Below are 144179 nucleotides of genomic sequence, written 5' to 3'. Positions count from 1 at the left end.
ACAAAAACCACCAGCATCTATGTTTTAATCCCAAAGTCCTAATTTATCCATCCCTCACCCTTTCCCTTTGGTAATCATAAGCTTGTTTTCTATGTCTGTGAGTCTCTTTCTGTTTTGTAAATAAGATAATTTGCATAATTTTTTTAGATTCTACATATAAGCAATAGCATAGGATTATTGCCTTTTCCTGTCTGACTTCCCTTAGTATGATAATCTCAAGATCCACCTATGTTGCTGGCAAATGGCATATTTCATTCTTTTTAGTGGTTGAGTAATATTCCATTATATATATATATATATATATAATCCACTTTATTATCCATATCTGTCAATGAGTACTTAGGTTGCTTCCATGTTTTGGCTATTGAAAACAGTGCTGCTATGAACATTGGGGTCTAATCTGTTTCTTGTCCACAGTCTACTCCCATTTCCCTGAATATATTTTCAAACCTTAAACACCATCCTCTCTCTTTTCAGCTCCTGCCTCCTTCCAGTCTTCAAAAGATAATTACCTTTTATACATAAAATTAAGGCATTCTCTCTCAATTGCTATTCTCTGTTTACTAGTTTCTTCCTATTCATGCTCATTGCTAACTTCCCTTCTTCCAGTGTTAGAGAAAAGTTGACCTCCCCTCCCCTATTTAAGCCCAATGTGTCCTTAATTCCTCCTTCTACCAAAACCGTGACTCTACTCCCTCACTTCCCTTCTTGCATCTTTCTTTCCTCTTCCCTCTCTTTTCTAGCTCATTGACCTCGACACCTATGTGTAGAAAAGCCTCTTCCAGACAAGAAAGAACTGACCTTCCCCTCATAGTTCTCTATCTTCTGTCCAACCCTCCTTTCACATAAAAATTTCTCTAAAGTGTAGCTTTAATTTCATATTTTCAGTACCTATCAACCCACTGAGTACATGACTTCTATCCCTAGATTGCTAAAATGTCAATCATCTTATTCTCAAATCCAAGAAAGCACCTTACTATATTTCTCTATGGCACTTGATACCTACTTCCATCTTCTCACCATCCAAACTCTCCATTTTCCTGACTATCCTCCCATCTCTGGTCATTTCGTCCCTCTTACTCATGATAGCCTAGTCTTTATCCTACATTTAAATGTTTGTGTTTCTACATTTATACCAAGGCTTAACTGATTTGTTATATTTTATCCTGAGCAGTCAGATTTTTACTTACTTCTAATGGTTTCGGCAATTATTGTATGTAAATGACTAACAAATTCATGCTTTTAGAGGTAGTTCTCTTCAGTGTCTGGATCATTTATTCAAATCCCCCTCTAGGATATTTCATCTAGATATCACTCGAGCACCTAAAATTCTGTGTGCCCCATTTGCTTCCAATTCTTCCCCAAAACTCCTCCTTTTCCTGGGTTCCTAATCTTCATGGTGTGTGAATGCTCACTTAGTCGTGTCTGACTCTTTGTGGCCCCATGGACTGCAAGCCCGCCAGGCTCCTCTGTCCATGGGATTCTCCAGGCAAGAATACTGGAGTGGGTTGCCATTCCTCCTCCAGGGGATCTTCCTGACCCAGGGATCGAACCCACACCTCCTTAGTTTCCTGCATTGCAGCTGGATTCTTTACCACTGAGCCACCGGTGAAGCTCCTAAAAGACACCAAAGTTAGAACTTATCTTTGATGTCTTTCCAAACAACTGATTATAAAGGACCAGTGATATAAACTTCCTAAATATTTTTGGGCTCTAATCATTATTTGTTCCTTCTACTAGTTCAGGTCATTATTGTGTCTGATGAGGATTACTACAAAAACCTCCTATTTTTAGTATTAACCTTTCAAATTCAATTTCCACACAGATTGCAGAGTGCAAATACTCATTAATTAATTTCACAATTTTTTTTTTTACAGTTAAGAAGAAAAGACTATTATCTGAGTGACTAGGTGAAGATGACAGCAATGTAGAATTCCACACGATGTGGCAGGAATTAACTACTTGTTTTTATACAGTCCATGACCTAGGAATGAATACTATACTTTCATGTGGTTAAAAATGAAGAAAGATATTTCATGATACATGAATACTACATGAAGCTCAAATTCAGTATGCCAAAATTTTGTTGGGACACAGCCATGCTCATTCATTTAAGTGTTTTCTGTGACTGCTTTTGAGCTGCAAAAGAAGAGTTGATTAGTTGTGATAAGGACTAACTGGCCACATCATCTGAAAATTCAGACATCTGAAAATATTGACTATCTGACTCTTTACAGAAAATGTTTATTGACATCTGCAATATAGGATATATAGTAGTAGTTTCTCAGTCATGTCTGACTCCTTGTGACCCCATGGATTGTAGCCCACCAGGCTCCTCTGTCCATGGAATTCTCCAGGCAAGAATACTGGAGTGGGAAGTCATTCCTTTCTCCAGGGAATTGTCTCGACCCAGAGATCGAACCAGGGTCTCCTTCACTGCAGGCAAATTCTTATACCATCTGAGCCGCCGGAGAAGCCGTATTTTATATGAATTCATATATAACACAGTCATATTTTGTAGACTCCAAAAAGCTTATTTATATTCATATATCTTCAAGTAATACTTAGTTTAATAGATATTATATATAAAAATTACCCCTCTGGATAATTTATTTTGTTTAATAAATATTTGTTGAGTACCTATGTATCAAGTATTTTTTCAGGCACTGGACAAAGATAGTAAATATAGGCCAGTGGGTTAGAAAAACAGATAATTTTCATGAAATTAATCAGAGCTATGAAAAGGTTTACAAAGGGTAATAGGTTATGAAAGACATGAGAGGGACCATCAGCCAAGCAAGGATATTCAGGAAGGTCTTCCTTCCTAGTAGAAAGGACCACTCAGCTAGAACTGAAAGCAGCCTGTTTTTACTCAACCCTCTTCCACTGATAAAAGTAATTCATCTGTTGTGTTAATTTGTCCTTATATTCTAAATAATGAGTTGTTCATGTGTTTTTTTAAAGTGACAAATAATATTTTTAATTCTTTGTTAATACTATATTGCAACCAGATGAATGTAAAAGCTTTCATTCCCACACAACTGCTTGCATGCTAGTATCTTCACCAGTTTAATGACCATTGCTATTTGAGCCTACAATCATAATGAACATGGAAAATAACATAAAGTTGATGGATGGTGCCTAATGCAAATATTTTATACTTGTTAGTTAGGTATGTATGTCAGATAATTGTACATTTACCACTCTTGAATCTCAATTAATTCATTCAAGATGATTGGATATTCATGAAAATAAAAAAAATGCAAACATCATAACATTACCTGATAGGATATTTCATTACCTGTAGAATGTACGAGACATTTCTCTCATTAGCAGGGTCTACTAAATTAGGCTTTTATGTTGTTAGAGTGTTTGTGGCGTAGTCAAAGCTCATAAAATAGATAGTAGCCAGAAATGGAGAGGAATGATTTACTGGCAAAGAGTCAAGTCTCTAAATCCTTCTGTTTTCTTATAGTCATGTAAACTGAAATTACTTAGACACATCTTTTCAAATTTCTTTCAGGAAAGAAAGAGAGAATAGATTTTTTTTTTTTAAGTCAGAGACTGTTTTTAAAAGAATAGATGAAAATTTAAAGAACTTCAACCTTTTATATTGGCCACTAAAGCTTCATTTCTATTGATCCAAGTATCAGCTGGAAATACAGATGTAACATGACTTTTTAAAGTCATTTTCCATGTGTTCCTTCTGTTATATTTCCCAGCTCTACCATCTAGATAAGGACAAAATTTAAGATGGGCTGAGTTATTGACTTGAGTGCATAATAGCAAACAAGACTGGGAGTTAGTGTTCATAGCTCAACCGAGATACTGTGCTGTCATCCCCCTGTATCCCTAGTGGACAATAGCTGCATGTGTATCTGAGCATATGAGTATTTCTTCGGCAGCCTCAAACACTGGAGCACTGCCTTTGCTATACAGACGTGCAGTACAAATGGACAGATGTGCAGTACAACTGAAATGATATAGTTTCCATTTGTAGTAGATAAAAAGATTGATGAGGAGTGAGTGACCGAGCATGAGGTGTGAAAGATGTAGAGAACAAACTAGCAGTTATCAGTGGGGGAAAGATTGGGGGGGCATATAGGGGCAGAGGAGGAAAAAGTGGGATACTATGGGATTATATGAAATCATACCTGTGGAACTTTTGGAAATTGTAAAGCACTATAGAATTTAAGGAACCGTTAATTTTATATGAAAAAGAATGACTGAAAGTCTGAGATCATTTAAACGCAGTAAACATACGTTTTATGACTTCTATAGTTTGGGAGGATTTGTCTAAAGCCAGAATATTCCAGAATATTTAATGGCTCTTAGGGCTGAAGAGCCCTTTTCTTAGGGCTTTCTTTATTTTTACAGACTGGTTCATTTAAATTTTATTATAAAAAGATACTTTTATTTGAAATATAATGTAGAATATAATGAGGTACAAAAGTATTATATTCTTATTCAAAAACACATTGTTAAAACACTTCATGACTTAGAAATAATATTAAATACTATATGCCTTTGAAATAATAGTAGCCAGCATATGTATCATTTAGTAAAGAATTTCACAGAATGAGATAACATCTGTAACAATGTGTTTTTGATGAAAGTACATGGATAATATTGCTCTCAATTCATGTGACTTAAGCTGCAGACTAGATTTTTAGTTTAATTGTATTTTTTTCCCCCAGCATGTGGGATCCCACTTCCCCGACCAGGGATCAAACCTGTGCCCCCTGCATTGACAGCACAGTCTTAACCACTGGACCACCAGAGAAGTCCCCTAGATTTTAATTTCGAAATGTCTAAGCTCTTGGAATTATCCAGTGGAAGTTTCATTCTTTGAACCAAAAAATATTTATTCAATGCCTATTATACATAAAATGCTATGAGTCAGTTCTTCACGCCAGGTGGCCAAAGTATTAGAGTTTCAGCTTTAGCTTCAGTCCCTCCAATGAATATTCAGGGTTGATTTCGTTTAGGGTGGACTAATTTGATCTCCTTGAAGTCCAAGAGACTCTGAAGAGTCTTCTTCAGCATCACAATTAAAATGTATCAATTCTTCGGCTCTCCGCCTTCTTTATAGTCCGACTCTCACATCCATATATGACTACTGGAAAAACCACAGCTTTGACTAGACGGACCTTTGTTGGCAAAGTAATGTCTCTGCTTTTTAATATGCTGTCTAGGTTTGTCATAGCTTTTCTTCCAAGGAGCAAGTGTCTTTTAATTTCATGGCTGCAGTCACCATACACAATGATTTTGGAGCCCAAGAAAATAAAATCTCACTGCTTCTACTTTTTCCTCTTCTATTTGCCATGAAGTGATGGCACTGGATGCCATGATCTTAGTTTTTTGAATGTGGAGTTTTAAGCCAACCTAAGCTTTTTCAAGCTCCACTTTCACTTTCACCAGATATCCTTTCCAATAATTCCTATGACTTTATCCATCTATTCTTTTAGTAAGATTTTCTTTGCTCCATAAAGGGTTTGGCATTCAAATTCTTTCCTGCTTTCCTCCTTTTTCACTTAATGAAAGTTTACTCAGTTCTTTGGAAATTGCCAGCAGAAATACAATAATTCTTCTCTTTCTATGTGTAAATAAAATGTTGCCTGACTCCACCACCTGTGTACACAATCCCAAATCTTAAAATTTTAGGACTTAGATATCCACTGGATGCTTCATTGATAATTTATAGACAAAGCTTATAAGAATAAACATTATTTGTATTGTTTGTTAATGTTCAGTCATAATTAGGCTTAATAAGTTCCCTAAATAATGAAGTTTTCTGAAGAGAGCTACATCGGAAATTCCAACTTAATTTGTTGGCAAAGTAATGTTTAGAATGACTGTATCAATGATACAGAAAAATGAGGATCAGTTTTTTCTCAGCTAATAAAAACGTTATATTTTCAGTTTAAATGAATTTTCCTTTCTACTTATAGATTTTTTTTCAACACTTAGGTAACAAGTTTAACATTCCTGCCATTAACCTGTTTCAAACCAGATTGTTTCATAGATCAGCCTTATTTCTTGGTACAAATAAGTGAGTGCCATTAAATGAATCCTGTGTTCAGACTTCAAAGCACTCAAACTTGACAAGAATTGCAGCTGCTCACTGTCCATAGCTGACCTTACAGTAGTAGGTAATAAAAAGGATACCGTTTAATGGACTTTTAATTTTCCTTTATTTTAAGGAATTATAAGGACTAAAATAAGGTAAAGAATTATAGTATTCCAGAATTTAGTAAAATGCATAATTAAGTGTGAAATATGCAATTATAAGTAGAATTAAATTTTTTGCAGAATATATTAACAATAAATTTTTCATTCAGTAATTTAATATAAATTCCTGAATCTTTTTAGAGTAGGATGAATCTTTGCCTTTATTTTTTAAAACTATATACATTGGAGAAATTCAACAACACTTGAGGCAACAATCCATGATCATTATAAACATAAGTTCAGATCTTTCTTGGAAAACTGTTCAAAATCCAGATGATCATCATAAAAGATCCACAAAGATCCACAAGATCTAAAGATCTTGTTAGACGTAACAAGATAATTTAGAAAGGAGACTTGTTGCAAAATAAATATCAAAATCAGTAGGAGTCAGAAATGAATACAACAAGCAACATACAGTCATTTATGAAGAAAAGCAGAAAATTTCCCCAAGGGATATGAAAGAAGACTAGAAAATAATTGACTTATTTCTGGCTGGTGATAGCTAATAGTATTTCCTGATTTAATTTGTGAATCGATATAATTTTTATCACACTTAAATGGAATTTTATTTGTGTCTTTACAAAGTGATTCTAAGTTCACCACAAAGAACGATGAGTTTGCAAAAGCTCTGTATGTGTATGCTCATGAGTGCACGTGTGTGTATAGAGACAGAGAATTGAATTTTTATATTTAAAGTATGTCTTATAAAGCTAAAGCAATTAACAAAGTATACTGTGCTAAGCCAATTCTGTTGCCTCTGACTCTTTGCGACCCTATGGACTGTAGCTCACCAGTCTCCTGGGTCCGTGGGATTTTCCAAGCAAGAATAATAGAGTGAGTTGCCATTTCCTTCTCCAGGAGCAAATATTCTAGTTTAGTGTTACAGAGACTGAACAATGAATACAATAGAAAGTCACCAATCTATATACTTTATGTAAGAATTTAATATATGGTAAAGGTAGTATTTTGAATCAGGAGATAGCAAACTACTTGCTAAATTGTACTGGCACAATTCAAGAAGGTTACCATTCTCCTCATTTTCAAATGAGGAAACTGAAACACAGAGAAGTTAGGTAACCTGCTTAAAGTCACATAGCTAGCATACAGTAGATTTAGGACTCAAACTCAAACTCAAACTCAAACTCAAGCAGATGACTCCAGAGCCCAAGGTTTTACTATTACACTGTCACTTCCTAATACTTGACTTTTCCAACAACCTTATTTTAGAAATAAGAAAACTGAAGAACAGAAAAATAAAGGAACCTCCTAAAATCATGTATCTGAAGTATTCCAGAAATAGTTCTGGAGTTTGAATTCAGGCCACCAGGATAGTTATATAATTTTACAGAATATTTAGTACTCATTAAATCTGAGTTTTTAAAAAGTCTAGGTGTTTTAAAGTGGTCATATCATTTTTCTAAAAGAGTTTCATCAGTTATCATAAGCTATCAAACGTAGTGCTATTTCTAGTGTTTGGATGAGAAACCATGAGAAAGAAGAGGTGTCTCTCATCAAATATTACCTTCCAAAAATAATTCTATTTGCCTGTGCATCTGTGTAGGCGTCTGTCTATATATATCTATATGCCTACTTACCTATCTGGGGCTTCCCTGGTGGCTCAATGGTAAAGCATCCTTTAGCCAATCTAGAAACACTGGTCCAATTCGGAAGATGCCCTGGAGAAGGAAACGGCTACCCACTCCAGTTTTCTTGCCTGGGAAATACCATAGATAGAGGAGCCTGGCAGGCTATAGTTCACGGGGTCACGAAGAGTCAGACACAACTCAGCAACTAAACAGCAACAACAACTTACCTACCTACCCACCTACCCATCTTTATCTACCCACTTTACCCATCTTTATGGTAAATTGTGCACGAAACTATCATCTAATCAATTTAAAGAGAATTAATTCTTTGATTATGGGTTAAATGTTCTGTTTTTCATTATCTAGTTTTAGTTAATACATGGTAAGCCGCTTCAGTCATTCAAACAAATATCCCAAACGTCTACCCAAAGCCTGGTTAATTTTTACTACTGAATAACTTTTTAAGTACAAATGAAATATTTTGGCAAAATATGTTTCTCTCGTTGGGTCCTTTCTCAATTTAAACAGCATTTCCTTCTAAATTACGACAGAATTTTGGTGTGACAACATGAAAAAAATATTGTGTAGTGCAACCATTTGTTTAGCCTTCTCCAAAGGGTTAAACATCTTGAATTCAAATTCTTGGCTAGAAGTTAATTTTTTAAGAAAATAAGTACATATATTTATGTCTATCTAACAGAAAGATTTTGAGGAAATATTATGCACCAGGCATGTTGCTGGATCCTAAGGATAAGAAAAGACATATAATGAGATCTGATCGTTAGAAGCTCACAGAGCACAAAGGCTGATGATACTCACATTCAATGAGGGAGCACATGAGAATATTTAGTTCAGTGTTTGCTGAGTACAAGGCACTCTGTGTTATAGGAAATAATCAGAGTATAATACAGTAATGATTACCTTCTGGACTTATACAGAAATTACATGCAGCCATCCTCTTGGTAGCTGAAATTATTTTCCAGAACACAAAATTCCAAGAGATTAACTAAAGATGTTTTGATTTCAAGAAATAATATCTCTTATATCTACATGCATCTGACATGTCAATTTTAACACACTGTAACACATTTAGGGGAGAAAAACAATTAATAACCATATTCAGTGAAAAAACAGCTGACTGTTAGAAGCAAACTCACAACCAGAGTAACCTCAATTATTTTAGCTATTTCGTTTTTATCCTAATGCTAATATGTGAACTGAATTGTTTTAAATGGTTTGAAAGCATAGAGGTGATTGTTTTGCCACGGATTCAGGGAATCACGGTTTATTGGCCAAGTCACTGACCTTCCAAGATCCTGAGCTAAAATCCCATTAGCACAAGTTGTTTTAATGTGAACTTGATACAGCAACTCCAAGCCTGAGAGAGGAGATGTGAAAGGCACCTTTCTAAAAAACAATTGATTTGCTTCATTTCATTGAAATGGCTAATGCTTTGATGGTTCATATTTACAATGGCTTGTCCTGCTCTTCAAAGGAGTTGATATGTTGGAGTCTTTAACACCATAAACTTGATCAGAACTTCCTCAGTAATAAACAGACTGAATGGAAGGGGAGTGCCCCTCCCCGCCCAGCCTCTGGAGCCCATTTGCTTACCAATTTGTAGCTAAAGACATTGAGAATGGTGTTCTTCATGCTCAACTGCTCCAGGTAGTTGAAAAGAGTTCTGGGAAACTCAATAAGCAAACTGGTTTGGAAGCCTGAAAGATTTCAAAGAGAAGAACATTTGACCTTCCTTAGTAAAAGGCTGTTGCTCAGTTATAGTCACTCTTAAAACCCACAAAGAAAGTCTATTTCCCTGTAAGTTGCTTCCTAAACAACTCAGAACACCAACAAGCTGGGATGCTAGTTTGTTCATTTTTTCTTTAAAGGCCAGAGATATGACAAACTTCACAGTGACTTGTGTTGAATCCCACAGTTGTTAAAGACAAAAGACAGAGAATGCTGAGGCTGAAACTTGTGCGTGTGTGTGCGCATGTGTGTGCGTGCATGTGTGTGCATGCGTGTGTGTGCATGTGTGTGTGCATGCACTCAGGCGTGGCTTACTATAGCCAGCAGTTTCCTCTGTCCTTGGGTTTTCTCAGGCATACTGGAATGGGTTGCAGTTTCTTACTCCAGGGTATCTTCCTGACCCAGGCATCGAACCCATGTTTCTTTCGTCTCCTGCATTGACAGGCAGAGTCTTTACCATTGCACTGCCTGGGAAACACAAACTTAGCAAACGGGCCTAACTGGGTTGTTTTGTTTATTCTTTACAATTCTTTTGGAGGTGCCAGGGTCAGTGCAATTTTTTCTTTTTTTTTACTTTTGAACAGCAAATCCCATTTTTAGTGTATTTCTTTGGCATTTACCTATTTCTGTTCATAAGGAAAAATAACTTGACTCATAAGTTCATCATAAAAATGATAGTGAGGGACTTTGCTGGCAGTCCAGTGGTTAAGACTCAGTGCTTCCATCGTAAAGAGCACGAGTTCAATCCGTGGTCAGGGAACTAAGATCCAGCATGCCGCTTGGTCAAAAAAAAAAAGAGGAAAAATTGATGGCAGTCATAGAAATACCATGACTAAAGGTAACAGTCATTTGTGCAGGAGATAAAAGATGAAATAAAATGATTTTATTTAAGGATTTCTTTAATTTTAATTTCAATAAAAAGAAGCAGCTAGAGATTGTTTAAATCATTTGGAAAACAAATCTAGTCTTGTAAGATGGATCAAAAAGCTATGGTATGAAGTCATTCATTACCAAGGAAACATTACCAAAGAGGAGTTATATCTACTAAAAAGCAAAATCACAGTTTAAATAAAATTAAGCCATAAAGTTGTTATGTACATGCATGTATGTATGTATATATTTGAGAATAACATGTGTTGCTTTCCTATGTATCCAACATCCCAACTGTGTATCCTATATATCCAATATAAATTGTCCAGCAATTTATAAAATCAAAAAATTAAAAATCTTACTTTCAAATGCTTTAATGTGCACTGTTATATGTATTGATCAAAATGTGCAAATAATTTCTCCCTCAATTTTCTTATTTGGGAGCTTAACTGCCAATTAAATGAGCAAATATGTAAATAAATAAAAAGTTAAAAGGATAATTAATTAAAACTAAAGTATCTATAGTGACTTAGTAATCCAAGTACTTCAGAATATATAGACACAGACAAATAATATTAATATAATGAAAAATTAAGCTTAGGTCTCCAACTACTTATCTATTTTATGTATATGTGTATTTATCTACTTTGTATCTCTCAACTTAATAAGTAATAATTTGACAGAAAAATCATGGAAATCCTCTTTCATTTCAACAATGGTTCCTACTCTCAGCAAAAATGCTCAAGAAAATTCTAAATACACTTCTGAGTGTCTTCCAGGCTTACTAGTCCACACTTCAGAAGTTAGTTATTTCCCCTGTGTCTGTCTCAACTAGAAAATTAGGCCAAAATCCCTCCTTCTCCAGCAATAACTTGTATAAAATGCTCAAATTAAAAATTACACATCAGCACAAGATAATGCCAGTTCTCTTCTTTCTTTGAAGAAGAGTTCATATGAAACTCAATCTGCACAGTTACAAATATAAGATGGAAATTTAAAGAAAGTAGTAGCCTATAGCTGTGAAATCCCAGAGGCAATGAAATCCAATCAGACAAGGGAAGAGTTAAAATATGAGAACTCTCCAAAGCTTAGATGACTTTGGAAACACAGATCAAAAACAAAGAGACGGAAAGTATAATTAACTCCATTACTGCTCAGTCAAATGAAAACAGCCATGACATTCTTTCTTATTTATGACACCAGCAAATAGCTCAATTCCACCCTGGATATTGCTGTAGGACAGCACTGGTTCCACAGCAGGTGAAACAGAAACAAGCTGCTAAAATTTATGTCACTAGATCATCTTATAGATAGAAGATTTATGCAGAAGTCCCATAAAAAAATAAGTAGCTTTTATATCTTCTTATAAAAATTCTTGTTCTCGAGCAAACCAAAGTCTATACACGGAAAGCTGTAATTTTCTCAAGTGCACTTCGAATCATGAAAAGCCTATTTACTTAAATATATATTTTGTCTCAGATCTGGAATTTACCAACAATGATAATAAAATTTTTGCATCATCAAGCCATCTGCTAACATTTATGAAATGTTTTCATTTCTGAGTTGTGCTCCTTAGCAAACTGGAAAATTCTTCAATGTGGTATATAATCACCACTGAACGGAAGGTCTAACAGGAGTAAGGACAAAGGGACTATTCGGGTCACTCACAGTAATTCTTCCTGGGATGTTTGCTATACCTCTGTTATTAAGTTCTGACCAGATCTTACCTTCTTGATCACTTTGGTATTTCCACTGCTTGTGCAAATGCTCATTTGTGTCCAACTCTTTGCAATGGACTGTAGCCCACCAGTCTCCTGGGTCCGTGGGATTTTCCAGGCAAGAATACTGGAGTGGGTTGCCATTTCCTTCTCCAGGGGATCTTCTCAACCCAAGGAGCAAATCTGTGTCTCCTGCATTGGCAGGCGGATTCTTTACCACTGTACCACTTGGGAAGTTAGGACAGTATATATTAATAGCATGTAGGAGGTATTTGTCTACAAAGAATTTCACTGTGCATATATATTCTACTCAGATTCTCTTATATTTTTTTGTATCTACCTTAAGTGCTTAGGACAGTTAACCTTATTTAAAATAGATGTAAGATGTTTAGGTGATTGCCTGATTTCCTGAGTTAAATAGTTTTACAGTGATCTTAAATCTTTTCCTCACTGCTGTGGGAATAGGAATGGTTACAATCCATTTGGATAGCAATCTGTTTTTTTACACTTATGATCAAGAATATTCAATGACAGAACATTGTTAAAACAAAAAAGATTAGAATGGATACATAGTGGTATATTCATGGAAGGCAATGTTATAGACCAGTGAAAAAGTATCAACTGGCCCTCTACAAGTTACCAATGAGACTCTCTCAAATAGGATATTGGGCGTTAAAAAAAAAATCTAAGTTGCACATCATTTATTTAAAAGTTTTAAAGCATGAAAGCAATGCTATCTATTTTATTATACACCACACATTGCAATTGTTTTTTAAATGCATGGAAATGAGAAGAGTTACATTCAGTAGAGTAGTTGCCTTGGGGTAAGAAAAAGGTATTACAGTCAAGAAGAGTATACAGGAATGCAGAACACTGGGGAATCCAAATGTATAGGTAGTGTTTTACTTTTTAAACTCAATGTTGGTAGCATGAAATTTTTAATTATTATCATTCTCTTCACCTTTCCGTAAATCTGAAATAGTTTTTAAAGGAATAAGGAAATAACATTATAGGACAATAATCTACCATGGGACAAATATCCTAATTAAATTCTTTTTCTTTTTGCCATGTCAAAATTTTTAAGGAAAATACTGCTCTGAGTAGAAATGATAGGTTGACATGAGGCACCATTTAAATCAAGCATGACAAAGGGACATAAACCCCAGAGCCCACAAGAAAACACTTTCTTTGCCCTTAAGAAGCAAAGAAAACACTCTCTTCAACCACTCACTGGGCTTCCCCAGTCACTCGTCAGTAAAGAATCCACCTGCCAATGTAGGAGACAGGGGTTGGATACCTTGGTTGGGAAGATTCCCTGGAGAAGGGAATGGCAACCCACTCCAGGATTCTTGCCTGGAGAATTCCATGCACAGAAGAGCCATGTGCTTGCAAGAGTTGGACATGACTTAGCAACTAAACAACAACAAAATATATAGACATAATGGCCAGGGAGCCATCAAACACTTCCTGTCAGCTATCTCAAAAAGTTAATTCTTTCTATAAAGTGGGTGAACACCTAAGTTATTATCCAAGTAATATAGTATCAAAACTTTAATGTATATACTCTTAATCTCAGAAATTCTATTCCTATATATATATTTGTGCTAAGAAATAATGGTAAATACACTCTCAAGGGATATTTCAAAGGAAGTTCATTCTTGCAATGCATATGAAAGCAAAAAAAAAAAAGAAATCAATATTCATCAATAAAGGATTGATTTTCTTAAATTATGATATATTCTTGCAATATAATACACTCAATCTATACTTATTTACATAGAAGATTAACACAGTTACATTGAAAAGGCAAGCTGCAAAACAATATGCACATATGATCTTGTTTTTGTAAAAAGTAAAAATGTATAAACAGGCCCATAGAATACAGTTTGGGAGGCTCTCCCCTACAATGTTATTTCCCAGAAGAGATTATTTCTAATAGCTTGATGCAAGGAGTACCTCTTCTGTTGACTTGCCATCGTGATTCTCTGTTCTCAGCTTTCATAAAAATATAATATATATTCATTTATTTTCTTGCTTAGCTTTTTGTGCCTTTCTCCAATTTTACACTAAGGGCAGGAACCACATTTGTATTAGTTACTCAGGACCAAATGGCACAGAATATGTGCTTCAGAAATGCTTGTCGAGCTAGAGCCACACAAATTTGTTTCCAGATGAATTTTCACTTTCTGCTTTCTACTTTCATCCACTGTTTCAGCTTTCACAAGGAGAAGGGTGGGTATTGCTGGTATAATTATAGAAAAAAAATTAAAGCTATTTTTATTATGATAAGGCCAATCAATCAATTGACCAGTCTAGCAATGCAGAGGCAGTGAGGATGAAATTTAAAACCCTGCTGATCTTGCATTCAGAAGACTTGAGTCTGCAGCCTGTCTTCTAGCTCAGGCACTTACTGACTAGGGCATCAGTCTCTTAAGCCTTACCCAAGCTCTTTCATTCTTACTCTCATTGGGAAGAATAATTGTTTCCATATTTATTTGCAGAGCAAAGAACTAAGCTACCTGTCTCCGGGAAGCGGCAGGGTCTTTCAGTGCTCAGGGCTCCAGGTGGACCAGAAAGGACTAAAGAACAGAGACGACAGAGGCAGGACTGCTGAGGATTTGGTTTGTGGGTGTTTTTGTTCCTTTTGGTTTTAGAATGTCAGAGGGATGTGGAGGCCATAACTTAAAGATTTGCAAAGCCTCTCAGCCTTCTCAAACAGAACAGATTGACCTACCCCATCCTTCCACTGTCAAAGGAATAGTCAGTCCGTAAATATCTGTTGCAAAAAGAATGAATAAGTGAACATGTAAAACATTCTTTTTCATTGGTCTTTCTGCAACAGCAAAAGTCCTAAAAATCACAACTAGAAAAAAAATGTAAGATTTGATAAATATTGAGTTTAGGGAAGGAAAAAATATATTTATAAATTAATTTGCTTTCAATATAAGACCTTGTATGTAAGGTTCCAACACAGTGAATTTTTACAGTGAAGCTATAAACTCTAAAATGGGAATTATGAACGTGGACACTATAATTTATAATACTTGCATAGCTTTCAATTATTCAGGTGCTCAAAGCCCAACAAATTGAATAATGAACAGGGGTAATGAATTGAACACTGAGAAGACGATAACAGAAAACACTGGGAAGTCACCACAGAGAAATTCACATACAGAAGTAGCCCTGAAAGAAACCCACTTGTTTGAAGGACACATTTTTTTTTCCTTTCAAGCCGAAACATTTACAGAACAGCAATGCAAGTAGGAACTGTTTTCAAGAAATACCTGTTAAAGGTAAAAATCTGCTAAAATCATATATTTCAGATGACCAAACTGAGAATTAGAATCATAAATGGGCCTGTAACATTCTCAGAGAGCATGGTTCTCTGTTTCATTATTTTTAACCACGTGCAGAAGGGGGAAATGCAGTCATATAAATTATTAAGCACCATTGCTTTAGATTTAGGCTGCAAAATATGTTGATATTCCACAGATCCTAAAGCATGGGGCTCTTAACAGTATTTTATATAACACTGCAGATAAGAAATTTAAGTAATGAAACGGCTTCTGAACCCGCTGTTCTGACCCAGGCTGGATGATGCATGCTCATGTCTACAGGTGAAGGGTCTTCGTAGGAAGGAAGTCTGCCAAGCCAGGTACCCAATGACACTGCAGATCCATGTGGGCACAAGGTGTGGCTAGCCAAAATCATGGAAAGCTCAGAATTTAATACAACTAACTAAAATCAATAAAAATGAATGATCCCCCGTACCCTCAACCCCCACCACCGTCACACAGACTACGCAGTCTTCATGGTCATCATCTTCCTGGATAAAGGATATTTATCAAAGCAACTTGGAAGTCATCTGTCTTCTAGAATATTGCAAGCCAGGAGCTAGTACTGTATAGTGATTAGCCTATGGCCAGTGAGGTCAACATAATTGGTTTCAAGCCTCAGCTTTGTTGTTTTTTATATGCGTCTTAGGCAAGCTTTTTAACCTTCTAATATTCAGTGGGTTTATAATGGAGATAATAACAGTACCTGCTTCTTCAGATTATTGGGAATACTAAATAAGATAATACATGCAAAACATTTAGTATAGTTCCTGGTCATAGTGGCCTTCCCAGATGGCACTAGAGGTAAAGAACCCGCCTTCCAATGCAGGAGATGTAAGAGATGTGGGTTTGACCACTGGATTGGGAAGATCCCCTGGAGAAGGGCTTGACAACCCACTCCAGTATTCTTGCTTGGAAAATCCGTGGACAGAGGAGCCTGGTGGGCGACAGTCCATTGGGGTCGCAAAGAATCAGACAGTACTCAGCAAATATTGACTATTCTTACTGGCTAACGCTGCACTGGCAAAGTTGTTTCAATGTATCTGAGACAGTGGTACCTGGAACCCATAAATGTGAGTTGTGCCATTCACAAGAACTACTCAAATGATCATTCTGGGCTTGAGACTTTCAGTGGCATCTATTGCTACTGCACCCTTAGAAACAGTTTTCCAACAGCAACACAGAAATGTTCACACGGAAATGAATGCTTATCTACCTCTCACAATTATTTTGATGGATAGACAAAAGGGACTCATCAATTCAGTAAGAACTGTCCAGTACATGTTACATTGGTTAAACTGTCATGCCTGTACAATTTGAGTTTCATTGTTATGATCCTAAAATATTGTTCTACCCCATGGAAGTCATGATAATTATCCCAAATCTGTCTAGGAACTACAAAATCAACACTGTACAGCGCTAAAATTAGCTCTGCTACTTAGAGAACGTCACAAAAGATCCTCAGGAGTATTCCACCACTCAAAATATAATTTAAAACTACTGAGGTGCTTTAGGACTTTTCTCAGATCCAAATGTAAACCTAATAGAAGGTCTGGAGGAATTTGCTTTTTGTTTTTGGCCACTCACTAATCAAGGAAAAGTGGAAATTTGCAGGAACCTTGAGGATCATCTAATCCGACCACCTTGTGTTAAAAATCAGGAAATAAGAATCAAGAGAGGAAGCTATGGGGAATTCCTTGGTGGTCCACTGGGTAGGGCTCCATGAGCCACTACGGGGAGCATTGGTTCGATCACTGGTCAGGGAAGTAAGTTCCCATTAGCCGTGTGGCAGGCCAAATAAATAAATAAATAAAAATGACCTAGCACTTAGCATTCACTACACTTAGTTGGTCCGCTTCCATGTTTGTGAAATGGGAATAATAAAAATAATATTTTTTAAAAAGAGGAAGCTGTGTTTCAAGGAGCCAAGATTTAGATGGAATTTTTTTGTGGGCTGAAGGCATAGTTTCAGTGATGTGGGAGACTGCTGAAATATCCAGGAAACTCCACACATGGAGAGTTCATACTATAGAACACAAGGTATAAATTTTTATTCATCGCTTTTGTTTGATAGTCCAAAGAATAACTTAATTGCCCTTTATATGTTAACACAAGTACATGTTCTTCAGTTTCTTTAAGATAAAGCATGACACCTGATCCATAGAACTCTCTTTATATACAGCATTTATGTGCATACATACATCAAGCATTCCCTTTTTCCTCTTACTATTTCTATTTCTGAAGTCTCCAATTAACCTGTGAGATATTAGGTTCAGAAACATCTTTCCCTATTTTTAATCACCTACAACATATGGGGCATGCTTGTGATAGGTTCCCGTGATACACCACCAATGAATGAGCTCTAAAGGGAAGCATTTAAACTACTAAAGCCAATGGACTATGAACTCAGAATTCTTAGAGGTCTTGGGAAAAAAAATTTTTTTTTTTTTTTTTGTTTAAGGGAGACCCGAACAACCAAAGGGCAACAATTTACAATATGACCTTGGATAAGTCAATTAACCTCTTTGGACCTGGGTTTCTTCACCTGTAAAGGGTAGAAGCTGGCCAGTGAGATGTCTAAAGAGTCCTCCAGGCCTCGCCATTCCACAATGCTGTGTCACTTCATTACCGCAGTCTCTCTGTACAGTATTAGGTTATAGCCTTCACCCCTGCTAATAGCCGTTCAATCTTACTTCTAAAAGCCAGATCCCGCTGGTGTCAGAGGTTGCACTGCTTGTTTCTAAAGCGCAGTGGAGGATTCAGCGATGGGGAACAGATGAGGACAGATGCCCCTGTTACAGCTGCAGCTGGGAAGCAATCTCCACCCTTGCACAGAGGGGCCCTTTGCTTCAGGGCTGGGGGTACTGGAGATGGCAGGAAGGAAAACAACCACTGGCAGGATGATGCCAGCACGACAGCTTCGTGTTTTTGGGATGTCTTTTGCTAGCAGAACACTCCTCTCTAGTGAGTATTTTGGTCTGGAGAAAAAAAAGAATATGTATCCGTCCAATCTGATAGAGGCTTCCTTCCCATTTGGCAAAGCACAGAAATGGGTCCTGTGAAATCAGACAAGTAGAAAATCTCCCCTCTGCCCCCATCCCTGGCTCCTCGCTCCAACTGAGATAAACAGCCAGCATCACGAGTTTTTTGCTCTTCCCTCCAGAGACTCTCAGAGTGTACAGAGTAAAAAGAAGTAAAACTTCTCTCCCAAGTCATAAAACTGGCGTGAATTGAATGCCTCCAGAGCAGAGAAGCAAAAACGAGGGAAGAAATTTGGTTTAGGCAAGAGTAGTGTGAATATTCAACCCAAATAAATCTTATTAGATGAGGAGATAGTAAATGAAACAGCCAGAGGCAAGCAGAACAGGAAGACGCTAGAGTTGAATTCAAGAAGTTGAGGATGAAGTTCACCGGCAAAGCAGGGTTACAAATAGCAGTTGCCTCCTCAGACAAATCTAATGACCCACCCAAAAGCCTAGAGAAAAAGAATCCAAGTAGAAAATAATCGGAAGTGACAATCTCCTCACCACCATGTCCTTCCTAAACACCCAAAGCTTCCCCACTAAGACATTAATGATATGATTGGATATTGGTTGCTTAGTCATTAATAATGCTGACTGTTTAGCTGCAAGAATAAGTGAGGCATGAGAAAAGCATGCCTATTTGAGAGAAAAGGATAAAAGAAAATCTCTTAGTGATGTCAATTTCAAAATTGAACAATTCCAATGATCCCTCCTGTTCCTTTTGAAGATCACCAATTTGCTCAGAAAAGTTTTTGTGTGTGTTTTTGTTTTTAATTTAATAACAGGTTGGAAATCTCCTTGCTCATGTCCTGAACAGTTTTTTATCCCATTATCTTTGATATTATTCATTCATTCATTCTCTTATTCTCATAATGAAACTTGAAGAGACAAGAATGATAATTAACGTAGGGTTCCTATCCCTTACTAGGTTTATCAAGCCTATATCTCACTCAGACAGCAGAAGGTTAGAATACTTGCTCTTTTTATAAGCCAACTGTGGGCAAGAAAACTCTTCAAGCTTCACTGTCTTCAAAAATAAAAGCTTCAAGCTTCAGCTTCTTTAAAATAAAAATAAAAAATTTCTAATAGAGTGTTTTTAATTAGATTTTATTGGAGTATGTAGTTGCTTTGCAATGGGGTATTAGTTTCTGCTATACAGCCAAGTCAATCATATATCCCCTCTTTCTTGGATTTCCTCCCCATAGGTCATCATAGAGCACTAAGTAGAATTCCAGTTGAGCTATTTCAAATCCTAAAAGACGATTCTGTTAAAGTGCTGCACTTAATATGCCAGCAAATTTGGAAAACTCAGCAGTGGCCACAGAACTGGAAAAGACCAGTTTTCATTCCAAAGAAATCAGTTTTCACTCCAAAAGAAAGGCAATGCCAAAGAATGTTCAAAGTGAAAGTGAAAGTCGCTCACTCATGTTCGACTCTTTGCGAGCCCATGGACTATACAGTCCATGGAATTCTCCAGGCCAGCATGCTGGAGTGGGTAGCCTTTTCCTTCTCCAGAGGACCTTCCCAACCCAGGGATTGAACCAGGTCTCAGAATGTTCAAACTGCTGCACAATTGCACTCACCTCACATGCTAGCAAAGTAATACTCAAAATTCTCCAAGCCAGGCTTCATCAGTACATGAACTGTGACATTCCAGATGTTCAAGCTGAATTTAGGAAAGGCAGAGGAACCAGAGACCAAATTGTCAACATCCGTTGGATCATAGAAAAAGCAAGAGAGCTCCAGAAAAACATCTACTTCTGCTTTATTGACTATGCCAAAGCCTTTGACTGTGTGGATCACAATAAACTATGGAAAAGTCTTAAAGTGGGAATACCAGAACACCTTACCTGCCTCCTGAGAAATTTGTATGCAGGTCAGGAAGCAACAATTAGAACCAGACATGAAACAACAGACTGGTTCCAGATTGGGAAAGAAGTATGTTACAGCGTATATTGTCACCCTGCTTATTTAACTTCTGTGCAGAGTACGTCATGAGAAATGCTGGGCTGGATGAATCACAAGCTGGAATCAAGATTGCCAGGAGAAATATCAATAACCTCAAATATGCAGATGACACCACCTTTATGGCAGAAAGCTAAGAACTAAAAAGCCTCTCGGGAGTTTGAAAAGGCTGGCTTAATATTCAACATTCAAAAAACGAAGATCATGGTATCTGGTCCCATCACCTCATGGCAAATAGATGGGGAAACAATGGAAACAGTGACTGACTGTATTTTCTTGGGCTCCAAAATAACTGCAGATGGTGACTGCAGCCATGAAGTTAAAAGACACTTGCTCCAAGAAAAGCTATAACCAACCTCGACAGCATATTAAAAAGCAGAGACACTACTTTGCTGATGAAGGTCCATCTAGTCAAAGCTATGGTTTTTCTAGTAGGCATGTATGGATGTGAGAGTTGAACCATAAAGAAAGCTGAGTGCCGAAGAATTGATGCTTTTGAACAGTGGTGTTGGAGAAGACTCTTCAGAGTCCCTTGGACTGCAGGGAGATCAAACCAGTCAATCCTAGAGGAAATCAGTCCTGAGTGTTCATTGAAAGGACTGACGCTGAAGCTGAAACTCCAATACTTTGGCCACCTGATTCGAAGAACTGACCCATTGGAAAAGACCCTGATGCTGGGAAAGATTAAAGGCGGGAGGAGAAGGGGACACCAGAGGATGAGATGGTTTAATGGCATAACCAACTCGATGGACATGAGTCTGAGTAAGCTCTGGGAGTTGGTGATGGACAGGGAGGGCTGGTGTGCTGCAGTCTGTGGGGTGGCAAAGAGGACAGGACTGAGTGACTGAACGGAACTGAATTGGGAGCAGAGAGTAGGGTTCCCTGAGCTACACAGGTTCTCATGCATAGGCTCCGTACGTTATCTGTTTCAAACATAGTGCCAGTAGTGTATTTAAGTCAATCCCAGTCTCCCAATTCATCCCACCCCTCCTCCCCTCCCTCCTTGGTGTCCACATATTTGTTCTCTACATCTGCGTCTCTATTTCTGTTTTGCAAATAAGATCATCCATACCATTTTCAGATTCCACATATGTGTTATTATACAATATTTTTTTTTCTTTCTGAATTTCTTCACTCTGTATGACAGTGTCTAGGTCCACCTGTGTCTCTACAAATGACCCAATTTTGTTTCTTTACATGGCTGAATAATATTCCATTGTACATATATAACACAACTTCTTTATCCATTCACCTGTCAATGGACATCTAGGTTGCTTCCACATCCTGGATATTATAAATAGTGCTGCAATGAACACGGGGGTACATGTGTTTTTTTGAATTATGGTTTTCTCTGGGCCTATGTCCCATAGTGGGATTGCTGGGTCATACGGTAGTTTTATTTCTAAGAGTGTTGTACATAAAATGCCTGGAATAGTCCTTGGTTCACAATGGGAGCTTAATAAATGAAAAATTATTTTTAAAAATTATTTATTTAATTAATAATAAAATTTAATTATTATTAATTTAATTATTATTTTGTAGTGTACTTTTAGCTACCTTACAATTGTGTACAGAGTTCAACTTTAAGTTTTCAAGCACAAGAGAATAGGTTATATTATATCCGTAACAAATCATCACGATTTTCTTATCAGTTTCAAAACTGCAAAATCATTAGAACAGGAAATGTTACATTTCGCTGAAACAATTCAGGTAGTCTGTCACCAACAGGAACATTAAAGACAAATTGTCAGGAACAATAGTACTTGTTACCATTTATTGAGCTCTTACTATATATAAGATCCATGCTAAGGAATTGATATGAATTGTTTCCTTTCATCCTTTACAAAATCCCCTATGAAACTGGTATTTTATCCCCATTTTTCAGATGAAGAACAGGGATGCTATGGGGAGTTGCTTGTAAAAATGCATTATCTTGTCCAAATTTACATAGTTAGTAGGCGAATAAACCAAGACATGAAACTACATCCCTCTGATGACAGTTTTACGTTTGTACACAGTATTGAATGTCTAGTTTTCTTCTGAAGAAATGCAGCATTTTAGGAATTCAGAGGAGAAGGGAATTTGAGTCTTCATCACAAGACCATCTTTTGAGAAAAAAAATTCTCTCAATCTAGTAAAATGCTTATGGAGCCCAAAATACACTGCTTGTATTTTAATACTAGCGTGATCATTGTCTAGGTGGGTGATCGTGGACATATAACTTCTCTGTGCCTTGGTAATCCATCTTCAACATAGGGTAATGAGATAATAGTAATACATATTTCATGAACTTATGAAGATTAAATAATTAATATATGTAGAATGTTAAGAACAGTGTCTTGGCACAGAATAAATGCTCAGCAAATGTTAGCTGTTGTCATAGTCACTTTGGGTTGTTACAACAAAATACAGTGATGTGGTGTGCTCAGTCATGTCCAACTCTTTGCAACCCCATGGACTGTAGCCCACCAGATTCCTCTGTCCTTAGGATTTCCCAGGCAAGGATACTGGAATGGGTGGCCATTTCCTTCTCCAGGGGATCTTCCTGATCCAGGGATGGAACCCATGTCTCTTTTGTCTCCTGCATTGACAGGCAGATTCTTTACCACTAGCGCCACCTACCTTGGATTGCTATAACAAAATACCATAGATGGTGGCTTAAACAACCAACATATATTTCTCACAGTTCTGGAGGCTGGGAAGTCCAAGGTCAGAGCGCAGGCAGATTCAGTGTTTGGTAAGTGTTTTCTTCTTGGCTTGCAGACTCTATCCTTACATGGTAAAGAGAAGGCTCTTTTCTCTTCTTCAGAATGGTGAGTACCTAGGGTCACACAATTTGCAAGGAGCAGAGCCTAGTTTGACTCCAGCATCTTTGCTCTTAAATGCTACACTGCAGCACTCTTTTATAATTAAAGAGACAGCCTAAGTCTCTGACAATTCAATGGCTATTTGTATAAACTATAATTGATGAGGATATTCAATGAGTGCTGGATGGCACCGTTTAGAAATTTGGTTGTCATATTCACGAGCATTTCCTCGGTGAGAAATAACAGTTGCTGAACCTCTGTCTCACCAAGGACTAGAAATTCACAGCACCAAACCGTTGCACTGACCAATCCAATAACTCAAGCACATCAGCTAGCTGGGTTAACACAGAACAAGCAACTTGCTGATTTACTGGTCTTTTCACACATCAGTGAATCGTTTGGAGTATGAAGCCATGACATGATTCAAAGGCATTGATAAAGCTTGTTTGAGGAGGCACAGATAGCTTCTGTTTGGAGGGGGAAATATGTATAGGTAGTCTAAATCTCAATTTGACCTTTTCAGCAAGTATTACATTTCCCAAAGAAAGTCTAAGCAAGCAGAAATCTCTCTAAACCGAGTAACTTAGAGAGGTGGCAGGTAAATTTCCAACTTTTATACAGCATCCTATACACAGGTGAGCAAATTAAGGCTCTAGTCCTTTTGTCAATAATGTGAAAGTATTTTCTTTCCTTTTCGTAACTCTTGCAATTATACCATTTATAGGCTCACTTTTCAGAGAAGGCAATGGCACCCCACTCCAGTACTCTTGCCTGGAAAATCCCATGGATGGAGGAGCCTGGTGGGCTGCAGTCCACGGGGTCGCGAAGAGTCAGACACGACTAAGCGACTTCACTTTCACTTTTCACTTTCAGGCATTGGAGAAGGAAATGGCAACCCACTTCAATGTTCTTGCCTGGAGAATCCCAGGGACGGGGGAGCCTGGTGGGCTGCCGTCTATGGAGTTGAACAGAGTCGGACACAACTGAAGTGACTTAGCAGCAGCAGGCTCACTTTTAGAAGTTATCAAAGAGAGCATGCCCCAAGTACAGTACTCCCAAGGAAGATAAGAAGTTTCCTAGAAGTCAGAGAACCTTCCTTGCTCTTCTCACCAAACACTCATATTTCCATTGTCCCATATAGTCTGGTTTTTTTGGCAGCATCTACACACACAAGAGGAAATTCTATAAATTCCCCAAATCAAATGCCTCGTTTGGATCATTAAATCATTTGTCTCCAATATTTTTTTTTTGTTTATTGTTTATGTGGGAAGGATCTATGCTTCAATTCTCTACTGCATTCTAAATATATGCACAGGACATGAACAAAAATTCACATGGAGTTTTACTTTCAACCTTTAAGTCTCAAGTTGCCCCAGGATAAGTAAGTTCTTCACTTGAGTTCATCCTTTTTGCCTGTGTTGAAACTGCATGAGGATAAATGCAAATAACACATAGGCCGAATGGTGATCAACAAAGTTAGAGGGGCTTCCCTGGTGGCTCAGTAGTAAAGAATCTGCCTGCCAACTCTGGAGACACAGGTTTGATCCCTGATCTGGGAAGATCACACATGCCATGGGCAACTAAGTCCATGTTGCTTAATGTGCCACAACTATTGAGCCTGTGCTCTAGGGCCTAGGAGCCGCAACTGCTGAGGCCACATGCCACAACTCCTGAAGCCTGAACGCCCTGGAGCCTGTGCTCCACGGCAAGAGAAGCCACCGCAAGGAGAAGCCTGCACACTGCAGCTGGGGAGTAGCCCTCACTTGCTGCAACTAGAGAAAGCCCGTGCACAACAATGAAGACCCAACGCAGCCAAAGATAAATAAAATATATATACATATTTTAAAAAAGCTTGAAATGAGAAAAGTGGATCTAGAATAGAATGCCATTCACTTTATCCATTCACCCTTAATTCATCCTCATGAAAACTGGTTTAAATGCTTTTCAACAATTTGGAACTTCAGCAGGGAGAAAGTCTATTAAGCTGCTGGGGAGAACTGGTCTTCTGCCATCTACAGAGCTTAGGTGCTCTGAGCAAACTAAGATTTCTCTTGTCAGTCACTTACTCACTCATCAGAGTCTAATTTAGTGAAATTTTGTGGATCAGTTATTGAAACCACTCTCAGTTCATAAGCATAAAAAATATAGTTAGTATGTACCAATCCTTGTACATATTCTATAGCAGTAGAATATACATCTAGATGAATTCTGTCCCATGGAAATAAAATAGGAGCCACATGTGTAAATTAAAGTTTTCCAATAGCCAAAAGAGTAAAATGAAACAGGTGAAATTCATTTTAATATCATATTTTGTTGAGCCCATATATCCCTAGTATTCTCATTCCAATATGCGATCAATATACAAATCATTAATGAGGTATTTTATATCTTTGGTGCTAGGTCTCAATTCTGACTAGCTGTATTTCAAGTACTCAAGAGCCACATGTGGCCAGTGGCTACCTTACTGGGAATCGAAGCTTTAGATCAGCAGTTCCCAACAATTTTGGCATCAGGACTGGCTATATGGAACACAATTTTTCCATGGACCTGGTGGAGGAGGGATGATTTTGGGATGATTCAAACACATTACACTTATTGTGCAGTTTATTTCTATTATTATCACATCACCTCCACCCCAGATTATCAGGTATTAGATCCCAGAGGTCAAGGACCTCTGCTCTCGACCATCAAAAGGAGGCTAAAAATCATTAAGTAAAGTTAAAATAAAGTACCTCTAGTCCAGTTTTATTTGACTCATTATTGTTTAGTTTCTACCTTAATTGTATATACTATTACCCTAAAAATAAGGTTCTATGTAAACAGGAATCTATTCTCAGCTGATAAAGTCAAACTATAATGAATTTCTTTTCATAAGTTCAAAGTTCAAGGATATTTCTATGGCTCACAAATGTTCTCAAGATTTTGTATCATAGTTAACAAAATGTTCCATAAAAAGTTAAAAGTGAGTAACATGGATTAGTAGTAAAGTAGCTATGTTTGATTGCTCTTCATACAAAAATAATTTGCCAAATAAAAATCTTTATTATGCATATCTAGTAATTGTACAATTCTACTTGTAGAAATTTATCCTAAGGAAAGAAATTCAAATGTATACGTTAAATACTTTGTCTACAAAAATATTTACTTCACCACTGTGTATAAGAAAATAAAATTGTAGACAATATAAATGTCCACCAATATGAGAATGATTATATAAACTGTGATACAATAGACTATGATTCAAATATTCAAAATTATTTTGTAGATAATATGTATTGACAAGGTATTTCTGTACTTTGTTTGATGAATGAAATTGGTTACTGTTTTGTTTTTTTAAGTATACATGTATATACAGTTTATGAGGTTCTCATGGCAAGCATACTGGGTGGTTTGCCCTCCCTCCTCCAGTGGATCACATTTTGTTAGAACTCTCCACTATGACCTGTCCGTCTTGGGTGGCCTTACACAGCATGGCTCATAGCTTCATTGAGTTATGCAAGCCCCTTGGCCACGACAAGGCAGTGATCTGTGAAGCCGATGGCATGCTACAATCCATGGTGTTGCAAAGAGTTGGACACACCTGCGTGACTGAATAACAACAATATATATATAAAAACATTAAAAACTGGCAGAATATTTACTGTGATGTTAGTGACTCTGTGTCATAGAATTACCACTAGTCTTTCCTTTTTGCATATTTGCATTTAAATTTTTTCTCCAATATCTATTCTCTGATAAAACAAAATCAATAATTTTTAAAAAATATTTTTTCTCTATTATATTTTTAGAAAGAGAATTAACAAAGAAATTGTACACTTGAGTTCCTTTTGACCCAAAGAACCCAAATGTACACCTTATCAAGGGGGAACCTAGCACAAAACTTAATTGGAATAACTAAAATACTAATAAGTCAGTTGTTTGGAGAAAAAAATGCCCTCTATAGATTCATGGATGTCAGGAATCCACACCACAAGTAAGACCTGGGGCAGCCAAATAAATAAATAAATTATTTCTTAAAAAAGGAACAAGCTACTGATAGGAGCAAAATCAAATATAGCTCAAAAACAATGTGATGAGCAGAAGTATGCATCCTACATAATGACATCTATGTAATATTCTACAACAAGCATACCAAGTTATAAAGACAGGGTGGATTCAACACAGCTGGATAGCCACGGGCAGCTGTCTAGAAGGAGGCATGAGGAAGGGTGAATTTTTCCATAGATCAGCTGAGGTGGTGGTTATACTGTTGGAGATTTTCATCAAATGTCATTGGACTGAGCACTTAAAACGTGTGCATATATGAATAATAAAATAAGTTTGCAATTAAAATTTTAAGAAAGAGTAAGAGGGCAATGATCACTTTTATTCAGACTGTAGTTACTACATGTGCTTGTGTGATAGCTTCTGGTTTCTTCAACCTAATTTACAGGTACAGGTATTTTAACTCCTTGTTCATGCTCAGGATGAACAATGAAGAGTCTCTGGATGATCGTTTTCACTGAAGAGCTAGTATTAAGTGAAAATATAGATGAGGATTTGCAGTCCACTCACACTTCTCTGTCATTTCTACAATCATTTTATGAATTTTTGGCAGGTATTCAGTAGGGACAAGTGATTTTTCAAAGGGTAAACAATTAGTATATAAGATTCAGCACATTACACACATTTCATGGTCTCTTTACTCATCTTGAACTTGATAATTTCTGGAAATTTTGAATTGAGGGTTTTCTGGTTACTTTCCAATGACATTTAACAGTTAGACTTAAAAATACAGAAGAAAGCATTATAAGTTTTATCCAAAATGATTATGGCCATCATTTGAATAAAATACAGATTTCGCAAGCTGTAAAGCATATCATTACTACATACTGGCCTAAGTAAGGTTTGGTTCACAAACTATAGAGCTCTAACCAAGTCATTAAATCTATCTAAAAGGGCCTCATTTGAGAAGCAATAAAATTTTTAATCATTTTATTATTAAAAGAGTGTTTAATATGTAGCTAATTAAATGCCAAAGGCAGGTTATCTGAGTTTAACCTTCAAAAAGAAAATGATGTATCAAAGTCTGCCTCTGGCATCATGGGATAGAAATGTCATCCTCGTAATCATTGCGTGACAACTAGCTGGTGGCCTTTTCTAGAGCTATAGTTAAATTACCTGATTAAATTAATAGCCATTTAGATGTTTTAGGAACTGCACAGACCTATACTAAATGAAAATTAGGTCCATTACATTTTCTGAGTGGGCTAGATAGACTCTAAAATAAAACACGTATGCCATTGCCCACATTACTTAGATTAAGCAATTAAAAGCTCTTTCTAAAAAGCTACTAATTCCCTATAAAGTACAGGCAACTGGATTTATACTAATGACCAGAGGTAAATTTTTTTTTTCCTGCTTATTTTTCCCTATCCTCAGACAAATTCTGTGTTTATTTTAAAATAAAACATTAAATTTGAACCTATTGCCTAAATATGTAGCTAGATAGCTATTTGTAACTATATTTCTACAAGGCAAGGAATAATAATTTCACATAAGTAAAACAGTAAATTAGAAAATCATCCTAATTGGGAATCCACCAAATCATTATTGAAGCATTCTAAGTAACAGTTTTTAAATAGTCTTTTAAACAGTTTTTAAATAAAATATTTGGAAAGGATACAGAAAGAATTCATGCCTTCTTTCCTTACTATGTTAATTCTTTCATATGAAATCTGAATCATCAAGTAATTAAATATGTCAGAAAATGCAAACAACATATTTATTAACTTACTTAAGAAGTAAGCTACTATCTCCTCTATATGCCTCTAGTTGCAAATGAATACAGACTGTGTGTAAATTTTAAGGACTGAAAGTGTGGTCGCTGCTATGTGCTGAGTACCCAGAAAAGCATCTAACATATAATAGGTATTCTGTAAACATTTGTTGGATTGAAAGCAAGCCTGAAATATTTTCTCAGTTTTAATTAATGACATTTATTTAAAAGTCATATTGACATATCATGATCCCTTGTTTTCACAGAATGCTATAAATTCAATATTTACCAAGGAATTCTTAGTCCAGTGCCATTTGGTAGGCAACTATTTAATAAATGAACTGCATGGAGGTGGGGGCTTCCTTTATTTATAATTAAGATTTTGCTTAACTTCATTTCATTTCATACTTATCAAAGATGCAAGGTTGTATCCTATTCAGCGACTTTAAGGGTTCAAAATAGATACAAACTCAACAATATTTCTTAGAATCCTTCTTGTAGCTATAAAGCTTAGATCTACTACAACATCTGGTAGTATTTACAGATAAATTTCAGCAGTCATATGTTCATTATATTTTAAACATTAAACAGAAAGAACAAAGGCAGCCTTGATATGAATGTGTAAACAAATCACTCTTTGGGAATCAACAGTGCTTATATCATAATTTGGTGGAATGTGAGTCAGTCTTTATTCATTGAATCCTCATTTATTGGGAGGCTTATGGTGTGTTTGCACTGCACTAGACACTTTGTAGAAATGCAAAGAGTAATAAAACAATCAATGTCTTTACTCTTCTGTAAATAAATAATCAACACTGAGTATGAAAAAGTAATCAAAAATGTACATGAGCAAAATGAGAAATGTGGACAAAGTGCAATGACTAGAGGAGACAGAAATGATGAACTGTTCCATGGATGATGGAGGCAAGCTGGGAACTAAGTCAAAAAAGAAGACAATGTCCAGAATTATTACATGACAAAATGAAGATGGAAACTTTTTCATGATTATGTCAAATCCAAAAATATACCCTAATCTATGGTTTTATTTTGTTAAAACCTGCTGATCATTTTTTGGATGGCTAGCCAAGAAATCAAAACCTTTGACTGACTTTGGTTGTTTGTTGACTTTCAGAAGTATTTTGTATGTGTTTTATGGGGAAAAGGGTTTCCCAGGTATCTTAGTGGTAAAGGGTCTGCCTGCCAATGCAGGAAACTAAGGTTTGATTCCTAGGTCAGGAAGATCCCCTGGAATAGGAAATGGCAACCCGCTTCAGTATTCTAGCCTGGAGAATCCCACAGACAGTGGAGTCTGGCGGGCTACAGTCGGTAGGGTCATAAAGAGTCAGACAGGACTGAACCACTGAGCACATAGCCATGGGGGAAAGAGAGAAAACTCTGAAATAAATCTCTGCAATCCATACAACTATTGTTTGATGTTCATGTTGAACAGTAAAACTTTCTTTCATCTTATCATTGTGATTCTGTTTGCCTGTTTGTGAATCTGTCAAAAGATTTAGAGATTCCTAACGATTTTACGAGTTGAGTTGACAAGGGCAATGATGAAGGAGTTGTGTTATTTCTTTTTCTTTTAGTGATCAACCTCCATAATTACTCCATATCATGCTCTAAGTTGTCTTTGAAAAGTTCTGCCTAATAGAAGTTTCCTCCCACAGTTCAGTGAAAACAACTGCTAGGTGTTACATCAGATTTTTTTTTACCTGATTACCTAGCTCACAAGTCAATGCTGAAAAATATCTGTTGAATGAATAATAAATAAAAAATTAACATCAGATGAATAAATAATTGTCATGTTCTTGAATTCTGGCTGCACATAAAAGATGTTTTATAGATATTAGCTATAGTGACTCGTAGAACTGGAAGAGAATATTAGAGACGATCATGTCTTTTATAACTAAAACTCACTCCTCCCATCCCCACACCACTACCAATTTATGTGGTGGGAAGTCAGAGAAAAGGCGGTGTCTGTTCTTTTCAAAGGAAGAGTAAGTACTTTGGAAATTTGGGCTTTCACACCTAAAAAATTCATCAACTTGGAGGAAAAAAGCATAGGGTGTGAAGAAAGAAGAAACTGTTACTTTTTCTTGTTCTAAAATAAAAGTCTGAAGTTTTCCTTTGAATGTTATAGTATGGCTCTATAAACCATAGAAGTCATCCATATCTATGATGATTCAGAAAATGTTTTGAAGAGCTGTAAATACAGGTTGTCAAAACAGAACAAAGCAAGCAAAATCTTCACTTTACAACTGATTGTGTTGGTCAAGAATTTTGAATCTTTTTATAATTATAAAATGTCAGCATGATGTTAGTATTTGATTTACTGGCATTCTCATCCTTCCTCATACAACTATATTGTGATTTTTAAAAATTACAGGATGTCACATTTTTGAAGCTAAAAGTGACCTAATGTTATGTGTTTCAAGCCACATCCCTTTGGATCTAAAAGTTACCCGATACTACCTATTCCAATCCACATTCCCTTCTTTAAAAAAAAGATTGAAGGAAAAAAAAAATGAAATTTAAGTCAAGAAGTCAGCTTAGGGACTTTCCTGGTGGTCCTGTGGTTAAGACTCCACCCTTCCGCTGCAGGCTTCATGAGTTCAATCCCTGGTTGGGGAACTAAGATCCTGCATGCAGCACAGTGCTACCAGGATAATAACAATTATAAAAATTAGTATTAGATTTATTATAATAATTATGTTATGTTTATTATTTATTATAATACTTATTGTTATTGTTGTTATATTTTTTAAAACATTTTTAAGTGCCCTAATAACAGAACTCGCCTTCCTTTTTTTAATTAAGTAAAAATATAATTGAAATTTTAAAGTTTTAATTTGAAATTAGGTAACAGGCCATTATTTTGACCCTTTAAATTCCAGGGAGCACTCTCAGCATTATCAGAACTTATAGTAAATATCCTATCTTTAAATCTGTTATTCAGTTGGCATGGCTTGAGATTTCTGTTAATTTTAAGCAGGAGCCCTTGCTTTAGCTTCTTAACTTTTCTTTGCCTCAGCTCTGTCTCATAGGAAGTAAGTGCTTCAGCTTCAGTCTCCAAGGTCCCTGCCAGTATTTCTTCTCTGATTATAGCTTCTGTTGAATTTTTCTTCTACAAAATACTTCTTTTCTTATCCTCAAAATGGGTGAGGGTTAAAACCTATTTTCAATATTTATCCTGGAAGTGTTTCATCCACTGAGCTGCCATTTGATTATCCAAAACATTCTAGGAATTTCTCTTTAAAGTGACTTTTGAAGTGGAGAGTTAGAATCCATAATGAACATAGGGAAAGAGCAAGTTTAACAACCGAAAAGGCACAGGTCATGACAATGTAAAAGGATTTTGACATACATGTGTGAGTGCTCAGGTGCATCCAATTCTTTGCGACCCTATGGACTGTAACCCGCCAGGTTCTTCTGTCCTTGGGATTTTCCAGGCAAGAATACTTGAATAGGTTGCTATTTCCTCCTCCAGGGGATCTTCTTAACCCAGGGATCAAACTTCTGTTCCTGCGTTGCAAGCAGATTCTCTACTGCTAAGCCGTTGGGGAAGATCCAATGTCACAGATACTAGTAGTAAATATCCAAGTAAAGATGCCACAAACAGCAAGCATTTACTGGGAAGCTACTCTAAGTTCAGACTTTTACTTAATCTTTACTTTAATCCTTTTACTTAATCTCTGCGATGATCTCATCTATATCTGGACTTGAAACTACCACGTATGTCATTAATTCATTGTACATCTTCCCTCTGAGCCCTGGATCTGCACATATTGGGAAGAATGTCCACATGTTTGTTCCACGGGGCACCTCAAATATACCAAGTCCAAACTGTCCTTTCTACTCACCTTCTAATCTCTTCCAACATTTCTCACCCATGTAAATAGGGTTACTACACCCTCCACCTTCTAGTGCAATAAACATGAAGGATCCTGAGGATAAGCAAAATGGAATTAGAAAAGCAGAGATAGAGAGTGGAAGATGGAGAAATGGGTGGGGAGACAGGCAAAAGAGTTTGACCAGGCATGATAGGATAAAAAGGTTTGGAATGGGAAATAGGTATGCCCACTTCATAAATGAATGAATGAATGAAGAGCTGTGTGCATGTAATTTATGCATGTGTAGTTTATTAAGAAAAATAAGACAAAGAAGAAATGGTGAAGGGAAGCATATTGATGCACTAACTCTTAAGTCACCTAAAGACGCATGCTGTTATTAGTTCTTTTTTTAACAAGTTCATAGAAAGGTAGGCTCACTTTTATTAAAAGGGTGAAGAGAAGGTAAAATCTGAAAATTGCTACCATTTTCACACTAATTGTGGCTTGGCTCAATGTGGTTTGAGGCAAGGAGTGACAATGAAACATGCTTTCATTTACTGGGAACTCTTCTCTCATTCTCACTTGTGAAGTTTTGTGGTAAGTTTTTCAAAAGGTTTGGCGTATCATACTCAGTTCTTTTTCCCTGTATCAAAACATTTGCTGACATGTCCAAAAAGGCGATATCGGCAAGCTGATCATTTTGTAGAGAGTCAAACATGTTTCTCTTCCAGTTGATCAGTAGATATGAATTTTAAGTTGCATTTTATACATTGTTATCAAAAATTACCACAAATGATTTCAAATATCACTCCCACACTCGTAATTCTCAGAATGATAAGAGGAGCCTGTCTCTTTCATACATTGAGAGTTGCTAGTTTTATGTTCCTTACTTGATCATAATCTCTGGGAAAGCAAAGGCCATGCCTTACTCATAATCTATGAGCTAAAGTTAGAGCAAAACCAATGCAGTTTCCACTCCAAGAAGTTTTTCATAGAATATGTGGAGAAACATATGTGTAAACAAACCGCCATACAAATGTTAGGTCAGTGGGTCTCAAACTTGGCCATGCATGATGATCACCTGGAAGTTGTGTTAATCCACATATTACTGGGGTCCCACTATCAGAATCACTAATACAGTGGTGTTAGGTTGTAATAGGGGAAAACTTCTATATTCTATTACAAGTTAATCACTTCCTATAAGCTTAAATTCTACATAATGGTCTATCTCCAGAAACCCTGCCTCCCAGGTAATGAGGGTTAAGGAAAAATACCTTGTATCGCTCACAGGAAACATCCTGATCTGTGAATGGCTACAGGAAGAAAGAAATTAACACATCCTCTAAAGAGTGTGGCTGGAACCAGGTCTTCACTCCCCTTCTCTTTTAGTTTAAAAGAAGTCCGAATTCTAACAAGGGGAAGATGATCCTTCAGGACGCTAGTTCCCCACCTTCTCAACCTGCTGCCTTTCCAAATAAAGTCACTATGCATTGCCCCAATAACCCTTCTCTCAATTTACTAACCTGTCATACCATGTTTGGACTTGGTAACAGGGTGATGCTAAGCCTTTGAATTTTTACCGAGTGATGCTGATTCTGCTGGTCTGGGAACCGTACTTTGAGACTAAAATATGGTGTCAGTGGTGGTAGGTGAGCTTATATTCACTCCCAAATAATCATATTCTGGTTCAGCCAGTCAGTTCAGTCGCTCAGTCGTGTCCGACTCTGCGACCCCATGAATCACAGCACGCCAGGCCTCCCTGTCCATTACCAACTCCCGGGGTCCACCCAAACCCATGTCCATTGAGTCAGTGATGCCATCCAACCATCTCATCCTCTGTCGTCCCCTTCTCCTCCTGCCCTCAATCTTTCCCAGCATCAGGGTCTTTTCAAATGAATCGGCTGACTTAAAATTTTAGAATTGAAAGGGAATTCTGAGATCTTATTTAATCTCCCAAACATCATGTAAAACAAGTCAATAGTGGTAGAACTTGAGCTTCATACTCCAGAACCAACTTCTCTCCACCATCTTTTCTGCTTCTTAGATGAGGTTTCCCAGATCTGGTACAATCCCCCACTGGCACCCTGCCTTTGTGTCTCCCATATAAAATAGCTACAGCAGAAATAATTAAGGCATAGTGGAAATCATTAAGTTCTGTGTCTATAGCAATCTCAGAGGGTGCTTATGGATTTTATTCCATCAGTAAAAACAGAAAAAAATGCACATGCATTAGTTTGATTTTGGTCTCTTTGCTCTACTTTTAGAAGAAGAAAAAAATGAGTATGAAAATGTGTTCTTTCTGAGATTTTTCTCCCAGGTGTTTCCCTCTTTATTTCTCAGGTAAAGTGGGCTGCCATCTGAATAGGAATATAAGGCCCCCTGGCCTTTTTCACCCGCCATTATGCAGAGTCCATTCTCCACCCGTTAGGATTTAGTGCATCTTTGGTGAAGCCTGACAGGTACATGGAGGGTCGGCGGAGAGAGGCTGGGGGAAGGCAAGAGGGCTCAGAAAGCAGCCGTCTAATTTACGGTCTTCAGGACCATGAGGGCACAGCAAGCAGGTAAGGTCGAGTGTGCTGTCACGGGGGCTAGCCAGGCCTCCACAAACTACAGGGTTTTATTTCATTATCCTGTGACCTGCACGGCACTGCACAAAAGGCCCACTCGAGGGCCAGGGCTAATCTACTCTGACAGAATAGGATAACCTCTGCAGAACGCTGCCGCTTCCCTGCCCGATAACCAGGAGGCCAAATGCAAGCCACTGCGCTGTAGCGCTTTGGAGAAACTTTGTGACCAGTGAGAGCATTCAGAGCTTACAGCCAGGCTCTGACTCTGACTTCGTAATTGTGACCCTAGTGCTGCCTCGATGCTCGGGGCACGGGTTTGGGGTTCACATGTTGGTTCTCCCATTTGTGAGCTGGATAACTTTGACTTCTGCCAGCAATGCACAAGATCTGGGTTTGATCTCTGGGTCAGAAAGATCCCCTGGAAAAGGGCATGGCCACCTGCTCCAGTATTCTTGCCTAGAGAATTCCATGGATAGAGAAGCCTGGTGGGCTGCAGTCCACGGGGTCACAAAGAGTCCGACAGGACTGAGCAACTAACATACAATAGACTTTACCTATCCTCAATTTCTATAGGTTAGGCTTGATCAACTTGGCAGAGCACAATAATGAAAAAATTCACACCTTGATCTTATCATGACGATTAGTGGAATAACCAAGGAAATAGTTGCAAACGTGTTATGCAAAGGAGAGTTTAACAAAATGTGAAGCATGCATGCTGCTGCTGCTGCTAAGTCACTTCAGTCGTGCCCGACTCTTTGCGACCCCATGGACTGCAGCCTATCAGGCTCCTCCGTCCATGGGATTTTTCAGGCGAGAATACTGCAGTGGGGTGCCATTGCCTTCTCCAGAAGCGTGCATGGTTTCCTTATAATCAGTTCTTATTCTTCTCTTGACACAGCTGACCTCGGAATAATGTAAAAGTCACAATAAAGGTAGAGCTAAAGCAAAATAATTAATTTCATGTGCTGTTTTGCTATTGATGACACATGATATTACTCACAGCAGGTCAGAAATAATATTTTACAATAAAAAATTCCACTAACATTAAAGAAATGCTACCTAGACTCTGCAAACCAACTTCCTCCTTCAGATTGGTCTGTGTATCAATGAGTTCTTCTGTTGGTGGACAAGGAAATAAAGATAGCAGTGCATTCATGCTTTCCTTTGTAGATTTGAAAAGAAAATGATCCATGGGGATGTTTTTGATCTACAGTGAAACATAATATTCCGCTCAGGAGTTGACATTAGCATCATTATATTGGGGAAGGGGGGCAGGTAGGGACAGGGGCCCTGCATATTTTTTCCTTGTTTCCTCTCTCATCAACTGGAAACATGACAATGTTAGCACCTTATGTTCTATCTGGTATATAAAAACCAAGCATCTTGGCATTTTTGAGTGATAATTCAATGGAATTAAATTATACTCATGTGACAGCTCAACTTCACTAATGAGGTAAGTTTCAGTAAACTGTTGACAGAACTGTCTGGAAGGTTTCTTTAATTTACCAACATGTAACAACATGGGAAAAGCATTAGTCAACTAGATGAAGATGAATAAGCAGTGAGGTCTAAGGGTATTTTACATTAATACCTGACAACCTGAAAGGGTTTTTGTCACCTGCTCTATTTAGCCCAAGGCAGGCATAGAATTGCTGGTACCCGTTAGTGTGATTGACTTCCCAAAGCAATGAAAGGAATTATCTTGAAGAGGGCTGAGTGGAAAAAATGTCAGGGAAATTTCTTTTCCTTCCAGTTAACAGGAAGTATGTTCTTTGCAAAGCAGGAGAATGGTTGCACTAAAGTTGAAAGAATGTTTCAAATCTTTTCAGATGGCTTACAAGAACACATTTCATTTTTCAAACGCTTTGAGTTTGTCTTTATAGATGAGAAAAATTTGTATATATTTCTAGCCTAGTGTTGATTGGAAATAATGGAAGATTATCCTTATGCAACTAAGTAATTTATTCCAAGGCGAGAAAAGAAAGGAAACATAGGAAACATGGAATAACAGTAAATAGGAGACAAAAAAATATGCTTACAAGGCATCAAATGCTTATTGAAAGCAATCATTTGCATTCTTTGAAAATTGACCTGAAACTAATCTCTTGTAGTGTCTGGCAAGCAATATGTTTAAAGAGAAAAAATTATCTAAATGGATAAATGTAGCAACCATTAGGGGGCGCTACAGATTCCAAAATAGATATTTACATACCAAAGTCTACCAGTTTCAGTAGCCTCAGAGACAAAGAACACACACTTACCCTTACCTAAAGGGAAAAGTGGGCAGGATAAATTAGGAATTTGGGATTAAAATATACACAGTACTATATATAAAATTGATAATCGGCAAGGACCTACTATCTAGTACAGGGAACCATATTCAGTTCAGTTCAGTTCATTCACTCAATCATGTCCAACTCTTTGCGAGCCCATGGACTATAGCACGCCAGGCCTCCCTGCCCATCACCAACTTCTGGAGTTTACTCAAACTCATGTCCATTGAGTTGGTGATGCCATCCAACCATCTCATTCTCTGTCGTCCCCTTCTCCTCCTGCCATCAATCTTCCCCAGCATCAGGGTCTTTTCAAATGAGTCACCTCTATGCATCAGATGGCCAAACTATTGGAGTTTCAGCTCCAACATCAGTCCTTCTAATGAACATTCAGGACTGATTTCCTTTAGGATGGACTGGTTGGATCTCCTTGCAGTCCAAGGGACTCTCAAGAGTCTTCTCCAACACCACAGTTCAAAAGCATCAATTCTTCTGCACTCAGCTTCCTTTATAGTCCAACTCTTACTTCCATACGTGACTACTGAAAAACCATAGCATTGACTATATGGACCTTTTTGGCAAAGTAATGTCTCTGCTTTTTAATGCACTGTCTAGGTTTGTCATAGTTTTCCTTCCAAGGAGTAAGCATCTTTTTATTTCATGGCTGCAGTCACCACCTGCAGTGATTTTGGAGCCCCCCAAAATAAAGTCAGCCACTCTTTCCACCATTTCTCCATCTATTTGCCATGAAGTGATGGGACCGGATGCCAAGATCTTTGTTTTCTGAATGTTGAACTTTAAGCCAACTTTTTCACTCTCCTCTTTCACTTTCATCAAGAGGCTCTTTAGTTCTTCTTCACTTTCTGCCATAAGGGTGGTATCATCTGCATATCTGACATTATTGATATTTCTCCCAGCAATCTTGATCCAACCTGTGCTTCCTCCAGCCCAGTGTTTCTCATGATGTACTCTGCATAGAAATTAAATAAGCAGGGTGACAATATATAGCCTTGACATACTCCTTTTCCTATTTGGAACCAGTCTGTTGTTTCATGTCCAGTTCTAACTGTTGATTCCTGACCTGCATATTTGTTTCTCAAGAGACAGGTCAGGTGGTCTGGCATGGCCATTTCTTTCAGAATTTTCCACAGTTTATTGTGACCCACACAGTCAAAGGCTTTGGCACAGTCAATAAAGCAGAAGTAGATGTTTTTCTGGAACTCTCTTGCTTTTTTGATGATCCAGTGGATGTTGGCAATTTTATCTCTGGTTCCTCTGCCTTTTCAAAAACCAGCTTGAACATCTGGCAGTTCATGGTTCACATATTGCTGAAGCCTGGCTTGGAGAATTTTGAGCATTATTTTGCTAGCATGTGAGATGAGTGCAATCATGTGGTAGTTTGAACATTCTTTGGCATTGCCTTTCTTAGGGATTGGAATGAAAACTGACATTTTCCAGTCATGTGGCCACTGCTGAGTTTTCCAAATTTGCTGGCATATTGAATGCAGCATTTTCACAGCATCATCTTTTAGGATTTAAAATAGCTCAACTGGAATTCCATCACCTGCACTAGCTTTGTTCATAGTGATGCTTCCTAAGGCCCACTTGACTTCACATTCCAGGATGGCTGGCTCTAGGTGAGTGATCACACCATCATGATTATCTGGATATTGAAGATCTTTTTTGTACAGTTCTTCTGTGTACGCTTGCAACCTCTTCTTAATGTCTTCTGCTTCTGTTAGGTCCATACCATTTCTGTCCTTCATTGAGCCCGTCTTTTCATGAAGTGTTCCCTGGTATCTCTAATTTTCTTGAAGAGAGCTCTAGTCTTTCCCATTCTATTGTTATCTTCTATTTCTTCTATCTAGTATCTCATAGACCTACTATCTAGTACAGGGAACCATATTAGCATCTTATAATAACCTATAATAGAAAAGAATCTAAAAAACAATTAATATGTGGGTGTATGTACAACTCAATCACTTTGCTGTATACCTAAAGTTAACACAACTTATAAATCAGCTATATTTCAATAAAAATTTTAAAAGTAAATAAAATATTATGAAAAATAGTTTTCTCCATACCTAATCATCCTAGTCACGTTAATGTAGTGACATAGTCTCAAGGGAAGCTATGCCACAAAGAAGATGCAAAAGCAAAGACAGAAATAGTTTCTTACTATACCTGCTGGCAGGAAAACTCGAAACCACTGAGTAAATCATAAGAATTAGGAGAAAAAAGAAGGCATGACACCTTTACCTTTTTTTTCCTGGATGTGGACCATTTTTAAAGTCTTTATGAATTTGTTACAACATTGCTTCTATTTTATGTTTTGGTTTTATGACCCCGAGGCATGTGGGATTTTTGGCCCCCCCCACCAGAAACTGACCCTGCACCCCCTGCATTGGAAGGCAAAGTCTTAACCACTGGACCACCAGAGAAGTCTCTAACTCGAGGATCAAACACATTAAAGAGGACTGTCAGTTTAGCTAACCCAAACTATCAGCTAATCCACAAACCACATCTGTTTAGCTTTGAGAGAAGAATGAAGTTTATTGGGATTCTTCACAGCAAGTTACACTTCTCATTTTATCTTGATTTGACAAATATTCTAGTGATTTTGCATTTTCAGAATACACAGTGATTTGTCAGAGGCCCTTGCAAAACAATCCCCAAGAAAAAGAAATGCTAAAAGGCAAAGTGAGAAGGCCTAACAGATAGCTGAGAAAAGAAGAGAAGTGAAAGGCAAAGGAGAAATGGAAAGATATACCCATCTGAATGCAGAGTTCCAAAGAATAGCAAGGAGAGATAAGAAAGACTTCCTTAGTGATCAATGCAAAGAAATAGAAGAAAACAATAGAATGGGAAGGACTAGAGATATCTTCAAGAAAATTAGAGACAGCAAGGGAACATTTCATGAAAAGATGGGCACAGTAAAGGACAGAAATTATATGGACATAACAGAAGTAGAAGATATCAAGAAGAGGAGGCAAGAATACACAGAAGAACTATACAAAAAAGATCTTCATGACCCAGGTAACCATGATGGTGTGATCACTGGACTAGAGCCAGATATTCTGGAATGTGAAGTCTAGTGAGTCTTAGGAAGCATCACAAACAAAGCTAGAGGAGGTGATGGAATTCCAGCCGAGTTATTTCAAATCCTAAAAGATGATGCTGTGAAAGTGCTGCACTCAATATGCCAGTACATTTGGAGAACTCAGCAGTAGTGACAAGACTGGAAAATGTCAGCTTCATTCCACTCCCAAAGAAAGGCAATGCCAAAGAATGTTCAAACTACAACATAATTGCACTCATCTCACACGCTAGTAAAGTAATGCTCAAAATTCTCCAAGCCAGGCTCCAACAGTACATGAACTGAGAACTTCCAGATGTTCAAGCTGGATTTAGAAAGGGCAGAGAAACCAGAGATCAAATAGCCAACATCTGTTGGATCATAGAAAAAACAATAGAATTCCAGAAAAACATCTACTTCTGCTTTATTGACTGTGCCAAAGCCTTTGACTGTGTGGGTCACAACAAACTATGGAAAATTCTGAAAGAAATGGGAATACCAGACTACCTTATCTGCCTCCTGAGAAATCTGTATGCAGCTCAAGAAGCAACAGTTAGAACTGGACATGAAACAACAGACTGGTTCCAAATAGGAAAAGGAGTATGTCAAGGCTATATATTGTCACCCTGCTTATTTAACTTCTATGCAGAGTACGTCATGAGAAACGCTGGGCTGGGTGAAGCACAAACTGGAATTGCCAGGAGAAATGCCAACAACCTCGGATTTACAGATGACACGACTCTTACCATAGAAAGCAAAGAGGAACTGAAGAGCCTCTTGTTGAAAGTGAAAGAGGAGAGTGAAAAAGCTGGCTTAAAACTCAACATTCAAGAAACAAAGATCATGGCATCCAGTCCCATCACTTCATGGCAAATAGATGGGGAAACAATGGAAACAGTGACAGAGTTTATTTTCTTGGACTCCAAAATCACTGCAGATGGTGACTGCAGCCATGAAATTAAAAGACACTCGCTCCAAGAAAAGCTATGACCAACCTCAACAGCATATTAAAAAGCAGGGACATTGCTTTACTGACAAAGGTCCATCTAGTCAAAGCTATGTTTATTCCAGTAGTCATGTATGGATGTGAGAGTTGGACTATAAACAAAGCTGAGTGCCGAAGAATTGATGCTTTTGAACTGTGGTATTGAAGAAGACTCTTGAGAGTCCCTTGGACTGCAGGGAGATCAAACCAGTCCATCCTAAAGAAAATCAACCCTGAATATTCACTAAAGGATTGATGCTGAAGCTGAAGCTCCAATACTTTGGCCACCTGATGCAAAAAGCCAACTCATTGGAAAAGACCCCAATGCTCGGAAAGATTGAAGGTTGGAAGAGAAGGTGACGACAGAGGATGAGATGGTTGGATGGCATCACTGACTCAATGGATACGAGTTTGAGTAAGTTCCTGGGAGGTGGTGATGGACAGGGAAGCCTGGCGCACTGCAGTCACTGGAGTGGCAAAGATTTGGATATGACTGAGTGACTGAACTGACTGACTGATTTGCAAGACAGGCTAGTAGGAAGATGATTGTGCGTGCTTAGTCGCTTCAGTTGTTTCTGACTCTTCGATCTGTTGGGCTATAGCTCGCCAGGCTCCTCTGTCCATGGGAGATTCTCCAGGCAAGAATACTGGAGTGGGCTGTGTACCCTCCTCTAGGGGATCTCCTGACCCAGGGATAGAACCCGCATCTCTTATGTCTCTGGCATTGGCAGGCAGCTTCTTTATCACTAGCACCACCTGGGAAGCCCAGGAGGAAGATCATGGAAAAAGAAAAAGAAAATCACCTGAAAAGAAATTTAAAAAGAAACTGAATTTTCACAGTTTCAGCTTTGTCAGCTCTAAGTATCGACCTGAGTGGTAACAAAGGATGTGAAAACCATTCAGTGGTATTGTCAACACACACATATACATCTATAATTTCAAGCTGAACCGTGGAGTAAGACGTAAATTCTGCCAATGGAAAAGCTCTAGGTTGGTCGGAACATACTGACAAAGGGTCTGCTGGACAGAATGGGAAGTATAACAAAAGGGCCGGTTAATTCCAGAGATTACTTCTTTTGCTGGCCTCAGATACCACCTCCGACTCAACACTGTTTCCAGTCTCTAAGAAAATCCTAATAACAATAATTGCTAAACTCTTTCCCATGTTCTGTTATTTACAAAGACTCCTATCAGTTCATTTGCTTCTGTGAGATAGGTAGGGTCAGTATTTTTATAAAACCTGACAGACAAGACACTGACTTCGGCAACTCCCCAGAGTGCAAAGCAACTGAATAAGTCACAAACTCAAGCCCTGGGACTACAGATCCTAGTACTTTTATTATTTTTTTTTCCACTGAGTTGAAACGTCATGGAACATCTAGGGGCAAAGTTGCAGGTTTTGAGGTGGGCTGGTACATTCCAAGTGGAAACTGAATATCCCAAAGGGCTTTGATCTGAGTGGCCCTCATAGAGAATTCAAGAGAACGGATTCCAGCCTTCCACAGTCAGACTAGGCACAGGGAGACAACTAACTTGATTCTTTCCTTTACTTTTCTCTTAACTATGTAAAAAACATGTGCCTGGAGGGTTCCAAAGTAGTGAAAGCCAAACATTCTTTTTGAGTTCTTTTTTTCCCTCACTCTATTACTTTTTTATTAGTAGAAGCAATATAACAAAAATATGAGTAACAGTATTTGTAGATTTTTCCAAATATCTGTTATATAAATTTCTAAATTAGAACAACTGGGTTCAAAGATATGAACATTTAATGTTTGACATATAGTTAAAATGCTTTCCTTTGAATTTCTTTTATTTTTTGAATTGAAGTATAGTTGATTTATAATACTGTGTCAGTTTCAGGTGTAGAGCAAAGTGATTTGGTTTTATATATATTCTTTTTTTTCTATTCTTTTCCATTACAGTTTATTACAAGATATTGAATATAGTCTCCTGTGCTATACAGTAAAATCCTTGCTGTTAATCTCTTCTATGTGGTAGTATATATTGGTTAATTCCATATGTGAGTCCTTTCACATTATAGAATAATATAAAGTTAACAATAAAAGCAAACGACCAACAGTGAAAGAAAATAGCTTCACACCTACAAAATATTTTACTATAAGATCTCAGTTGAAACTGCTTATCTGAATAGTAATACCTTTCTCACCTAACAAGGTATATATATATATATATATATATATATATATATAGCTGAAACTTGAACCTTAGCTAGTTATAAGACAGTTCTAAACAGTGTTAGGTCAAACGAATTGTCTGGCCATTATTCTGACCAGGTAAAAATAGCCAAGCCATAGATTGATGGAAACGGTTTTAAACTAAAAGTGAACAATCAAATTTTGTCTGGGATTGACTCATCTATCGAGTCATTTTGTAAAATCTAAATAATATTAATAACTAATGATAGTTAAATTTTTTTGACTGCTTAGTGTGAGCCAGAAACTGCATTTACAAATGTTACATAATTTCGTTCCCGTACAGTTACATGAATGCCGATACTGTTACTAGCCACGTAGAAAAGATGTGAAAAACAGACTGAGTGCCTAGGTAACTTGTCCACATTATACAGCTACTAATCAGCTGAGCTATCACTTGAATCCAGGTCTGTAGTGTTCCAGAGTCTAAACCTTTTACTATGTCCATTTGACTCAGACTTAGCCAGATCCTCTGTCTCAGTTAACTTCTGAGTATATATATATACTATGTATATATAGGAATATAGTTCTGCTATATTCCTAATTCTGGTTATCAAACACAAAGACAACTTACTTTGGAAAGATAGAATTAAGTTAAATCAATTGAGAGCAAAATGGAATACATACTAACAGGAAAGCCTGCTTTCTATAATGAGGAAGTTTGGCGCCAAGCTGAGTAACCAATGCATGACCAGGAATTGTATCAGAGTGATTCTTTTCAAATAAGAAATTAATCTTCTGGATATACTTGAATTCAAACATAAAAATGTATTACAAAGAATTTAAAATTGTGTGTAATAGGAAAAGACAAAAAATTTAGATGGAGCCAGAAGAATAAATAAATTATGACAAATACATACAAGAAAGTATTGTGCAACCTTAAAAGAAATTAAACATATTAGTGTATGCTAAGAGATCAGTCACCAAGACATATAGTTATGTGAAAAATCAAAGTTCTGACTAGCATGACCAGTAGGTTACGCCAAGTGGATCTCAAAATATAGACATACAAATTCATACAAAATAGAATATCATTGGGAAGAGCTACAAGATCCTGGTATTGTCTTTGAAGACAGAATACTTCAGGGTAACCTACTATTTCCCCAAATATGTGCTTGGCCATCAACACACCCAAGTGTTGGATTGAGGTTACAGACTGCAACTCCTGGACAGCCCGCCCAGTGGATTGATTGTCCACAATCAGCAGGAACATTTCTAGGTGAAGTGCAAATTGCTTTCTCTCGTGCTTGACCCTTCCAAGCCATAATAATAATTGCTGCTGTGTTGCAAGCGAGGCTTATGAACAAAGCAAGGGTTAGCACCTTCCCCTCAGGAAAGCCACCAAGAAGCAGGGACTGCACACATCTGATTGTGACAAATGCCTATCTTACCTGCTAATCAGTGCCTAGTAGTAGCTGTCTTGTAATCTCACCAAGGCAGAAAACACCACACTGCTCAGCTCAAAAACAAAACAAAAAACACACACATCAAATCTTCTGCTTCTATATATTTCTGTTAACAAATGAAATAGGTTCAATTTTAATCATATGAGCAGTCAATCAAATATCAAATTGAAAACAATGAACTACAAAAAGCCTCCTGGAAGTCACTTAGCATTGATAAATTAGTAATGTATTATTAAATTATTCATATCTTTTTTCTTCAGACTATAATGATATACTGTACACAGCACTGATAATTTACTTAGGCTGAGTCCATTCATTTAATTATGCTGCTAAACTTGGTAGGCCAATTGGTCATCATGAGAGTTTCCAGGCAAGCTAATCACAAATATATAGAACATGTTCCTTATTGTCCCCAGCGGCTAAGTGCTAAAATGCTATTTAGTGCTCAGAAGGTTAATGTCCTGCTTATGTAAATTGTCCAATTTAACATTCAGCAGCAGTATCATAAATTCTGGCTCCAGGATTTCATTAAACGTATGTTCAAACTAGTTGACCTTAAAGGTTAACAAGCACAAGTTAAACAGGACAATTATTTAACTCACTTCTTATCAAGAGACTGAAGTGTACTAGCCATTTAATAGCTCTGCAGACTCACAATTAGAATTCTTCGAAGGTCTCTGATAAAATGGCAGGTCATGAATTTTCATAAGGATGTCAGATAATAACTATTTATAGGCACTTGTTTTTCTTTCTTATAAACTTAAACTTTGATCTTAACATTCAATTAGAAATAAGTCCACAGAGAAGGACTAGGTGACTCAAGTTGCTAGGGTTTGCCTTCATTTGGGTGTGCAGGAGGACTTAAGACCTCATCTCTGCTTTCTCATTCATGGAAATTAACATGAAAGTCAGGGCCTCTCCATTAAGGGTGCAGAGCTCAGATGAAGCACAGAACCCAACACTGAGAAACAACATCACTCACTGGTTTGGGACATTCCACTGAAACGTTTGATTTTTATCTTAGAAGACCCCCAAATGTCTATTAACCTCCTGGGAAAAAAAATGCATTCACTTTTGCATTTATATCATGAGGGGTTTTAATACAGTAGCAAGTTAGATGATTCAAGATATCCTTTTCCTCACCAGTCTGGTTTCTTCTCCTACTCTGCTTGAGCATTATTTTTGTGAAATGGGAGTGAATCACTGGACATACTCAATATGGCTCTGCTCCCTACACTGGGGTGAAGCTTGGAGCAAAGTCCCTGGGCTGGCATTTCCATGTGCTTCTTTCTGCATCAGGATCAGGCAGTCGCTTCGAGGAAGCATTAAATTGGTAACCACACAATCTCAATATTGGACAGCCACTGTCCACCAGGAAAAGGCCCAGAAGTGTTCTCTCTTGCACGTTTAACTGTTCAGACTGCAGGCTCTTTGGAAGATAAAGCAGCAAAGAAGAACAAATGGGACTTTATTAATAAATCATGAGCTGAATTTCTGTTAGGAGCTGAAATGGAGGAAAAAAATGTGTCTGAATTGCCTGTGGCTATGTTTATGAGGGGGTGTGATAAATAATTTTTAAAATTTTGCAATTTACCTTTGGTTAAAGTAATTAGATGCAATGATAGAAAAGGAATAGATAGATAGATAAATGTTAAATAATACCTATGCTTGACCCAGTTCCTCTTTGTGCATTTCTCATTTGCCCAGAGGTTACTTATTTTTAGGAGCTGTTTAAAAAAATGATATAAGGAAGATATATTTTCTAGCATGAAAATATGTGACAGTGTTTTATATCCTCTTGTGTTGCTCTTCATCCAAACTTCATCTTTTGAATATTGGCTTCAAATCCTGCCTGAAAGGGGACATAAATAAAGTGAAATGGCTAATGGACTAAAAACACTTATGATCAGGTTTTCATAACTAACATTATTGATAGCTTCTCCCTCGCAGGCACCCACATTCAGTGCAATATCCATTTCTAAAGTAAGATTTAGAGCTCTATTTGCAATAAAAAAGCTAGCACATGCAAATAAAGAATGCTAGAGTGAGGCCAAGAATGCATTCCCCCCTCCCCTCCCCCGAGAGATGGGGGAAAGACCTCTTTCCAAAGCAGAACTGACCCAGGGGGACACAGAACTCTTTTTCAGATTTCAGACGTGGCTGTGCATTTAATGGTGCTCTGGAAAAGTCTTCAGGGACAGGAAATTGTTAAGTCCTGAATCTGGAAGCAACCATTGCTGTCTTCTCAGTGGTATTAGCATTTGCACTTGGTCAGGTAAATAAATCTGCATGTCTGTACATTGAAACAATAACAAGATTGCCCTGCAGTAAATGTAACATAGTGCAAATAAGGAAGCAGGCAAGATGGGAGTATTTTCAGGGAGTCTGGTGATTTCCGTGTCCATTTTCATGTGACTTTCCTGTTGTCGTTTTTCTTTTTACTCCAAGGATTTCTATTTTAGAAAAGAGAGTGGAAGAAAAGCCTTTCCAATGACTGGAAATTTATTTTGTGTTTAAAAATGTTTTTATCAATAACTCTCTCTTTAAAAATATTCTATCTATAGTAACAATAAGAGGATACTAACAAGCAGAAAGCTTTTTATCTGCTTCTTGCTATTTAGATGTGATTTAGGGAGTCACAATTTTCTTCTCTTTTCGTTCTTACTGTTCCCATCTCAGCAGAAAAGAATTTTTTTCTTCAAACTCTGTACTTTATTATTGTAACTTAAAAAATTAAGTTCAGATTGACCTTGGGTGGCTTTGGCCTGCAGTGACTCAGAGCAGGGCTTGGGCTCCAGGTCAGAGATTGAGGATGGGTCACAGCAGTGAGGGCATCAAATTCCAGCCACTAGACCAAAGGTCAAGGCCTAGGCCCTTCAGCCCGGCAGAAATGAATTCCCTCAAAGATGGAAAGTAGAGAAACAAGTATAGTATGTATTAGGAGGAACAAAAGCACAGGAGATGGGGACAGATTCAGAGAGAGAGAGAGTTGCTGAGTCGTGCTCTCACGACATTTACATGGGGCATTTCTTCTGGGTTTCCTTTGGCCGATCATTTTGATTTGCTCAGTTCTGAGTCCATATTTAGTAAATCTCAGGATCCTCCCATGGGTGCACATGCATCTCTCAGCCAAGATGGGTTCTACAGAAGAAGCATATGGGCAAAGCATCTCTTAACATCACTTCCCTTTTGACCTCCAAAGAGCCTTTCTGCACATGTGTGGGTGGGGAGGTCTCCTGACTTGAAATTGAGAACTATGTGGTCTGAGCAGCGTCCAGCCTCCTCTCTCCACTGTCCTGCTATTCTTGTCTTGGTGTTTCAGTCCACAGGGAATGAAACTCCAATTGCTTTACTCTTGGGGGTTGGTAGGGAGGGGAATATCTACCTCCTGTCTCAAGATTACAAAGAAAACTGTAAATCATGGCTTTATTAAATTAATTCAATAGAGGATTGGATTTGTGGGACTGGTATAGTTACTCAGGTCTACAGCTTCTACTATGGAAGAATCCCCTCCTTCAATTATATTGGAAGTCTGAAAACAGTAGAATCCAGTATATGGTCCCCCTGGATCCCTTCCCCTCTTGGCACTGTCTATTAATACTAGAGATTATCACTTCTGTACTCTAAAGAATAAGGATGGTTTCAAACTATACAGCAATCAACAGCAAAACCTCTCTTCCTCCCTTCAGAATCACATGGTCCTGAAAAGTACTAGTGAGAAAGAAAAATGTTTTATACAGGAAATGGCAAAGATTTCAAGCCCAAGTGCTGGGACGTAGTTGTGAGTCCCTATTATCGTCCTCTCTTTTGTCTGAATTTGAGAATAACAGAGAATGAAGAACGATGTGAAAAGGAGGATGTGCAATCACCGCACACTCTTCATAAATGGCATAGTCGTTGCTCAGAGGCAAGCTGAGGCCTCACTGCTGATGACAGACACCACCCAGATGCCAGATGCAGTTGATGCTACCTGGGAGCAGGGGGGTGTGAGGCTGGGAATGATGAGAGAAGTGTGACCCTATCTCCCCACTCCCTCACATCACCCACTCCCACCTGTTGAGCAAAGAAGGGCCAGCAGTCCACATCGCAAATCCAACCTGCTACAGGCCAGCGCTCATCCAGAGAGTGTCCCTAATGGGAGAGACAAGGGGATACTGAAGTGGATGCTCAGCTCAACGGGATACTCAGGTCATGGGACAGCTAGGGTGGTGAAACATCAGGAATGAGTGGCGGCTAGGTGAAGAACGGCGGAAGGCACGCTAGCCTAAGAGAAGGAAGGAGGTTGTCATGAGTTAAATTGTCTCTCCCTGAAAGATCCGCTCAAGTCCTCATTTTGGCCTCAGTGGCGTGAGCTTATTCAGAGATAGGGTCTAGGCAGATGAAGTCAAGTTCAGATGAAGGATTCAAGAAGGCCCTACAGTGCAGCACGGGGAACTCTGCCCGATGTCCTGCGGCAGCCTGGATGGGAGCAGAGGCCAGGGGGGCATGTGGATACGTGTGTAAGTACGGCTGAGTCACTTTGCCGTGCACCTGGAACTATCACAGCACTGCCAGCTGGTTACACGCCAACACAAAATAAAAGGCTTTGATAAAATAAAAATAAATAAATAAAATGGTGAGGTTGTACGGGATTAGAGGGTGCTCTAAATCCAATAACTGTCGTTCTTATCAAGAGAGAGACAGAGATACAGAGAGACTGTCACATGATGATGGAGGCAGGGAACAGAGTGACATGTGCTCAAGCCAGGGAACTCCAAGGATGACAACCTCCCGCCAGAAATTAGGGGAGGGACATGGAACACCTGTCTCAGAGCGTACAGGAGAAACCAGTCCTGCTGACTCCCTGATTTCAAATGTCTAGGCTCCAGTATGATGCAAGAATACATTTGCGTTATTTTAAGCCATCTAGTATGTGGTACTTGGTGTCAGCCCTAGGAAACTAATTGTTGTTGTTCACTCGCTCAGCCATGTCTGACTCTTTTCAACCCCATGGACTGCAGCACACCAGGCTTCCCTGTCCTTCACTATCTCCCAGAGTTTGCTCAACCTCATGTCCATTGAGTCGGTGATGCCATCCAACCATCTCATCCTCTGTCTCCCCCTTCTCCTCTTGCCCTCAATCTTTCCCAGCATCAGGGTGTTTTCCAGTGAGCTGGCTCTTTGCATCAGGGGGCCAAGTGATTGGAGCTTCAGTTTTAGCATCAGTCCTTCCAATGAATATTCAGGATTGAGTTCCTTTAGGACTGACTGGTTTGACCTCCTTGCAGTCCAAGGGACTCTCCAGTACCACAGTTTGAAAGCATCAAACTAATATAGGTAGGAACTTGACCTCCTTCCTTGCTCCCAGTTCCTCCCAGCAGTCCGCTGGGTCAGAATTTGTGCTGTTATCTTGCATACTCTCCTGAACAGACCTCTCAGACCAACTGGCACTGATTACACTAAACGCAAGGATCACCACTCAGAAGTCTCGAGGTCTTTTCTCAAACTGGACCTGCCTCTCAGTCAGCGAGGCCACTGAGATTTGATTTTGTTCTAGTGTCTGAGAACAGATTTTCAACTTCTATTAATTTCTCTTTCTATCCCCAAGTTTAAAAGAAGTTCTTAGCTTTTCTCCTGCTTCTCCCATATCTTTCTCTAAAAGCAGTCCTTGGCTTGCTTGGGCCCACTTCCCACTCATCTTCTAAAAGTTTACCAAATATCATACTCTTTATGGTTGGCAGGAACAGGCAAATGTAACTGGTTGCATTCAGAGCTTAGGTTTGGAGCTTAGACACTTTTGATGGAGTTTAAGGGAAAATGAATCTGGCAGTTTCGGTTAGCCTATCCCCAGACACTACGTCATTGTCTCCTGCAGGGCTGATGCCTAAGAGCTTTTCAGACAAGAGTCCCTGGCAGTAGTGCTCAGTTTAAGGTTAGATAATCATAACCATGTCAATTTTGGCAACATGTGCAATTGCCACTATCTGTAACATCCACAAATTACAGTTAATAACTCCAAAAGAACAGGGTTTGGAATTATGATTGACAGACCACTTTGTATTAGGTTTCTAATGCTCATGACTAGTCCAGGGCTGGATTGACATGACATGAATACCGGGACTAATTTTTTCCCCCCACAATATAATTATTCAAACTAAGTTACTAATGACATAGCATATATACATGTATATATCTTCTTGACACCACTACAATTACTCATATACTGTATACATAACTCTTATAATATCTGTTCCCCAAAGAATTCTTTAAAAATTTTTTTGCTTTTTACATGATTTTAAAAGTTACTCTCATCTACAGTTACTACAAAATATTGGCTATATCCCCCATGTTGTATAATACATCCTTGATACTATCTTATACCCAATAATTTATACCTTCCCCTCCACCCCCACACTGGTAACCACTAGTTTGATCTCTCTGTCTCTGATTCTGCTTCTTTTTTTTTGTTTTATTCACTAGTTTGTTTTATTTTTAAGGGTTCACACGTAAGTTATATCATACAGTAGTGTCTTTCTCTGTCTGACTTACTTATTTAGTATAATACCTCCAAATCCAACATATTGCTACATTGCAAAATGTCCCTTTTCATGACTGAGCAGTATCCTTATAAGTGTGTGCTTCTACTTTATCATTTATTCATGAGACCTTAGGTTCTCCCATATCTTGGCAGTGTAAATCTTGGCTGCTATGAACACTGGGGTACATGTATCTTTTTGAATTACTGTATTTGTTTCTAAAGAACTCTTTCAACCATTTAGGGGAACAAAATACTTGTGTATAATTTCCACTTGCTAACTTTCACGATCTGTTCCAAAAGTCAACTACAGTTACAGCCAAAGCATTTCATGGGACTTATAAACCATCAAACCTTCACACTAAAAGGGAGGCTCTTCTCAGGTAAAGTTTAAAATGAAACATAGTTTTAAAGGGTCTCCTTCCTGCTAGTAAGTTTGCCTCTGTTTCGGAAACTTCTGCGTTAAACTTAATGACTTTACAGGTTGAAAGGGATCACAGTTGCCTTTTGTCGGGGGAACCTCAGGCAGGCCGTTGAGAAGTGTCAAGTCTTTTTCTCTCCCAAAAAGTGTGGTTTTTGTGTAGGTGTTCACAAATGCGACCCGGGTGGGAGGCAATATAGGTTGCCCTTTGGTCCCTGGTCCCCTCCTTTTCTATCCTTTTGGAGGGGGGTGTCCTTATTGATCCCGTCGAGATAGGGTGGGGGCATTGGGAATTTGGTGGCAAGGCCCCCCTACCGGGAGGGGGGAAATTCCCGGTTTTAAAAGGGGGCGAGTGTCTTTGGGTGGCTGCCCCCGGCGGCCGACAGCCGCCCCCTTACCTCTTTCCTTTGGGTCTTCCCTTTTTTTGGGGCCCGGGGGAAAATGCACTTAGTAATGCTCGGGGCAATTGGGGCTTCTAGGAGCCTGCGAATCTCAGGCAAATTCTTGGACTTCTTTTCCCCCAGTGTCCCAAAAACCCCTTTTTGATTATGGGGCCCTGGATGTGGAAATGCTGAAGGCGTATCGATGTCCGTGAAAAAGGTGACTCTTTTCCCTTTCGCTCGCTCTAGAGCTTTTATTTGGGGAAAACAATTTGGCCCTTTTGTGCAGAGTATTTGGGGGGAGTGTTTTAGCCCAATCGTCTGCCCAGATCATAACTATGGGGCCCCCCATTTTCTTTGCCGTCTTTTACATAAATGCTCCCTCGGGAACCCCTACGCTCATGTTGTTTGTGGCCATCAGTTAAGTTTTTCGTGCGCCCGGGCCTCAGCCGTATCTCAACATATGGAAGGGCGGCCTTTCTCTGGGTTAGGGGGAGCGTGGTGGATTTGGAAGAGGGGGTCTGAAAACGCCCGTGGGGATGAGCAGCAGGGCCCGGTAATGTGTCAAGCGGGCGTTGGCGATCCCTTACCCCGGCGGTGCTTCAAAACCCCTTCGATGGGTGGGGGGTGAAGCCAGAGGTTTTGCCCTACGTAACTTGTCGGCGTCGCGACGAGGAGGGCAGTGGCTGCAATGATGCGAAGGCAACGGGGCCCCCCAGCGGCCACCGGGGGCCAATGCTTTGACGGTAAGCTACTGGCCGTTTCCTGGTCCCATTGTGCGTTAAGACCCCTTTCCAATTCCTTGCTTTCATCTATAAAAAAATTGGAATGGCTTGTTGGGGTTGGAGGCAAGAGTGGGGCTTCTGTAGGGCCCCCTCTGGTTTTGGAAAGCCTGTTTCGGGCTAGTCCAGGTCCCCGTTTGGAGTCTCTTTGTTCCTTTTTAAAAAAGGCCCCAGCCTTCTTGCAAACCCCCGATCCCCAGTCTAAATATCCAACAGTCCCAGAAACTCCCTACCCCGGCGGGGGGTTTGGGGTTGGTATCTGAGTATTGTTCCCCTTTATGGTGGGTTAGCCCCGTTGCCCCTTTCTGATTTATACCCCAAAAAAGGTGACCCCTTTCCGGGTATTTGTGCCCTTTTTTGCGCTAGCGCGTACCCCAAGGTTTCCTAGGGTTTTTTAAGAGGTCCCGGTGGACGGCTGCAGCCTCCTCCGTGGTCCCCCAAAATTTAAGGGCAAAACTACATATTTGCAGAATGACCCTTGGTGGGGAGTCCGATATTCTAGAGGTCCTCACTAGGCCTCATTAAAAAGGTAGGGGGGTTCTTTAAACCCTGTGGGAGGGGGTCCAAATTAAATGCTACCCGGGGGGCCCTCCCCCCCGGTCCACTCAAAGGCAAATATCTCCTGGCTCTGGGCCGCCCGGGGAGGCTGAAAAAGGATCTTTCAAGTCCGCACGTGTACCCAATGTACTCAGGGAGCAGACTGTAGGGGGTTTTAGGGTTAGGGGACTGGGGTGGATGTACTCACCCCCCTTGTTGACTTCTGAGGTTGGACAGGTCTGTAATCTGTCCCCCTGGCTTTTTCCCGGGGTAAGGGGGTTTCCAAGGGGGTTGGCACCCCCCTAGAATTCCGGAACCATGGCCGTGTGTGGGGAGTGATCCCCCCCGACCTCCGGCTCATAGGATATGTTTCACCCCCACAGAATGCCTCGGCCTTTAGCCGATGCGACCCGGATGCCCCTTTTTTGGCCAGTCCCTTCTGCCGTTTTGCCAGGCCAAGGGTATTTATGGACCCGGGTTGTATTTGGTGCTATGACCTCTGAGGGTTAGGCACAAAAAGTCTGTATTATCCTTAAGGCTAGGGTTTTAAGAATGTTCGGCTGTCCAAGTCCATCTGTGTGACATTCCCCCCGGGTCAAAAAAGGATTGGCATTACTTTAGTCAAAAAAGTCTCTTCCAAGTGAGGGGGGTGGGCATTTGGGATCACCAAAAAACGAATGGGACACCGGTGGGTCCCCCGATTTTTCTTTTTTTTCTGTGGGCCAACAAATCTTTTTGTTTCCCCCTGGCTTTGCATTTTGCTGGTTTTCTTGACATTGGTCCCAGCCCCCTTTTTTTTAAAAAAGGAGTGTTGGGCGCTGTTCTCCATGAAGCCCCGGGTTTCCCCCCACATTTTGGTTCCCAGGACTGGGGAGGGGGGCCGCCTTGACTCCCTAGTCACTGTCTTCTCCCAGTATAAGGGCCCCATTTGGGGGGACTTTTTCCTCGGGCCATCCTGTCCTTTAGTCTTTTGAGCATGTTTTTCCAGTGCCCCCCGTTCCTTGCAGTAAGCACATTGATCTTTTTTTAAGGTCTGTCTCTCAGCTTTTTTTCTTTCCGTTGTCGGCCCGAGCTCCCCCTCTCCTGATCCCGGGTTCTCATCCCGCAAAAAGAATCTTGGTGTCCCTTTTGGTTCTTTGGTTCTCCCTGTCCTATACCCCTATTTTTTTTCCCGATCTTTTTGTAGTTCTCTCTCCCCCCGTCTAATCCCTTTTCCTTTCCTTGCAGTCCCCTTGTTATTTAAACTTTTCAGCTGTTTCAATAAATCCTGTTTTGTTGCTCTCCCGCCCCCTATTTTCGCAATTTCTTTTGATGTCTGGAGCTGCCTGGGTTTACAAATGTAGTTCCGGCGGCCAGCGATTCGTAAACCTGGGGGGGTTTTGGGTGTGTATTGTCTAAAAAAATTCCCTTAGCCTCTCTAAGAAGGCTGCGGACTTTTAGTGGGCTCTTGCCTCACCCGATTTACTTTGCCAAATTGGTTTGGGTTCCTTGCTGCAGCCCTAGGCCCGCTCAGAGTCTGGCGGTACACTCGGGCGCTCCCTACCTTCCCACCCCCTCGAAAAACCCAGTTAGGTCGCAGAAGGGAAACCCCCCGTCCACGAGATGAGGTGAGCGTAGGTCCCGTCGACCCGGGGATTTTTCGGCCTTGCCAGGATTCGTCCCCTTCCCCCGTGGTGAAGAGTACCTGTAACAACTGTTGGCAATCACCCAGGTGGGGTTAGAGTAAACAGAAAAGGTCTAAGGGCAATGAGGCCCCGGGGCTTTTCCGAGAAAGGGGGGTTTTTTGGGTTTTTCCCAAATTTTATTGGTCCTCGTGGAGAAGGGGCCCGTACTGATAGGTCCCTTTCTCCGTGGGGCTGGTCCCACCCCGGGCGGGGGTGCCCTGAAAAGTGGATGACGGAACTTGGGTCCCCAGGGTCTTGCATACCCTATTCCCCTAGTCCCTTCCCCCGGGGCCCCGTGCCCCGGTCCTCCCCGTGGGCCCCCTTGGGGCGCCCTTCCGATCCTTCCTACCCGGGGGTTCTAAGGGGGGTAAAAAGGGGGGGGTTTGCTTTGTTTTAAGTTATTAGGTTTGGGCAAGGGAATCCCGAAAGACCCTTTACTCTTTTCTTCTTAGTTTTTCCGAAGTGAGTTCCACACCCGGACCCGGGATTAGAAGTTTGTGGCGAAGGTTTTAACCGTTAGGTGGGTTTTTCTACCCGATCTTGCCAGACCACGATATAAGGACCCGGTTGGATGGCCCCCGGGGGCTGGTGCCATTTTCTTTTTTTTCAATGTGTATTATGGAGGGGGTTTAAACGTACCCTCGGGGTCCCTCCCCTGGAGGGTAGGCCATTCTGCAAACAAAAAATTTTAATTTATTTTCTTGACTGACGAGACAAGTTAGAGCCCTGGCTTCCTCCGGAAAATGTCAGTCATGGGAGGAGTGGAGTAGATTTTCCCCGACCCATGTTAAGGAACAAGTGGTATGGGGAAAAAGGGGGGAGGAAGTCAATGGGGAAAAACCAAACCAAAAAACTTAGGAGTGGTGGCGGGCCAAAAAGGTTGGGTTAAAGGTATGCTTTTGGAATGTTTATGTGCCTGCGTCGTTTTCCGGAAGTTTTCTTTCTGGGGGCGGGACCTGGGGTTTTTTGGCCGTTCCGTGACCCCCCTTTTCCTTTCACGGGAGTTTCAAGTGGGGAGGCGCCCCGCGGCTTTAAATGCCTGACCCGTGCCCCCACCAAAAATTTTTTGGCCCGTTTCGTTTGAGGTATTAAGGGGGAGTTTACCGGTCGGGCTCTATTATTAGGCTCATTTTGGGGCCTTTAGGTCCCCAGAGTGTAGCCCTGGCCAGGACCATAATTGCCCCCCAATCGTTCGCCCCTTACTGAAGCTCCCCAAAAAAAATTTTGGGAAAATTGAGACCCGATCAGACAAAAAGAAATAGCAAATGTACACCAAAAGAAAACAAGAAGTGAGACAATGCCGGGACTACAAAACCGGAGCGGCGTGACAAAACACGGACAGGACCAAATTTTGGCCGCACCCAAATGCTGGTTTTGGGGGGTGCCTCCCCCCTAACGACCAACTTCCAAACAGTGTCCCTGGTAATGCCGCGGGATCAGGGGACGAAAGACCCTTTTCCGCAGAGCGGTCGCCCCCCCCGCGTTTTCGCTGGCCTTTGGGCTCACACCCGGGAGGAACGTTCCCCTTGTCCTGACCAGTTACCTCCCTGCTTCCCAGAGGCCCGGTTTACATGGATTTCCTGTCCCGTTACCCCCTGCTCTCTGCCGGCCCCGGTTTCACTGGATTTCCTGACCTGACGGGTAGGTATCGTTTGGATTCTTTTTTCTGTCTTGGGGGTTTCTTTCCTCGCAAGGGATCCCGGACGAGGGGGGCCCCAAAAGTTTTGCCCGATTCCAATCCCCGAGCGGGAAGAGAGGGAAAACTACCAAGAGACAATGCAAAACGCAAGAAGGGGTTTTTTGCTAGCTCGGCTAGGGCCCCGCTGTGTCAACGCAGTGGGCCCCAAAGGGTGAGAGCCCCGAGCCCAGTTTTCTACCCCATTTATAGAACATCCAATTTCAAAAAATAAGAGGGGTCATTTAGGAAGCGGATTGGTTCATGTTCGCGGGGGGGCCTTTCATTGGTCAGACATTCGCGCGCGCGGGATCTTTCCGTAAACAAGTTCTGATTGGCTGTATCTGGGTGGCCTGATAGTCTCTGACTGGTTGTGTCTTGGTGACCTGATAGTCGCCTTAGTTGCCAGGGTGAGGGCCTGGTCTTCCTGCTTCTGCCTCCTATCATGGCGTTATGTTTGCTCTTCCTACATTCCGTTTGTTCTTCCTACATTATCAATAACTCTCTCTTTAAAAATATTCTATCTATAGTAACAATAAGAGGGTACTAACAAGCAGAAAGCTTTTTATCTGCTTCTTGCTATTTAGATGTGATTTAGGGAGTCACAATTTTCTTCTCTTTTCTTTCTTACTGTTCCCATCTCAGCAGAAAAGAATTTTTTTCTTCAAACTCTGTACTTTATTATTTTAAATTAAAAAATTAAAGTCAGATTGACCTTGGGTGGCTTCGGCCTGCAGTGACTCAGAGCAGGGCTTGGGCTCCAGGTCAGAGATTGAGGATGGGTCACAGCGGTGAGGGCATCAAACTCCAGCCACTAGACCAAAGGTCAAGGCCCAGGCCCTTCAGCTTGGCAGAAATGAATTCCCTCAAAGATGGAAAGTAGAGAAACAAGTATAGTATGTATTAGGAGGAACAAAAGCACAGGAGATGTGGACAGATTCAGAGAGAGAGAGAGTTGCTAAGTCGTGCTCTCACGACATTTACATGGGGCATTTCTTCTGGGTTTCCTTTGGCCGATCATATTGATTTGCTCAGTTCTGAGTCCATATTTAGTAAATCTCAGGATCCTCCCATGGGTGCACATGCATCTCTCAGCCAAGATGGATTCTACAGAAGAAGCATATGGGCAAAGCATCTCTTAACATCACTTCCCTTTTGACCTCCAAAGAGCCTTTCTGCACATGTGTGGGCGGGGAGGTCTCCTGACTTGAGATTGAGAACTATGTGGTCTGAGCAGCGTCCAGCCTCCTCTCTCCACTGTCCTGCTATTCTTGTCTTGGCGTTTCAGTCCACAGGGAATGAAACTCCAATTGCTTTACTCTTGGGGGTTGGTAGGGAGGGGAATATCTACCTCCTGTCTCAAGATTACAAAGAAAACTGTAAATCATGGCTTTATTAAATTAATTCAATAGAGGATTGGATTTGTGGGACTGGTATAGTTACTCAGGTCTACAGCTTCTACTATGGAAGAATCCCCTCCTTCAATTATATTGGAAGTCTGAAAACAGTAGAATCCAGTATATGGTCCCCCTGGATCCCTTCCCTTCTTGGCACTGTCTATTAATACTAGTGATTATCAATTCTGTACTCTAAAGAATAAGGATGGTTTCAAACTATACAGCAATCAATAGCAAAACCTCTCTCCCTCCCTTCAGAATCACATGGTCCTGAAAAGTACTAGTGAGAAAGAAAAATGTTTTATACAGGAAATGGCAAAGATTTCAAGCCCAAGTGCTGGGACGTAGTTGTGAGTCCCTATTATCGTCCTCTCTTTTGTCTGAATTTGAGAATAACAGAGAATGAAGAACGATGTGAAAAGGAGGATGTGCAATCACCGCACACTCTTCATAAATGGCATAGTCGTTGCTCAGAGGCAAGCTGAGGCCTCACTGCTGATGACAGACACCACCCAGATGCCAGATGCAGTTGATGCTACCTGGGAGCAGAGGGGTGTGAGGCTGGGAATGATGAGAGAAGTGTGACCCTATCTCCCCACTCCCTCACATCACCCACTCCCACCTGTTGAGCAAAGAAGGGCCAGCAGTCCACATCGCAAATCCAACCTGCTACAGGCCAGCGCTCATCCAGAGAGTGTCCCTAATGGGAGAGACAAGGGGATACTGAAGTGGATGCTCAGCTCAACGGGATACTCAGGTCATGGGACAGCTAGGGTGGTGAAACATCAGGAATGAGTGGCGGCTAGGTGAAGAACGGTGGAAGGCACGCTAGCCTAAGAGAAGGAAGGAGGTTGTCATGAGTTAAATTGTCTCTCCCTGAAAGATCCGCTCAAGTCCTCATTTTGGCCTCAGTGGCGTGAGCTTATTCAGAGATAGGGTCTAGGCAGATGAAGTCAAGTTCAGATGAAGGATTCAAGAAGGCCCTACAGCGCAGCACGGGGAACTCTGCCCGATGTCCTGCGGCAGCCTGGATGGGAGCAGAGGCCAGGGGAGCATGTGGATACGTGTGTAAGTACGGCTGAGTCACTTTGCCGTGCGCCTGGAACTATAACAGCACTGTCAGCTGGTTACACGCCAACACAAAATAAAAGGCTTTGATAAAATAAAAATAAATAAATAAAATGGTGAGGTTGTACGGGATTAGAGGGTGCTCTAAATCCAATAACTGTCATTCTTATCAAGAGAGAGACAGAGATACAGAGAGACTGTCACATGATGATGGAGGCAGGGAACAGAGTGACATGTGCTCAAGCCAGGGAACTCCAAGGATGACAACCTCCCGCCAGAAATTAGGGGAGGGACATGGAACACCTGTCTCAGAGCATACAGGAGAAACCAGTCCTGCTGACTCCCTGATTTCAAATGTCTAGGCTCCAGTATGATGCAAGAATACATTTGCGTTATTTTAAGCCATCTAGTATGTGGTACTTGGTGTCAGCCCTAGGAAACTAATTGTTGTTGTTCACTCGCTCAGCCATGTCTGACTCTTTTCAACCCCATGGACTGCAGCACACCAGGCTTCCCTGTCCTTCACTATCTCCCAGAGTTTGCTCAACCTCATGTCCATTGAGTCGGTGATGCCATCCAACCATTTCATCCTCTGTCTCCCCCTTCTCCTCTTGCCCTCAATCTTCCCCAGCATCAGGGTGTTTTCCAGTGAGCTGGCTGTTTGCATCAGGGGGCCAAGTGATTGGAGCTTCAGTTTTAGCATCAGTCCTTCCAATGAATATTCAGGATTGAGTTCCTTTAGGACTGACTGGTTTGACCTCCTTGCAGTCCAAGGGATTCTCCAGTACCACAGTTTGAAAGCATCAAACTAATACAGGTAGGAACTTGACCTCCTTCCTTGCTCCCAGTTCCTCCCAGCAGTCCGCTGGGTCAGAATTTGTGCTGTTATCTTGCATACTCTCCTGAACAGACCTCTCAGACCAACTGGCACTGATTACACTAAACGCAAGGATCACCACTCAGAAGTCTTGAGGTCTTTTCTCAAACTGGACCTGCCTCTCAGTCAGCGAGGCCACTGAGATTTGATTTTGTTCTAGTGTCTGAGAACAGATTTTCAACTTCTATTAATTTCTCTTTCTATCCCCAAGTTTCAAAGAAGTTCTTAGCTTTTCTTCTGCTTCTCCCATATCTTTCTCTAAAAGCAGTCCTTGGCTTGCTTGGGCCCACTTCCCACTCATCTTCTAAAAGTTTACCAAATATCATACTCTTTATGGTTGGCAGGAACAGGCAAATGTAACTGTTTGGTTGCATTCAGAGCTTAGGTTTGGAGCTTAGACACTTTTGATGGAGTTTAAGGGAAAATGAATCTGGCAGTTTCGGTTAGCCTATCCCCAAACACTACGTCATTGTCTCCTGCAGGGCTGATGCCTAAGAGCTTTTCAGACAAGATTCCCTGGCAGTAGTGCTCAGTTTAAGGTTAAATAATCATAACCATGTCAATTTTGGCAACATGTGCAATTGCCACTATCTGTAACATCCACAAATTACAGTTAATAACTCCAAAAGAACAGGGTTTGGAATTATGAATGACAGACCACTTTGTATTAGGTTTCTAATGCTCATGACTAGTCCAGGGCTGGATTGACATGACATGAATACCGGGACTAATTTTTTCCCCCACAATATAATTATTCAAACTAAGTTATTAATGACATAGCATATATACGTATATATATCTTCTTGACACCACTACAATTACTCATATACTGTATACATAACTCTTATAATATCTGTTCCCCAAAGAATTCTTTAAAAATTTTTTTGCTTTTTACATGATTTTAAAAGTTACTCTCATCTACAGTTACTACAAAATATTGGCTATATCCCCCATGTTGTATAATACATCCTTGATACTATCTTATACCCAATAATTTATACCTTCCCCTCCACCCCCACACTGGTAACCACTAGTTTGTTCCCTATATCTATGAATCTGCTTCTTTTTTTTTTGTTTTATTCACTAGTTTGTTTTATTTTTAAGGGTTCACACATAAGTTATATCATACAGTAGTTGTCTTTCTCTGTCTGACTTACTTCATTTAGTATAATACCCTCCAAATCCAACCATATTGCTACAAATGGCAAAATGTTCTTTTTCATGACTGAGCAGTATTCCATTATAGATGTGTGTGCTTCTACTTTATCCATTTATCTCATGATGAACACTTAGGTTCTCCCATATCTTGGCAAGTGTAAATCTTGCTGCTATGAACACTGGGGTACATGTATCTTTTTGAATTACTGTTTTTGTTTCTAAAAGAACTCTTTTCAACCATTTAAGGGGAACAAAATACCTTGTTGTATAATTTCCACTTTGCTAACTTTCACGACTCTGCTTCCAAAAGTCAACTACAGTTTACAGCCAAAGCATTTCATGGGACTTATAAAACCATCAAACCCTTCACAACTAACAAGGGAGGTCTCATTTGCTTAAATTTAGGTGTATAGTTGTGAAAATGAAACATAGTTTTACAGGTCTCCTTCTGCTATGTAAGTTTGCCTCTGTTAGGAAACTTCTGCGTAAAACTGAATACTCTTTGCTGTTAACAGGGATGCACAGGGATTCCTTAAAGATCAGCCTGTTATTCCAGGGGCTTCTAAGTAGCTGAAGGGAGAGGGCGAGAAGCAGAACCATGGGCCTTCCTTTTGCTTCGCCTGTGTGGCTCTTTCCTTCTGCTTTTTCTTTGTTGTCTGTGCTGGGTCTTCCGTGTGGCCTTCAGGCTTCTCTAGTTGTGGATCAGGGGTTTAGTTGCTCCAGAGCATGTGGGACCTTAGTTCTCTGACCGGGGATCAAACCTATAACCCCTGCATTGGAGGGCGGATTCTTAAAGGCTGGACCATCAAGGAAGGCCCTCTCCTTTGCTCTTGTAAACCTCCTTCTTATGCCTCATAGATTAGCCACCTCGTAGACAAACAGACATTAAGTGAAGGCAAGCATGAAGCCATTTAAGGCTGTGATATGAAAGAATGAGTGTGAACTTGGAAGGCTGGAAATCCTAGCACATCACTTTGTAAGCTGTGACCTTTGGCAAGGAAGTTTATTCATTCATTCAACAAATATACAATGACCACCCACTCTCAGCTGACCACTGGAGTTATGACAATAAAAAAGTCAGGTATGGGCCCTTCACTCAAAAGATTTCACTCTATTAAACTATCTTCTTTGGAAAAGACCCTGATGCTGGGAAAGATTGAAGGCAGGAGGAGAAGGGGATAACAGAGGATGAGATGGTTGGACGGCATCACTGACTGAATGGACATGAGTTTGAGCAAGCTCCGGGAGCTGGTGATGGACAGGGAAGCCTGGTGTGCTGCAGTCCATGGGGTCACAAAGAGTTGGACACGACTGAGCAACTGAACTGAACTGAACTGAACTACCTGCTCCAAAGCTCAGCTTCCACCTCTGTTAATTCAGTGTAATAATAACACCTAATTCATGGAGAAAGTAGGAGGGAATGGATGAGATACAATAGGTGTAAAGGAATTATGAAGCCCAGTAAAGTTAGCTATTATTTCCACTGAATAGGAAGTTCTTCAAGAGTAAAAAGTATTTGCTATTTACTTTGGTATCCCCTGCATCTTGCACAATGCTTGGCATTTAGTAGATACTTAGTGAAAAATGGTTGCACGACTATGAACACCAATAAAGATCAAATTAGTCACTTTTTCTTCTGCTCTGCACAAATGATCCAGCACTTTGAACGATATACCAGGGGAGAGCGTGATGTGTTCACCTTAGCATTCCCCTCACCCTTCCTTACCTGACACAGTTACTGGAGCATAGAGGGGGCTTGCAATGTGTTTGAGCAAAATGTGTGTCAGTTAATAATCATTTCAAATAGAAAACTTAAGGGGGGGAGGATCAGTACTCAGCCAAGTCTGCATCAAGCTGCTCACAACCTGTGTCCACCACAGCCCTTTCCACCAACCGGCTGCCAATACTGTAGATTTTAGCTTCCACTTTCTTTTTATTTTTTTGGCCGCACCACATAGCATATGGGATCTTAGCTCTGCCATCAGGTAAAGATTTTAGAATCAGCCCTAATTAGATTTGAAAATGACCCTAACCACGCCTGTTCGTATATAAGAGATTGGGTGGACACTGGTTAAGGTTTCCCTGTGAAAGGGACTCCTAGAGAAACATTCGGAGAGAGTAATAGCCTTTGGAGAAAATAACAGACACACAGGACTGAAAACAGGAAAGATGGAAAATTTGTGAAATAAATTGAGCACACCTGAAGAGTGAGTCAGCAAGAGAGTGGTTCAAGATGAGGATGAGGGGTCGGCAGGGGCTAGGGCTGGGTTGGCAACTTCTGTGCTTGACATTTGGGGCCAGAACATTCTCTGATGTGGAGTTCTTTCCTGTGTCTTTGCTTTTTGGTCAGTCACCAAGTCGTGTCTGACTCTTTGCGACCCCAGGGACTGTGGCATACCAGGTTTCTCCCTCCTTCACTGTCTCTCAGAGTTCATTCAAACTCGTGTCCACTGAGTAGATAATGCCACCCAGCCACCTTATCCACTGTTGCCCCCTTCTCCTGCCCTCAGTCTTTGCCGGCATCAGGGTCTTTTCCAAAGGCCTCAGATGGCCAAAATATCGGAGCTTCAGTTTCAGCATCAGTCCTTCTAATGAATATTCAGGGTCCTGTGGCTTGTGGATGTGTAATTGAGCAGGACCCCTCTCCCCTCTTAACCTCTGCCTTTGCTCCTCTCTGTGGTACCTAGATAACAGTGTTTGATACACATTTCCTGAGTTGTTTTGCAAATGTGAAAACCCTGGAACCAAACTGAAGATGTTAACTACTTGTTGACCTGAGCACACAGCCCCAGGCCTTCTGGAGCTTAAGGACTGGTGCCATAAACCCCTGTGACCCCATGCTGTTTTCTCACCATCAGCCAATCAGACAATTGTGCAGGATCTGAGCTCTGACCCGGTGACACTCCTCTCTCATCTGGCTTTTAAAAGTGCTTTGTTGAAACCCTTGTGTGGGGTGGTGGGGGTGGAGTGGAGGTGGAACTCAAGGCTGTTTTTGGCTGGGGAGTAGGAGGAGGCACCCCAGGTGGCACAGTGCTAAAGAATCCACCTGCTAATGCAGGAGATGCAAGAGACGTGGGTTCGATCTCTGGATCAGGACGATCCCACGGAGTTGAAAATGTCAACCCACTCCAGTATTCTTGCCTAGAGAATCCCATGGACAGAGGAGCCTGATACAGTTCATGAGGCTGCAAAGAGTGGGACATGACTGAGCACACACACGTACCCTGACGGCTTTTTAGGGCACGAGCCACCTTATTTCCTTGCAAGGCCCTGCAGTAAACCTTTTTCTGCTCCAAGTTCAGTTCAGTTCAGTCACTCAGTTGTGTCCGACTCTTTGTGACCCCATGAACCGCAGCACTCCAGGCCTCCTTGTCCATCACCGACTCCCAGAGTTTACGCAAACTCATGTCCATTGAATCAGTGATGCCGTCCAGCCATCTCATCTTCTGATGAGATGCTCCAGACTCCGATGCTTCAGTTTGCTTGGCCTCACTGTGTGTTAGGCATACGAATTTGCATTAAGAGATGGTTAGAGCACAAACACTGGATGCCAACAGCCTGTCCCAATGGGATGGCCACAGCCACCTCTAGATACCACCAGAAGTCTCCTTGAGAGACAAGCTTCTGAGAATTAGAACCACTGGGCCCTCGGCCACAGCAGGGCCTTGCAGGTCACAAAGGAAGTGCAGGAGGTCACTATGACCTGACTTGCATTTTGAAGAAATTACTATCTGCTGAATCCATGCAGAGAGACCAACTGGGAGGCCATGGTAAGGAGTCCACTCAAGGGCAGTGGAGGTTTTGACCAAGGTGGTGGCAGTCACATGGACAAAAACTGGTAGAGTCAAGAGATGTTAGGGAGTAGAATCCAAGTTGTATTAATAATCTTTCTCTGCATCTTTTTTTCTTGACCATTTTCACTGTTCTATCGGACTCTACTCAATGCTTGAGGAAGCATCAAAAGAGCAGGTCTTCTTGTTAATACCTGTCTGATTTCAATTGGTTAGATCTTTTTTCTGACTCACGAGCCCTCCTTGCTTACTACTTATTGCTATAATTTCTAACTGTGAAAGACACGGCTTGCATTTTCTTTTGAAGTGAACGCAGGTCATACATGCCCCTTTTGATTATCTTACCTGTCTTTCCTGGGGGCAGGATTATCAGAAGGTTGCCAAAGCAGTTCCCATCCTTCCACTGATCCCCATTTTACAAGGAAATTCAGGGAGAAATCCCAAGTTTAAAGGGGAAAAAAATTACCATTGATGAGTCTACCACAGTCTGAGCACTTGTTGAAGTCAACAGAATTGCCTTCTGGGTATGTCACAGAAAAATCAACAGTCATCAGACTATATTTATTACCCTATTTAGTGGATTTCAGTAACAATCTCATTATGACCCCCCTCACACAGTATAAGGTCTTTTCCATTAGTATAAGGAGGAACAAAAGGTCAGTGCTACCCTGCAACGTCCACGCACTAATTAGAGAGAGAGAGACCCTTTACACTGTGAGGCTGAACATAATTGGGCCATTACCTAATCCCATTATAAAATAAAAAATACACAATTTCATTTTTGTTGGTTTTTCTATCAGTGAGACACAGATCATCAATGGATCTTCAAGGCGCAGCAAGACTATTAATGATGGATTTTCTAAGTGTGAGTTTCCAGCTCCAGGATGCTATTACTATGCCTCACATTAAAGAAACTGAATAGACAAGTCACCATTTTGGACCTACTTCTGATCCAAAGCCATTGTAAATATCTAGTCTTACCACGGTGAACCCTATTCAATGGCAAGTTTAGGAAAAAATACTGACGCTGAGAGGAAAACTCTTCAGTAAAGGCACCAAGATTTCCTTAAAGCCAATCATATTCCAGGAACAATTTAACAGCATTTCTTCCCCAAAACCCATGGGTAAATATGTGCTGTGCTGTGCTTAGTCGCTCAGTTGTGTCCGACTCTTTGCAACCCCATGGACTTTAGCCCGCCAGACTCCACTGTACATGGGATTCTCCAGGCAAGAATACTGGAGTGGGTTGCCATGGCCTCCTCCAGGGGATCTTTCTGATCCAGGGTTCAATCCCTGAGTTGGGAAGATCCATGGGTAAATACACACAGAGACACAGCCATGGTACTTACTTCAACCTAGAGCTTTTATGAACACAACTAGATTAGGACCTGGAAATCTGATCTCAAGTCACTAGAGAACCACTAGCTTCGTGGAGACAACTTCTTTGGAGTTGAAGCTAGCTATGAATTCTGTTGCAAACTCCCACATTCTCCACCCTTTCCTCACCTTCTGTGCAAAATCAAGACCCAAGGGCACTGAGTTCAATACTGTTGTTATTGCCAAATGTTGCCCAGTTTCCATCTTAAAAAACTTAAATTTCATGTTTTCTATTTTCATATGAATGAGTCTATTGGAAATCACAAAATCAACAAGGTTTGGAATAAAATTAGAAAAGCAAGTAGGCAATGTGTTCTATCTTACCTCAAGAAATGTTTGTGATGATAATGGCCATTTTTCATTTGTTTGTGAAAATGACTAAAGTTAGACTTGATCGAAAAAAAGGACTATCCCTATTTTTTTTTAAAGGAAAGTTATATCTATTTAATACCACAACAGCTTCTCAAAGTTGTTGTTCAGTTGCCAAGTCATCTCCAACTCTTTTCAACCCCATGAACTGCAGCACACCAGGCTTCCCTGTCCTTCACTGTTTCCTGGAGTTTACTTAAATCCATGCCACTGAGTCAGCGATGCTATCTAACCATCTCATCCTCTGCCACCCTCTTCTCCTTTGGTCTTCAATCTTTCCTAGCGTCAAGAACTTTTGCAGTGACTCGGCTCTTTCAATCAGTTGGCCAAAGGATTGGAGCTTCAGCTTCAGCATCAGTCCTTCCAATGAATATTCAGGGTTGATTTCCTTTAGGAATGACTGGTTTGATCTCCCTGCAATCCAAGACACTCTCAAGAGTCTTCTCCAGCACCATAGTTTGAAAGCATCAATTCTTTGGTGCTCAGCCTTCTTTATGGTCCAGCTCTCACATCCATACATGACTACTGGAAAATCCATAACTTTGTGACTATATGGACCTTTGTCAGCAAAGTGATGTATTTGCTTTTTAATACACTGTCTAATGTTGCCATAGCTTTCCTTCCAAGGAGCAAATGTCTTTTAATTTCATGGCTGCAGTGATTTTGGAGCTCAAAAAAATAAAATCTGTCACTACTTCTCAAGCTGCGTATGTGCTAAGTTGCTTCAGTCGTGTCCGATTCTTTGCAACCCTATGAACTCTAGTCCGCCAGGCTCTTTGGTCCATGGAATTCTCCAGGCAAAAATACTGGAGTGGGTTGCCACACCCTTCTCTAGGAGAACTTCCTAACCCAGGGACAGAATCCGCATCTCTTGGGCTTCCCTTGGGGCTCAGTTGGTAAAGAATCTGCCTGCAGTGCAGGAGACCTGGGTTCAAGCCCTGGATTGGGAAGATTCCCTGGAGAAGGGAACACCTGCTCCAGTGTTCTGGCCTGGAGAAGTCCACGGACTGTAGAGTCCACAGGGTTGCAAAGAGTCAGACACGACTGACTGACTTTCTCTTTCACTTTCACTTGTGTCTCCTACATTGCAGGAGGTTTTTTTTTTTTTTTTAATCACTAGCACCACCTGGGAAGTCCACTCAAAGTAGTGGAGTCCAAAAAACTGGAAAGGTAATATTTCAGTAGAGCCTGAAGAGGACAACCTTCTTAGCCATGGAGAGGCAACTTGGGGCTGAAGAAAGTATGCAGAGCTGGGAGTCAGACCCATGAGTGCTGGACAGTTCCTCTCCCTTCGTGGTCTTGGTCATAGTCGGTATCAACCCACTCAAGTCTCATACATCTAAGGCTTTGTCAGGCATTAAAATTCTATGACTGGGGACTTCCTTGGTGGTCCAGTGGTTAGGACTCCACGCTCTTACTGTCAGGGGCACAGGATTGATCCCTAGTTGGGGGGCTAAGATCTCACAGAGCCATGTGGCCAGAAAAAAAAAATGATTAACAGAAAAAGAATTCACAAGATTACATGCTTCTTGTAATCCTCCATGGCTTCATATGACCATGAGAGGCAAAGAGGAAACAAATCCACTTGCTGAGAAAGGGGAGGTTGGGTTTGGGTGATTTGTCCCCTAATCTCTCTCTTAACTAGAGAACTCAGTCTCCAGACACTGCATATTGGCGTCCTTTTCTGCACAGGCCTGGGATCATTCTGAAAATAGGCATGTTTTTCTCACACCACCAGGCAGCAAGTCTTCAGAACAAGACTATAAGGCTAGACAAATCTCTCCATTGTCTAAAAGTCAGGATTCTTGTTATGACCCATCTGTGAATCAGAGATTCAGAAAACAGAATCCTTGTTTTCTGTGACAAAGAAGTCTGAGCGCTGAGTGGTGAATTGTGCCACATGCTGAGTCCATATTTTGAACCCAGCAAGTGCTACCAATCCCCATAAATTTAGTAAGAAATAAACACTGAAAAACTCTGTCGGGTAATAGCATCAGTCCTCTGCGCTTAGCATCCCTTCCAGGTACTAAGAGGGAAACACATTCAGTGTTGAAATGATGCAGTGAAACGGCGGAGAATCTGAAGACAAAATCCTTATGATACGACGTTTAGAGCAGAAGTAATAAATACAATTATGCTCCAAATTATATTTAAATATGAACATAATTTTTTCTTTATATGCATCCTCTCCAAAATTATTATAGTGAAATTTTATTTTCTTGTAAAAATACAGCAAATTCCATTTTGACAACATAGAAATAGTAAGCAAATCTGTGCAAGCTGAAAAGTCACTCAGTTTTAATTTGTATCCTTTCAATTTTATGCATAGATTAATGACTTTGACTTGTTGTGCCAAAAATTTACATGTTTTTTGCTAAGCACAGGAGAGGTGGATATTATATTACAGCATTCAAATGCTCTCTTACTCGTGTGTGTGTGTGTGTGTGTGTGTGTGTGTGTGTGTGTGACATCATTGGGCAAATGAGAAGACTAGGAATAAAAACCATAAAATCCCAGCCTTCAGTGTCATAGCACTTGGCATTATATGAATATTTGTCTGCTGCTGCTGCTAAGTCGCTTCAGTCGTGTCTGACTCTGTGCGACCCCATAGATGGCAGCCCACCAGGCTCCTCCATCCCTGGGATTCTCCAGGCAAGAACACTGGAGTTGGTCGCCATTTCCTTCTCCAATGCATGAAAGTGAAAAGTGAAAGTGAAGTCGCTCAGTCTTGTCTGACTCCCAACGACCCCATGGACTGCAGCCTACCAGGCTCCTCCATCCATGGGAGTTTCCAGGCAAGAGTACTGGAGTGGGTTGCCATTGCCTTCTCCGGAATATTTGCCTACAGTACTTAATTGTGCAATTTACAAAAGTGGGGCAGGTGGTTTTAAAATAACTAGTTTAAAAACATTATATCTTTGCAGATAAAGCTGAATGTGGTCATCTTTACTGAATCAATGGGATGGTGTTAAGGAAATCATAATTACAGATTCAATAAAAATAGAACTTAAATACAAAAGACTATGTACTGTGTGCTCGGTTGCTCAGCCACGCCCAACTCTTTGTGATCGCATGAACTGTAGCCTGCCAGGATCCTCTCTCCATGGGATTTTCCAGGCAAGAATACTAGAAGTGCACTGCCATTTCCTCCTCCAGGAGATCTTCGCAATCTAGGGATCGAACCCCTGTCTCTTGCGCCGCGTTCTTTGCAGGCAGATTGGTTACCACTGTGCCATCTGGGAAGTCCGTCTACTACACACTTCGATTTATACGAAATTGTAGAAAAGGCAACTCTAGGGTGTCTAAACGGCATTCAGCTGTTGTTAGGGTCTGGTGGCAGATCGAAGGGATCTAATATAAAGGAACACAAGAACACTTTAGGGTCGTATCTTAATTATTGTGCTGACATAATTCTATTCAAGCACTCATTAAACTGTAATTTTAAAATTGGTTAGTTTTAGTGCATGTAACTAATACCTTAATAAACATAATTGAGGAGGAAATGGACAAGATTTGCCTAAGCCTATTTAGGCTTTTGAGGCAAGATCTTAGGTTCTGGAGAGGGGACAAGTGGCAGCATTTACCACACATGGTAAAAATTCCATGAATGATCTGTAAGAGATTCATTAACTGGCATCTTCCTTGTTTATTTCTTGGTGGTTGATGGCATTTTGTTCACTCAGTCCCATAAGAATATAATCTCCACAATAATGTCCTAACTTGTCTTATTCTTAGCCTTGAAGTGAAAGTCACTCAGTCGTCGAAGTAAGCCAGAAAGATAAAGACCATTACAGTATACTAACACATATATATGGAATTTAGAAAGATGGTAATGATAACCCTATATGCAAAACAGAAAAAGAGACACAGATGTATAGAACAGACTTGTGGACTCTGTGGGAGAAGGCGAGGGTGGGATGTTTCGAGAGAACAGCATCGAAACATGTATATTATCTAGGGTGAAACAGATCACCAGCCCAGGTTGGGTGCATGAGACAAGTGCTCGGGCCTGGTACACTGGGAAGACCCAGAGGGATCGGGTGGAGAGGGAGGTGGGAGGGGGGACCGGGATGGGGAATACATGTAAATCCATGGCTAATTCATTTCAATGTATGACAAAAACCACTGCAATGTTGTAAAGTAATTAGCCTCCAACCAATAAAAATAAATGGAAAAAAAAAAGAAATCAGCTATGTTATCAGCAAAAGTTGGGAAAATACAGTAAAGAAATAATATATAATAAATAACTTCAAACCTAAAAAAAAAAAAAAAAAGAAAGTCGCTCAGTCATGTCCGACTCTTTGCAATCCCATGAATAATGCACTCCATGGAATTCTCCAGGCCAGAATACTGGAGTGAGTAGCCTTTTCCTTCTCCAGGGGAATCTTTCCAACTCAGGGATCGAACCCAGCTCTCCTGCATTACAGGCAGATTCTTTACCAGCTGAGCCACAAGGGAAGCCCAAGAATAGGGGGGTGGGTAGCCTATCCCTTCTCCAGCAGATCTTCCTGACTCAGGAATCGAACCAGGGTCTCCTGCATTGCAGGTGGATTTTTTACCAACTGAGCTATCAGGGAAGCCCAGTTCTTAGCCTTAGCCATACCTTAGCCACTTAGGAGAGCATCCAGCATATAAAAAGTACCCCCCAAATATTTTTTGATTGATTGAAATCAATAAATACATAAGATAATTTCAGGTTCCAGTAAGTGCTTTAAGGATTCTTTATAAGGAAGGTTTCCAATTAAATTTTCCTGAACAAAGTATTTTCTGTATGGTGAGTCCAGATAATAATTTTGAGATATTAACTTATGTTTTTCTCTCTAGGCTCCTCCCTTCTCTTTATTTTTTAAGAATTATTTATTTGGGCTTCCCTGGTGGCTCAAATGGTAAAGAACATGTTTGCACTGCAGGAGACTCAGGGTCGATCCCTGGGTTGGGAAGATCCCCTGGGGAAGGAAATGGCAACCCACTCCAGTATTCTTACCTGGAGAATCCCATGGACAGAGGAGCCTGGTGCGCTATAGTCCATGGGGTGGCAAAGAGTGGAACATGACTGAGCAACACATACTTTCACTTTAATTTTCAATTAAATTTGGCTGAACAAAGTATTTTCTGTATGGTGAGTCCAGATAATTTTTTTTTCATTTATTTTTATTAGTTGGAGGCTAATTACTTTACAATATTGTAGTGGTTTTTGCCATACATTGACATGAATCAGCCGTGGATTTACATGTGTTCCCCATCCCGATCCCCCCTCCCGCCTCCCTCCCCATCCCATCCCTCTGGGTCTTCCAGTGCGCCAGCCAGATAATTTTGAGTCATTAATTTATGTTCTTCTTTCTAGACTCTTCCCTTTTTATTTTTTAAAAATTATGAATCCATTCTAATGAGATTGATGAAACTGGAGCGCATTATACAGAGTGAAGTAAGTCAGAAAGATAAAGACCAATACAGTATACTGATGCATATATATGGAATTTTAAAAGATGGTAACGATAATCCTATATGCAAAACAGAAAAAGAGACACAGATGTTCAGAACTAAATTTGGGACTTTGTGGGAGAAGGCGAGGGTGGGATGTTCTGATGAATAACATTGAAACAAGTATACTATCAAGGGTGAAACAGATCACCAGCCCAGGTTGGATGCATGAGACAAGTGCTCGGGCCTGGTGCAATATTGTAAAGTAATTAGCCTCCAACTAATAAAAATAAATGAAAAAAAAAATTTACTTTAGAGGCATCATGTGGCATTCTGGATCTCAGTCCCCAGTCAGGGATGGAACTCGAACCCCCTGCAGTGAAAGCTCAGAGTTGTAAGCATTGGACCACCAGGAAGTCCCATCTTCCCCTCTTTTTAATTGCAAGCAGGTAACTAGGCCTTTGTATTTTACTGACCCTGAGACTTACAGCATGATAAGCAAGTTGCTGGGAAGAGAGGGGAACACCTTTCAGTGACAAAGGAGAGAAGAGAAATATCCTGTGGACTGGAAACAGGGAGTTACCCTAAGGTAGCAACAAGGGAATGCTGTGACTGGATGAGAATGTATCACCCCCAAGCCAGCAGACCACTTTTCCCAGGTGAGATGGTCCCTTGCCTAGATTGCTATAGGATTTCATAATTTCTCAGTGAGCCCATGTCTACGAAAAAAAGACTCTTGAGCTGTATCTGAATTTTGCTCCTCTCACTAGCTGGTGATCGGATGAGCTCCATCATGAATGCGTCTCCCTGTTTCCCCCCATTACCCCGTTTCACCCAGACACTTGTCCCATGCTGCTTGGAAAATCTTTGATCTGATGCCCCCTCTCTTCTGGCATCCTCTCAAATCCTCCTTTTGGGCCCTACATCAACCAAACCCTGCCGTCAGCATATTTCCTATGTCTCAACCTCTTTCCTCAGGATTCCTTTTACATCCTCTTCATCTGAAATTTGATGACCTTAGAAATCTCTTATAGGGAGGCTGCTTTTTTTTTCTCCTGTCACACCTGAAGTGGCCAAAGTATTCTTCTTGCTCCTCTTTGCCAAACCCGCTTCTCCTTTTTAAAACCACGTCTTCCTGGGACTTCCCTGGTGGTACGGTGGTTAAGAATCTGCCTGCAAAGGTAGGGGACACAAGTTCGATCCCTGGTCTGGAATGATTCCACATGCCATGGGGCAATCAAAGCCCATGTGCTGCCACTACCGAAGCCTGCGTGCCTAGAGCCTGGGTTCCACTACGAGAGAAGCCACCGCAGGGAGAAGCCCTCGCACCACAACTAGAGAAAGCAACGAAGACCCAGTGCAACCAAAAATAAATAATAAATGTTGAGAACCACACCTTCCTGAAACATTTGCTCCCATTCACCTTGCTTTGTCATCCTTCAATGTCAGCGCCTCATTCATTATGGGCTTTAGCACCTCTTACCATCACTGGTGACTTCATGGCTCTCAACCTTATTGAATATCAGAGTGAACTGAAATGCTTCCTGAAAACACCAGGGCTGGTGCCCTCTCCCCAGAGATGGGGGTTTAGTGATCCTAGAATAGGACTTATCTCTCAGGAGGAAGAGGATCTCCCACGTCAGTGCTCTCCTATCTGCCCCACCGAAGGCAGTAGTGCACCGTCTTCCTGTCCAGTTCAGTTCAGTCACTCAATCGTGTCCAACTCTTTGCGATCCCACAGACTGCAGCACGCTAGGCCTCCCTGTCCATCACCAACTCCCGGAGTTTACTCAAACTCATGTCCATTGAGTCAGTGATGCCATCCAACCATCTCACCCTCTATCGTCCCCTTCTTCTCCCACCCTCAATCTTTCCCAGCATCAGGGTCTTTTCAAATGAGTCAGCTCTTCGCATCAGGTGGCCAAAGTATTGGAGTTTCAGCTTCAGCATCAGTCCTTCCAATGAACATTCAGGACTGACTTCCTTTAGGATGGACTAGTTGGATCTCCTTGCAGTCCAAGGGACTCTCAAGAGTCTTCTCCAACACCACAGTTCAAAAGCATCAATTCTTTGGCACTCAGCTTTCTTTATGTCGAACTCTCACATCCATACATGACCACTGGAAAAACTATAGCCTTGACTAGATGGACCTTTGTTGGCAAAGTAATGTCTCTGCTTTTAAATACGCTGTCTAGGTGGTGTGCAAAGAACAGGGAACCGATTTTCCTTCCAGTGCCTGATGGAAGTAGGCAGTGCTTCGAGGCCTGCCCATGGTGTCAAGGGCTACGTGAGGAGCTGCCGTCTGCCCCCACTCTGCCAGGTGGTGCTCTGGTTCCCTCACCAGGATAGTGCAGTGGAGCCCAGAAGACAGCAGCACCTCCGCTCCATCTGGCAGCAAGAAGGTGGGACAAGGCAGAGGGAGGCGGGAGGAGGGAGGTCTAGGGTCCGTGGGGTCCAGCAGCCACAAAGCTTATGTCAGATCTCTACTCCCCCTTCCCTGATGTCAGCAGTGCCCAACAGCGAGCTGAGCTGACACCTCCATTCAGAAACAACCGAGCAACATGAATGAGTTCTACTTTTGCTGGAGTGAGATCAGAGGATTCAGCAGGAAGCAACACACACGCCTGGTTGGCCCTATGTTACACCTTAACAGGGGCACGGACAGCTAAATAAAGAAGATTAAACAGGATCCAGTCTTATAAAATTCCAAATATTCAATAGGGTCTGGAGTGTCACAATATTATACCCTAACTGTCCAAAATACAATTTTAAAAATAATAACCAGGAGCATTTACACTTTGAGTGAGAGAAGCAATCAAGAGACTCTGAGATGATGATGAATCAGATCTTGGAAGTATGACAAAGATTTTAAAAAGAGTCATCGGGACTTCCCTTGCAATCCAGCATTTAAGATCCTGCACTTGCAATGCAGGCGGCGCAGGTTCAATCCCTGATTGGGAAACTAAGGTCCCACAGGCTGCACAGCATGGCCAAAAGTAAATAAATAAAATATATTTTAAAATAAATAGAAACATTCCTCACAAAATGCCTCAACAATAACAATGAATTTCTTGAAACAAATCAAAAAATAGAAAATCTTGAGAAATAACTATGTTATTTTTTAAAAGGAAAAGTGGAAATTATAAAACAGAAAAACATTGGGTTGGCCAAAAAGGTTATGTAGGTTTTTAAAAACGGTTACAGAAAAACCCAAATGAACTTTTTGACCAATCCAATCTAATAGTCAAAATAAAAAGCCAGCTGGATTTGTTTAATAGTAGAGTGGATACAGTGGAAGATAGAAGAAGAGAGATTATATTAATATCAGGTAAAGTGGACTTCAGAGCAAAGAAAGTCACTAGAGACAGACATTACATAATGATAGATGATTAATCCACCAGGAAGACATTGACAGTCCTAAATTTGTGCATATCAAGTAACAGAGACTCAAAAATGCCTGAAGCAATAACTGCTGGAGCTAAAATCTTGATTCTGGGTATGTCACAGATTATTTTTGAGCCAGTATATCCTTATTTGTCAGAGGATGAGATGGCTGGATGGCATCACTGATGCAGTGGACATGAGCTTGGGCAAACTGCTGGAGATGGTGAGGGACAGGGAGGCCTGGCGTGCTGCAGTTCATGGGTCGCAGAGTTGGACACCTCAGGGCGACTAAACAACAGCAACAACCCTTGTTTGTAAAATGGGGTTATTAAACACTTACCACATTGCCTGGTAGAAGGGCTTAGTAAATAGAGCACTGGAAATCTTAGCTTCCCACGGCCGTGTGAGAAGCCTTACAAAATGGTTCAGATCACCTGACCTGTTTTACTCAAAGGAAGTCTCTCCTCGCACCATAAAGCACCTCAGGATTCAGGCTTCAGCTCAGAGAAGTCAGGGCTGTTCCAGCCAAGGGCTGCATGACCTCAGCAAAGTTGGGTTTCCATTTCTTGGCATGGCCGAATAAAGAGAGCACTCTTCACATCCCGAAGGAGATTCAGGTGCCCAGCTGGCTGTTGGTCTTGGTAGCAAAGCCTCTGGTTATGTCAGTGTAGACTTCAAAGACCACCATGTCTGCCCAATAGGCCAGTAGGAAAGCCCCAGCCCGCAAACAGGAAGGATGACAACAAATGCTGGCCAGACTCAGGGCAGGCTCCTGGTACATCCTTCCCTACCCAGTGCCCTCCAGGAGTGGGCAGGTCTCAGTAACTGCTGGGAACCTCAGGGAAGAGGCAATGGGGATGGGGTGAGGACTGTGGTCTATGTGGCTGAGTCTTCCTGCACCTCGGCATTCATTCTCCTCTGTGGAAGGGGCATGATCCCTCCCTCTCAGCCTGATGATGAAAATATTCCCCTGCATGGCATTCCCACCATCTCTTTGAGATGGATGAGATCAGAGTAGAGATTTCTACTTTGAAAATACCCTATGAACACAATCTTGTTCCCACATACTCTGACCTCAGATTTAACAAAGATGATGCTTGCTTCCTTTTGAAACACTTTTCTCCTTTGATTTCTTAATTTCCAAGTTCTTTTTTCTGGCTATACATTTTCACGCATGGACTCGCCATCTCCTAATGCTGGAGTTCCTGCCACCTGGGCCGTAGCCTCCATTTTTCTCTTCCGCCTGGAAAAGCTCCGCCATCCCAGGATGTTAAAACCCACCAACAGGAGGTCTTTTGTTATCAAATTTTAGACCTCATATCTCTAACCCTGGCCTCTCTCTTGAGATTCAACTACTTATTCAACATTTTGACTTAGCTGTCAAGATCTTAAACCTGATAAGTCCAAGTAGAAACAATTGACTTTTCCCATGAAGCTGTTCTTCCCAGCCTTCCCCTTATCAGCAAATGACACCATCATCTACTTAGCTACTAAACAGAAAAATCTAGGCCTAATTTCTAATTTATTGTCCCTCACTTCCTATATCCAAACCATCAACAGCTGTCTCCATATCTAAAATATACCCTTACTATGTCAATTGTCATTTATCTCCACCCCAGTCTGAATGACCATTATTTCTCACATAGAATTTTAGAGTTGCCTTCTAACTGGTCTGTGTATTGGCACTCTGATCCCCACATTTTCCAAAGGAACTTAAAGCATCTTTGAGAAGTGAGTTCTGATCCTGTTATTGCCCTGTTTAAAACAGTACCATGCCTCCCCACTTTTCTTGACATAAAGTCGAATGTCTTTGCCATGACCTATAAGGGCACATTTCATCTAGCTTCTTCTTAACCCTCTTATCTCAGCATGTCCTGCATCTCCCCTGCTCACTATGCTTTTGTTCCTCAAAAGAGCTTGCTTTCTCCTGAAAATTTTTCCCCAGATTGCCACATGACTGTCTCAGTCACACCATTCACATCCCAGCTCAAATGTCATCCCTTGGAGTTGCTCTGACCTCTATCTAAGGTACTCCACTTCAGCCATTACCCTATCCCCAAATCAGTCTCTATTACATGACCCTGTTTTACTATCTTCCTGACACTATAATCTGTAGCTATTTATTTTTTTATTTACTTATTTATTGGTGTCTCCCTCACATAGAATGTAAGCATCAATAAGAACAAGGACTTTGGCTGTTTTTTTTAGGAATCCCTGGTGCCTCAAACAGAACCTAGTACCTGGTAAGCATTCATTAAATATTTGATGAATAAATGAATGAACGGATGTCATGTCTGGGAAGGCTAGAGCCTGGGACCTTGCCACAGGACAAACAATCACTTGTCTTGGACGATGAAGCCATTCAACTTCAGAAGGATGAAATAAGAAGGCCAAGCTCTTAAGGCCTCTTTCATCTGTATCTCTGGTCTATTAAGGATGCACAGACTGAGTTCAGCTGTCAACATGGAGAGGAAGCAGCAGTTTCTTGTATAATGCTCGGGTTGCAACTGATACCGGCACCAGTGAGCATTTGAAAGTCTAGAAGGCTCGAGGAAGCCCACTTTTATCTTTCGGTTGCTTGATCATTCAGAAATCCAGGGCAAATTTTGTCACGGCTGATGAATACTGCCTAAGAGACTGTTAGCTCCCACAGGGAGGTGAGTATTTAATGGGAAGGCTTTATGCAAGGTGGAATACATCTTCTTGATGCATGATAGTAGCCATCTTACTAATGCGGGCTCTGAGACCAGGAGTCCAAGAGTAATTCGTTCAAATGAAATAATGCCTGTTAGTCTTGCCAGTAGGCCCCTGCTTCGTGGTTTAACACCAACTGGATGATGTAATAAGTCCCTTTCTTGTTTACAAGGGTGTTTCTAAAGAGGCAATCTAACATTGCCTCAGTCTGATTACGAATAATGAAGCCACTGCTTGGGTCTGAATTCTACCACTGGCAGAAGTCCAGTGCTAGAGGAGAAGAAAGACAGAGGGAAAGCTATCCTCCTCTCAAGATGTTCCAAAGGATTCAGAGGCATGTGTCCATTTTAAAATAATTTTATTCATTTATTTTTGGCTGTGCTGGGTCTTCATTGCAGCACAGGCTTTTCTCTAGCTGTGGAGAGTGGGGGCTATCTCCAGTTGCAGTGCGCAGGCTTCTCATTGCAGTGGCTTCCCCTTTTGCAGAGCACAGGCCCTAGGCATTTTGGTCTGCAGCAGCAGCAGCACATGGGCTCAGTTTGTGAGGCTTCTGGGCTCGAGAGCACAGGGTCAATAGCTGTGGCGCATGGGCTTAGTTGCGCCATGGCAGGTGGGATTTTCCCCGATCAGGGATCCAACCCTTGTCTCCTGCATTGGTCAGTAGATTCTTTACCACTGAACCACCAGGGACACCCTGAAATGTGTCCTTAAAATAAAGATGATAAGATTCAGAAACAGCCATATGAACAGGAGTTTGGAATACGTGGGCTTTGTGAAGAGTTCCACTTTTTCTTTAGAAAGCAAAGTTACCTGGTTTGAGGGGAAATGGTGTTCTAGTTAGCTGTTCCTTCGGTTCAGTTCAGTCATTCAGTAGTGTCTGACTCTTTGCGACCCCGTGAATCGCAGCACGCCAGGCCTCCCTGTCCATCACAAACTCCCAGAGCTTACTCAAACTCATGTCTATCGAGTCCATGATGCCATCCAGCCATCTCACCCTCTGTCGTCCCCTTCTCCTCCTGCCCCCAATCCCTCCCAGCATCAGGGTTTTTTCCAATGTGTCAACTCTTCACATGAGGTGGCCAAAGTACTGGAGTTTCAGCTTCAGCGTCAGTCCTTCCAATGAACACCCAGGACTGATCTCCTTTAGGATGGACTGGTTGGATCTCCTTGCAGTCCAAGGGACTCTCAAGAGTCTTCTCCAACACCACAGTTCAAAAGCATCAATTTTTCGGCTCTCAGCTTTCTTCACAGTCCAACTCTTACATCCATACATGACCACTGGAAAAACCATAGCCTTGACTAGACGGACCTTTGTTGGCAAAGTAATGTCTCTGCTTTTCAATATGCTATCTAGGTTGGTTATAACTTTCCTTCCAAGGAGTAAGTATCTTAGTGAATTTCAAAAGCCTTAAGGTGACTCACATGAACAATCATTACAAGCAATTTCTTCTGTCCTTAGCATTAATCTCCAGAGGCATTTAAATTCCATGAGTCCTCTTTTCCCACAAAGGAAGACTCCTTTGCTGTGTTCAGAGTCTTTCTACACAGAAGAACTTATGTTCACCTTTATATTCTTTCTACTCTGCTATACTCTAAAAAAAACAGAGTTCAGAACCAAAAATTATTATTATTACTATTAATTTTAGATCACCACTATCTAACTAACTTTGGAACTAACTAACTAACTTTTCCGCTAACTTTGGAAAAGTTATCAAGTAACTTTGCCTATCAGTATTGAATAATAGATTTTGGGTGAAGAGGGGATGGTTTGGGAAAACAAAACCTTCCTGGAAGTGTATTATACAATAGCATAGAAATGTAAGTTGAAAAAATTTTCAGAGTTTATTTAGTCCAGCTCCCTTATTTTTAACATGAGGCAGTTGAAACACATTTACCTCTGTGTAAGTAAAGCAACTTGACTAAGGTCATATAGTGTATCCAGTGCAATGCTTTTTGGATGCAAAGAACAGAAAACTTGACTTATTACAAACTGACCTAAATTATGACTCAATTTATCTCACTAAAAGTTAGGATAGATAAGTGGCTCAGTGGTAAAGAATCCACCTGCCAATGCAGGAGATGTGGATTTGACCCCTGGCTGGGGAAGATCCCCTGGAGAAGGAAATGGTAAACCACTCCAGTATTGTTGCCTCGGAAAGCCCATGGACAGAGGACCCTGGCAGGCTACAGTCCACGGGGTCAAAAAAGAATCAGATACGACTTAGTGACTAAACAACAGCAACAGCAAAATTAGTTTTCTTGGGCTGTCATAGCAAAATATCACAGACTCGGTGGCCTAACTAACATATGCTTATATTCTCACAGTTGGATGGCTGGATGGCATCACCGGCTCAATGGACATGAGCTTGAGCAAGCTCTGGGAGTTGGTGATGGACAGGGAGGCCTGGTGTGCTGCAGCCCATGGGGTCAAGAAGAGCTGGACATGACTGAGTGACTGAACTGAACTGAACTGAAGAGGCTTTGAGATGTCAGCCGGGGTGGTTTCTCCTGAAGTCCATCTCTTTTTCTTGTAAGTAGCCACCTTCTCTGTATACGCATCACTTCTGTCTTTTCCTCTTCTTTTAAGGACACCAGTCCTATTGGCTTGAGGCCCACTCATTCGTTGTTGCTCAGCTGTTATTCATGTCTGACTCTTCCTGCCAAACATTGGCTGCACCTTGCCAGGCTCCTCTGTCCTTCACTATCTCCTGGAGCTTGCTCCAAGAGGCCCACTCATATGCCCTGATTTAATTTTAATTATCTCTTTGAAGGCTCTATCTCTAAATATAGTCACATTGGCAGTTAGAGTCTCAACTTATGAACTTTGGGAACCCAATTCAATCCATAATGGTGAACACAGTTGGGCCTGATGTTTTCTACTTAGGGAGGTTACTAATTATTGATTCTGTTTATTTAACAGACAGCGGCCTATTCAGACTGTCTATTCTTGTGTGAATCTGGAGAAAACACTTTTTAAGAAATTGGTCCATTTAATCTAGGTTATCAAATTTGTGGGCATAGAGTTGTTCACTGTATTCTTTCACTATCTTTTTTACATTCATAGGATCTAATGATGTCCTCTCTTTTGTTTCCAATATTAGTAATTTTTGAACTTCTTTTTCTCTTAGCCTGGCTAGAGATTTATCCAGAGAAGCAGCTTTGGGTTTCATCAATTTTCTTTTTTGAGATGCTTGTTTCAATTTTATTGATTCCTGCTCTAATGCTTATTATTTCTTTTCTTCTATTTTGATTTAATTTGCTTTTCTCTTCCTAGTTTCCTAAGGTGGAAACTTAGATGATTGATTTTAGAGATTTCTTCTTTTATATGCTTATAAATGTATGCATTTGATGCTATAAATTTTCTTCTAAGCACTACTTTTTTCTGTATACCACAGATTTTGATAAGTTGTTTTTCATTTTCATTTAGTTCAAAATATTTTAATTTTCCTCTCAAGATTTCTTCTTTAGCCCATATGTTATTTAGAAGCTTGCTATTTAATCTTTACATGTTTTTGGGTTTTTCATTTATCTTTCTGCCATTGATTGCTAGTTTAATTCCATTGTGATCCAGGAATAGACATTGCATTATTTCTATTCCTTTAAATCTATTAGAGCTTCTCTGGTAGCTCAGACAGTAAAGAATCTGCCTGCAATGCAGGAGACCTGGGTTGACCTCTGGGTTGGGAAGATCCCCTGGAGGAGGGTTTGCAATCCACTCCATATTCTTGCCTGGAGAATTCCTATGGACAGAGGAGCCTGGCAGGCTACAGCGCTAATTTATTAAGTTGTGTTTTATGGCTGAGAATGTGGTCCATGTGATCTTGAAAGGAATTCTGCTATTGTTGGATAAAGGAGTCTATATATAGCAATTACATCCTTTTGGTTGATGGTGCTCTGAATTCAACTGTGTTCTTCCTGATTTTCTGCCCCCTGAATCTCTGCATTTCTGATGGAGGTGTGTTGACATCTCCAACTATGATTGGTGAACTCATCCACTTCTCTTTGCAATTCTAATAGTTTTTGCCTCACATAGTTTGATGGTTGGTGTTAGGTAAACACACATTAACAGTTGCTATGTCTTCTTGGAGAATTATCTTTTTGTGATTATATAATGCCCTTCTTTATCCTTGATAACTTTTCTTGCTTTGAATTGTGCTGGTGTGAAATTAATATAGCTACTCCTACTTTCTTTTGATGTGACTTTTCTTTTCCTTCTCTAGTGTCTTTCAAAGAGCAGGTTTTTAACTTTGATAAGGTCTAATTTTCCAGTTTGTTCTCTGTGGATCATGTTTTTGGCGCTGTACAAAAGACTTTGCCTAACTCAAGGACATAACGGTTTTCTCCTATGATTTCTTACAGAAAATTTTGCCTAACTCAGGGGCACAGTGGATTTCTCCTATGGTTTCTTATTCAAAATTTATAGTTGTATGTTTAGGCCTACTCCCTTTTGAATAAATTTTTATGTGCAAGGTATGAATTGAAGTGCACCTCTTGCACCTGGATATCCAATTGTTCCAACAACACTGGTTGGAAATAACTGTCCTTTTTCTGTTAATGTGACTTTGCACTTTTGCCAAAAATCAATTTTCCATATACTTGTATGTATGTATTTATTTTCTGACTTTCTATTTTGTTCTGTTGATCTGTTTGTCTACTTGATGGTAATACTACACTGTATTGGTAGCTGTAGGTTTATAATGCTTTGAAATTATACAGTGCTAACTCTTCAACTTTGTTCTTCTTTTTCATTTATTTTGTTGTCCTAGGTTTTTTGAATTTTCATAAGGATTTTATAATCAGCTTGTCAATTTCCACAAAAATTCTGTTGGAATTTTGATTGAAATTTCAATGAATGTATTGACCACTTTGGGAAGAAGTGATAATAATGTTGCATCTTCTGATGCACAAACATGGTGTGAAAGTGAAAGTGTTAGTCCTGTGGGAGGACTCTCTTGCAGCCCCATGGATTGTATCCCCACCAGGATCCTCTGTTTATGGGATTTTCCAGGCAAGAATACTGGAGTGGGTTCCCATTTCCTACTCCAGGTAATCTTCCTGACCCAAGGATCCAACTGGAGTCTCTTGCATCTCCTGCATTGGCAGGCAGATTCTTTATAACTGCCACCTGGGAAGCCCCCTTAATAACCTCCCACTCTTTAAAAAAATGAATAGCCTTTAGTGGAACTTTTAACAGTGCTGTAGGCTGGCAGGGACAGTAGTTGGGAACTGATAATATTTCCATCACAACATCCATTCTAACTTTGTATCAGTCAAGGCAATCAGGAGATGGATACCGCTTAGGAAATTGATTACAAATTTCAATGTAAGTTTGAGCTCGGTGGCTCAGACAGTGAAGAATCTGCCTGCAATGCAGGAGACCTGGGTTCAGTCCCTGGGTTGGGAAGATCCTGTGAATTCCACAGAGGATCGGAATAACAAGGGACTGGGCTAATAAGTGAAGAGAACTCTAAAGAATATAGTAATAGCAGTTAAAAGAAGCAGAGAGATACAGCACCCAAAGAAAAAGTGTGCTCCCTTTCCCTTTAGAAATTTTGGGTATTAAAAAAAAAAACAAGAAATGCTCTTCCAAGAAAATGCTAAGCTTTCAGAAAGCCTTTAGACTTTGTCCGGCCTATGGAACACGATGTAAGAATATGCTACATTATCCCTTCGACTCATTAACTTTGTGAATGGTATTTGTCATTCATTCACTTATCGCTTCTAAAAATGTATGTCCGAGTTCCTACCTTGGGCCAGGCCCCGTTGCTGGCCTTGGGGGTAGGATGGTGAATGAACTACGGTCCGTACTGACGAGGAGCCGACAAGTCAGGGAAAACAAGTAGCGGCGGATTGTGGTAGCAGCTTTGGGGAAAGCGGGGCCCCTGGGAAAGCAGGCGACAAAGGCTGCCCTCCGGGGAGAAGCTGGCCCCGGGAGGGAGACAGGGGCACCTCGCCAAGGGCAGAGCTGTTCCAGCCTCGGTCTACACCGCGCGGGCGGAGCTAGGTCCGAGGCAGGATGGGGCTGCAGTCCTTCACAGCCAGGACCCCGGGGAAGAAATCCAGATTCTTGTCGGCGTGCAATTGGAAGCCACCTGGGGGTTAATCACGCGAGATTTATCTGATCCGTTTTAAGTGAGATCTGGCGTGGTATGCATCTTTGCTGGTGGTGATCCGGGCAGAAGGGAGGACATTCTCATACTCTTAATTATCATCCCACCGTGCGAATTTCCTCGCTTCCTATCTTCTAACGCATTTAGTGGGCACGTTCGGGACATTCGTCTAACCCCATAAACAAACAAGAAATAAGGCGGCAGATACGGAAGCGGCCACCGGGAGGAAATGAAAGTGGACTGGGTCGGGTTGGGGTCAGAGTGGGGCGGCGGGCCAGGACCAGGGCGAGCTGGCAGACCCAGCGGAGAACTTACACTCTCTGATTTATTATTATTATTATTTGCTGGAGCCGGTAGCTAGGGAAGACAACCAACAAGTCCTCTTTCCCCGCATTCTGAAGCTGCAGCCATCGAACTCCCGCTAGATGGCCCCGCCTCGGAACCTTGTTACACGGGAACTCTATTTTACTGGAACCTTGTTTCAGCCGAATAGATGCCGAAGTTCCCGTTACTGCAGGACGCAAATGTAACGGGACGCTTCCGGTTAGGAATCATGGCCGCGGCCGTTGGCGACTCACGTGTGAGTGCGGGGAAAATGCTGAAAAATTCACTAAGGAGGAAGAAGAGGATGAAAACGGTAGTAGCATCGGAGCTGGGAGATAAGGACAAAGACGCTTCCGATAATGAAGGTAACGTACTTGGGCTGAGCTTTGGCTGCTCAGAGAAAAGACCGGGCCGAGTTTGCGGGAAGCAGGGGGTGCGAGTGAATATCCCGCTGGCAGCCCGAATTTCTTCTCCCCAGAACGGCGAAGGAGCGAGTTTGGCTCCGTGTGAGAAGGTTTGAGAAAGTGGTGTTCAGGGGGAGGTCGCTGTCGCGTGTTAAAGCTTCCAAGTTCATTTATTAGATATTTTCATTGTCACTGTAATTAAGATGAATCTGTTGCTTTAAGCAAAAAAGAAAAAAAAAAAAGGCTTATCGTAGCAAGGGGCGAAAGGAAGGACGATATCTAAAATTACAAGAATGAGTTGGGTCTCCTAGGGAGCAAGGAGGGAAAGGCGGAGGAAGACGGCTGGTATACTTGAATTTTCTTGTGCAGTAGGTGCGTGCGTGTGTTGGGGAATTAGGGGTGCGATACTAGTGAGGGAACCGTAGGTGGTTAAAGTGGAGTAAATAAAAGCGGTTGATAAAGATGTCTTTCAGAGACGTTTATACTGAAAGGAAGGAAATGTATTTTGAGGCTTTCAACTATGGTGCGTCCGTGCTGCTACTCTTTACCATCGTTCTTGGCACTGGCTTCTCAGGTTACAAGGGGTCGCAGACGACCCCTGACCTTATCCTGCTCAGAGATTGCTCCTTAATATATTGAGAGGTAGTTCTCATGATCCTGGTCCAGCTAACAGTAAGGATGGAGACAGAGAAACCCATATCCTGTAGAACCCAGTCGAGGCATTGCTTCCTTCTGTCTTATACATAAACCTCATACTGTAGGATTATTTTTCTTTTAACGTGTTTCTCTCCTTATGGATACAAGTTGTTCAAGTGCTGGAACATGTCTTTATTTTTATTCTCATGGGGACTCCCTTATACATTTTGGTACTAAGTAAGTTTTCTTGCTGAATAAATAAATAAGGAGTCATTTCATCATATCCAGTGGAGAATGGAATCATTTCATCATATCCAATGGATAATCCAAGGATATGGGCCTTAGTTTTCTAAGTCTGGGGGTGGAGAGCACAGTGTCCTCAGACATAGGGAAAGCACACACTGTGGCATGTAGTCTCCTGAAACACACGGCTAGTTAGGTTGAAATGAATTGTTGGCTGTGGCCCTAGCTATTCAGAGGTGTTATTGAGACTGGGAACAGGATAAAGCCAGATTGTAAAGGATCATGCGTGCCCTATGAAGAAGATTGGATTCTCTATCTGTAGGCAGTATGGAGCTCTTGAGACATTTTAAGCAAGAGAATGACACTTCGTTATAAAAATCACTTCTCACTGTATGGTGACTGCTGTAGAGTGCCAGAACAATTAGGCAAAGTTGCAAAGCTCTGCTAGGGTTTGCACTAGGAAAGTACAGTGAAGACAGGAGGTCCCGCTCCCCCTCCGAAATGTTTTTCAGAAGGAAAGCATTAAATTTTCTAGACAACCAACTTCCAAATAAATTCGTAGCACCATAAATTTTGGGTACATTCCTGTTAGCAAAAGTAGGTAGTAATAATAATAGTTTAGGTACTGTATCACTTTAATTCTCATAACAATCCTGTAAGACAGGGTTATTGTTAATATTATCCTCATTTTACTTGTAAGAAACTGAGCTGTAGAGAGTTTGCATCTTGCTCCCACAGTGCATAAGCTGATAAGTTGATAGAGGACACCACTAGTATTGGAGCTTGCTCTGTAGTTTCTGCTCTGACCCCTAACTCTCTGATGTGGTTGAGGAACCAGGAGGACAGAAATGATCAAACAAAACAAAACTTTCTGGAAAGTAAAAGAGCAGGGCCACAGAATCTTAAGCACGAAATGGATATGAGCAGACCATGGTATTGAGACAGGTTTTTGTTCCACTAAGGTTCTATCACTAAGGGGTGTTTTTGTGGTCAGATTTTATAGCACTCTTTCCACCGTTTATAACTGTAGTCTTCCTTCCTCTCTTCTCCCATCCTTTCCTTTCTTTTCTCCTAAAATCTGTGTATTATCTCCAGAAATAAATGATCACTCTTTTCTCAGTTGTGTAAGAGGCATCTGTGTGCTGCCTTTCAGAGGGACTTTGGGCTCCTTATGAGGGAACTTGCCTCAGTTCCCTCATCCATAAAATGAGTTTGAGTAAACTCCGGAAGTTGGTGATGGACAGGGAGGCCTGGCGTGCTGCGATTCATGGGATCGCAAAGAGTCGGACACGACTGAGCGACTGAACTGAACTGAACTGAATAGTGTCTCCTCAGGATTGTTGTGAAGATTCAGTGGACTGATGTATGTGAAGCATTTAATTTAATGGTTGGTACATGGCAACCATAAAATAAATACTATACCCTTTCGGCTCAGTGGTAAAGAATCTGCCTGCCAGTGCAGGAGACGCAGGTTTGATCCCTGGGTTGGGAAGATCCCCTGGAGAAGAAAATGACAACCTACTCCAGTATCCTTGCTTGGGAAATTCCATGGGCAGAGGAGCCTGGTGAGCTACAGTCCATAGGTTTGCAAAGAGCCAGGCACTATTTATCAACTAAACAACAACAGCCTACTCATAAATATTTGGAGTCATGATTGTGACATCTTTTCTGATCTAACAAAACTGCTAGTCCCATCTCTCGGCCACCCAGTAAGCCTTCCAGCCTTTGATAACAGTGATGTTTATAAGCTGGTGCTTTCTCCAGAAAGAGGTTAGAATTTCCTCAGGTAACCCTACAAGGGAGCTGATGGCTTTTCTGTTTTCCAGATGAGGAGACAGTGGCTTGGAGATACTGTTTTCCATTATAGTAGAAAGCCTCTCAGTGGAAAACTTTTCAGTCCGTAGATGCCAGATGTTATCTCTTTATTCTGTCCTTCTTACTCTGTAATTAACCATTCAGTCATGTTTTCTTGGTAAAATTGGGTGTTAATAGTGGTTCTGTTTATTTTTCAGTGATAGTGATTTTGACAGTCATGGATTGTCTCTGCCTAGTTGTTCTGTAGATAGCGTACACTTAATATTTGCCAAGCTGAGTTCATGATTTCATCTTCAAAACAGAATCCGGTGAATAAGGAGGATGGCCCATGTCACTGTGCGCCGGTGATCTGCCTGTGACCTGACTATTTACTCCTCCGGTCGCACGTCTTGTTGCCGCCTAGCTCGCTGGTGACGCAGTGTTGGGACTCCTCACCTCTTGAACATGTTTGCCCTCCTCCCTCCTCACCATGCCTATGCTGACCCACTAGCTACTCTTTTTTTTCCCTTCACTTGGTCTTAACCAGCTTCTCTAGATTTCTATTTAGTTGTCTCCCTCTGCCTTTTCTTTCAGGATTTAGAACGTGTCTCTTCAATAAAGACAATAAAAGGCCTTTTATTTAATAAATTCAGTAATGTAGGCCCTTTGGATGGAGATGTTTTCCTTTGGTTTAACTCAGAATTTTCTATTTAATATAAGAAATGGATTTTTTTTTCCTCCTGTGAAATCAGATATTTCTGGGAAGGTGATGCATGAAAACAGCTTTTCTCTTTTTTAAAAAATTTATTTATTTATTTGGCTGCTTTGAGTATTAATTGCAGCAAGCAGGTTTAGCTGCCTCACAATATGCAGGATCTTATCTCCCTGCCAGGGATTGAACCTGTGTCCCCTGCATTGGAAAGCAGATTCTTAACCACTGGACCACCAGGAAAGTCCCCGGAAATAGCTTTTCTAGTTCAGATATTTGTGTACATGTGGCCTTGGCAGAACCGTATTATCAAAAATTAACAGAGCCTGGGTTCTGAGAGACTATAAAGGCAGGCGATTGAAGCGGACTTCAGACACATGAGGAATCAGCATGCACATTACAGGCTTGTTATTGAAGTGTACCAGCTCATTTTATCAGGAAATTGAGTCAGAGACTTATCTTTGAATTTTAATTGGTTCATAAAAATTGATAAGGACGTGCCGTATATCAACATTTGAAAGCAGCTTCCTTCAGCGAGATGCTACTTAAATTTCCTAGAAAAACACGAGTATAGCCCATGTGTTGTTTGCGCTTTTATTTTTCATCTTCTGACTTTAATTTCTTTTGACATGTTGTTTAAGAAAGGTAGGAAGTTGTGCTTTCATGAGTGTAAAACTCTTGGATATTGTTTGTCAGACTTTGCAGAAGTTTCCTAGTTCTGTTACCTTAAAGCCTTGGTAAAAGCTGTGTTTCAGAACTTGGCATGAATCCTGATATGTGATGGAGTACTTGATATCCATTTATTATAAAAGTGGAAACTTCTCTTAATGTGATTTTTACACTTTTCTCATGTACCAGATATCACTGAGGTTACAGATTAGCAGAAGTCATATGCGATATAAACTTGAATGATAGCAAAATGCTTCAGACTGTTAAGTTTTGGTAAATTGTAATGCTTACTCTTCAGTAGGGTTTGAACTTTGGTCATAGTAAAATTGCGAATGATCCCAAATCAGAGATGTGTGTAAGGTAAGATGCTGTAGTCAGCATTTGAGTAATACATAAGTGGCAAGCATTATAAAGGAGAGGACGACACCCCTAAATGAGTTAACCTGGAACTACTCAGATTTTCTGAATTAATACCTTGGTGGTGGTTTAGATACCATGTGTGCTTGGCTCTTAGGTTTGTAGTCTAAATAAAAAACACAGCCTTTCCAGTCAGTAGATAATTCAGGTGAAAAAAATGAAAACAGTGGTGGTGATATCAAGTATTATAAAGAGCAGTCACGGCAACCCATTGCGATTTTCTTGCCTGGGAAATCCCATGGACATAGGAGCCTTGTGGGCTACAGTTCACAAGCTTGCAAAACGTGACTTAGTGATTAAACAACAACGATAACCTCTACCTCTGAGCTACTGAATTACTTAGATCTACAGAATTTATGCACTGTTGGAGGTTTATATGCAGTGCCTATGTGCTTAAGACTGTAATATTTATTTAAAAAAAAAAAAGCTCTGCAGTCAGTAAATCAACCCATGTAAAAAAAGCCTTGGTCCAGTGCCATCAAGTGATTGACTGCTCCCGCATAGCATGTGCCCATATGTCTATAAACTAGTAGGGAGGAATGGTAATTTCGTTTTTTCTGAATTATTCTGGTCACATATTTGAATAATAGCTATATACTTCTAAAACAAGACTTGATAACAATCCAGTTTAGAAGGTCCTAGGAACAATCCCTTCCTTTTTTGATGAACTGCAAAGCAGTATTTAAGATATAATAACCTAGCAAGTAAATAAACTTTTCATCAAACTGTAGCTTATAACCTCCTGCATCCTTTAAGTTACTTAAAATAGCAAAGGAACATGCCTAAGAAATGGAGTACATCATAGTCCTACTTGAGTGGTTTAGCAATTTATAGAACAGGCTCAGGAAACAGACTACTTCCAGGCTCTGTCTGGCTTGCCCAGATAGCACATAGTAATCACATCCGACAGTTTGTCCCATGGTAAAACTTTCATTTTTGGTTATTTTTATGGAAACCTGAGTAACTTCATTTTTTTTTTTAGAGGTAAATGCTTTTTAAAAAAGTTTTCAAGTATCAATTTTGAATACTCTAAATTAAGTAGTAAAGGGCAAGAAAGAGCACATGGCGTGATAGAACAGATGCTTTATACCTGGATGGGGAGCAGTGGTTTCCTAGAGCTCTGTATGACTGGGGGTGAAGTGAGAATGGGTTGTGAGCACTGGCTGTTCTGGTTACCTGTGGCTTAGAGAGAAATTCCTCTTTTAATTCAAGCTTTATTAAGCTATTGAGTTGGCCAAAAAGTTTGTTCAGGTTTTTGGTAGGATAAACCCAAATGAACTTTTTGGCCAATCCAATGTGTTGTGGCTGTTCTCTGCATTAGTTCAGTATACATTAGTCTGAGTTGAATCTTGGAATCAGAACTATGTAGTGCCTTAGAAATCAGCACCCTGTCACGCACCTTGTTCACTTTGTGGCTCTGGAGATTTTTAAAACTTTTCTAAGCTTCAGAACCATTCTGTTTGTAAATAGGATAATAATAGCATCTCAGAGAGTGTTGTGAGGATTAAGTAATAATGCATAAAAAGCCCTTTAAATAGTACCTTGCCCTAAACACTTGTTAACTAGTTAATATTCATCACTGTTTTACAGTGCTTGGAAAACTGTAGGAGAGAGACATCAACCGCTTCTGAAATAGAATCAAAGGTTACTTGCTCACCATGAACACCTGGCATATGGGTTAGAGGATAGCCAAGACTGGATGGAATTATGGTGGAAGGAAAATTTATTCCCCCTCCCCCTGTCTTTTGTCAATCCTTTTTAGGACTTTTGGTATGCCTCCCTGCTCTGCCTCCAAGGTTCTTAGTCTCCTTGTCTGTCTTCTGGTTATTGTCATCTATTTAATGCCTACTGTGTGCTAGAGCTGTGCTAAGTGCTTTTCCTGTTTTATCTCATTTAATCATCATAACAACCTAGTGAGATAGGTACTGTTTTTTTCCCAGTTTACTAAGACACAGAGGGGTTAGGTAACTTGCCCAAGGTTATGCTAGTAGGAAGTAATGGAAATGGGGCATAACTCCACGTCTGCTCCTTTTATATTCTGAGTGCTTAACCCGTGTGCTGTAAAGCTTTCCATTCAGCACCTCCTGTGTCCTGTAGATTCCAGCCACTAGAGCTGTTTGTTCTTTGCTCCTGTCTTCTCTTCAGCCACATTATGTATGTCCTGAGGGGCATGAGGGTGGGGGGCAGGGAAGGGTGTAATTGACACGTTTCCTAAGGGCTAGGCACTCTTTTCAGAAACTGAGTTAATTACCATAAAGCCCCATGAAGTAGGTGCTGTTTTATTGCCATTTTCACAGACGAGGAAACTAAGATTGAGAAGGTAAAAACCTTCAGAAAAGTCACGTAGGTTTGTGTCTGGAGTTAAGATTGAATCAGGCAGCCTGAGTTCTGTGTCTTTACTCTTTAACCACTACTAACTGATCTCAAATTTTTATAAGTACTGTTTGATTTAAAGTAAACTCTAAAGGTGTGACATAAGATCAAGGTTAAGCAATATCCTTAATGCTCCCAGATGATAATTGTATTTTAAAAGAACAACCTTTTTAATCCAGTAGAGAAACTTTCTTAGAAGGAGGGATCTGAGGTAAGTGGGAGGTGAAAATAGCAGTAGCAGTTTGGCTGCTTGCTGAAGTACACACCTATAGTGCACCTGGGGCTTGATGTATGTTTTTTTCTTGGGTGATAAATCAGACCGGCTTATTTATATAAACTAACCAGCTTTTCATACCCAGTTCTCACTGTTCAATCCCCACATCTCCAGTTTCAGCCTGTATGAACTCCTTTATGTTTTATAGATATCTCATCTTCTTCAGCACCCTGTGCTTTTTGGGCATGCTGGGTTCTTCTGCCTGGAGTGTCGTAGTGGTGATTACAATACTAATTCTAATTTTATTACAGAGCACTGACTCAAATCTAGAATGTTTCGGTTCTAGATCCAATGATCTCTCCCATGCCTCTTTCATTTGGCCTTATTGTAGAATTTTACTTATTTGGCCTTTTCTTTCTCTTGTCATTCCAGCTCTTACTTTACCTTTAAGAAGTAACTTGAAATCATCTTTGTAAAAGGTACCCCTAAACCTTTTCTTTGTTATTTTTCTATTAGAAGAATGCTTACAAATTTTAAACCAAAGTTTTCTATTAGTATCCTGCTAAATATTTGACTTCTTCAAGGGGAAAATCTAGATTTTTCATTTTCTCCTTCTTTCATCTTCATTCACGAGTACTTGGTAAATATTGAAGGACTGTGAGTCTTTTAAAAAACTTTATCCCAGTTCCAAAGGCTAGTGGAAGTTTGGAGAAAGTGCAGCAAGAGATGGAGAGATGCCTCTGCCTACCTGGTTACCTCAGAAGTCTAACCTTGCCCTGCCCAATGTGGCCACTAGTCACGGTGAAGTAATTAAAACTTCGTCGAGTTAAAAAAAAATTCAGTGACTTCATTGTACTAGCCACATGTGAAGGACCCACTAGGCTCTTGTGGTTGGTAGGCAGCTCTGATAAGAGAACATTTTCATAAGCACTAGGTTCTGTTGGAACCATTAGTTATTACTTCCAGTAAGCATTCTTTGTCGCCCTTCCTTAATTTCCAGGTTTTTAAAATAGAATGCAAAATTAGAGTTAATGTTTAAAATAAAATTCCTTCAAAGGAATTTTTTGCTTATCTGGGGCCTTTAGATCCCTGGGTTACATCCACTTCTGTTGAATATCAGTTTGTGGTAAATTAAAAAAATTCTCATCTTCATTGGCCACGGTAAATTTTTAAGGGTCAGTTCTATTTTCTGACTTGTGTAGTGATTTGCTTTGGTATTCCAGAAGAAAACTTTGTTTTGTAGTATGCTAGCTGACCGCATGACATTGACATATTTAAATTTATTTCTAGGAAATACCATCATTTCCATTGGCCGTGAGTGCATGACTGAAAACTTCTGAGTTAGGGTGTCTTAAAAATATAATAAAAAGCCATGACTGCAGCAAATTCTTCTGGAATTTTTTTTTTTTTAATTGGTGGGGTAAGTGCAGGTTGTATGAAATGGTGTTATAAAACTTCATGAATTCATTGTGTCCATAGCATGCATGTTATGCATGCATGGTAGTCAAACTGGGTAAGAAACAAAGCAAAGAAAGATAGCCCCGGTTTAGAAATGGAGAACTGCAGTGGCTTATACAGCCAGAACGTCTTTGGCTGCCTTTACAGTGTTGGTGAATATGTGAAATTCACTGCAGTTTGTGTGTGACTTCATTAGGACAAAACACTAGGTGTCAGTGTTGTAGTTTTGACATTTTTTACCAGGAACCAGTAAAAACCTCTGCTGCTGATCACTCAGATTCTTCATTGACACAAACCATTGTGCCTCTTTACATTTAGATGAATGCGTGCCTAGAAGAAGTACTTTTCAAAGAATTGTTTATTTTGTTGTTAGTATCTGTCCAGTGCTGCTGACTCTGAGGAATAAACATATTCTGTATTAACATACATGTTTTTCACTTAACTACATTCCCCAGACTGTTTCTCAATGTACTTTCCAGGGAACGCTGGTCCTAGGAGATGCTTCTGGGCTTTGGAATCTGGTGTATAGTAGACACACAGATTTTCATTGAATAGTAGTGCTTTCAGCTTTTGTTTGGCAAAATTTGTATACTTTCTCTTACATTGCAGAGTGAGTGTTTTTGTATCACCTAAATCTGCATGTCACATCCTTGTCACCTTCTCAGATTTCTTAAATTTGTCAGGCATACAGGATACAGTGGAGGCTTCAAATTATGCATCAAATTAAGTTCTCTTTCAAAACTTTTTTTTCTTTTTTAAGAAATATGCAACACATTAGGGCAGTAGAATTATTAATGATTCTTGCTTCTTTTGGAGAAGGAAATGGCAACCCACTCCAGTATTCTTGCCTGGAGAATCCCAGGGACAGAGGAGCCTGGTGGGCTGCCGTCTGTGGGGTCGCACAGAGTCTGACACGACTGAAGCGACTTAGCAGCAGCAGCAGCCCCTTGCTTCTTATCATTTCCTTTAATTTTTTTGATACCATTAACATACTTTATGTAAGATCATGCTTTTTTAAAGTATTATTTTGCCCTCCGTGTTTAATTTTATGTATTGTTCTGTTACTTTTTGAAGATACTTCATTTTTACTCCTATGCTTGAGACTCATTCTATATATGTATAAACTGATTTGTTTTATACATTTTTATTTGCCATTTTCCAATATGCTGCAAATTTTTGTTTGAAATGTATTAAATAGTTTTCCATCCTTTTGTTTCATGAGTTCTCAGCAATCAAAAAAAACAAAGATATTAGTCAAATGTAATACCAAAAAGCAAGTGTAGTGATGATTAAGTCAAGTCATTAAAGCAGTTCTGTCTTAAGTCATGACTTCAAGTCAAGAGGTTAGGGAGGATCCCTCAGAGTGGAAGAGCCGACTATATAGTCAGTTCCATTCTCTTTGATCGTAGCCATGAGGTAATATAAAATTACTTTTGAAGTCTTTCTTAATTTAGCCCCGCAGGTTTTTGAAGAGCAAAGCAGAAGCGCTTCAGAAGGCTCTGGCATACAGTTGCACACAGATTTCACTGGCGCTTGTGCTCTTGTTGTTAAACTGCAGTGAGCTTCAGAATTTGAGACAGACTGCAACACTTAAAGTACCCAGGGGTTCTCAGCAAGTTGGTTTTCAAGCGAGACCACCAACTGGATTGTGTTTTGGCCACTCCTCTGATCTCAGCTGTTTTAATCTTACAGATGACATAGTATCACGTGTATGCTTCTTTGGGTGGTTCTGGGTGGTCTGCATGGTACAGCTCCACAGTGTACAAATTTGTATCCTTCACTCAAAACTTGATATTTTCATTTGGCCGTCCAGCAGTGCAGTCAAATTTGGGGCACATATCGCTTCATTAGATTATTTTTTCAAAAATGTTGCAGCACCCAGTTTATTAATGTTATAGACAGATTCTGTAAAAGGAAACAAGTGTTTAGATTTTTCCGAACCGGGATTCAGATTTTAAACATCAGGCCCAAAGCCCTCAGAGAACTTACTCTGACCTCTGTGCCGTGAAAACACTATTCCATTTTCTTGACAGATTAAAGTTTTTCGTTGTTACTTGTTTTTAAAATAATATTTGTTAGTCTCTTCAAGTAGTTTAATAATGCAGTTAAAAGCCTGTGGGTTTGCACACACCCTGCAGCAGCCCCATGGCAGCATCTGTCACCACTGACCACAGGAGCCCTGAGGCTGTTGGATTTACTTCCATTCCCTGGGTCCTGGGTGCTGATGCTGTGGCGGCCTCCCCCAGCCACATGGCCGGGCCAGGTCTTTGCGGGTAGGTGACAGGAGGATGGAGGGTCCTGCCGTTCTCCACTGTCACTGCTGCTGTGGCCCTTGGAAATAAGGATGGAGACAGATGGAGAACCATTAGCCTTAGGAAGGCACTTGGGGGTTTCACTGTGGCCTTGCCAAACAATACCTCCAGTATTAAAGTTCAGTTTGTTTCTACTGTTAGGTCCTCTCGGAAGCTGTGGATTGGAAAAAGATCACTTTTCCTCTGGTGATGATGCAGTGGAAGCTGACAGCGAAGATGAAGCTGAACCCCGCGAGGACGACAACGACAGTGCTGCAGACGCTAGTGTGGGGACTAATGCGGGCTGGGCAGATGCCATGGCTAGAATCCTGAACAAGAAGATTCCTGAGAGCAAGCCCGCCATCCTGCTCAGAAACAGAGAGCTGGAAAAGGACAAAGAGAAGTTAAAACAAGAGAGACTAGAGAAAAGGAAACAGGTGTGTCCTACCAGTTGTTCATTGTACATTGTGGTGGCAAGGCTAGTTCTCAGTGGTACCGAATTGTTCCTTTCAGTGTTTCTCCAGTTAACATTCCAGTTTGTAACTTGTGTTGTGTCTGTGACTGGATAACCAAGGTTGTGTTCAGAAACCTAGTCTGAATCGTTCTCTTGAGCATGTTTTTTATTCATCTAAGCAAAACAATAAAAACGTGAACTCCAAGGAAATGTATCCTTTTAAAAGTGAAGTACTTATACATGTGCCAGTGAGTCCCAGGTTTGAATATTTTATTCAACTTACCTGTCCAGATGTTAACTTTTATTAATAAAGCTAACTGTGAACTAATAGAATCGTATTAGTTACTTTTAGCTTAAAATCTATTTTATGATATAAATCTGTGATGATGTTATTGACAGGGTTGGTTGCAGTTCTGAAAAAAACTGTTTTGCTGATGGATAAACTTGAGTTCATTATATCTTTTGTTAAACCACTGATGGAAGAAGCTAGACTGGTGCTGTCTGCTAATGAAAGGCCAAAAGTTGGACTTTAAGTTTGCTGTTGTGTATTGCAAAGATAAACAATAATAAATGAACAGTAGAACAATAATATGTCTAAACTATTTGGCCGCTGAAATAGGTATTATACTTTAATGAAAGAAAAATAACTTTATACAGTCATACTGACAATATAAAAGTACTTATTTCCAAGAGGTACTTTATCCATAAAAAGGAGAGAAAACTTAAGTTCCAGTTGGCATTTGTTTCCTTTTAAGTTCACCATCCCCTTATCTTGTTTCAAGATGAATGTTTTCCTTGTTCATAATAACTGGGTGCTCTCTGTTGGAGGCTGTATAAAGATGGAACTTTTCAAGTGCTGCTCTTAGAACGTACTCTATTACTAATTCAATATTCTCATTGTACTTTATTTAAGATCAACTTTGTCTCTAAGTCTTACTGATAGCTTTTCAACTTAAAATTTGAACCTTTGTTTTTCTTTTTAATCTGGCAAAAACTAGAGGAGGCTTTAAGAATATCAGAATCCTTAATTACCCCTAGTGCCAATGTTTCAGTAAGAGAACAACATTTTAAAGCCAACAGAAAGAAATTCCTGAGTCTGCTCTGGACCAAAGCTTTGCTTGCTAGAGCTGATGCTGTCCACGTAATGCATGGAAGCACGCGCGTTCATACCGGGGACACGGCCCAGCAGCCACAAGTGCTCTGGGGTGTGTGCTTCTGGGCAGAGTCTGTGTAACTGTGTTTGTTTCTTAATGTTAATACTGTTGGCTTCCAGATATTGGCTGCCTATTTCTAATTATAAGTAGAGGAATACCTTTCAGAGTTAAAAAATACCTGGGGATCATGCATGCCTGTTATCCCCTGGGTACAAGAGATAATTAAGGATTGACTGTTTTAAAAGTAAGGTTTTTTTATTTCTGGTATAAACTGACAATGAATTTCATTACAGTTTTAAAATATCCGATTTGAGGAAGAAGCTATTTCTTTAAAAAGGCTTCAGAGTATAGCAAGAGAAAAGATTTGGTTTTACTGTGAAGAGATGTTTTTGTTAATACAAAGTGAGAGATCAGATGAATGAAGAAAAGGAAAAGATAAAAAGGAGACTTTTCCCCACTGATTCTTCCTGATTTTGATGCTTATTACCAGCTTCTTGATAATTAGTTCATCATATTCAGTATATTTGATGCTTGGTAATATGTTGACCTAAGTGGGGGACCTGGAGAAGCAAGTGTATCAAATCAAGGACCTGAGACCAGGAAACCCCCTGAGAACAGTTTTGAATGAGATGATGTTGTCTGTGGGATATTCTTATTTCCTAATCTGTTTCTATATCTGCATTATGAGAGGGAGTCAGCTTGCTGTAGTTTGTGACTGATAAGCCATATACGGCAAGGACAGTGGTCAGATGTGCCATAAGAGGAAAGAAGAACAGTCACTGTTTAAATAGGTTCTATCTATTACAGTGCTAATAGGACACAATGCTGTTCTTTTAAAAGCTGATACAAGTTCTTAATAATTCCGGCCGCTGGGGAAGTCAGTTTCTAAAAATAAAGAGACGCAGTGTTTAAACTCGTGGTTACGGAAGAGGGTGGTTTGGCGTCTTGCTGATGCTGCCTTCTGAGGCTTCTGGCGATGGCAGGTTGGGCACAGGGCTCCCTCGCCCCCAGCCTGGCCCTCCTGGCTCCGCACACTGGCGGTGCTCCAGGCCCCTGCTGTCGGAGAGCCTGCCGGCTGCTCACTGGGTGCGTCTCACATGACGCGCCAAGTGCTAACCGCAGGCTCCCGGAGCCGGACCCCTGAAAGGGTGGGTTTCTGAAAGGCCCCGTGACAAACTAAAGCTCGAATGATTTATTACCTTTGTCCTTTCACAGAGTATCATATCAAAGTGTGCTGCAGTTTCAAAAATGCCTAATGTTCTTTCACATAACACTATTTATAACACAGCTTGATAAGAAGCGGGAATGGGAAATGATGTGCAGAGTAAAGCCAGATGTTGTCAAAGACAAAGAAACGGAGAGAAATCTGCAGAGAATTGCTACGAGGTAAGACAGTGTTCTTGCCTTTTAAAAACTAAGTGCGCTAAAGCTTTGTAGTGATCCATTTCTGACGAGGTTTGATTCTTAAGCTCTGCCTGGTCTGAGCCAAGTGATTTACATCTCAGCCTGCCTACCTAATACTGGATTCAGCCACAGATTTTGGAGATCTCGTGAGGCAAGTGTCTAATGGGCTAAGTGTGTATTTGGTATGAGCCTATTTCAGATCATCTTGTGTTTTATGGTCATGAGAACATTATAATCAGACCTCTACCTGTGTTTCTCTTAGGATGCTTATCTAAGTTTATGGCATGAGGTGATTGTTTTTGTTATTTTGCACTATATTTATGACCTAACAAATTACACATTATAGCAGCTTTGTGCTGTCCTTTCACTTAGCATTTTTTTTTTTTTTAATCTTGGCACCAACATTTAGTTGATGACCTCTGTGCCCAGAGATGAATAGAATCTGGTGGCTGCTGCATGGTCCTTGCCCACTTACCTGTGGGGGTTCTAGTCTCTTTGGGAGCAAAGCTATGTCCTGTGTTTTGGGAGCATCTGACGGGAGGTTGTGTATGGAGTTGAGGAAGGCTCCTTGAAGGGGGTAGCAGTTACCATTTAATGGTAGGTTACCATTTAAAGAATACAGCAGTAACATTCAGTGAGATCCCCTTTAACTTCAAGCTGCCTATGGCAGTCCATCTGGGTGTTGGATGGTGAGCCAGTGAGGCCGGAGGGTTGAGGGAGTGAGGGCAGAGCCGGGCTGCTAACCGATCCCAGCGCTGACTGACTAGCTGGGTGTCCCTGGGCAGTTACTTAATTTCCTTCTGTCTCAGTTTATTTATCCATGGAAACAAGAAAACGTTATACCTACGCTATCGGATTTCTCTGAGAATTACATGAATTAATACCCACGCAGAGCTGAGAAGAGTACAGGATTGGTGCCAGAGAGTAAGTGCCCCTTACATTTTATACCCTGGGCATCTCCCTCTCAGCGCTGTGGTCCCAGCCCTGCTGTGAAGCATATGGAATTTTACCCATCTTATAAACAAATAAGCTAGGTTGGCGAGGTTTCTTGGATGCTGGCAGAGGACAGACGCTTGTAGATCAGAGACGAAGGACTGTTACTCACGGCTGAAGCCGTCACCAGAGCTTCACATCCCCACCAGTTCCCTGTGTCTCCGGGGGCAGCGCAGGTGCCCTCCATGCATGCCTGTGTGTGCGGTGGGTTGTGTTACAGGAGAGGAACTCTGTACCTGGGGATCCGTTGCTTTTATGGGGAACGGTAACAAGCCTGCTCTTTGTCTGGGGGGAGACATTACCTCATCTCTCAAGGTTGCTTACCGCAGACGCAGCCCTGAGAAACGGCCTGGTAAAGAGCGGTCAGGCCTTATGCTCTTCCGAACCCAGCAAGAGCGTGCAGGGATGCTCAGCACCTGTGGCGGAGCGCCTCCGCCGATGATGGTTATAGCAGCAACATGAAAAGATGATAGACGCTTAGAGCTGGAAGGGGTGTTGGTGGTGTAAAGCCGTGCTGGCCAGTAGAGATCGACTAGAAATCCAGTGTGAGCCACACGTGCAACTTAAAATTTTCTGAGCGCCTCCATGAAAAAAGTAAAAGAAGTGAAATTAAAGTCAATGATAAATTTTGTTTAACAATATATTCAAATTATTTCAACATGCAATAAATATAAAGCAAGTATTAATGAAATTAAAAATTTTTTTTCTCATACTGTCTTTAAAATCTAATGTGTATTTTAAACTTGGAGCACACTGCAACATTGTTCTGGCCTAGGTTATGTGTTCACTTGCTACATGTGGCCTGTGACTACTATAATGGACACCACAAGTCTTAATCTTCAGAATTTCCATGAGCTTAACTCCAGAACAAAGTACTTCAAATAAACTTAAAAAAAAATTAGTTTTATATAATAAGACTTGCAGGTAAGGCAGCTGAATACTTTCTAAGCTTCTTAGTATTATTTTTTCCATTTACAGGTAAAATCAAGATCCAGGAGCTCTTTCTGGTGTCAGATAATCAGATAGCTAACTGTAAAGCCTGTGCTCATCCCATTGACACTTAAAGTCTTCAGCCATTGTATGATTAGATTTTGAGAAGCAGATGTTTGTTCCAAAGTTGATTTAGAAAGATTGAAGCTGAGAAAAACCACAAATCAACTCACATGTATTTATCCTCTATTCAGATACTTATATTCATTCATTGAAGTGTATGTTCACTTTGCAGACTTTTTCCATGCTCTTGAGCGTTTATTAGATGACTGCCTCTTTTCTGAGCAGTGAAAATAGATTGCGTCTGTCCTCAAGAGTTTGTGTTCTAGTGTAATTGTTACGTAATGACATTATTCTGGTCATTTGTGTTCCATAGGGGTGTGGTGCAGTTATTTAATGCCGTTCAAAAGCATCAAAAGAATGTAGATGAGAAGGTTAAAGAAGCTGGAGGCTCTATTAGAAAACGAGCGAAGTTGATATCCTCGGTTTCCAAGAAGGACTTCATCAGTGTTCTGAGAGGGATGGATGGAAATGCAAGTGAGAAGACTTCTGCTGGGAAGAACTCGAAAGCGAAACAGGTAAGACTTCTACAGAAGATTCAGCACATCAGATAGATGTCGGCTCTTAGAGTTTGGAGGTTGAAAAGCATACTGTACCTGCGTGCCACAACCAAGACCTGATGCAGCCAAATTAAAAAAAAAAAATTAGAATTAATAGAATTAATTTTTTTTTCTTTTCAGATGTTATTAAGATTTCCACATGCCCACAGCCTGCTTTAACTCTGTATTCTTATGTTTCATGATGACTTATTCGGTATGGAAGTTGCAAGTTACAGATGCCAGGGCCTTGCTGTTAAAACTCAGGAACTGGTAGATTTAAGTAAATTTTTTAGAGATAGGACGGTCTCCTATCTGAAATCCTGCATTTTGTGCATTTTGTAGAATAGAAGGCCAAGTGAGGAATACAGCTTCAGTTGAGACTGTTAACCCACAGAGGTAATTGCCATGGTGCATAATTCTAAAGTGAAGAATTGGCGCTTTAGGAAGTATGATGAGAACTCATCCTTGTGCTGAGGCAGCTTTGACGATACTCGGCTGGTTGGGAGATAAAGAACGTAAATGCTTTTCGTGATCTTTGGCATGCAGCTCTGCTTCTCCAGCCCTTTGACCTATGAATCCCAGTAGCTTTCTTTTTACTGTACCAGGTGAAAGGTTCGGAAATGTGCTTTACTCTCAAAAGGGCTTATTTACTTTTTAAATTAAAGCAAAGTACAGTTGTATTTGAAGGCTTTGTTTCTGTTGCCAACAAAGAGAACTTCAATCAGGAAACTAGAGTTTCTATCATAAGTTTTTGTTAGTATTTTGGGAAAACAAACTCTGGCAAGAAGTTTAGGCATTTAGGAATTTCATGCTCTTCTAGAGTTGAAGTGTTTTTCAAGTTTCTTGATTAGGTTGCCATTTTATCTAATTTTGACAAAAATTTTCTAAGCTGTTTGAATTTATCTTCTGAATATGAAAAGGACTTCTGATATTTATGTAAGTGTGCTCACTAGTGCTGCCTTTCACAAGTTTGTCAGAAGTAATTATGAAGACATGAGTGCTATGATTGGGCATTTATACTTTTTAGTTAAAAAGTCTTAACAGACTGTCCTCACTCATGATAAAGAGTGTTTTATTGTAAGAATTGGAGAAATATTGAGCAGCACTGAATGAGAAAGAGCTGATGGAAAAGGAAAACGGTTTTTTTCCCCCTTTTCCTTGTTGGTTTCAAAATAACTCTTAATAGAAGCATTTGTTTTTGCTTTGGGATTAATTTTTTCATGAGTTATGAAAATACATGAAGGGTTCTTTTCAGTGGCATCATTATATTTTCTTTGTTACCATTTGCTTTTTTGCTCTTGACCTTCGATTTTTCCTACTTCAGTGATCACAGGCATGGTAGTAATCTGCGACAAGGTCAAAAACTGCTTGAGATGTTAACCAAAGTGGCTTGACTTTAAAAATTTATTTCTAGGGCTACCTACCCCACACCAGTGATAACTCTGGCACATTTTCTTTCTCTTAAAAATGTTTGTTTTCATACATTTATAGGAAAACTTTTAAGTACCTATTTGTACTTGGTGCTGTCCTTGTATCTTTTAAAGACTTACAATTCAGGTAGACACACAACCTCAAGGAAATAAGTAAATAAGATTAGTGTGACAACATAGAGATTCTAAACTGGTCCGTTTAGAAGTTTGTTATTGTCAGTTACACTGAGTATAACAGCTGTAATTAAGTGGCTGTCCCTATTTGTGTGGAGAAGTTCAAAGTAGCCAATATCCATTTAGGACATAGAGCAGTTTAGTCTGTGTCTAGTTGAAGTAGGTGGACTTTTAAGGCAACTGAAGAGGAGGAGGGAAGGCCAAAGTGGGAATAGATTTGGTGTGCCAGTGAGTCAGACATTAATGAACTGGATAAAGGAAGATGTTAATTAAGTAGAGAGTAAGATTTCCCTTTTTTATTTCACCTTGTCCTAGCACCATTGCTGCTACACAATTTCCTAATAGCCTCTCCTCTCCTCATACAAGCTTGACAGAAGAGCTCTTACGGAAGTTGCTCATTGTTCCTCTCTGGGTGTATTCAGAACACAGGCTTTTAATCTCGTATTCTTAATATTGTGCAATCTTTAGATTCCATTCACCTACAGACTGGATTCATTGGCAGATATCTTCCCAGATACCAGTCTGGATTATATCTTGAACTCCTTTACCTGGTTACACCAGTTATTTATGGTTGTTACATTAAGCAAACCTGGGTAGAGTTACAATAATGTAACATAGAGGGTGGATCTGTTAGTCAGCATACTTCAGGAGTGCTGTTGGTTGGGTGTGTGGTTCTCATTTGATTGTTTGTATTTGACTCCTTAGGAAGACTTACCACTTTGGAACCTTTTTTTTTTTTTTTTTTGAAGAACCCTGTTTCAAGAATTTCCATACTCCTGCAAGCTGTTAGAAACTTTGAGACATTGTGACAAATATTTCTTAACTGTGTCATGGCCCTGAACAAATTCCTTTTCTCAGAACCTTTTCTTTTTTGCTGCATCATTATATTTTGTTTAATTTTGTTTTCAAAGCAATAGGAACACAGTTTCAAAATAAAATAGCCAGTACCCTTCCCCATCCACCTCTACCCCTTGTTTCATTCCCTCACCCCAAAGTAATAGATAGTAAATCTTTCTACATATTTCTGTATATTAAATAATATTTATACTATCTCACTCTCAATGTTATTATCTTTAATGGAAGATGAAGAATTGGCATTCTTAATATTCCTTCACCCCCACACATCTAATACTTGGTCTTTCTAACATGATATATTCATATTTTGGCTGAATTAGTATTCACTGCGAACACTGTTCATTGCTCTGCAGAATAATGCACGGTAATATTATATTCTTTATTTCCTTGTAGTTTCTCTTTTCCTGGGACTAATGGCTGCCTCTTCTCATTTGCTTAGTTGTATGCACCGGAGCCTTCCTACATTCTGCAGAAGGAACCCTTAGCCCCGCTCAGTCCTGCTTTCTTCACGGCCGCCCTGCTGCAGGCCAGACGGTGGTCTCCACCTGGTGCGCACAGTCTGCCTGCAGCTCTGCTTTATCGCTGTCCTGGGCATTCCCTGTCTCTTTCCTGTGCAGCAGCCTCTGCTTCTGGGACTAAATGTCTTCTTTTCTCTTGACTTTCTCTCTCATTTGGACAGTTACATTTACCAGTAGCTTTCTGGGAAAGGGTTTAGGTATCCTCATGTTTTTAATTGATGTATTGGTTGGATACATGCAGTGGGTTGAATGGTGGTTGTTCACTTGCTCAGTTGTGTCCCACTCTCTGCATCCCTGTGGACTGCAGCACACCAGGCTTCCCTGTCATTCACTGTCTCCTGGAGTTTGCTCAAACTCATGTCCATTGAGTTGGTGATGCCATCTAACCATCTCATCGTCTGTCACCTCCTTCCCTTCCTGCCTTCACTCTTTCCCAACATCAGGGTCTTTTCCAGTGAGTTGGCTGTTCACATCAGATGGCCAAAGTATTGGAGTTTCAGCTTGAGCATCAGTCCTTCTCATGAATATTCACGGTTGATTTCCTTTAGGATTGACTGGTTTGATTACCTTGCTGTCCAAGGGACTCTCAAGAGTCTTCTCTAGCACCACAGTTCAAAAGCATCAGTTCTTCAGTGCACAGCCTTCTTTTATGGTCCACCTTTCACATCTGTGCATGACTACTGGAAAAACCATAGCTTTTGACTAGATGGACCTCTGTCCAAAGTGATGTTTCTGCTTTTTAATACGCTGTCTAGATTTGTTGTTGCATTTCTTGCAAAGAGCAAGTGTCTTTTAATTTCATGGCTGCAGTCATTGTCCACAGTAATTTTGGAGCCCACGAAAATGAAATGTGACATTGTTTCCATATTTCCCCATCTGTTTGCCGTGAAGTGATAAGACTGGATGCCACAATCTTCTTTTTTTTTTTTTAGTATATATTTTATTTTTAAACATTTTTATTGAAGTATAGTTGGATTCTTTTCCCATATAGGTCATTACAAAGTATCAAATAGACTTCTCTGTACTCTATAGCAGGTCCTTATCAGTTACCCATTTCATGTACAGTAGTGTGTATGTCAGTGCTAATCTCCCAAAGTATCCCTCCTTCCCCTTTCCCCTCAGGTAACCGTAAGTTTGTTTTCTACATCTGTGACTCTGCTTCTGTTTTGTGTATAAGTTCATTTGTGACATTTTTTTTTTTTACATTCCACATGTAAGCAATATCATATCACTGTCTTTCTCTGTTCCACTTAACTTCATTCCGTATGATTTCCTTCTGTGTATCCCTAAACTGCAGACACTAGGAAGCTAAGAACGTGATTCTCAGATTTCCTTGAATTAAGGAGTCAGACTAGTTTTCTTCAAATTAAAGCACACTTGCAAGAATTGCAGAAAAGATAGCAAGGAGAGGCAAGGTGGGGGCCATCTTCCTGCTACTTGGGACGTTGCTGATGGCAGATGTGGTGATGACAGGTAAGAAAGTTGATTTCCCACAGCTCCAGCTCCATGACCATGGCAGGTGTGCCTGTGTGGGGGCCAGACTTGCCCTTCCAGTGTCCACTCACCCCGCAGCCATCTGAAGGGCCAGTTAGAGTAATAGCAGCTATAGACAGATGCTACAAAGTCTGTTATTATGCTCATTTAATTTTGTTTAATTATGAGCCTTTTCAAGGATACACAAGAGTTGAAAGTACTGTAGAGTGAATATCCATATAGACACCACCCAGATCCTCCCACTGCTAACATGTTATTTTTGGTTTATCACATGTCCACCATATGTAGATGCATTACTCCTTATTTTTCTGATGCATGGACAGTGCATGTTTTAATTTAGCAGTTCCATTGGTGGCCTGCTACTCCCCTCCAGGCCCAGGTAGTGGCTCCCCTAGAGGACCAGTGCCCCGACTTGCCCGTAGATGACCACTCCAGAGTCCCCTCCAGCCCTCTGGCAATTCTGTACGGCCCTCACTCCATGTACAGTCTGTTCTGCCAGGAGGCCTTTTTTTTTTTTTCCTTTTCTATTCCTATTTTTGGAATTAATTTTTTTATTGAAGGATAATTGCTTTACAGGATTTTGTTGTTTCCTGTCAAACCTCAACATGAATCAGCCATAAGTATATATATATATATATATATCCCCTCCCTTTTGAACCTCCCTCCCATCTCCCTCCCCATCTCACCACTTTAGGCTAATACAGAGCCCCTGTTTTGAGTTTCCTGAGCTATACAGCAAATTCCCACTGGCTATCTATTTTTTTTTTTTTCTTTTTTTTTTTTTTGGGCTATCTATTTTACATATGGTAATGTAAGTTTCCATGTTACTGTTTCCATACATCTCACCCTCTCCTCCCCTCTCCCCATGTCCGTAACTCTATTCTTTGTATCTGTTTATTACTACCCTGTAAATAAATTCTTTATAACCATTTTTCTAGATTCCGTGTATGTGTTTTAGAATACATATGGTAATGTAAGTTTCCATGTTACTGTTTCCATACATCTTACCCTCTCCTCCCCTCTCCCCATGTCCGTAACTCTATTCTTTGTATCTGTTCATTACTACCCTGTAAATAAATTCTTTATAACCATTTTTCTAGATTCTGTGTATGTGTTTTAGAATACGGTATTTATCTTTCTCTTTCTGACTCACTTCACTCTATGTAATAGATTCTAGGTTCATCCACCTTATCAGAACTGACTCAGATGTGTTCCTTTTTATGGCTGAGTAATATTCCATTGTGTATATGTATCAAAACTTTATCCATTCATCTGTCGATGGGCATCTAGGTTGCTTCTATGTTCTAGCTATTGTAAATAAGTGCTGCGATGAACAATGGGACACGTGCCTTTTTCAGCCATGGTTTCTGCAGGGTGTATGCCAAGGAGTAGGATTGCTGGGTCACATGGTTTTATTCCTCCTTTTTTAAGGAATCTCCATACTGTCTTCCATAGTGGCTATATCAATTTACATCCCCACCAACAATGCAAGAGCTGTCACTTTTCTCCACACCCTCTCCAGCATTTATTGTTTGTAGACTTTTTGATGATGGCCATTCTGACTGGGGTGAGGTGATATCTCATTGTGGTTTTGATTTGCATTTCTCTAATAATAAGCAGTGTTGAGCATCTTTTCATGTGTTTTTTAGCCATCTGTATGTCTTCTTTGGAGGAAAGTCTGTTTAGGTCTTTTTTCCCACTTTTTGATTGGGTGTTTGTTTTTCTGGTATTGAGTTGTATTAGCTGCTTGTATATTTTGGAAATTAATCCTTTGTCAGTTGTTTCATTTTCTGTTATTTTCTCCCATTCTGAGGGTTGTCTTTTCGCCTTGCTTATAGTTTCCTTTGCTGTGCAAAAGCCTTTAAGTTTAATCAGCTCCCGTTTGTTTACTTGTATTTTTATTTCTATTACTCTAGGAGGTGGGTCATAGAGGATCTTGCTTTGATTTATGTCATCGAGTGTTCTGCCTACTATGTTTTCCTCTAAGAGTTTTATAGTTTCTGATCTTACATTTAGGTCTTTAATCCATTTTGAGTTTATCTTTGTATATGGTGTTTGGGATTGTTCTAATTTCATATTTTTACATGCAGTTGTCTAGTTTTCCCAGCACCATTTATTGAAGAAGCTGTCTTTGCCCCATTGTATATTCTTGCCTCCCTTGTCAAAAATAAGATACCCATAGGTTCATGGGCTTATTTCTGGGCTTTCTGTCTTGTTCCATTGGTCTACATTTCTGTTTTTGTGCCAGTACCATACTGTGTTGTGTTGATGACTGTAGCTTTGTAGTATAGTCTGAAGTCAGGAAGGCTGATTCCTCCAGCTCCATTTGTCTTTCTCAAGACTGCTTTGGCTATTTGGGGTCTTTTGTGTTTCCATATGAACTGTGAAATTTTTCGTTGTAGTTCTGTGAAAAACGTCATTGGTAATTTGATAGGGATCACATTGAATCTGTAGATTGCGTTTGGTAGTATAGTCATTTTCACTATATTGATTCTTCCTACCCAGGAACATGGAATATCTCTCCATTTGTTTATGTCGTCTTTGATTTCTTTCATCAGTGTCTTATAATTTTCTGTGTACAGTTCTTTTGTCTCCTTAGGTAAGTTTATTCCTAGATATTTAATTTTTTGTTGCAGTGGTGAATGGGATTGATTCCTTACTTTCTCTTTCTGATTTTTCATTGTTAGTATATACAAATGCAAGTGATTTCTGTGAATTTTGTATCCTGCAACTTTGCTAAATTCACTGATTAGCTCTAGTAATTTTTTGATACCCTTTAGGGTTTTCTATGTACAGTATCATGTCATCTACAAACAGTGAGAGCTTTACTTCTTTTTTGATCCAGATTCCTTTTATTTCTTTTTCTTCTCTGATTGCTGTAGCTAGGACTTCCAGAACTATGTTAAATAATAGTGGTGAAAGTGGACACCCTTGTCTTGTTCCTGATCTTAGGGGGAATGTTTTCAATTTTTCACCATTGACAATAATGTTTGCTGTAGGCTTATCATATATGGCCTTTACTATGTTGAGGTAGGTTCCTTCTGTGCCCACTTTTGAAGAGTTTTAATCATAAATGGTTGCTGAATTTCATCAAAGGCTTTTTCTGCATATCTTTTGATTCTCATATCATTTTTATCTTTCAATTTGTTAATATGGTGTATCACATTGATTGATTAGTGTATATTGAAGAATCTTTGTATCCCTGGAATAAACCCAGCTTGATCATGGTGTATGAGCTTTTTGATGTGTTGCTGAATTTTGTTTGCTAAAATTGTGTTGAGGACTTTTGCATCTGTGTTCATCAGTGATATTGGCCTGTAGTTTTTTTGTATTGTCTTTGGTTTTGGGATCAGTGTGACCTTGGCCTCATAGAATGAATTTGGCTGTGTTCCTTCCTTTGCAACTTTTTGAAAGAGTTTTAGGAGGATAGGCATTAGCTCATTTCTAAATGTTAGAATTCTCCTGTGCAGCCATCTAATCCTGGGCTTTTGTGTTTTGGTAGGTTTTTGATCACAACTTTAATTTCAGTGCTTGTAATTGGGTTGTTCATAATTTCTATTTCTTCCTGGTTCAGTCTTGGAAGATTGAACTTTTCTAAGAATCTGTCCATTTCTTCCAGGTTATCTATTTTATTGCCATATAGTTGTCCATGATGGTCTCTTAGAATCCTTTGTATTTCTGCATTGTGTGTTGTAACCTCTCCTTTTTCATTTCTGATTTTGTTGCTTTGATTCTTCTTTTTTTCTTGATGAGTCTGGCTAAAGATTTGTCAATTTTGTTTATCTTCAAAAAGTACCAACTTTTAGTTTTATTAGTCTTTACTGTTGTTTCTTTCATTTCTTTTTCATTTATTTCTGCTCGACTCTTTATGATTATTTTCCTTCTAAATTTTTTTTGTTGTTGCTGTTCTTTTTTCCATTTTTCTGTGTAAAGTTACGTTGTCTGATGTTTTTCTTGTTTCTTGAGGTAGGATTGTATTGCTATATAACTCCCTCTTAGGGCTGCTTTTGTTGCATCCCATAGGTTTTGAATTGTCGTGTTTTCATTGTCATTTGTTTGAGAAATATTTTGATTTCCTTTTTGATTTCTTCAATAACCTGTTGGTTATTTAGAAATGTATTACTTAATCTCCATGTGTTTATGTTTTTTACAGTTTTTTTTTAAATTATAATTGATATCCATTCTCATAGCGTCGTGGTCGGAGAAGATGCTTAATACAGTTTCAGTTTTCTTAAATTTACTAAGGTTTGATTTGTGACCCAAGATGTGGTCTATCCTGGATAATGTTCATGTGCACTTGAGAAGAACATGTATTCTTCTGCATTTGGATGGAATATTCTGAAGATATCAATGAGATCCATCTCATCTAATGTATCATTTAAGACTTGTGTTTCCTTATTAATTTTCTGTTTTGATGATCTGTCCATTGGTGTAAGTGGGGTGTTAAAGTCTCCTACTATGATTGTGTTATTGGCAATTTCTCCTTTTATGTCTGTTAGTGTTTGTCTTATGTATTGAGGTGCTCCTATGTTGGGTGTGTAGCTATTTACAATTGTTATGTCTTCCTCTTAGATTGATCTCTTGATCATTAGTAGTGTCCATCTTTATCTCTTGTAATCTTCCTTACTTTAAGGTCTGTTTTTTGTGATATGAGGATTGCTACTCCAGCTTTCTTTTGCTTCCCATTTGCGTGGAATATATTTTTCTATTCTCTCGCTTTCAGTCTATATGTGTCTTTAGGTCTGAAGTGGGTTTCTTATAGACAGCATATATATATGAGTCTTGTTTTTGTATCCATTCAGCCAGTCTGTCTTTTGGTTGGAGCATTTAATCCATTTACATTTTAAGTAATTATTGATATATATGGTCCTATTGCCATTTTCTTAATTGTTTGGGGTTGATTTTGCAGATCTTTTTCCTTCTCTTGTATTTCTTGACTATGTAAGTCCCTTTAACATTTGTTGTAAAGCTGGTTAGGTGGTACTGAATTCTCTTTGACTTTTGCCTGTCTGAAAAGCTTTTTATTTCTTGATCAATTTTGAATGAGATCCTTGCTGGGTACCTCAATCTTGGTTGTAAATTTTTCCCTTGCAATACTTTAAGTATATCCTGCCATTCCCTTCTGGCCTGGGGAGTTTCTGCTTTCAGCTGTTAAGCATGTGGGTTTCCCTTGTATGTTACTTGTTGCTGCTTCCTTGCTGCTTTTAATATTCTTTGTGTTTAGTCTTTGTTAGTTTGGTGTATTTCTCCTTGGGTTTATCCTGTATGGGACTCTGTGCCTCTTGAACTTGATTGACTGTTTCCTTTACCATGTTGGGGAAATTTTCAACTATAATCTCTTGAAAAATTTTCTCATACCCTTTCTTTTTCTCTTCTTCTTCTGGGACCCCTATAATTCTAATGTTGGTGTGTTTGATATTGTCCCAGATGTCTCTGAGACCATCTTTAGTTCTTTTCATTCTTCTTGCTTTATTTTGCTCTTCAGAAGTTATTTCCACCATTTTATCTTCCATGTCACTGATTTGTTCTGCTTCAGATATTCTGCTACTGATTCCTTCTAGAGTATTTTTAATTTCAGTAGTTGTGGTGTTTGTCTCTGTCTGTTTATTCTTTAATTCTTCTAGGTCTTTGTTAATTGATTCTTGCATTTTCTCCATTTTGTTTTCAAGGTTTTTGATCATCTTTACTGTCATTATTCTGAATTCTTTTTCAGGTAGGTTGCCTATTTCCTCTTTATTTATTTGGACTTCTGTGTTTCTAGTTTGTTCCTTGATTTGTGTTATATTTCTCTGCCTTTTCATTATTTATTTTTTTAGCTTACTATGTGTGAGGTCTTCTTTTCACAGACTTCAAAGTTGAATTCTTCCTTTTGGTTTCTGCCCTCCCGAGGTTGGTCCAGTGGTTTCTGTAAGGTTCATATAGGGTGAGATTTCTGCCGACTTTTTTGTTTCTTTGTTTTACCTCTGAGGGTCAAGGCTGAGTGAGGTGGTAATCCTGTCTGCTGATGACTGGGTTTGTATTTTTGCTTTGTTTGTTGTTTAGATGAGGTGTCCTGCACAGGGTGCTACTGGTGGTTGGGTGATGCTAGATCTTGTATTCACGTGGTTTTCTTTGTGAGATTTCTCACTATTTAATACTCCCTACGTTTAGTTCTCTGCTGGTCTAGGGTGTTGGAGTCAGTGCTCCCACTCCAAAGGCTCAGAGCCTGATCTCTGATCAGGAACAAAGATTCCACAAGTGGTCTGTTACGGCATTAACTGAGATTAAAACAAAAACCCAGAAATGAGAAACCAAGATGAACCCCAGGCAAGTGGCAGTTACAAAATCAGGCAAATGATAATTAAAATAATGGAATATACATACACACACACACACACACATATACACACTCCCATAAGCAAAGTCAAAACTGTCTAGCAAAAATAAAGTACAGATTGACCTGGCAAACAAAGTAAATAAAAAATTATATTTGCCAGTTAAGAATAAACCTAATTAAAGCACAAAGTGGAAAACCTAAAGCAAGGTGCCAGGTGGGGAATGAAGCAATGAAAACAAAACTAACAAATATGTGAGAGGAAAGGAAAGAAAAGGAAGAATAGATATGCAGAGTTAAATAGAGGTAGATAAAGAAGGTTTATGTCCATTAAATTAACTGCTGGGGGAAAGAACAGCAGGCAAGGCAGACAAAGGAATAAACGCAGAGAAAATGGAATGGGTTTAAGAGAAAGAAAAAGAAAGAAAAATAAAGTATAAAGGATTGACCTGGTGAACAAAGGAAACCAAAAATTATTTCTACTAGTTAAGAACAAAGCTAACTAAAGCACAAACTGGAAAGCAAAACTAAAGCATGGTGCCAATTGGGAAATAAAACAATGAAAATAAAGCTAACAAATACATTGAGAGGAGAGAAAAGAATTGATATGCTAAGTTAAATAGAGGTAGATAAAAAAGATTTATATACATTAAAGATTAATCACAAGGGGAAAAGAGCAGTAGGAAAAGAAAACAAAGGAACAGATGTAGAAGGAAGAATAATAGGTTTAAGAAATTAAAATTTAAGAAAGAAAGTAAAAGAAAGAAGAAAAACTCCACAGAATTGCCAAAGCCCAGTGAAGAGGCAGGGGTATATAACAATAAAAAATGTGACTGAGGAAAAAAAAAGCTCACAATCTTAATTAGATTTCATAGTGCCAATATAATCAGTAACTGCAACAAAGGGGGTTAGGGGAAGGGAGGAAAAAAAGATAAAATCCAAAAGGATATACAGAGTAAGTCAAAACATAAAAACAAATTTTTCTTGAGTCACTAAAGTCAGAGTCCTTTCCCTCTCTGGGAGTCACAGTCCACCTCACCTCCCTAGGACGCCCTCCAACACTGCACTGGTCTCTGGACTTGCTGTGGGGGCAGATCAGACTCTAACCTGGTCCTACTCCTGTGTGTTCTTGCCTCCAGCGTCCACAGGTGTCAGAACTAGTGTGTTTTCTTTTGTGGGAGCTCTCAGTGACCTGTTATATATTCCACAGACACAGTCTGCCTAATTGATTGAGTGGATTTAATCAGCAGCTTGTACAGCTGGTGGGATGGTTTTTGGGTCTTCTTCCTTGGCCACACTGCCCCTGGGTTTCAATCGTGGCTTTATTTCCACCTCTGAATGTGGGTCGTCACTGGGGTTTGCTCCTGAGGCTGCTCTGAGGACTTGGGTTTGCCCCTGTGAGGGCCAGGTGTGGAGGTGGTGCAGCTGCTTGGTTCGCAGGGGTTCTGGCAGCACCAGTTACTCAGGGGGGTTGGTGGCTAGGGCAGCAGGAAACAGTGCTCTAGAAGGGTATGGCAACCAGTATTGGCCAATACGCTCCAGTATTCTTGCCTGGAGAACCCCCTCTCTGACAGAGAAGCCTTGGCAGTCCATGGTCTACAGGGTCGTAAAGAGTTTTTCTCCACCAAAGCGACCCTGCTCGCATAGACGAAGACTTTTTTTTGCCTGTGGCAGCTCTGCCCCAGTGAGAGTCGAGTGTGAAGGTAGCGTGGTTTCTTGGCTTCCGGGGACCGTGGCGGCGCCAAGTGTGCAGGCACCTGGACCGCCTCCTGTGCAGGAGCTATGACCCTGTCAGCCTTTTTTCGAGCCTCTTGTGGCTGGTGATCAGAAGGCCTCTCTGGCCAGTCTTTCTCCGTAGCTCCACCCCTTCAGGCACTCATAGGCCCTTTTCTGTTGTTCAGTGCTCCAGGCACATAGAGGGCCCCCCTCCCTGGGGTCCTTCTCTGTAGAATGGAGCGTCAGGCGCTTAAAGGGGCAGCCTGGGTGGGGTCCTACTCTGTAGTTCAGTGTATCAGGCGTTTGATGGGCCAGCCTCCCTTTTGTTCAGCCACCAATGCTGGCTGTGGAGGGAGAGAGGCTACGGTGATGGCTCCACCCCCTCGCGTGACTCAGCAGTATCTGGCCTTGCTTCCATGGCTGCCTGGCTTTCCTCCACAGGCATTTCCCACCAGTCTCCTCCCTCACATCCCCTCGATAGGTCTCTCCGCAGTCAACAGCAGCCCCCGCCCTGGGATTGCTCCACAATCCCTAGACTTCAGCTCCCAACCACTGCACCTTCCAGCAGACTTGCATCCCTGTCCAGGCAATGTGTGGCTGCAGCAAGGACTGACTGATCCTCATTCCATTTAGGCTGCCACAGATCAGCTGTTTCACTCTCAGCCTTAAAAGTTTCTCCTCTGACTCAGACAGTTGCCCCCATGTGGGGATCGGACCCCTGCTTCAGTTCCCCCACCCTCTGAGGGCAGGTCTGGTCCTCCTAATACTCCCGTTTTCCCCCGTAGTTCCTTCATTCTACCGAGTTTTGCGTGAGTCTGTATATTCTTTTCCACTGGTCAGGTACTCCTGTCCACTCTCTGCTGGTGTTCTACATGCACTTCTGTGCCTGAAGGTGTATTCCTGATGCATCCGTGGGGAGAGATGTACTCCACATCCACCTACTCCTCCACCACCTCGTTGCTCTGATCTTCATTTTTTGAATGTTGAGTTTTAAGCCAGCTTTTTCACTCTCTTCTTTTACCTTCATCAAGAGGCTGTTTAGCTCCTCTTTATTTTCTGCCTTTAAAGTGTCATCTGCATATCTGAAGTTGTTGATATTTCTCCCAGCAATCTTGATTCCAGCTTGTGATTCATTCAGCCCAGCATTTTGCATGATGTATTCTCCATAGAAGTTAAATAAACAGGGTGACTATATACAGCCTTGCCATACACCTTTCCCAGTTTTGAACCAGTTCACCGTTGCATGTCTGGTTCTAACTGTTGCTTCCTGACTTGCATACAGGTTTCTCAGGAGGCAGGTAAGGTGATGGCCAAGGCAGAGGCTGGAGTGATCGCCACGAGGCAGAGCGTGCCCGTAGTCCCAGGAGGGGCAGCCTGGGCGGACTCTGAACTGTGGGGAGTGTGTGCTGCTGTTGGAAGCCTCCCAGTTGGTGGCAATCATATGGCAGCCGTGGGAAACTATACCATATAGATGCGTGTGTTAGAAATAATTTTCCCTCAGAACTTTGAAGTTACTGTTTCATTTTCTTGTTTTTTTTTTTTTTTGCTGGTTAGAGGTCTGGTGCTACTCTGGTTTCGGGCTCTTTACTCTTGGAAACCTTTTAGGTCGTCTCTTTATCTCTGCTGTTCCACAGCTTGGCAGTGATGTGCCCTGTGCAGCTTGTTCACTCCTTGTGCTGGACTGTGACGGCCCTGTCTACCCAGTGAAAAATTCATGTTCCTCCCTTCTCTACACATTGTTTGGTTTGTTTGAACTAATATCTTTGATTATTTTTGCCCCCCTTTTTTTTTCTGTGTTCCCTTTCTGGAGCTTCTGCTAATTGGTTGTTAGATCTTCTGGATTGATCCTTTTATTCTCACAACGTTTTCCCCTCTAATTCTCTCTCTGATACCTTCTGGGGAAGTTCTTTGGTTTTTAGTCCTTATGTTGAATTTTAAAAATATATGACTTCATATTTTTTATTTTTGAAGAACTCTTTTTTTTGTTGTTCTTTTGATTTTGTTATTGGGACCCTGTTGTTTCACAAATACACTGTTCTCTGTGGGGAAGTAATTATAGGCATCTTAAATTTTTCTCTTTCTCTGCCTTGTTTTAATCTCTTCTGAGTTCATTCATGCTGTTTGTCTTGGCCTCACTCAGCAGTTGGAGGCCTTCCTTAGTACATGGTGATCCTTACTGTCCATTCGTATTTAAGAGCAAAGAGGACGGATTGAACATTCCAGCGTGAGCCCAGAGTTTACTGGTTGGTTAGCTCAGCTGTGGAAGAATCAAGAGGGTGGGTTCTTTCATTGGGGAATGTCCAAATGTCAGTTTTCTGTAGGACTTTCTTCTGGGAACTTATCTTTTCTAGAGAAGACTCTTAACAATCTGCTGCCTATGTATGGGTTAAGAACTTGCTGCCGGTATTGTTGGAACAGAATATAGGAATAGTCTTCGGGGCTCCAGCATTCAGTATGAAGACTTTATTCAGTATAAGGTGTTTATGTTAACCAGTGTTCTGGAGTCCAAGACCTTTCTGATTTAATATCTTCAGGGAGTAAACTACTGTCTGTGTTAGAGTCAGTCACTGTCTCCGTCGGCTGGAGAGGGGACCTAGAGGATTAATAACTGCTGCTTACACGGACTGTCAGCCCATCTTCTTTTTTTATCACGTGCTTTGCTCCCCACCTCTGCCCATTTCTTCCAGTTTCTGAGCATAGATCCACTGGTTTTCACTTAAATGTCAATTTATTTTTCTGTTAGTTGGTTGCTGCTACTCTGTCTAGTTTTCATTCCTCCTCCAAATTAATTGGCTTATTGTGTTTACTCTTATTTTTTCTTCTGTGTTGTTTCCTTGTATGTTTATAGCTTTTATACCTTTATTTTAATTAAAGTTTTCCATAAAAATTGGAGATAAATGCATGGCTGATGTTTAATTGGAAGACTTCCTTTTTATTTTGACAGCAAAAAGGTTGATCTTATCATATTAGTAGAATTGTTGGTAGTATTAAGTTGATTATAAGGTATTTCACAAACAGTAAACCTTGAAATTTTGATAATGGACATTTTAAGTGAAGTGAATTAATTAAAAAAAATACTTCCTAAAATTTTAGCTATAAAGAAGGGATGTTCACAGAAAGCAGGTATTTACACCTCGATTCTCTGGGTTTTTTTCTTCTTTGGAAACAGTCTTTGTGATTATCTCTATTCTTTTGAAAGTCTTTAGATATTTAGATTCATGCTCTGGCGCATGTGTGTTTAGCAGTTTTTCTTAGAAAATAAAGAAGGAAAGAGTATGCATTTAAAAATTTTTGACTAGTCTGATAATTTATGTTATCTAGTCTGATAAATAGAATTACTAATTCATTTCTTTATAAGTCACATATCTGATCTATAAGTCTATGCACTATATACATCTACAGTTGACTTATTTCATGTTTTCATATTTACTGTTTTTGTGCGCTACAGCTTAGCTATTTAAACTCTGCTTATTTCATTTAAAACCATGATCTTCTTTAAGGCTTTTGGTACATAGATTGGAGTACTTTTTGATATGTTCTAAAGACTGCCATTCGTATCATTAGCTGTTTATCAGGACATCTTTCATCCTTTGATCCTGCTGAGTTGAATAATATTGTTGCTCTTATAGAGTTGCCCCCGCCCCCACCCCGCCCCAATTATGCCCTGTGTAGTTGTCATTCTGCAGAAGAGTACGTGGGAACTCGTGTTAGAAAGCCTTCCTTAGGGCAGAAAAGGTATAACTGCTTTTCCAAGGTCATTTTTAGGGAAAGAGATTCTGAAATGGTTTGTAAGTATTTTAAAACATGTCACACAGATATATTAAGTTATATGTGAGTCATTAACTACTATACTCCTTGGAGCTGAGCTGGGGTACTGCGAAGTAAAGCAAAAAGGTGCTTGATGGGGTCATTTTGGAAGAGATAACAGTTAATACTTAAAAATCAAAAAAGCCTTCATTTGTGCTTGGGGCAGTTATTATTCTGAGTATTTTTCATCTCTAAAAAATGAGCTGTTTCTTCAGTTAAATATGTATGGCTTATTTTTGTTTTCTTAATAATTTTGTCTGTCTTTCATCATGTTAAGCCAGGTCCTTTGTACAGAGGATGTATTAAAAGTTCCTAACATTGTAAAGCTTATGTGCAGAAATATATCACTTACTGGTGAGTTTGCTACACAGTATTCACTTTTCAGTAATGCCCCTTGTTTTCTCTTTTCCCTATCATATCGTGGTACAGCAAATTTTATTAAATACAGCAGACTTATTTTATTTTTATTCTTTATTTTATTAATTTTGTGTGAGATAGGGCTATGAAAAGGAACATCATTAGTGAAAGAAAGCCTAAGAAAGGAGTGATTCTTACCTGAAAAAATAGAAATTTTGGATAAAGTATCAAATATCAAATTCAGTAGATGGACGTTTGGTTCTTTGAATGAATCAGTCCACCAAATAGTTCATACAGAAACAAAGAGAAACCATTTGGAAAATTGATTTAGTATGTGTTCCAGGTAGTACAGATATTTGCTTATAATTTAAAGTCTGAAATGTTGGAAAGGTTATGGTGTGAGAATGTTCATAGAAAATGTCACTCGAGGGATGTGTTTGGAAGACTAAGGACCTTAGCTTTGATTTTGGTGTCATGAAGAATACATAGTGATGGCACTAGCTCATCCATGGGACCAACCTAGTCTGTAGGTGAAGGAAGTGCTTGGAGTAACTGAAAAAGTGTCTTTTATTGTGTGAATTCAGATGATAACGGGAAGAAGCAGCAGTGAGTGATATTTCTGTTGAAGTGTTTACCTTCAAACTGAAGCATTTCATGAAGAAAGTCACAAAGAACAAGTTTTCAGTGTTGCTGAAACCAGCCTGTATTGAGACAGTCTTTGAAAACAATTAAATAAGCATTAGAGAATGAAGCTGTAATCAGTAGACGTTTTCACTACTATTAATTCAAAGAAAAGGAGCTAGTGCATCTCATTTTTACTTCATTGGTAAGGGAAAAAAGAATTGCCAATCACTGTACTACTCGAAGGCAGAAAAGCCTAACAATTTTCTAGTTTTTCACATTCTTTATAATTTTCTTTTTTTTCCTCTTTTCTTCCTCTGTAGAGGTTGGGATATAGGGTGTTTACTGATAGTTGAAAGTGAAAGTCCTCAGTCCAGTCTTTGCAATGGGGAGCTGGAAAAGGGGATTCTGAGGAAGTTGGGACCAGATTTTTTAGTCTTGTGCCTTTAGTTAAGGGATCTGGACTTTATCCTTTAGGCATTTGGGCGCCAGTTGTAATTTTTCATCAGGTAAGTGATGTGATCAGAGTTGATTATTTTTAAGAAAAGGAAGGCTGAAGGATGTAAAACCTGTATCAGAAGACCAGCAAGTGGGAGGCTCTTGCAGTAATCAGAGCAAGAGGGGAGAACTAAGGTTGTGTAAGATGGGGTGGGTTGGGGGGTGAATAGAAAAGGGGAAGCAGGCTTGAGAGGCAGTGTGGAGGCTGCGTGAGTCTGGGACTGACAGGATTTAGAAGGATGAAGGAGAGGGAGGGACTGTGAGGGTGACAGCTCTGGAGTCAGAAGTGGTGACAGCTTTCACCAAATGGAGACTATAAGAAGTGGAATGTGTCTGAGAGATCAAGACTTGTGGAGGCAGTGCCTGCTCCAGGTTGTAATCGGAAATGAGATGGATGACAATAAGTAACGATCAGGTTAAAAACATCACATGTGGGGAGAGGCCCTGGGTTAGTGCAGGAAACACGGCACAAAGAAGCAGGCAGCCTGGATAGCTGAGTGTATGTATGTGTCTGTGTGCGTGTGCATGTGTGTGGGGGGGCCAATTTTTCTGTCTCTGTAGGGTCCCAGGCACGCAGGGAACAATTAAGCCAGTTTACACAGTTGGGGTATGTCAGTAGTATAGTTTAGAAATGTTAACATTTTTAGGTTCAAATAAGTGATTGTCACCTATTTGGAGGGAATTCTTTAATCTGGAATCTGTGAATCCCTCTGTTGGACCAGATAAACAAACTGTACCAGCAGACTGTACCAGAACATACCAGCACATGGCAGGGCACACTGGCTGCTTCCTTGATGTTGACTTGAGTGAATTTTTTTTTTTTTAAACAAAGATTAAATTGTATTTAGGACACTGTTTAAGGAAGCAACAAAAACTTACATTTTGTGTGAGAAAGATTTGTTTTATTCCATAAGGAAATAGTACTTTCTTACCCTCATTTCAGAACACATACCAGGCTAGAGTGATCGGTTTGCCTAGTGTGTTGAATAACCCAAGATTTTGGTAATTAGAGTTGCTCATGTTTTTTCCTACCTTTAAAGTTGTGATTTTTCCTTTTGCTCTTTTCCTGAAAAGTTGACTGAAATTCAGATTTCTTGGCATTTAAGTGCCTGTTTCCTTAAAGGTGGCACTGAAGCAAGCATGATGCAATTAAAATCTGTAAATCGTTTAAGGAGACTATATTGGCTGCTGTTAGGAGATCATTTACTGTTACTTAACACTCTTGAGTTACAGACTTTCTGCAAGGTTTTCATCTATTTGAAATTGCCAGTATATCCATTTTGACTTTTGTGATAATGAAACTACAATGATAATCTTGTAGTAAGGGAAAGTGCCAGCTAGTTTCTGTTAGAAAGTAGCTTCCCTAGTGATTGCAGGGCAGCAAATTTCGATCAAAATCAAGGGCAGAAGTTACTAGAAGAGATAAGATGTTTACTTTTTTCTGATTTTGTGCTAGCGCAAACACAGGGATAAGTTAGGGGACTCTGTTTCTCATAAATGGCAGCCATGTAATTTTTTCACAGCTAGATATTTAGTGGTGGGAATACTTTTGAAATACCTGGCTTCTTTGGTATCTTGGTAACTTAGACCTAGACTCTTAATTGCTGTGTACCTTTAAAATTGTGCATTCATGCTGGTTCCTAGACCTTTTGAATTCCTGCTCCCAAAGGAGAATGCCTAGGAATGGAGGGACTCCTCACACATGTCCCTCAGTGGCCCCCCAGAAGTTTTTCAGGCCACAGTTTTTAAAAGGAGTTGGGGCTGTGGAAGGCAGGCGGGGTGAGGGTGGGGGGTGTAGAGAAAGATGCTGTCCTTAAGTTGCCCCTACATTGCGAGGCAACAGTATTTTACTCTCACATAAAAGCTGTTCTAACAGGAATGTGTGGAATGCTAACTTTGTAAATAATTCAGCTTAATGTTTGTTTACTGAAAATGCCTAAATAGATTAGAGTTTAGACAAAAGAGAGACTCTTGGAGTTTGAAATGAGAATGCACGGGACTGTGCACATGGCTGTTGATGGGAACAGTTTAGAGCCGGTTTCTCTTTGTGCTCACTTCTCTTAAAATACGCTGTTTAATTTTAATGTAGGGTGGTTTCTGATGTGAACAGCAGTTGTAATCACAGTGAACTTTAGTTTGGCAGTGTAGTAACGTACAGCATTGACATGGGGAAAATACGGGTATAAGTGAAGAATATAATTATGGAGCTGCTGTGGAAATCTTTAGTTACTGTTAAAATAAAAATTAATAATGGTGCCATACATCTTCTGGCCCTCTTTGAAGAAATGTTCTATTTGAAGTTGCTGAAGTGGCTGCCTACATAGAATTTTCATCAGTGAGATTGAGGCTTTTTTAAAAATTTAAATGTCCTGCATAAAGTATGTCTTGTAGCATGTGTTTGCATTTATGGTGCATTTTTTAAAATCAAAAGAATATTTTATTGTTTCTCGCTAAAAATCATTGTTTCTGTGTTGTAGGCAGTTAAGTATGTGTATGGGGATGGATGGTGTATTACACATAGTGGCAGAGACGCCAGACTCAGAGCCAGACCGACTGGGTTCCAAATACTTGGTCTACCTCTTGGTGAAGGAAGGTTGCCTAGCCTCACCAAACTTCAGGTTTTTCCTCTGTTTGAGACAGTCATTCGAGGGGTTATAATCACCTCACAGAGATAACTGTGAGGGTCAAGTGAATTAGTATTTGTAAAGTGTTTAGAATTAGAACAATACTTACAACAATATATATGCATATGCATATGTGCAACAATAGTTGCATGTAAATGTTTGCAACTGCATGTCATTATTAGAATGAGTTTCTTATATTCAGTTCTTATTTTTTTCCTAACGAATAGTCAAAGATGAATCTAAAGTTGGAAGCTAGTTTGAAGGGAAACTTGTTACTTCCACTGAACTACAAGATAGTCCAAAAATTATCCAATAATTGAATAAAAATTGTGTTCGGAAAATTGTCTCTCATTTTGCACTTCCCTGGAGGCTCAGTGGTAAAGAACCCGCCTGCCAATGCAGGGGACATGGGTTCATTCCCTGGGTTAGGAAGATCCCCTGGAGAAGGAAATGGCAACCCACTCCAGTACTGACTGGGAAATCCCATGGACAGAGGAGCCTGGTGGGCTACAGTCCCTGGGGTTGCAAAGAGTCAGACATGACTCAAACAACTAAACAACAACTACTATCATTTTAGGTGTATCTGGTTTACTAATGCATAATTCTTAACAAAATAATAGAGCTAGATTTGAGGACCTAGAAATGGGTCCACTTTTTCTTACCCCTCACTTCAAGCTGTGATTGAAATGCGTTACTTAGAAGATTTTCTTTACCGGGGAGGCTTTGATTTCTAAGTGTGTGCTTTCCTACTATTTGAGCATTCTCATCATTGTGAGCAAAGCACAGGGCATCATTAGAATATCACAGATGTCCTGAGTTGGGAGTTCTGTGTGTACGTGACAACTCAAGGCATTTCTAGGTAGGAATTGTGGTAGCGGGGCTGGGAGGGGTTGTCTTATTTTTTGCACCAGATACTATGGAAGGTGTTTTCCTGTAATTATCACTTTAAGAGATACTAGAACTTCCATTTTAGAGTGGAGAAACCCAAAGTGAGATTAAATGGCCTGCCCCAGGTCCCACTGATAATAATGGACAGACTCTGGGTCAAAACCCAGTCTGTGTTGCTTCAGAACCCTCTTTCAGCCATCAGTGCCTGTGTGCTTAGAGTAGTGAGGTACTTTTTTAGGAAGCTCCGTTCTCTCACCTAGATAACCTGGAAAGAAGGAGGCTGCCTGGCCAGCCACAGTGTCACCTGCCCAGACTGGACCAAGCTGTGAGCTGGGCAGCTTGCTGAGTTCTCCTGAGTCTCAGCTCCCCTTCGCTGGTTGCTTGGTAGCACTTGGGAATGACTCATTTTAAAATCTTATTCCTCAAAACTGGTAAGAAGGAAGCAAGATAAAACATTATCATAGTGAAACACTCCAGAATGATGAAATTCATTAAACTCATTTGGCAAATTCTTTAGGGAATTCCCTCATTGTCCAGTGCTTAAAACTGCACTTTTACTGCGGTGGGCCTGGGTTCAGTTCCTGGTCAGGAAACAGATCTAGCTAGCCATGCAGTGTGGCCAAAGAAGAGAAAATTCTTTATAAGTTTACTGTTGGAATTGACTTTCCATTCATTTATCAAGAAATTTTGTAAAGCTACTGGATATCATTTAATCATTTGCCTAATAGAAATTTTAGAATCCTTTTTCCCCCCTCAGTTATTTTATAGAAGATTTTTAAACAGGAAAAAAGTATGAAAGACCACTATTTCTCTCACCTCGTTGCTGAAGTTGCTAGCAGTTGTCCATGCGTTTTTTTAATACAGCTGTCTGCCTATTCTCTCTCCATCTGGGTTTTGTTTGTTTGGGGGGATTACTTGAAGATACTCTCTATACTGTCTCAGAGACTCTTTTTAAGAAAGAGCTTTATTGAGATGTGATTCACATACCACAAAATTCAAAGAATTCCTTTGTAACTTTGAGACCCAGCATCCAGTCAGGGTTCATACCTTACGTTTGATTCTGTTAACCTTGGTCCCTCCCTCCTCTTCCTGACCAGTCCCTGGTCCTCCCCATCCCATGTGCGCCCCCTTCCCCTTTTGAGGACACCCTATGTATAGAGAGAAACCAGTTGTCTTGAAGATGGATCCAGATTCTGAATTCGTCTGATGATTTTGTCATGATGTCTTCTACTAACTTGTTCCTCTGTATCCTTTTTACGTAAGCTGAAAGTTAGGACTAAAGGTTAGGATTTAGGGTAGACTCTTGTCCTGTTTCATAGGTGTGATGCTTAAATGCTCTGTACTTCCTGTTGCATCACGTCTCATATTAGTGATGGTTGTTTCTCATTTGGTTAAAGTGGTAATAAATAGTTCCTTATTAAGGGTACATTTCCCCCCTACAGTTATAAAGTCATTTCTGGGGTGTGTACTTGAGAGGAGCTCGTATCTAGTATACCTTTCCCTGTGTATCTTTGCCTTTTAGCATCAATTGATTATTCTTGCCTAAAACAGTTAATATCATTTACAGAATAATGACCTTCTCATTTACTTTTTGTTTGTTCTTCTAGGACTGAATTTAAGTTCCTAAAGGTGGGGGCTAAGATTCCTTTCCCTTTAATTATTGCTTTCTGGAGTGAGAAGTTGGTTTAACAGTCATCTCCAGTTGTCGCAAGTGAACCTTCTTTCCTTCCCTTGTTGCCTTTGGTTTTTGGGTTTTTTTTTTTTTTTGTTTAATATCTCTGACACAGGAGTTATTATTATTTGTTCAGTCCTTTACAATCATTGTGCTTTTTGACACTTAAATTCACAAATGAGGTAATGGGAACCAGTGCATGCTAACCCTCATGGCCTTTTGACGTGACCTCATTTTCCTTTGAGCGCTTTCTTGCTTTCTGGGACAGGAAGATGTCCCGCACTGAACCTTGAACTTCCTGTATCCCAGACTTGGAATCACCTGTTTCTACAGAGAACTCTAGTGAGACAATATATTTATTTTTAAATATTTTCTTGACTTCAGTAGATTGATACTATGCATGTTATCTACCAGATAAAACTTCATTTCGTTTGTGTAGCTTTTCATGATCTTACAAAGAACTTTAAAAAAAATTTTTTTTTTTGCATTTTTTTGTTTGTTGATACCTTGTCTCTTTAACTACAGTGCTGGACTAGCAAGAATTCTCTGCATTCTGTTGCTGCAAGGGCTGTGATGGTGTTCTTCAACAAGTTAACGAGAAGAATGGAGGGAGAATCATCACATATTACATTTAAAAGACTGACAAGGAGTCTGTTTGGTGGTAAAAGCAGCCATGTGTTTATAATCAGTGACCTGTATGGCTGGCTGTGCATGTAATATGTGAGAGAGGGCGTATTTATTATCATCCCTCACATTTCAGAACAGGGAATTGTCAGGTCACATACTCCTTTAGCCCATTCAGACTGCTACACCAGGTTATCACAGACTGGGTGGCTTAAAAACAACAGACATTCATTTCTCACGGTGCTGGGGCTGGGAGTCCAAGATCAGGGCACTGGGAGATTTGGTATCTGGAGAGGACCTGCTTCCTGGATCATTAGAGGTGCCTTCTTGCTATGTTCTCACACAGAAGAGAGGCTTATGTATGTTTGTGTCATTTAAGGTTTTAACAGTTTGTGATACTAAAACATTGGTATCTGTTTTCTAGATAGATTCACAGCTCTGCTCATTTGTTATAAATCTGAATTCTCATTGATGTGTACTATGTAATGTAGCAGATAAAAAAATAATGATGTACTTTAGAGACTGGTGGAGTGTATTCTGAATATCTCACGTTCCTAATTAAGTATGAAAATGTATAGAGGGCTTCTGTCAAAAGATTCCTTGAGATGTTACTTTTGTCCTTTTAGGCAATTTTGTCAACTTTAACTTATTAGCAATCCTTCAGAGATTAAACACAATGAAGAAAATCAGAGTTGCAGGAATGTTTCCTAAAATTTAATTCTGTGGAGCTGGATGGATGCAAGTTAGAATAGAAGAAACCAGAAAGAGTCTTTGTTGAGCAAAGACATAAGTGTTAATTAAGTCCATAGTTAAGTCAAGGGCAGCAAATAGAATTAAAAAATAAAAAACAGTATGTGGATGAAAAAAAATGCATTGAAGAAGCATGTTTTCCAGGAGTATGAGGCCTGAATTCTTGGAAAGCCAGGCAGAATTTGTTTTTCTTAGAGAGCCCTGTACATTTAATGTATGCTTAGGCTATAATTAAAGGTGATGTGATTTCAGCATCTTGATCTTTTTTTACCTGGGATATACTCCTAAATGCTTTTTTCTAGTTTGCTAGGATCTTAGAAATTATCCATCTGAATTGGTAATCTATATGAGAATCTGGAAACAACAAAAAGTTAATAAAAATGAAGCCCAGGTGGGCTTGTTGACACAATACCTTCATGGTAAGACAGTTAAAAGAACTGAAAAAAAAAGCCTGTGAAGGAAGGAGAAGGCAAAAATTGATCAAGACAGTTGTTCAGTCACTTAGTTGTGTCTGACTGCGAACCTGTGGACTGCAGCACACTGGGCTTCCCTGTCCTTCACTATCTCCTGGAATTTGCTCAAACTCATGTCCATTGAGTCGGTGATGCCATACAATCATCTCATCCTCTGTTGCCCCCTTCTCCTGCCCTCAGTCTTTCCCGGCATCAGGGTCTTTTCCAGTGAGTTGGTTCTTTGCATCAGGTGGCCAAAGACTTGGAACTTCAGCTTCAGCATCAGTGCTTCCAATGAATATTCAGGATTGATTTCCTTTAGGATTCACTGGTTTGATCTTGCTGTCCAAAGGACTCTGTGGAGAATCTTCTCCAGCACCACAGTTTGAAAACATCAATTCTGTGGTGCTCAGCTTTCTTTATGGTCCAACTCTCACATCCGTACATGACTACTGGAAAAACATAGCTTTCACTAGATGTTGGTTTGTCGGCAAAGTGATGTCTCTGCTTTTTAATGCACTGTCTAGGTTTGTCATAGCTTTTCTTCCAAGGAGCAGGCTTTTAATTTCATGGCTGCAGTCACCATCTGCAGTGATGTTAGAGCCCAAGAAAATAAAATCTGCCACTGTTTCCACTTCATATCTATTTGCCATGAAGTGATGGGACCAGATGCCATTTTCTTGGTTTTTGAATGTTAGTTTTAAGACCCCTTTTCCCCTTCTCTCTTTCACTTTCATCAAGAGGCTGTTTAGTTGCTCTTCACTTGGGAATTGCTTATTAATAAGAATTCTTTGAAAATTAAAGAAAAGTTAAGTTTGCTTAAACATGGGATCTTCCATATAATCTTGAATCAGTAAGCTCTTCATTGAAATTCTGTTATATTCAAGATTGAAAATATTCAATTCTTATGATTAAATTTTCAATTCTTTAGTGGGATGTCACAATGTCTTACACAGTTAGAAAGTCATTGATGTTCTTACTCAAATTCTAAAGATTTGGGGCTGTATTTTACTGCTGTTGATTTCTACCAGAATACGTTTTTTAATATGAAGGGGTTTTTCATATGCTCTTAATTTCATAGGCAGAACTTTAAGATAGTATCTTTCACCACCACCACTACCTCTCAACGCAGGAGGCTGCAGATAAGAAAAGAGTTTATTTGTTGGATTTTAAGAATTACAATTTGAGGAAGGTAGATTTGGATAATCTTGGAAGGGAAAGAGAGAGGGACTTAACAAAAGTCACCCGCAGAGAATTGTGATTGACTCAAGCCAGAGGTTTGTCCTTAAGGAATCATGAGTTGTTTCAGCGTAGAAGGCCCAACAAGTAGATAAGAGTCTGCTCTCCTGAGTTTCTGACAAACCTGAATGGCTTCAGCCGATCAGAAGGTCAGATTCCATCCAGACAGAGGTGTGCGTGAGTCATACTTCTCTAACGGCTTCTCGGCTCCGTCTTAGAGGGCTCTCTTAGCACATTACTGATTCCATTTTGATTGCCTTTCACACATGTAGGGGAGATTTACTAACGACAGTTGTAAATCGTGTAAAAAAATTTGCAGCAGCGAAGGTATTATGATTTAGCCAGTAGTGTGAACCTTTTTTAGTTTAGGTGAAAATAAATTAAAATGAAAACATAATGGTCTTCTTAGGGGAAGCAATGAAATCAGCTGTTGCTGATGGCTAAATATAGATATGATTATCATGTTTATTTTTTTAGGATTTGACTTTAATTTTTCCCCCTTCAAAACTGAAATGAGTTTAAGCTCTTAGTTATTAGGTATTAAACTAATGAATAATCCCAAAATTCTGTGTTCAGTTTTCCTTTTCAGTAGCTGCCAGTGTATGTTTGATCCTTGAAATGGAAGCTGATTAACATTTTGAAGGGTTGTCTTCATCTTCAACATCAACACAGACTGCTTCTGTATGATCTTGATTAAATATTTGTACAGAGCTAGGCCAGTGAGGGTGGGGACTGTTTTGTTTCCATGTGTCATATGGTTTGTATTAACTTTTTGCATTTAAGTCAGTTTTATTTTTCAGTTGATGTAGGCACAGAGAGTTGTCTTGTAGGTTGCTTTAGGTCATTGAGTCATTGTTGCCATGCAATAAATCTGACAGACTTCATAAGCAGGTAAATTTTGGTCAGTCAACACAACTTCATCTGACAGAGGTAAATGTCTGAGTCTCATGTGTACAGTGTGGGTACTTGTCTCTTACATTATATTAATATCAAGGTGAAGAATGGGAAGGACATTTAGTTTCTTTCCAGTCTTAGACCTCTATCTAAACTTTCTCATTTGTAGTGTTGTTGTAGTCAGCAGTTAACCAGTAGTTCAAATACAGAACTCTCTGGGTTTTTTTATTCCTTTTGTAATCATATCACATCAGTTTGCCATTGCTTCTGTTTTACAAACAAAAACTTTTAATTCTCATGATGTCTCAAAATTTAATGAACTCTCTCTCTAGGGATTGGACTTCCCTGGTGGCTCACAGGTAAAGAATCTGCCTGCCAATGCAGGAGATGAGAGTTTGATCCCTAGATCAGGAAGATCCTTCGGAGAAGGAAATGGCAACCCACTCTAGTGGGAAATCCCATGGACAGAGGAGCCTGACAGGCTATAGTCAGTGGGGGTCACAAAGAGTCAGACACGACTCAGTGACTGAACAACAACAGTATCTCGGAATCAGCTTAGGCAAATTTTACCAATGAATAACACATTTGGAATTTGCCTCATGCTTTTTCTCTTTCTCTTATATTAATCTCTGATCCACCTTTTCTTTGTGGGTGCTCCATTTTTTAAAGGAAGTTTTATATACTTAATGGTAAGACATCTTTATGGAAAAGATCCAGTAAGTTGCAGTTATGTATATCTGTTGTGTGAGATAATTTGCCCAACTTCTGACTTTCTTAGAAATTAAAGTGTGCTTCAGTTCTCAGTGTATTTTAGTACTCATTTTACTGTGTAATTTTTAGGTTATAACAGATGATTTAGTAGTATGTTGTGTTCATGTGTGGTGTTGGAGAAGACTTTGAGAGTCCCTTATGCAAGGAGATCCAACCAATCCATCCTAAAGGAAATCAGTCCTGAATATTCATTGGAAGGATTTATGTTGAAGTTGAAACTCCAATACTTTGGCCACCTGGTGCAAAGAGCTGACTCATTTGAAAAGACCCTGATGCTGGAAAGACTGAAGGCAGGAGGAGAAGGGGATGACAGAGGATGAGATGGTTGGTCGGCATCACTGACTTGATGGACATGAGTTTGGGTGGACTCTGGGAGTTGGTGATGGACAGGGAGGCCTGGCGTGCTGCAGTCCATGGGGTCACAAAGAATTGGACACGACTGAGCGACTGAACTGAACTGAGCTGTGTTCATACTGATTAAGTTTTACAGCAGTGTAGTGTTGTGGAAAGAACTTGGACTTTGGAATCAGGTGGATCTGGATTTAAGTATTGATCAGCCATTTATTAACTCTGACTTAACTAAGTTGCTTCTCTTCTTTGAGTCTTAGTTTCCTTATTAAAGATGAGAAAGATGATAGCTATCTGGCTAAGAATCTTAAGAGAATTAGAAGCAAGACAATATTATATCAAGTGTCTGACACATAATAGCTTCATAGTATATAGTTCATAGTATTAATATAATTCTTTTGTTATTGAAGAAGTTAGACAGGAAAAGAGAAACATTATAGTTAACAAAACTAGAAAGGTTTCTTGGTGGAGATGTTTTAGGAAGGCTTTGGAGGAAACTGATAAAACTTCAGATTTGTGGAAATGATTGAAGAATAGTTGGTTTTCTCCTTGTTGTCCTTTAAATTAATTTCTACTTCTGCATGTAGTTTAAAAGACCACATTTTGCCAGAAAGTCCGTTATGTTAGATGAAGCAAGTGTCTGCCCCATTCTGTCCACTTCGCACAGTTCTGACCCGAGGGCCACCTGGGCAGCCGGGGCAGCCAGCTCCTGTGACTGTGACTCTGCCGGCCCTTAGACACCTCCCAGCTATCACAGAGTCAGATCTTTTCACTTGTCAATTTGAGGTATTACCTGCTGGCTTTCTGTTGTAGGCCAAGATTTCAGTCTCTTACACTGTCTATTTCTTCCCCTCCATCCTTTTCAATATAGTTAGTCTGTAGTAGTTTGCTAATTCTGTATTCACCATATATCATTATGCCTAATCAAGTATTATTTATAGCTGAAAGTTATAATATTCCTTACTTAATTTTAAGGAAGACAAGTAGAAGGGAAACTAGTAATTGCCTTGATTTTTCATATTTAACTTACATAATCTTAGTCTTTCAAAATCAAATTGCGTCAGGTAATGTATCTACTATAATAACTTCCTTGGAGACATTCTTTCCTAGAGTCCTCTGTTTTCCTTTTTCTGGGCTGTTTGCTCTCTTGGGCCACTTCACAGTGGTCATCCTGGGACATAAATTTCTTAGGATCCTGGGAATGTCTCCAGGGTTAGATTCCCTGTTTCCTGGGTCTGGTGTCCTCTTCTTTCTTGGTTTACTCCCACTGATTTTTGTTTGTTTTTTTGCCACTTTATTTTTTTAGTTGAAGGATAGTGGTTTTACAGAATGTGTGCTTTTCTGTCACACATCAGGAAGAATCAGTGGGAGGCACACCCACGTCCCCTCCCTCCCGTCTCGCTCCCATCCCACCCTTCTAGATGGTCACGGAGCTGCTGCTTGAGTTCCCTGAGTTACTCAGCAGACTCCCACTGCTATCTGTTTTACACATGGTGATGTGCGTGTCCGCATTACTGTCTCCATACATCTCACCCTCTCCCTCCTCGCCTCCCCGGTCCTTGGGTCTGCCCTCCGTGTCTGTTTCTCTATTGCTGCCCTGAAAATAACTTCATCAGTACCATCTTTTTAGATTCCATAAATATGTGTTGGTATACAATACTTCTATTTCTCTTTCTGACTTACTTCATGCTGTATAATAGGCTCTAGGTTCATCGACCTCAATGACTGAGTAGTATTCCATTGTATGTATGTACCACAGCTTCTTTATCCATTCATCTGTTGATGGACATCACGGTTGCTTCCGTGTTCTAGCTATTGTAAATAGTGCTGCAGTGAATATTGGGTACATGTCTATTTTTCAATTTTGGTTTCCTCAAGGCATGTGCCTACTAGTGGGATAGCTGAGTCATATGGTGGTTTTATTCCTAGTTTTTAAAGGAATCTCCATACTGTCTTCCATCAGTTTAGTTGAGTTGTTCAGTCATGTCCGACTCTTTGCAACCCATGGACTGCAACATACCAGGCTTCCCTGTCCATCATCAACTCCTGGGAGCTTGCTAAAGCTCACGTCCATGCAGTCAGTATTGCCATCCAACCGTTGCATCCTCTGTCATCCCCTTTTCCTCCTGTCTTCAATCTTTCCCAGCATTGGGGTCTTTTCCAATGAGTCAGTTCTTCACATCAGGTGGCCAAAGACTTGGAGCTTTAGCTTCAGCATCAGTCCTTCCAGTGAACATTCAGGACTGATTTCCTTTAGGATGGACTGGCTGGACAGTCCAAAGGACTCTCAAGAGTCTTCTCCAACATTGATGTTCAAGAGCATCAATTCTTTGGTGCTCAGCTTTCTTTATGGTCTAGCTCTCATATCCATACATGACTACTGGAAAAACCACAGCTGTGATTAGATGGACCTTTGTCAGCAAAGTGATGTCTCTGCTTTTTAATGCACTGTCTAGGTTTGTCATAGCTTTTCTTCCAAGGAACAAGAGTCTTTTAATTTCATGGCTGCATTCACCATTTGCAGTGGTTTTGGAGGCCAAGGAAATAAAGTCTGTCACTGTTTCCATTGTTTCCCCATCTATTTGCGGTGAAGTTATGGGGCCAGATGCCATGATCTTCATTTTTTGAATATTGAGTCTTAAGCTAGCTTTTTCGCTCTCCTCTTTCACTTTCATCAAGAGGCTCTTTAGTTCCTCTTCCCTTTCTGTCATAAGGGTGGTATCATCTGCATAACTTAGGTTATTGATATATCTCCCAGCAATCTTGATTCCAACTTGTGCTTCCTCTAGGCTGGCATTTCACATAATGTACTCTGCATATAAGTTAAATAAGCAGGTGACAGTACGCAGCCTTGACATACTCCTTTCCCGATTTGGAACCAGTCTGTTGTTCTGTGTCCAGTTCTAACTGTTGCTTCCTGACCTGCATACAGATTTCTCAGGAGGCAGGTAAGGTAGTCTGGTATTCTCTTTTCTTTAAGAATGTTTTGCAGTTTGTTGTGATCCGCACAAAGGCTTTGGTATAGTCAATAAAGCAGAAATAGATGTTTTTGTGGAATTCTCTTACTTTTTCTGTGATCCATTGGATGCTGTCTGTTTGTTCTCTGGTTCCTCTGCCTTTCCTAAATCCAGCTTGAATATCTGGAAGTTCTCAGTTCAACGTACTGTTGAACCTTACCTTGGAGAATTTTGAGCATTACCTTGCTAGCATGTGAGATGAGTGCAGTTGTGCTGTAGTTTGAACATTCTTTGGTATTGCCTTTTTTTGGGATTGGAATGAAAACTGACCTTTTCCAGTCCTGTGGCCACTGATGAGTTCTCCAGATTTGCTGACATATTGAGTGCAGCACTTTCACAGCATCATCTTTTAGGATTTCAAATTGCTGAGCTGGAATTCCATCACCTCCACTATCCATCACCTCCACTAGCTTTGTTCATAGTGATACTTCCTAAGGCCTACTTGACTTTGTTTTCCAGGATATGTGGTTAGTGATCACTCCATTGTAATTATCTGGGTCATTAAGATCTTTTTTGTATAGTTCTTCTGTGTATTCTTGCCACCTCTTCTTAATATCTCCTGCTTCTGTTAGGTCCATCCCATTTCTGTCCTTTATTGTGCTCATCCTTGCATGAAATGTTCCCTTTGTATATCCAGTTTTCTTGAAGAGATTTCTAGTCTTTCCCATTCTGTTGTTTTCCTGTATTTCTTTGCATTGATCATTGAGGAAAGCCTTCTTATCTCTCTTGGCTGTTCTTTGGAACTCTACATTCACATGGGTATATCTTGCCTTTTCCCCTTTGTCTTTGGCTTCTCTGCTTTTCACAGCTACTTGTAAGACCTCGTTGCTACTGCTACTACTCAGTCACTTCAGTCGTGTCCGACTCTGTGCGGCCCCATCCCTGGGATTCTCCAGGCGAGAACACTGGAGTGGGTTGCCATTTCCCTCTCCAATGCAGAAAAGTGAAAGTGAAGTCGCTCAGTCATGTCTGACTCTTCGCGACCCCATGGACTGCAGCCTACCAGGCTCCTCCATCCATGGGATTTTCCAGGCAAGAGTACTGGAGTAGGGTGCCATTGCCTTCTCCGAAGACCTCTTTAGACAACCATTTTGCCTTTTTGCATTTCTTTTTCTTGGCGATGGTCTTAATCACTGCCTCCTGTACAGTGTCATGAACCTCCCATAGTTCTTCAGGCACTCTGTCAGATCTAATCCCTTGAATCTTTTTGTCACTTTCACTGTATAATCGTAAGGGATTTGATTTAGGTCATACCTGAATGGTCGAGTGGTTTTCCCTGCTTTTAAATTTAAGTCTGAATTTTGCAATAAGAAGTTCATGATCTGAGCCACAATCCCTTCTTGGTCTTGTTTTTGCTGACTGTATAGAGCTTCTCCATCTTCAGCTGCAAGGATGTAATCAGTCCTGATTTTGGTATTGACTACCTGATAATGTCCATGTGTAGAGTCATCTCTTGTGTTTTTGGAAGAGGGTGTTTGCTATGACCAGTGCGTTCTCTTGGCAAAACTCTATTAACCTTTGCCCTGCTTCATTCTGTACTCCAAAGCCAAATTTGCCTGTTACTCCAGGTATCTCTTGACTTCTTACTTTTGCATTCCAGTCCCATATGATGAGAAGGATATCTTTTTTTGATGTTAGTTCTAGAAGGTCTTGTAAGTCATCATAGCACTGTTCAACTTCAGTTTCTTGGGCATTAGTGGTTGGGGTATATGTTCAACCTCAACTTCTTCAGCATTAGTGGTTAGGGCATAGACTTGGATTGCTGTGATACTGAATGGTTTGCCTTGGAAACGAACAGAGATCATTCTGTCGTTTTTGAGATTTGCACCCATGTACTACTCAGCTGGTCAAGAATCCACCTGCAATGCTGGAGACCTGGGTTTGATCCCTGCATTATGAAGATCCCCTGGTGAAGGGGACAGCTACCCACTCTAGTATTCTAGCCTGGAGAATTCCATGGACTGTATAGTACATGGGGTCACAAAGAGTTGGACACAACTGAGCAACTTCACCATCTTCCATCTGCCCTATGTAAGTGGTGCTGGGAAAACTGGACAGCTCGGTTGAAAAGAATGAAATTAAAACACATCCTAATGCCATACACAAAGATAAAGACCTAAATATAAGACCGGAAACTATAAAACAGAGGGAAACATAGGTAGAACCCTCCACAACATAAATCAAAGCAAGATCATCTGTGACCCTTCTCCTAGAATAATGGAATTAAAAACAAAAATAAACAAGTGGGATGTAATTAAACTTGAAGGTTTTTGCACAGCAAAAGAAATTACAAACAAGGTGAAAAGGAAACCGTCAGAATGGGAGAAAATAATAGCAAGGGAAACAACTGACAGAGAATTAATTTACAAAATATACAAGTAGCTCATACAATTCAATACTGGAAAAACAAACTGCCCATCAAAAAGTGGGAAAAAAAGACCTAAACAGACATTTCTCCAAAGAAGACATACAAGTGGCTAACAAACACATGAAAAGATGCTCAACACCACTCATTATTAGAGAAATGCAAATCAAAACTACAATCGTATACCACCACACATCAGTCACAATGGCCATCATCAAAAAGTCTACCAATAATAAATTCTGGAGAGGGTGTGGGGAAAAGGGAACCCTCTTGTGTTGCTGGTAAAAGTCAAATGCTGGAGAGGGTGTGGAGAAAAGGGAACCTTCCTGCATAGCTGGTGGGAATGTAAATTGATACCCCCACTATTTTGGTAAAGCATACAAAACCCCAAGAACAGGGGAGCCTGGTGGGCTTCAGGCCATGGGGTCGCAGAGAGTCGGACATGACTTAGTGACTGAGCAGCAGCCCCCAGGGGTTTTGTCACTGTTCAGGCTTTCCTCCCTGCCTGACTGTAGTCGCCTCGCTGGAGTCTCCCAGGCTGTTCTTCCAGTTATCCTACTTTTTCTAATGTTTTTCATCACTTTTTTCCTTCTGCATGATTTTCTTAGCTTTGTCTTCTCACCTTTATACTTTTTTTTTTCAGCCATCATGCTTTTATTTCTAAGCTCTTTGTTATTCTCTTAATGTTTCTTTTAAAATAGCAACTGTTCTCATCTTGTAGATATAATATAATCTCCTAACTCTTCAGGGATATTAATGGTATTTTCCCCTGTTTTTCTTTTCTTAGTTGAATAGTTTCTTTTTCTTAGAAGTTGCTTTTTAAATATTTGTTTATATTATTCTTCCTCTTCTTTTTGATAAATCTTATTTGTTAATGATTGGAACAAATAATCCTAGAAAAGTTGACTGGACGCTCTGAATATGTGGAGTTTGTCCACATGACATGTGAGCTTTCATGTAGCCTTCTCTTAGTGTGTTATTTATTAGTTACTGGTTAGATTTTCTATGGAGTATTCCTGATCTGCTCCCTGGAGGAAAAAGCTGTGGCTACCAGCATTTTGGGAGTCCACCGTGAGAAGAAGGCTGGGACTCATTATTGGAGGTGAAGTGTATGTGCCTGTGTGTGAGTTAATGCCCTGGTTTTGGTACTGCACCTGCGCTTCCATCTGTGCCAGCCCATTACCCCTCCAGAGGTTAAGCCTCTAGTCTTCTGCCAGGGGAGTGGGGAGGGGCATCCAGGGGAAACAGTCTGATTGTTTCTCAATCTAACTTTCACCCAGTTCTCTTTATCTTGATTCCTCCGTTCTACCCTTACTTCCAAAAGTACCAGAACTGCCCATTCCTAGGTTTTGGTTTTTTCCCCTGAAGAGTCTGCAGGGTGAATTGGTTTAGTCGTCAGACTGACAATTGGAGTTGTAGGATTCACCTTCCTTGGCTTTGCCAAGACATGGTCCATCTGCTTCCACCTTCTGAAATCGTGTTGCTGTTTTCTGTTTGGATCTTGTCCTCATGGATTGAGCTTCCCAGGTGGCACAGTGGTAAAAAAAAATCCACTTGCCAATGCAGGAGCCCAGGGATCAAACCCGTGTCTCCTACGCGGGTTTGATCCCTGGGTCAGGAAGCTCCCCTGGAGAAGGAAATGGCAACCCACCCCAGTATTCTTGCCTCTGGGAAATCCTATGAACAGAGGAGCCTGGCGGGCTACACTCCATGGGGTCGCAAAGTGTCTGATGGCCTGGAGAATTCCATGTTCTGTATGTAGTCCATGGGGTCGCAGAGGGTCAGATATGACTGAGTGACTTTCACTTCACTAGTGACTAAACAACAACAAATACCAGGAAGCATATACTTTTCAGAATTTATTTGCAAGCCTTGAATAATTAACTTGGCAGAGGTGTTACAGTTAATGGTTCAAAGTGGATCTCTGTTCATTGGGAACAACTCTCGCTTATTTAAGTAAGGTGCGATTGGCAGGGAAAACTTTAGCTGACTCAGGGAACATGGCCTTTTATTCAGTTAGGTAGCTTAATCTAACAGAAGCAGAAGTCCTTTAGGAATGTGGGTTTGGCCCTGCAGAGAGGAGGGATGGAGGCCTGCCCGCACCCTCCAGCAGCAGCGTTATAAACTGCCTTCTGCTTTGTTGCTCTGTCAGTGCGGCCCAGAGAGCCTTGGAACTGTTCTGCGGTGGGTTTTTAACCAACACAGATGGCTCTTGTTTCTTCATGCTGGTTAAATTATAGGACCAGGTGTACTGTTTGATTCACTAAGTCAGTTCTGAAATCTTTGTTCACATTTATATGCTCTCCAGTCTTCAGGTTCTATTTAGGAAAAAGCTTTGACGAGTAAGCCAAGAGGACATTTTTTCCTGTTTGTGATAGCATCCTTTAAAAAAAAAAAATCGTATTACTGTTTCAGGGCTGTATTTTTTTTTTAAAATAAAAAAAAATGGCTTCAACAGAATTAGATAAGTAATGAACCCTGTAAGTGTTTTTAACATCTTTTCTCCTAATAATTGCTTTTTATAGGTTAGTAGGCTCCCATAAAGTAACTGTTTTCTCTAACCAAATGGGTTTTTGTATATTTAGATTTTTTCCCACATTGTGTATTTCTGTGCATGGAGTAAGTAGAAAAGCACAGACTGTTAGCTCCATGAAGACAGGGACTTTGTTTTGGTCATCATTCTTTCTAACACTTAGGACAGTGTTAAATACGCAGTTCTCAGTGAATATTTGCGGAATGAAGAAAAGAAACTAGTTCAGCATCCTGCACTACTTAATTAATGCCACAAGGTGGTACTGTTGTACTGTGAAATAAAAGACTGATTCTTGCATAGTTTTATATAAATCCTGTGAATAAACAAAATGAATTGACTACCATTATGTTTATTGCCTGCTTTGGTTATTTATGGTTTTAGCATGTGACTAGTCTTTTGAGTCCATGATTTGGGGAGGCAGTGAGATCATAACTTATATAACATTTGGTTCAGTTTTTTATCAAATTTTAAATGTGATAGCATCTATAAACACCTAGCACAGTATCAGGTTAGTTTCATTTTTCACTATTTTAATTAATTTTGGATTAAAATACTTTGTTAAAAATTTCTCTGTGTGTTAAAATAATTTGCCAAATGTTTTCTAATAGGTTATCACTGAATGTTAAATAATATTTTATAAGTCTGTTTTGATTGTCAGAAGATTTGAAAAATTGATCCCAAACCTAGATTTTACTATATCACCACAAACAACCCCCCCCCCCCACTCTTCACCACCCCACCCCCCCACACACATACACACACTGCAAATAAAAAATGTAATTCTGCTTCTGTGGTTCTTGTATGAGGCCCACATTTCTTAACACAGCACTACATATGTGTATGTACACGATCATCATGTGTACAGTTAATCTATAGTTTGTCTTGGTTTCACTCCTGTTATGAAACAAAGTGTTGACAAGTTTGTTTTGTAGCCTAGAGTTTTAAAATTTCCTTTTGATAAAATTGACTTTTGAATGTTTTGATCATGTGCTTTCCCTTAGACTGAAGCAAAATCAGAAGAGGGCCCAGGATGGACGATCTTGCGTGATGATTTCATGATGGGCGCATCCATGAAAGACTGGGACAAAGAAAGTGATGGAGCAGATGATGGCAGACCGGGGTCTGGGAGTGACTGACACATAAAGCTACATAAGAAGCTCAGTTTACATTTTACTTTCCTGGAAAAACAGTTCATACTCTGAAGGTTGGGAAATTATAAAGATTGCATTTGTAAGAAAGCCAAAAGACTTCCATTATTTACCAACTTTGGTGTTTCCTTTTTTCATGTAAACTTTATTAAAATTATATTTCAAACTTTATATGATTTTAAGCATTGTTCCTTAGAACATTTGTAAAAAGAAGTATTTCTACTTGAGAGGTGCATTTTGCTAGGTTCACTGTAGGTTTATATAATGCTCTTGGATATTGGTGTTTCATTCAGCTATCTATCACCAATGTTTGTGGAAATGCAACATCAATTTATAATTAAAATGAACTCCTTGATGTTAGTATTTTTCAGCCTCTAACTTACAGACTTGTGTATGTATATTTTTGTGGGAAAGGGTTGGTGGCTGTTTTGGTGAGGTATTGAGAAAACCTATGTATTAATAACAATTTTTAAATCATAGCATTTCTGATTTGGGGTAATGATTTTATTTATAGATACTCTGGCAAATAATGATTTAAGAAGTATCATTTCTACTTTTGTATTGCCTTTTATATGCTAAGTAATGTATATAAATAATGACTTAGATTTATTTTAAATGTTTATTTTTGTATGAGAGATTTACTGAGGTGGAAATTCTCATATTTAACTTATACAGTGAGGCATAATTTCTTAGGAAGCATAGTTGACATGTTCTGGTTTCTCTTATTTTCCCTATTTTTGAGGTTTTTTTCCCCTTTTTTCCCTGTATTTGAGTCAGCTTAAATTCTCTTTTATGGATGGACTGACCAGTGAAATGGTAGACAGTAGATGCGTGTGTGTGTGCTTGGTCACTTCAGTCTTATCTGACTCTTTGCAACCCTGTGGACTGTAGCCCACCGTGTTCCTCTGTCCATGGCACTCTCCAGGCAAGAATACTGGAGTGGATTGCCACGCCCTCCTCCAGGGGATCTTTCCTACCCAGGATCGAACTGTCCTCTTCTGCGGCTCCTGACCTGCAGGCCGGTTCTTCACCACTGAGGTAGCAGGGAAGCCCAGACAATAGATAGTCTGCATCAGAAAGCTGCATCTGAGTTGAAGCTTGATTCCTTATAGTAGCCTTAAAGATTACTAAATTGGGTGACTTTTAGTCTAGATGTTAACCAGAAAGAGATGAGAAAGCAGGACTATTTAAATACCATTCCAAAATTTCTGTGACACTGGGCCTAAGCTGCAAAGTTTGTAAGGGAATTATTAAAAGTGATCTGTTCTTTTTTATGATTCATCTCTTTCGCCATCTTTCCATAATAAAAATAGTTGCCTCCTCCTACCCAGTTGCACTTGTTTGCGTGTGTTATATGTGGAAGGATAATCCTCCCCTCAGAACTATGCTAAAGCCGAGATGTTTATATTTGCAAACCCATTTGAGTGTTACAAGTATTATGTAACCAGAGTCAAATTAGTCCATGGCCTGATATTTGTTATCCTAAAAGGAAGGTATTCATTGAAGATATCAAATGCTTAAACCAGCAGAGCTCAAAATGCACTTTTATATTTATCCAAACTTTTGAAATTTAGTGTCTTCTTGAATTATAGGACTGCTGTTTTGTCAGTGTAATATAAATAAATGTGAACAGATATTCCTCAGTAGTAACATGAGCACCTGAATATCTCAATATAACTTAACACACATAAATATTTCAGTGCAACCTAATATGTGGATAATTCTGAGAAATTTGCAGCACCTAAAAACTTACTTCTCAAAATCAAAGATTTTAATTTTTTTTTTTGCTATTAATCTGTTTCTGAATCATATTAAAGCTTTGCAAAAATTCTCCTGTACTAACATCAGGTGATAGAAATGGGTAAATAACTTCTCATTTAGTTTAAAAAAAAAAGTTGTTTTTGTATAGTCCTTGGTTTAACTTCAAACTGATAGTAAGAGAATATATTTGTAGATTTTCTTCTCTCAGAAGTTATTTTATTTCAAAATAAAATTGAAGTGCTGTTGTAAGGAAAACATGTATCACTTATGCTAAAAGGCTATAAATCATATTTAAATTATGTGAAATAATTTTTATCATAAAGATGGAATGTGTGTTAGTATTTCTACATATTGACTATCAGATAATTGAGCAAAATACCACCATACATGAATCCAAGGATTAGCATATTATTTTAGAAACTAAGTGTGTACCTTTAGGTGAAGGTGAATATTTTAAGTAATCTTTCATCTCTACCCTAAATATTTTATCCTACAACATTTAAATTCTTCTGACACCTAAAGTATAACAATATTTGGGTATATGTTTTGGTTAACTGTTTAGGGTAATAGTAATAAATAGATTTTATTTTTGTTTAGAAAGAACAATGGAAAATAGTTAACCAAGAAACCAATTACTAGGTATTATCATATTCCCTTATTTGGATGTTCACATCGCTAGGGAGAATATTCTCAATGTTAGCATAGTTTAGAATTAACTTATTTTTTTGTTTTTAGGCTTTGCAGTCTCACAAAGTTATAGACTGACAGTAACTTAGAATCATTACAGTAGTTTAGTACTTTAATTTAAAATACTGAATTTTTAAAGTTACTTAGACTTCTGCTAGATCAGGTATTATTTTATTCATTTAAAAATGTTTCTGGGAAACATTTTGGGTGGACTAGTTTGAAGCCTCACTTTCAGTACTTATAACCTGAAATGATTCTGTAGGAAGTTGTAGATTTATTGAAGGGTAAGTCCAATCCTTCTAAAATATTTTGTCTTTTATAATAAGTGGGTGAAGGGAATGTTTAAATTGTGGAAAACCTCTTAGGACTTCTTATTGTGTTTTTGCACATATGAACATACTTAATATTCGGTGGCTATCAACTAGCCTAATCTATAGCCACCCATGCTGGTCTTGAGGACCATGAAGTACTGAACCATGAAGCCATTTAATTACAGTTTATAGACACCCAAAGATGTCCCTGTCAAACACACAACAGCAGAGAAGTCCTAAGGGTGAAGTGTGAACAGGAACATGGACAAACTGAAGACAAATTGTGTTGCTGAGGGGTGAAAGGAATTATAAGGCCTAAGAAGACGCCTGTGAGAGACGTCATAAGGCATAAATACTTCTTTAAAAGAGATAAGAGGAGGTCAAATACGTTGACACTTTGGCATCTTCTGGATAATTTTTTTCCTCTATAGGTTTACTTATTTTTGTCACAGATTTTTATGAATATAAGTGTTGAAGGAGTCATCAGTGAAATGGGGTGAGAGTTTTGTTTTTTCAGGCTTTTTAAATGCCCACAGAGGACCATTATTGTGCTTATTAGGACATTATAATTAATACATCTGTGCCATATGAATCTCACTTTTAAAACAAACATTTGAAGAAACCAGTAAGCATTTTTTGACATTTGTGATTTCTTAAGGAAGTGGGGGTGGAGTGTGTGTCCTAGTCGAGGCTGCCGTGCCAGATACTGTAGACTGGGCGGCAGAGACATCCAACAGTTACTCCTCGTGGTTCTGGAGGCTGGAAAGTGCAGGGTCAGGGTGCTGGCAGAGTTGATGTCTGAGGAGCGCCCTCCTCCTGGTTTGTCAACAGCTGACCTCTAGCTGTGTCTTCACTTGAGGGAGAGAGGTTGTCTTTCTCAGTGTCTCTTACCAGGGCACCTCCCTCGTTACCCAGTTAGCTCAAGGACTCAGGAACAGAGCTTCAGCATGGGGAGTGGGGAACACACTGCGGGGAGGGTACACAGTCCCAGTCCATGGCAGTGTATAAAATAGCGGACGGTGCATTTTTACATGGACATGAAATGACTTTAGCTGCCCTTGTTTTCCTTAACTTACATTTCCTAATATTTAAATTTTTTAATAGAATTAGAAAGTGAAGTGAAACATTTATCTGGCATTAATTGAGCACCTGTTCCAAGAACTGTGCTAGAATTATTTGAGTGATGATATTATTTATGCAAAATAAGGGATAATTTTACTCCTTTAAAGATCAAAAAGTCGAACCCCCTCTTCCTTTCCAAAGTTGACTTCCTGCAGTAAGTACCCACTGTGTGATTTGAATCTTGCGGCAATTTGGATTAACAGTGATAACTTGAAGTAAATCAGTTATCTACCGTGACTTAAAAAATACTTGTTAAAAAAAATCTCTTAAAGATTATAGTGGATGTTGCACAGATTAAAGATTTAGATTAAACTGCACATTAAAAGTCTATTACAGTAGAATTGTATAATAACTGTACAGAAACAAAGGTCCTGGAATAATGGAGCTTGTCTGTACTCAATAGATTAGGTCTGTAAATAGATTAATTTGTCAGTACACTATTGACATTAAGTTCATTTTTACTTGGAAACAATTTTCAGTTGAGGGAAGCAGAGTTCATAACTGCTCTTTCCTTAAATTCATCTGTTAAGATCAATGGGACTAGTGTTTATCTCCACTCCGGGTATCAGTGATAGGTAGAGAGCATCAGTGATAGGTAGAGAGTCTGTTCAGTTCTGCAGAAACAGTATGAAGACTGTTTGAGGTGAATTGGCAGTTAGAACAAATTTTGGAAATAGGAGAGAGGACACATTCATGCCCACAGAAAGCTCTCAATCCCTCCCCCAAGAAAGCAGGAATCTGTAAGTTTGGGCCAGCTGGATAGATGAATCTTACTACTTCAGTACAGTTAGGCCCCCTGGTGAATTTTTCCTTTGGGTGAGCTTTTCTGAAACTTGACTAAAAATATCAATCACGAGGGGCTTCCCAGGTGGTGCTAGTGGTAAAGAATCCACCTGCCAATGCAGGAGACGCAAGAGATGGTTCAATCCCTGGGTTGGCAAGGTCCCCTGGTGGAGGAAATGGCAACTGGTGGGCTACAGTCCATGGGGGTCACAAAGAGTTAGACTTGACAGTGCACACACGCATCATCTATAAAAACTGAGGCTT

The 144179-nt window shown here is 40.1% G+C and overlaps 1 protein-coding gene and 1 long non-coding RNA gene across 2 annotated transcripts; one reads left to right on the top strand and one right to left on the bottom strand.

Annotated features, from left to right (window-relative positions):
* Positions 1-85030: 85030 nt before the first annotated feature.
* Positions 85031-140577, top strand: RRP15 (ribosomal RNA processing 15 homolog). The gene is made up of 5 exons (XM_020901542.2): positions 85031-85706; positions 96712-96986; positions 99446-99543; positions 101921-102122; positions 139105-140577. The coding sequence occupies exons 1-5, from the start codon at positions 85511-85513 to the stop codon at positions 139237-139239; spliced, it is 906 nt and encodes a 301-aa protein (XP_020757201.2). The 5' UTR covers positions 85031-85510; the 3' UTR covers positions 139240-140577.
* On the bottom strand, positions 97615-101858 carry LOC110142398 (uncharacterized). The gene is made up of 3 exons (XR_002315310.2): positions 101718-101858; positions 100857-101135; positions 97615-97832 (listed from the first exon to the last, which is right to left on the bottom strand). It is a non-coding gene; the product is annotated as an uncharacterized lncRNA (long non-coding RNA).
* Positions 140578-144179: the final 3602 nt, after the last annotated feature.

This window comes from Odocoileus virginianus, chromosome 11, assembly GCF_023699985.2.
Source record: "Odocoileus virginianus isolate 20LAN1187 ecotype Illinois chromosome 11, Ovbor_1.2, whole genome shotgun sequence".
NCBI lineage: Eukaryota > Metazoa > Chordata > Mammalia > Artiodactyla > Cervidae > Odocoileus > Odocoileus virginianus.
This window is presented reverse-complemented; position numbering and strand designations above follow the sequence as displayed.

Bases quoted from the DNA above. Each gene is read 5' to 3' on its own strand.
- RRP15 (XM_020901542.2), top strand. From the start codon at position 85,511: ATGCCGAAGTTCCCGTTACTGCAGGACGCAAATGTAACGGGACGCTTC. The intron at 85,707-96,711 runs GTAACGTACTTG...TTCTACTGTTAG, and splicing joins AGACGCTTCCGATAATGAAG to GTCCTCTCGGAAGCTGTGGA. The intron at 99,544-101,920 runs GTAAGACAGTGT...TGTGTTCCATAG, and splicing joins CTGCAGAGAATTGCTACGAG to GGGTGTGGTGCAGTTATTTA.